This window comes from Rattus norvegicus, chromosome 4, assembly GCF_021556685.1.
Source record: "Rattus norvegicus strain SHRSP/BbbUtx chromosome 4, alternate assembly SHRSP_T2T, whole genome shotgun sequence".
NCBI lineage: Eukaryota > Metazoa > Chordata > Mammalia > Rodentia > Muridae > Rattus > Rattus norvegicus.
Window position 1 is genome coordinate 9,706,126 of NC_141537.1, and position 144,179 is coordinate 9,850,304.

Genomic DNA, 144,179 nt, shown 5'->3' on the forward strand with positions numbered 1-144,179 from the left:
GCCTCCCATATGCTAGACCAAGGCTTTGACACTCGGCATCATCTCCAACCTTCTGCTTGCTTCTTACTTTGGAACAGGGTCTCACTAGCTTGCACGAGCTGCTCTTAACTTATTCTGTTGTCCAGTTGGGCTTGAATTTGTGATTTTCTTACCTCAGCCTCCTGAGTTTCTAGAATTATGGTGTGCCCTACCAAGCTAAGCTTTCTCTAATGTCTTAAAGAAGGATGCGACATGAAAGTGTGGGAATGACTGGTGGAGAGTGAAACTCAGGGAGAAGAAATCAAAATGAGCCTTAGGTCGGGCTGAGATGAGAAGAGCCACCACCAGGAGGCTGGCCTTCTCTATAGGCAGAACAGTTCGATTACATCTGCTGTCTTCCCTGACAGGACTGTCATGTTGCAATTTGCAAAATAGCACCTGTCAGAAACTCTTGCTTCTGACCTGTGCACCCAGCTCACCTATGGATGGCAGGCACAAAATCTCTGAGAATGTCACTTCTTGCTTCTCCTGCTCTGACCAGTGTTCACACTTCACAAATGCCAGGTGTGGTTAGGAAAACCCAAGGCTCGAAGCTGGAGGGCAGTGTAGACAAGACCAAGCACACTGCCTGGAATAGGACATCTCAGTCCAGCTGATGCCAGGGGGCTGCAGGGGGTCTCACAAAGTAGCCTCTGCCCATCATTCATCTGAATATAGCTGAAGGAGCTCAGATAGGCCACACGCATGTTGAGTGTGCACCAGCTAGCACACCTGCCTTATAAAGCAAACCCGTGTAACAAGAGTTACAAGCTGAATCAAGGACCTCATTTAGAATTGGGATGCTCCTTTTATAGCCGTAGGCCTGCACCCTGTTTGAAGAACTTGGCAACCAACCTGCTACACACATTTTGTCTGTAGGACATCTGAGTTTAATTTTTACTCAGTGTAGTGGCATCTCATTCAACCACTGACTTGATACACCATAATTCTGAGTGTGAGCCATAAATTGTGTTTCCTTTTATTTTGACACAGCAGGAATATTGCGTTTGTGTCACATGTACATGGGACTGTGTCTGGTTGTAAGCACAGCCACAAGTTGTGATTCCTCAGAAGCCGTTCAGTATGTTTACAGAGGGTGTCTCCCATTGGCCAGGCTGGCTAGCCGGGGAGCCCTAGGATTTGCCATCTCTCTCCACTAGGCCAATCAGCACTCCTCACGATGACAAGCTTTTTACATGGGTTATTGGGATCAAACTCAGAGACTCACGCTTACCAGCCAAGTACTTCACTGAGCTGCCTTCCCGTCCCCAAGTAGAATTATTTTTAACAATAATATGCCTACTGTGTGTAGATCATGAGAGCCCTTTCATGTAGACCAAGTAGACAATGAAAGCAGTACTGATGGAAGTCAGAACTTCAGGGTCGCCTCTGTTTTCAACACTAGACTCTCATCCTCTTAAAGTTCCCAGGCTGAATGTGGCACTCACAGTAACAAAGGCAATTTGTCAGCAGGGCTTCAGTTAAGTTTCTTCTGTGTAAGCCATGAGCCTGCCTGTCATTCTGAGGCAATCAGTGCCCTACAAGGCTTTTTAGCTTGGATTATGCCATCCCTAAGTGTTATAGGCAGAATTCTGTTCCCTCATCCAAATTATTCAGACCTTAAAGCTCTAATCTAAAGACGTACATCAACTTATGGCTGTGTTCAAAGACAAGATCTTTAAACAGTCATAGTGTTGCTGTGGCCATCATTTAATCTGACCCAGGCACGTCCTTACAAGGAGAGGAAGCATGGGCCTGAGGATATACTGTGGAGCAGAATACTTGCACAGGAGACAGAAGGTCCCCAGCTTGAGTCTCAACACCAATTTTTAAAATGAAACTATAAACATATCCCGGAAGCTTTCAGGCAGAAGGTTATTCCCAGGGAGAAGCAAAGACAATGTTATGATGTCAGATGTCCCTAAGTACTGTCTGAGATACAAGCTGTAGAACAAGGGCAAGAAGGGCAGCTCTGACGAGTCCGTAGAGCTCTTCCGAACTTAGGGCAGAGCAAAGAGAAGACAACCCTGTGAGGAGTCAGGGAGAGAAGCCATCCACCAGCCATGGAAGAAAACCTCAGAGGAAAAGTGCCTGTCCTTCACCTTAGACGTCAAGCCTCTACATTCACACAAGCCCACAGCCATATACATATGCACACATGTGCACTGCTGTAAAAACCAGTCCCACAAACCCACAGCCACATACATATGCACACATGTGCACTGCTGTAGAAACCAGCCAACCTGTGGTGTTCATTCTGGAAGCCTCACAGACTCAAAACTGGTCTTAGCTTCACCCACTCATTATAGATACTTTAACAATCAGTATGCCTGGTCTTTGTGTCCTAAAACAATTTCAAGAATAAATTACAGTTCATGGGAGCCTGCAAACTTCACCCCCAAATTTACCTCTGAGGACCTAGTTCTTGACTTCCAGCTAATGGTGTGTCCCTGTATTGACTACTAAACTTGTCTGAAATCATTTCAGGATGTGTTTCCCCATTGAGTGCCCACATTGAGTGTCTCCCTGGTCTCTGCCCACCTGAGTGTCTCTCCTATGGGATTGTAAGTTTCATCAACTGGTTTTATCTATGGCTTTTGGTATTTAGTTTCCATGCCCAAATTTACCAACAAAATTGTGTTAAGTTCTGCTGCTCCAAAGACTGATGCTGCTGTGAAGGCAAATCTTTCTCCTCCAGTCTGAGCCATCTAAGGGAACCAGTCTATCAGAAGAGCCTGCCCACCCCTCCCACAGTCCTCTGTTGCTTAGAACAGCCACTCTACCTACCCCTCCACACCCAGATTTCCCGCTGCAGTTCATGTGTTTGCTTCCCACCTCAACCATGGGAAGTCTCAGGCTCAATAGAAAGAAGCCCAATGAAGCTGCCACTTGCCTAACCTCATGCAACCTGAGAGACATAGTAACTAACGTGTGGACCTGGGCAGAGCTCTCTCTCCACTCACTGCCCGCCCCCTGCACTTGAACTAACTAAGGCCTGGCTGCTAAAGAGGTTTGCACTTTCTTAGGATTGAAGAGAAACTGTCGCCCTTTCTTCTAAAACCAAAATACAGCCTTTCTCTTCTAGTAGCTTCCCCTCTTCCATAACAAAACAGCAGAGATAGAGACCTACCCAGAACCCAGGAACCTTGGCAGGTATAACAAGGTAAATGTGATCTGTGAGACCCGTTCTCTTTCTGAGACTTGTGTTTTATGTCGGGGGTGGAGGTGGAGAGAGGGAAGCCTCCTAGCTGAGATCTGTGTAAAAAAGCCAACACACACTCTCTCTCTCTTTGCATATCACTTTGAATGATTAAGATGTTAATATTTTTCCAGTCTCTAAGAACCAACCATGATGGAGAAAAGGCTACTTGGGAGATCCTCAAGAGATCTTAAAATCTGAAAGAAAACTATTCCTAAGAGGTACCTTTTGAGCAGATACATGGTTAAGCATCCAGAAGACATTGATTAGAGTGTGCTTGTCTGCCCGGAGATAGAATATTCTGCTCAAACTCTGTGGAAAGGGCTGGCAGCCGTTATGTGGAGTGTGTCTGTGGCATGGAGCATGGGTGAGGTGCTACAGCGAGGTCTCCCACCTGCTCCTGCTCTCATGCTCTTACATGCTCTGCAACCCAGAGAACGTTCTCGATCTTCCTCAGGTTCCTCCTCTGTGGAGTCAGACTGGCCACAGTGATGGTGTTGGTGCTGATGCTTGGTGGTATGATGCCAGGCACAGATTTTAATAAACTAAAATAATAAAATAAAAGCACAGAACTTAAGCTTGCCTGTTTTAGGAAACCCTTGGAGGGAAGCCTCCTGGACTATCTTATTGCATATAATGTCTTCTTGGTTTATCCATGCTATAGCAAGTGGTAGAACCCATTGTTGTTGTTGATGTTGTTGTTGTTGTTGTTGATGTTGTCATAGTCTTTGTTGTTGTGTTTACTGTTGATTTTGTCTTGTTTTGTTTCTGAGACAAGGTCTTGTGTAGCACAGGCCACACTGGACTTGCCCCCCATCTGAAGACAGCCTTGACCTCCTGCCACCTCCTGAGTGCTGACACCAGGGGTGCCTACCACAAGCCCAGATGTGTTCTTTACTATTAAAGACTAACATTCCATTGTGTATATATACTGTATTCCCCTAGGCCTTTAAAATCATCAAACTCATAAGGCGGAGAATGGAGTGATGATACAAGCTGCTGAGAAGGAGGCAACAGGGAGTTGATGATTGATGGGTGCAAGCTCCAGGAGTGCTGGGCAATGAGTTCTGGGAGCTGCTGCTGCGCAAGCTGCACATAGTTGGAAAGATGTTATGTGTGCTTATTAATGCTGAAAGATTAATGCTGAAAGGACAGATTTTGCGATTTTGTGTACAATATTCTTAACACAGAGAAATACATTCCTATGCATTATACAGACATATACACATATGCATATAGACATATACACACAAATATATAAATAAATGTATACAATACACACATACACACATCAGTGTGAACGTACACACACATGCATACATACAAGCACATACACACACAGTACCCCACAACCACTACCAAAGAACATCAGGAGATTTAGGATGAGTTGGCCATGTTTAGTAGGTACCAGGGAGGTTTGCATTATGTCCAGATGTACCCAGCATACACGCTAGATATATACACATTTATGCATCAGTAACCCTCAGTGACGCTTCAGAAGCAAGTGACACCAGTACACACATGCAAAACGTTCACAGTCAGCTATGGAGCATAGACCTTCCTTCTCCTCAGTTCTGACAGGACCCTAAGAAGTGCTGCGTAAATCACAGTATACTTTTCTCATCCAGGAAATGAAGAACTCAGTCAGAGCTCTGACAGCCTCTCAGACCTGTCACAGGAGGCGAGGCAGTAGACGGTGTTCCAGGAGCCCTTAAGTGGCGTGCTGGAAGGATTGCAGGAGGCTCATCAGCCCACACACCTGTTAGGAATCTGAACCAAGAACTAAGATACAGGAGGATAGACAGGACATGATGCAGCCACTTCCTTTCCTTGCCTTCTGCAGAAAGTCCATGAATAAAGAAAGCAACCAGGTCACCTTACTGAGACCCAGATAACTTTATCATCAATCACAGGTTGACAATGGGGCAAGGTGCACAGGGTCTGATGGATTAAATCTTCCTGGGAACAATTCCTGCTCTTTGGAGAAAGAGAAAATTCTGTCTGCTTTCATCCCTCGAGATAATCATGGCCTAAAGCTCACTTAAGCATATCAGGCACCTGCTTCTCAGGAGATGAGGGCCAGAGCAAGGAGGACTTACCTGGCCACGTGTCCTGCAGCCTTTCCAGAGGCACATGGAAGACAGTGTAGGCTAGTTGCCTCCAAAGTGTCTTAGGCACTGACTCAGCGAGTTAATCTGATCAGCTCCCACCAGTGTTTCAGCCCAGCAGAACAGGCAGGAACAGTGTGCCCAGCCCCCAGCACTGGGATCAGAATGAAGAAATGTGTTCTAGAAATGGGTCTAACGCCTCAAGAAAATACCACAGGATCCAAAGTATCTCGGCAAGCAAACAAAGTTTACCTTCTGCAGAAAAGTGCAGAGCTGAAAGCTGTGATGCCCATAGACTCCTGGCCAGGGTCCTGCTGGATTTTTATTGCTGATGTAAATTGCATCCCAGAGTGGGTGGAGCTCAGCTTCAATGTCCACAGGATCAGCCCTGGTACTCAGCCAGGGCAGTTGATAGCAAGAAGCAACTTTGGGAGATAAGCTGTGGCCTTGAGTTTGCTCTGATCTTCATGCTGACTGCGGTAGGGCCTTCTTCCAGAGGGCATCTTCACGCACCCTTTTAAAGGTGGGCCTTCCTTTGCCTAGCTCAGCCCTCTCACAGAAGAGAAGTGCATCTCACTGCTCTGCAGTTGACAGATCCTGGATTCTGCTGAGATTGCATGAGCACAGTAGCCAGTTCTCTCTCAACTGAAGCTCTGATCTTAAAAACGAGGACCTCTGGCCTTGTTTCCTAGGACTACCAAACTCCGTCAGAGCGATCTGCGGAGTGAAGACCCACACAGATACTGGCCAGCGCCCAGCTAGGAAGTGCTCTCTGGGCCATGCTGAAGACGCCATCTTTGCCCCACGTTCTCATCCCCAGTGCAGTCCTTAGCAGGCAGGGGGATGCGTACTCTACAGTCACACAGCATGAGGGGAGCACGAAAGCTGAGCACCACCTGCTCCAACTTTTTTTTTCTTTTTTCTTTTTTGCTGGGGACCAAACCCAGGGCCTTGCGCTTGCTAGGCAAGTGCTCTACGGCTGAGCTAAATCCCCAACCCGTCCAACTTTTAACAATGTTAGCTCATTTCTTGGCTTGAAAGAAGGGCTGAGCTCAGGTAAGCTGCTTTTCTTTCTTTCTTCCTTTCTTTTTTCCTTTCTTCCTCCCTTCCTTCCTTTCTTTCTTTCTTCCTCCTTTTCTCTCTTTCTTTCTTTCTTCCTCCTTTTCTTTCTTCCTTCCTTTCTTTCTTTCTTTGCTTGTTTATGTGGCTGGGATCCCTGCTTCTAAGCAGCTCTGTCATCACTAAAAGGAAAAGAGATGCAGCTGCTCTGAGGGAAAAGACGTGGGGGGCACCACACGTTCACCTCTGAGTGGAAGCCCTCATCCACTCTGTGGCTCTGGAGTGAGATGGAGTTGTAGGGTCAGGGAGACATCAATGGCAGGCAGAGGTTGGGGCAGATGGCACACAGGAGATATTTCAAACAGGGAAGCTATTCTTCACAATTCCATGGAAACTGCCAGGCGGACACACTAATCTCATTTTCCACTTGCTCCAAGATGTGGTACCACAAGGAAGCCCTTGTGTGGGACAGAGCAGTGAGAAGCAGACTTAGGGTTCTCAGTTGAAGCACACGACTCACTCCAGCAGGAATGTGAGCCGGGGGAGATTCTAGGGGACAGGAGCCATATTGGAACCCACACTGTCTGTTCAACTTAACTATAAATCCACAAACTTTCTAAAGAATAGAACATTAAGTAACTATAGGTTAACAGCATGCCACTTAATTCCGGTTCCTCTATCCCAGGACAAAATATTGAGCAGTGAAGTGGAGATCAATGCTAGTCTTAATTGGGATACTCAATACAGTCTCCATTTTGTATCTGCCCATAAGAGATTTTAAGGATATCATTACATAGAAACTCTGGTCCTGTGAGATGACTCAGTAGCTAAAGGTGCTTGCCGCCAAGCCTGACAGCCTGAGTTTAATCCCCGGACACACGCAGTGAAGGTCAGAACTGACTTGTGCAAGCTGTCCTCCCCCTCCCTCCGCATGCATGCCATGGCCCATCTATACACACAAAATTTAAAGCCTAGTTACTGATTCCTTGCTAAAATGTGTTCCCTTAAAGTTTAATTCCCCAGATTTAATACCAGTTGAAAAATACATTGCATAGCAGATATAGAAGTGACAATGAAATGAATCCCCTGTAGGACAGAGTGCTCTGGCCAGGTTGAGAGGGCCCAGGTATGGGCAGGTGGTGTAAGTGGTCCTGTCACCTTTGAAAAAGGTGGGTCTGCCTGCCAACGAGAGGCAGTGCATGTAAAGAAAGATGTGTTCCAAATTCATTCACAGAACATTTGCTTTGACATCTTCTGAACAACTCCCAACTAAAAACAACAGAAAGTTTATTCTGGGGTTGCTTAACAATTAGCCCATTTGGGTCCTGCAGAGCAGAGCCAATCATTACACAGATACCCACTTCAGCGGTTATGTGGGTTTCCTGGGCTGTTTCCTTTTAAATCAGAAGTTCTCAAACAACTTCAAGCCTCAAGTCCAACCGCAATTAAACCTACTGAAGAGCAGAGAGAGTAAAGCCTTCAAGGTCCTCCGTTTGGCTCGTAAAATCTCAGCACAACAAACAGGAAATATTCAATTATTCCTAGGATGCTATAAACATTTTATGGCTGGGTCCTGTTATTCCTCTTAAGTCTCTGAGGTGAGATGCTTGGTCTACAGCCCCTCCTCATGCCCCTCCATGCCACACGCACATGCACACACCTAACATACATGCACACACCTCACACACATGCACACACACATACATAAACACCCATATACTCACACACAGACACATATACATACACTCACATGCATACAGAAACACACACACACACACACACACACACACACACACACACACACACACACTCTTGACCTTGTTTAAGGACTTGAGAGATGAGTTAACTTTCCAGTTCTTACTGTCTCCCCGCATGCTAGTGCTGCTCCCAGGAAGAGAGGAGCTCCCAGTCTTCGGAGTGGAGGTCCTCCAGGGGCCCCTGGCATGACTCCGGGGGCAGGGGCCAGGCTGAGGCAAGGCAACTGGGGCCACCCATGGAGGGGAGATGACTTTCTCCATTCCTACCCATAAGTGTGGGCTGGTCATTGGCTAAGGCAGGGAGAATGTGAAGGCCATTAACCAGCAGACAGGTGCCTTTATGGAAATATCTCAGCAGCTGCCACTGAACAGGGACCCCAATTTCAAGTTATCATTGGGGCTCGCCCCAGCAGATTCTATCATTGAGGAGAAGATAGAGGGTCCCCTCTTCCCAGTTAGACCAGACCCTGGGGGACCAGGCCCTGCTGGATCCATAGGGCCTTTCAACCCAGGACCCTTCAACCAGGGGCCTCTGGGAGCATCCCCACATGCTGGTGGTCCCCTCCTCACCAGTATCCCCTCAGATCTGGGGCAATAGCTACCCCCAGTGGCAACCACCTGCCCCTCATGACCCAAACAAAGCTGCAGCAGCAGCTATAGATCCTAATGCTGCCTGGGCTACCTACTACTCCCACTACTATCAGCAACCCCCAGGTCCCGAGCCAGGCCCTGCCCCAGCCCCTGTAGCCCCACCTGCACAAGGGAATCACCCACACCCCAACTCCAGCCCCCAACACCCCCCAACCCCCAGCCCCCTACCTCCCCATGTCCCCACCCCCACCCCCGGCTTCACCCACTGGTCAATCAGACTACACCAAGGCTTGGGAGGATTACTTCAAGAAGCAAGCACAAGTGACCACTGGTGATGGTCCTGGAGCACCCCCTGGCTCCTAGCCTGACTATAGTGCCACCTGGGCTGAGTCTTACAGACAGCAGGCTGCTTACTATGGACAGACTACAGCCACCTCCCACCCAGTAGGGATAGCAGCAGGCAAGTGGGAACTGCCACCCTCCTCCTCCTCCCCCCCTCCTTTTTCCTTCCCAACTCTGACCACCACGGTCCATCCTGCCTTAGTGGGTAGCGTTGGTAACCCTTTCCCCTGTGGGGTGTGCCCTTGATGTCAGCCTCCCAGAGCCTCTCAGCCCCACTGCTGGGAAGCACTCCATGGGTGCAGAGGCTCACTGAAGAGGCTCCTCTGGTAGCCACTGTTGGTGTGACATTGTCGGGTGCTGGAGGCACCGGCTGCAAAGGTGGACCTCTGAACTGCTGGGATGTCCTGGGTGGGGGCAGGAAGTGGGGGCTATGCTGGGTGCCACACCGATTGCTGAACAAGCTCACTCAAAATTTGGTCACTTGGGAAGAAAATGTTTATATTTTTCCCCTTTTCAGCATCACTATTTTGGGTTTTGTTCTTTTTTATCCATTTTACTTTTTACTCCACCATCTTCATCCTCATGTTCAAGTAACTGTGTGTTGCAGGCAGCCCTGGCTCTGCTGGGCTGGAGGGGAGCCTACTGAGGGGACTGGGCCTTCCCTACCTCTAGTGTGCTTGCCTCTGTGTCCCGGGTCTTGTCTGTGAAGTGGGCATGAAGATTGTTGCCACCTTCCAACCTACCTCACAGGAGTGTTGTGGGGAAACCATGATCTGAATGCTGTGATGCCCAGCTTCTGCCTGCCTCCCTCCTCTGTCTCCTTCCCTCCTGGTACTTTTCCCCTGTGTGCCCTCTTCTACACCCCTGGCTTCTGCTGCACACTCCTCCTCCTCCTCCTCTTCCCCCACTCCTCCTCTTTTTCCTGCTTCTCCACTAAGGACCAGTGGAGTCCCCAAGACAGTCACAGCCCCCTGCTTAGCCTGTGCTTGGGCTTGGCCTCGAGTTGCAGCCTCTTACAGCCACACCGCACTCCTGCCATGACCATTCCTGTCTCTCCTCTGCAGGCAACTGAAACAAATGGATACGAACGTCATCTGTGAAAATATTTTTTCCCTTCATTTTAGTTCCGTTTGGGGGTTTCTTTTATTGGTTTCTATATTTGATTGGTTTGGTGAGAGAGCAACGGCTGCCTAGGGTGCAAGGATCCCCTTCGGGCTGAGGCGCGCTCTCTCTCTCATTCTGTGTGTCTCACATCTTCTTCCTTTCTAAAATTGGGATCCTTCATGTTGAGCCAGCCTTAGAAAATAGCAAGAATTTAACCTCTGCCAAAAAAAATAAAAATAAAAAAGGTGAAAATTGAATCACAAAGAGCAGAACAAAACCTATAACATGAGATAAATAGATTAGATAGATGATAGATAGATAGATAGATAGATAGATAGATAGATAGATAGATAGAAAGATAGAAATCTTTATCCACCAGCCTTTGAGCCTACTCCCTGAGGGAAGCAATTCACTATCTCCCTACTGTCCTGGGGGCCCTATTCTTATTTTTAAATAAACTTTTTAAAAGAAAAAAAAAACAGTCACTCTTGCTATCTCTTTTTTTTCTTTTTCTTCTTTTTTTTTCAGTTAGAGTTGGAACATTCCTTGGACCAGGTGTGGGTGTCACAGGCCCCTCCTACCCTGTCCCCCCCCCTCTCTTTCTTCCCTGGCTCCTCCCTATACCCACCCCAACCCCAGGACTACCCTGGTACATTGTCATCTGTTGAAGATGAGATAAACTGAGAAAAAAATGAGAACAAAACAAAACAATTGTGTGGCAGTTTTTACTTTGTACCACTCGCTTTTAACTTCACAAATAAATGGTAACAAACCTAAAAAAAGAAAAGAAGAGAAGAGAAAAGAAAAGAAAAAAGGTGTTCTCGGCCATCTGAGGCCCCTCAGAGTTGCCCCGGGATAAAGGATTCCCTGCCTGCTGAACAGAGACCAAGTGGAGTCCAGTGAACCCAAATGGCTCCGCTTGGAGAATGCCTAGCCCATGCTTGTTTGAAGACAAAAGCCATTCTTTCTGCCCCTCTTCCTACTACACTGCTGTCCTGCCAGCTACTCCCTAAAGCCTGGACCTCATTTCACCTACAACCCACGAGAGTGCACACCAGAGAAGTTCAAGGACAACTCAATTTTGTTCCGAACTGCCCTGACCTTGAACCTCCACATGGTAAATTTCTACTTTTGAATGAAATAAAAACAGCGAATGGCTACAGACCATTCAATGTCTGCTACCACGCAGAATAACTGCCATGAGTCAACTCCAGAATCTCTACTTCACAAAGGAGAACAGTGAGTCATCGAGAGGCAAGACTTATTCCCAAGATCAGTGTGCCAGCACCTTCCCAAGATGGCACTCAAGCCGGAAGTGAGGAGTGGAGGGCACAGAGCTGACAGCTGCCTTCCTTGTTGCTAGATCGGCCCCTAAACATCTCAGTGATGTTTCTGGTTTTCAGTTCACTCTCACTGTCTAGTTTCAGTGCCCCCCTCAGTGGTGCTGATGTCTCTACCTCTCTGAGGCCCCCTCTTTCTTGTGCCACATCTCCTCGATGGACAATGGACGTGGTGTCTTTGCTTTGGGTTTCACACGTCCACTCCAACTCCCGTGGAGCCTGCTGCCAGCTCCCATCGTGTATCTGTTTCCTAATCTGTCACTCTTATGTCTCTTCCAAATAGCCATGTCGCCCACTGTTACTTGTTCCTGGGTGATGTGTGTGGCCTTCCTAAATGGACTCCATTCAAAATCCAGGCATAGAATCAGATTGAACTAGAAACTCCATAGACGCAGAGGCTTTGTGCTTACTCTTCTAAAAGGCAGGCTCAGTTATTTCTAAACACCTAGACAGACCCACAAACACCCTCAGCCCTGTGTCACCAAGTCCCCAGGGTTAGGCTGGCTTTGCCTTTTCAGTAGCCCGAAGTCTTGGCTTATCTAGAACAGACAAAGACATCAATAGAGAGACCAGAGGCATAATTTCTGCAACGGTTAGTGTTTTTCTTTGATTTAGTTTTTTTTTTAACTGTTATGGGGTACATGCATGCTCTCAGGTGCGTGCGTGCATATGTATGTATGTATGTATATATGTATATACAGATGATAGGCTATGTATGCCATGCTTGGGTTTAGGGGTCAGGAGTCAACTCTATAAAGTCAGTTTTCTTCCACTTTTGCCTGAGTTCTACAGAAAGCTCAAATTACCACTGAGCCATCTTGCTGGCCTGATTTTGCTTTGTTCTCAGGCAGTCTCACTATGCAGCCCAGGCTGGCCTTGAATTTGCAACGCCCCTGCCTGTACCTCACAGGGGCTGGCATTATAGGCATATGCCATGGAGCCCAGCTTATTTTGCCATTTTTATATTTAGCTACTCACCTGGTTCCGACTCCCCCATCCCTTTCTTAACCTGTTGGAGTTGGTGATCACAGGTCCAGCTTACCCCATGTATAACTATAAAGAAGCCCTATAAATGAATATTTAAGATAGAGACAAACTGTGGGATGGCATACATGCAGGCTAGTATATTAAAAAAATATTGTGTATAGTGTGTAAAATCTTCCTCTACAAACACAAATGCCAGATGAAAGCAGGGAACTACAGAGCTGAAAACTTAATGTCAGAGAGGAGTCATGTGTCAGGCACTATAGGATTGGGCTCCTGGGACAGAGAAGGAAACCTCCTACCTCTGACCCCAAGAGCACAGGACTAGGGCATCGCAGTGAAAAGAGGTACCGCATGCCATACAGACAGAAGAGACTGACACTGTATCCCAAGGAAGGGAAGAACCAACATGGGGAAGACACTGAATAGGAAACCTCTGTGTGGTGCATAAACGAGGGAGTCACTGAAGTTCACTGTTCTCACAGCACCTCTGAGTCAGACACATAAGAACTACGCATATAAATGTGTTAGTGAGGGAGCAAGAGGAAGGAGAGAGACAGAAACAATGAGAGAGAGGCAGAGGGGAGAAAGGAGGAGAAAGAAAAGGAGGAGGAGGAGGAGGAAGAGGGAGAGGAAAAGAGAGGAGAGATGATAGGGAAAGACACACAAGAGAAGGGAAGAGAAAGACTGAGAAAAGAAAGAGACTGAGAATCAGAAGAAGTGGGAAAAGAGAAGGGGAAGGAAAAACAGCTCTCCCATCTCAGTGAGCACACCGACTGACAAGACTGGCTTCTGCTCATAACCTCCACTGTGAAAAGCCACTTTGGAGATATGACAGACTGCAAATTAGAGGCAGAAGCATGCAAAATGGCATCTTATTATTCCCAAAATGAAGAAAGTGACTGGAGAACAAAACAAAACAAAAAACAACAAAAATAAAGATGATCCACGTCAAGGAAGAGACATAAGAAGGATGAAAATCAGGAGTGACACGAGACGAAACCTGAGTCACACGAGTAGATTCTCGCTCATGGAGTCCAAGAAGTCCACAGGCCACACATACATTGTAGCTTGAAACCATGATAGGAAACAATATTTTCAGTTTCAAAAACCTCTCTTCATAAAGCACTTGTTACAAGTAGAGGGAAACTGGGATGCCCCCTTTAATCCAGAGGTCAGCATGGGTGTTGTTCACAAGGGGACAGTCACATGGTGACTCCTCCAGTGGGTCAATGAAAGGAACACGCAGCCCTTCTGTAGCACTACCAGACTTAGGGGGATGGATCTTTGAGAGAAAGTGGGAAAGCACTAGACACACGAACTGAAGGTGTTCTGTAGCCCATAACTCAAAAGGATCCTAGCAAACGCAGAACTCTTCTGGGTTGGAGACATTTCAGGAAGCACAGGGCTCCATCAATATTCCTATTTGGGACCCTTACGAGAACTCCTGGAACCCTAGGGGTGAGATCATGGCTGTGGTGAGAGCTGGAGGACACCATTTTCAGGGTTTGTCAGCAAAAGCTGGAGTGTGTGGAGGAGAGCTATGCCAGGACCCACAGCAGCTATGTCTGCATATGACCTGTACAAGACCAAGCTGGTCAGCATCCCAGCATGAGAGGAGGCAGAGATTCCCATACAGACTGAGGGGCTATTGACAGTTGACTGTGGCTAGGAGAGGGAGAGTCATTAGGGAGAGGCACTAGTAGATTGTCCATGAGAAGTGCTACGTGCATGTACATCGAAGCAGCACTAACTGGACACAGCGAGATATGAAATAAAAATATATAGATAAAATCGAAAGTAAATTTAAAATTACAAAATTGAGCTTAGCTGCTAAAAAGGGTTGGGGGTGGAATCTAAAACCTCGAAACCTCGAAACAGAAAATAAACTGCTTGTTTTTGAGGAGGAAGGAATTCTTTAGATTTCTAGAGGCAGTTTAAAGAGGAGGAAGAAATTGAAACCCACAAATAAAATCCAATAACTATCAGACACCAAATAAGGGCTGTGGTTCAGGCCGGCAGAAATAACTGTGAACTAAATAACTGCAATTGGGTTAAGTACCTCACGTGAAAAAATGTTTGCACTGGAGTGAACCAAACAATACTTAGCAAAGAGTCGCTCCTACAGTTTGAGGCTGAAATTAATGCTGGGACTGTTGCTGCACCTCTGGTCTTAGACAAGGTGAACCTGCTGTACCGTGAATCAAAACAGAGGCAAAGAAACAGAGATACAGCCCTTTAGGGCCAGTGTGAGCTAGACACAGCTTCAAACAGAAAACATCAGAAGTTGAAGGAGGAACGTGGAAATGCAGCGTTGCACAGTCAAAGCAAGCATGTGAGTTTCAATAGCTAAACAGCATAATCCAGGATCTGAGCAGGAAAATTACAAGCTTGTTCCGAGGAACATGGGGAGAAGGCTGTACCAAAATTTCCTCAGGTTTGTACAGTGGTTTAAAAATTGATCATCTATTCAGACATGAAGATGCAGATTTTAATAAATTCCAAAGAATCAATAGTGCACAGAAAATAAATGTTGGATTCAATTATGTGTAACTTTCCCTCCAACAGAGCCTGCCACCAACAGAACAGGACCTGTAAAGTCATTGAAGACAACCCTTGTGTTGCTAAGCTAATGACAAGCCAGTGCTCATTACCCCAGATTTATTTTTAAGTCTTCACAACTAGACCAGAGGAATGTTTATGCCTACCCCCATCCTCCCAGGATCCCCTGAGCCACCCAGATCCTCAGGGACTTGTCAGACAAGCAAGGCTCTCTGTTTGACACCTCTCCAAGCTAGATTTATTCATTGCTTACCGTAACAAAAAGCCTTCTAAAATACAGGAGCAAGCATGAGTGACGGGAAAGCATTTGATTGACACTGTCATCACCAAGTTGTCAGATTTAAGAGAAAAAGTAATGCTAGGAAATTCTGGAGTTTGAATTTGAGCGAGAAAGGATGGGTAGATGAAGAGAGAGCAAATGTATCTATGAGCGTAAATGTGTGTGCAAGATCATGTGTGTGGGCATCCGAGTGTGTCAGAGTATGTGACTATGTAAGAGTATAAGGGTCTAAGACTCTTTGAGTGTGGAAGATCATGTGTGTGGGCATCCGGGTGTGTCAGAGTATGTGACTATGTAAGAGTGTAAGGATCTAAGACTGTCTGAACCAGACATGTAAGAGCAGGGGGAAATGTGGTTTGCCCTGAAGTTATCTGTATTTTGATGCTAATTCCACTGCCCCAAGGACAGCTGCCTAGTCAGTACTCAGAACTCAGGTGACTTCACCAGAACCTCCCCATTGAATTTGTAAAGTACTGGTGAGGGGCAGGTACAGGATAGAAGGAGGCCTATCATTGGAGGAGAAGGAAGGATGGACGGGAGAGAAGTTTGAAGGAAGAGGAAGAGATTAGGACAGAAAGGAGGAGACAGGAGGAGGAGAGGGTGAGAAGCCATGGCAGGTTTTGTTAAGATTCTGCTCTGTGTATTTACAGGTTGTTATCAATGTTCCTAAGGATGGATGGTACCGGGCTTTGTATGTTTAAGTGGGTAATTATATCTTACCAACTGGGTCAAAGATTATTGTATTGTGTGTTCTTTTATGTGACAGCTTGAGTGTAGGAAAATGTGCGGCGGCAGGAGACAATGGGCCACCGCGGAGCTAGGACGTGATTCCACCAAGATACCTAGCAGATGTCATGGGGCACCGTGGTGCAGGACCTAGTGGGGTAAAAGACAATGATACTTTTATTTTTATATTTTTACAACATGTGTGTAAGAGTATTTGTGTGAGAATATGTGTAAGAGCACTGTGAGTGCTTGTGTGACTGTATATACTATGAGTGTGTGAGTCAATTAGGGTATATGAATATGTACATGTATCATGTAACTAAATACATAAGGGAATTAACTCATAAAAGAAAGGGTTTATTTATGGCTCAGAATTCTATAGTCCAAGATCAGCTTCTCTGTGACAATGGTGGCACACTGTAATACCGTAATAGGGCATAAGGCAAAGCAACTGCTTGAGGTTGAGATAGGGAACCAAGAGAGGATGATTAGAGTCTTACAATCCTGTTCCAGGGCACACCTCCAGGATTTACCTTCCTATCAGATTCACCCGCCCAAATATGCTAATTTAAATTAACACAAGCCAATGGGAGACATCCTACCTCCAAATTACAATGGTATCTGTATGCACACACACACACACAGAGTACTGTATACATGAGTATGCTCACAAAAATAAGCACATGGGAGTCTAGGAAGTTCATGTAGTTCAGAGTGTGCTGGATACTGCAGGGGTTTAGAGGGAGACCTCAAGAGCTGTATAGATCTTGCTTCACAGTTGTCCTCACGAGGGATGTACACATCATGGCTAAGTTTTCTCTGACTCGGGGCTGTGCCCTGATACGAAGCCCAGAGCTGGGGATTGGTGGCAGCAGGGAGCAGGGGATGGGCGGTGGTTGCCTTGGCACCCATTGTGCCAGAATAGCAGAGATAATGCAAGTGTTCAGAACACCTGTGACAACTGTGTTGTCACAGTTTCAGTGCCCTGGCCCAGACACACAGCTGGCAGCCACTCCCCTGGGCCTGTGTGGTCCCCAGGAACATGGTAACAGTGAACAGAAATCCCTGAGCTACCTCCTGCTCCCACTTCTCAGCAGCCATCATTCTTTTGTGGCTCCAGAAAATGCTAGATCAGCCATGTTTGGAAGTTCTTCAGACTGAGAGCTTAGAACTCGTGATATTTTTTAGCTCAAACACTGGGTCTGCAAAGCTCTGGAAGATTCTGTTGCCCCTGGTCTAACTGCCAGCCCTGATCGTTTGTAGCATGTGTGTGCCATGAGCTCTGGGGCTGAACTTCTTGGTTGGTGAAGCACAACCTGAGCAGTTGTTCAGAGATGGAGATGTTGACAATATTTTAAGAATTATCAATTAACTACTTCTCAGAGACAGGGATGCCTTCTGATCAATGTTGCCATGCTAAACTAGACCCTGAGTACCCCAAACAACAAATTAGCACATTACACTTAATACCAGAAGAATAAACTTTCTGATTTATCTCCCAAATACACAGAAGGTGATAATTTTATTTTTTTTTTAATCTGTGTGACATTTTCAAGGCAATACAAGCCATTGCTCCTATAATTTGCTCTGGGCTTTGAGAGGCAGATCAATATGATTAACAATCACATTGAAAACAGACTTTATTAGTATTCAGTTGAATATATACAGACTTACCTGGCTTCCTTTGTCCCCATCAGTGGACCCAGTCAGAAGCCACTGACAGTCAGGGAAGCTCATGGTACTCAGAGATGAAGGCGACGCCTTGCCAGGTATTATGGCCATTGTATATTATTTAAGAAACATCAGTTCCGATTTTCAATACATGAATAAGTTTAAATAGAAATGTTTCCATCTCAACAGGCTAATCTTTCCCAGGTCACACATGTTGGTGATTCTCAGACTTTGTGTCGATTTGAACATGATCAGTGACCAGGACTTCCTATGATAGCAATCCTCAGTGGAGCATGTGAACAGAGAGAGAGAGAGAGAGAGAGAGAGAGAGAGAGAGAGAGAGAGAGAGAGAGAGAGAGAGAGAGAGAGAGAGAGAGAGAGAGAGACTGAAAATGGGTGGCCAGAGGACACTGGTATGCCTTCTGCTGTGGCCCCTTTGGGTCCCCCAGAGATTCCTCCATCACAGGATAGTAATGGGGACAGTAATCTCAACACAAATAGTCTTTGTCACTCCTAAAGACTATTCCTCTTTAAATCTCTATCTTCTTGAGTTTTTCTTCCTGGACCCTCAGCACCATCCTGTGAGAGATTAAGACACGTTATCTATCTCTCCATTGTATGGATGCAGACAGCAGGTAGTTAAGATTAACAGTGCCAATGCCTGAAATACATGAGTATCTGGCGTGGTTGAGTACTACTCACTGGCTTCCTGTTTGATCTTTGTCTCTGCATTCTGTTGCTCCTGGCTTGTGGCCCTGGGCCATCAGACCTGAGACTTAGCAGCAGATGTGTGCTGTGAACTCTGGGCTGCACTGGTTGGTTAGTGAAGTGTACCATGAGCACATGCTCAGAGGCAGTGAGAACCCATACAGCCCTAGGAGCTGGACTCTGCCCGTGTCACCGTTAGTGTCTAAGTGTGGGGCTGCACGCAGAGGGCTCTCCACAGAGATCTCTGGTCAGGCTAGGTGTGCGGGTTCAGGTGAAGGGGAGAGAACTCAGGCAGGGAGGGAGACCAGCTTTCACTGCTGGTCTTCACTGCTGGTGCTGCTCCTCCTCCTGCAGCTACTTCAGACAGAGGACTGAGTAGCCATTGAAGGGTGCAGGGGAGCTCTGGCAGCAATTTCTGGAGAGTAGATCTCTTCCCCAAGGGGCAGTGTTACAGCTGTTATGACAGAAGCTCTCTGATGATGGAATTTTTAATCCTTCTACACATTTTTAATCCTTCTAAATAGAATTCTTAAATACAGTTTTGGGGTGGGTCAGGGTCTATATATTTATATATTATCTATATATTTGAGGGCATGTTCCTGCTTCTCTATGACTGATCTGTCTTGAGCCTATGTGACCAGTGGTCACATCCTCATCTGTGGAGGAGGGGCCTGGAGCGTTGCCACATGTGACTGATCCGCCTCAAACCTCTGTATGTGGGTTTGTAGGGCTATAGCTTTTGAGAGGGGCCTGATCTCCTGGGAGACTGGGAATGTGCCTGCCATCCCTTTTAGGGTCGCCAGGGATTTGACCTATCTCCACCAGGAATCAGGGTACCTTTCACAGCCCACCAACCTACATATAAGGACCAGGAAACTGAAGCTGGTTAGGTCATGTCAGGAGCAGCAGCTCCAAGAGTCATACCAGGTGTTCCTCTTCCAAGAACAGAGCTTCCTATGGTTGACTCTCCCTTCTGAGCTTAGTGGCCAGGTTAGAGAGGTGTCAAGCTAGCACCATGCCTGCAATCAGAGCTGTCTCCAGAAGTTTCTACAGAGTTCCGTGTGGGAGAAAACCTGGCACGCTGCTCTTCTAAGTAAAAAGCATGGCATGCCATGCACCTAAGTATTCCCAGAAGTCAGAACACTAAATTCTGAAGTATCATGAGTAGCCAGGAGCTGGCCTGAGGACAAGTCAGCACCCACTATGTGTCCTCTTAGGTGTTTCTTTCACATAGAGACCCCGGCCATATGAGCTCTCACGGTACAATCCAAGGTGATGTGCTAACCAGTCACAGTCCACTCAGGTTTCTGCTACATACATGGTTCACATGAAATAGAGCAGACCCTGTTCCCTGAGACCATCTCTGGAGTGCTTCATCTCTGTGCTCTTTACTGACCCACAGGCATTGCAGTCTTGTCAGGGGATGCCCTAGTGACAATGGCGTTCTGTCCCATTATTCTTCCAACAGAATATCCAGTAGAGGCAAAACTAAACTTACTAAAACCAAAACCCAACATAGTTTCAAGCATGTTGGAGAGAAGATATCCTGCTGGCATTTAGGTATGTGTCCCCCAGCACATCCCTAACCTGTGGGTATGTGGGTACATGTTCTATCCTCTCCCCATACATGCCCTGAGCTGTGGGTGTTTACCTGTACATTCTGTCCTCACATTTCCTGAGCACCTCCAGAGCAATGTGTCTTTGCGGCGGCAGCAGGGCTGGCAGGCGCACTTTCTGACAGTACGTGGTCAGGAAGAGGAAGCACTGTTCATCTTTATCCTCTGAGCAGCGCCCGTATAAAATGCTAAGCAAGCTGGTTGTGAGAAGAAACATTTAAAAGCCTCTGAACTTCTAACTATGCCTGCCAAGACATTACACTCTATGTAGGCTGCCAGTGTTTTCTTAGCCATTGACTCTCGTGGCTCACCGCCACCCTTCCAAAACAGCCTACTCTTCCTGACCAGAAGTAATTCTCACTAAGCTGGGAGATGATTCTACTGTACAGTCCTTACTGTGTGAGCATGAAGACCGGAATTCCAGCCTTAGAGTCCTGAGGACCCCACATTTAAAAAGGAAGCAATGGGCCCTTGCTTGTAATCCCAGGGCTAGAGGGGTAGAGAGAGGAAGTACAGCTCATTAACCAGGCAGGCTGTGATTCTTAACACCCAAAATGGGTGGGCTTAATCCTTCCCACATACTATCTTAAGTTTCTGGAAGATTTGATAATTACTCATTACAGGGACTTAGAATTATCACTAGAATTCGATGTCCATTTTATCAACCAAGCAAAGGGGATATCACAGTAGGGATGGGGGGAACCAACAGAGTCAGCCTAGACAAGTCACTTGGAGCCTTTAAGCCTCAACGGCTTCCACTTGTAAATGGAAATAATTGAGCCCCTGTGAAGAAATTTTTCATTAAATTTTAATTAAGTATTTCAAATGGGCTCTCACTGATTTCTCCTCTCTCCTTCAGTAAGCAGGGCCAAGGAACAATACATTTCCCACTCACAGCTAGCCACTCTCTTCTCTGGATTTTAGAGCTCAGTACTCAGAAGTGTGGAAAAACATGCAGGTCAAGCAGGATGGGCTGCTGCCTTCCACCCTCAGCAGGGCAACAGGAGATGGTGCTGAGCAAGACACCTGGACCATTCACTATGAACATCGCAGGTCCTCATGACCTCCTCAAGCCTTGTGAGAAAGAGCTGCCATTGTTTAAGAGATCAAAGACAAAATATTCATGTAGGGATGTGCATTTTAAGTACGATTGCAGCTTTGTCTTGTAGCTAGGCCTCAAATACTAGCTACTGGGAGGCCAAGGCAGGAGGATCCCAAGTTCAAGGCTAGCCCGAACAACTTGGTTATGCTTTGTCTCAAAGTAAAAAGTAAAACATTTGGCTGCAGTAGAGCCCCTTGGTAGAATGATTTTTCCCATGTGTGAGATCCATGATCAATCTCCAGTTTTTAAAAGAAGTTCTTATGAAGAATTGGTTAGTACAGCACTGACCCAGGGCTAAGCCAATGGTCTTGAGGTGGGAAAGGTCAGCATGGGACCAGAATAGCACCATGAAAAGTGTTGCAGTATCACTTCTGAATGGGGACTATTCATCCCATAAGGGTATCTCTGGTTCGTGAGAACTCATGCCCTTCCTCTGTGGTTAGTCAAGGTACCTGCATCCCCACAGCCTGTTTCCAGAGAAGCACCAGGTTAGGCAGAGCAGCACATCTACTCTGTGCACATACTGTTCCTATCACAGTATCCCCTAGCACAGGAGGGCTTTAGAGTGGAATCAAATAGAAAGGCACGAGGAGGGCTTCCAGTGTGGTGCAGCAATGACAGAGGCTGCCAATGACGAACCTACTGAGAGGTTCCCAAAGGTCATTTAGCCCTGAGAGGGAAAGGAAAACTCTGGTCAAGAGTTTGAGATGGAACCTGGGAAAGTGGCTTGGAGGTTACCAGTCCTTGCTGCTCTTGCAGAGGACCAAGTTCAGTTCCCAGCACCCATATTGGGCAGCTTACAACCACCTACAACTCAAACTTCAGGGACTCAGACACCTTCTGCCTTCTGCAGACCTCCTCACGCTTGTGCACCCACACAATGTAAGTATAAATTAGAAATTTTAGAGAGAACCTTGGATGCCCCGTAGGCTGGGAGTCTTGAAGCACAGCCTATAAGGGACATCTCTTTGATGTAAGATCCCTCTATCACCCAGGTATGACTTGTGTAGGTCTCTTCTGAGACCCTGCTCTCTCTCCTCCCTCCACATTGGTCCCAGGTGACCTTTGTTGTTCCCTGAAGTTTGGTGTGTTGATCTCATCTTCTAACTGGATTTTACATGTAAAGAAACAGAGATCTACCTTGTTTTGTGGGCCATAAGCCATACCCAGTACTTTGAGACTTTGCCAGTGTGACACAATCATGTCCTTGGCCATCTCTGCAATACACAGTCTTGGCCTAGAAGCCTCCTTTGACCAGGAGCTAAGAAAGAATCAAAGAGAACCCAAACCACCAACTAAACTCCCTTTATTCTCACTTTGAAATCTTAAAAACACACTTTTCATCTTTTCATTTCTCTACACCGAGAGAAGAGAAAAAAGGAGGAATCAGAGAGGGAGGCAGAAAGAGACAGAATATTCCATTTTCACTAAAGGTCTGCCTTGGTATGTCAGGGTGTTCTATTTTCCATTCTGTTACTCTGACAAACTAACTAACTAACACTAACTAACTAACTAAAGGTAACTAAGGAAAGGAAAGGGCTCATTCTACTTACACTTCCAAGTCACAGTCAATTACTGAAGGATATCAGGGAAGGAACATGAAGCATAAACCATGGCACACTCAAAAGCTCATGCTTAGCTAGCTTTCTTATACAGGCCAGGACCACCTGCCTAGGGAATGGTGCTGCCCACAGTGGGCTGGTCCCTCTGCCTTTAATTAACAATCAAGACAATTCCTCCATGGGCATGCCCACAGGCCTGATCTAAAAATGTCTCCACCAAGGTTCTTCTCACAAATGACTCTAAGCTGTGTCAAGCTGACAATGCTAACTGAGAATCAGAAGGAAGAAGAACCAAACACTACTCTATGAAACATGAAAAAATGAGATTTACTGCCTCATAATTACACTCCTATTATGCCTCACTCCCTGAGTCTTGCTGAAGTGAAGCAGAAGGACTTGAAAGCCCCAAGGATATACAGCAAAGTGTCAGAAATAACAATGTGAATTAAGGATGCACAATTCACCAACTCTAATAAAATCTCTCTTATTTATGTGTGAGAGCTAATGTGTTCTGGCATGCTCCTAATTCCTGTTTTGTTATTTATGAAATGGAAACCTGACAATTCACTAAATCACTATGAGCCATTCCTTTTACAATCTGTTTTGTTATCTAGCCACAGATTATTTTTTATTATTATTATTCAGGAATCACACTGACTCTCAGTGATTCAAATTTAGCAATAAGAAGCAAACTACTTTGGCAGTTTTGAATAACAGAAACATAGGAGTCTTCACCAAAAATCCTGCTACCTCATTCCTTCTTTGGTGCAGAAACACCTATCTGTGTTGTTCAAAAATATAAGTAGACTGTAACAGTCAGGGTTCCCATCAAAACCAGAAAAGTGAATTTTGAGAAACCTGGGGATAGTAACCTGCAAAGGCACTAACTGTATAAGAGGCCTGGTTAGATGGCTCAGCTCCAAGACTGTTGTGGTCTGTGTCTGCCTTGAGCCCTGGGAACAAGTGAAGAGGAAATTACCAGCTTCTTCGAGGCAAGACATGTTGACAGACAACCCCCTGAAGAACATCTTTTAGTTGGGACCACAACTAAATCCACAAAGGGTGCCCAATGGGATAAATGCTCTGCTCTCATCCTCCTACAAAGACAAGTGGTCCAGGGTTCTAGACGCAGCAGTCCAGCCGGAAAAAGATCAGAACAGGTCCACAGTGACATCAGGCCCCAGTGGAGGGCTACTCCATTGACAACTGAAAGCAAAGACTAGGTCAGCTGGTAGGGTGCATGGTCTTCATGAGCACACATGGACACATGCACAGATTTCTCCCCCCAGGACATATGCATACATATCAATTAAAAAACAACAGCAACAATAATATAACAAAATGGCCAAGTGTCTGCACAAAGCCTGCACACCCTACCCGTACTTTCAAGCATCTCCACATTCCTTACATCACTTCACACTGTGGGAACAGTTGCCGTGATGCAGCTTTAACAAAAAGGCAACAAGGAAAGGACCAATGTTCAGCACAGATTCACCCCCAGTATTCAATACCCAGTTGGCTAAACGCACAGAAACGGAACTCAAGAGATGCAGAATCCGGCTGCAGGGCTTGTGCACAAGGCGGGTTTAGAGTAACTGGTCTGCGGTGATGAGACTTTTTTTCTGTAATCTTTAATAATGAGAATTAAGAAAGGTGAAGAATAAAATTTCTAGAATCAGCTTTACTTCTGAGTAAACCTGAGTGGATGAGCACAGTGGATAAAGTAAAAGTTGGGATTTTTCACAATGAGGGAACTGCAGTAAACAGCGATGCAGGTAAAGTGTGCAGTTTGAGGAGTCGAAACCCTTTCACATTCCCAGACTCACAAAGAGTGCTGCGTGTGAGTTTCCCTTCATGGATGAGTTACCATGGCTACACAGACAGTCTCTGCTAATTATTTATCTCAGTTCCATCATCGTTCTCTGCCACAGAGCAAGAAAGGTTTCCAAGCGGTCTCCCAGCTTTCTGTCACTGCCTTCTTCCTGGAGTGCTGGAGCGGGTGGAACACAGAGGGGATTATTTCCGTCTCTTCTGGATGTGCAGGTTAGAAAGCAAGCCCATTAAAAAGCAGCCGCGCGGCACCTTCACTAGAGCAGCAAAGTTTTCTCTAAGGGTCTAGATAGAAACACGGAAAGTTACTGGTACAGATAGCTTCGGAAGCTGCCTCATTACGCTACAGGGCAGAAGTACCACCCTTCCCTCATTCTCTCCTGGCTTCTTCTCCTGTTATAACTCACTGGCCACCCAAGAGCTACAGTCGTGCTTGCTTCCTTCCCAGTTTGTCCAGACTTGAGTTGTATGGTATCGCCGTCAGATTATTCCTTCTGTCTTAATGTCATCCAAACATACTCCAGATGTCCCTGGAAGTCATAGCCGTAGATTCTTGCCCACAGACCCACAGAGGTGTGTGATGGACTGAGCTGATCTGAACATGACGAGACACTTCATCCCTCCTCAGGGGCGGCTCTTCACCTCCTTTCCCTATTTTAATACTGGTCTTTTTAAATCATCAAATCTCTATTAGGCTCCCTTAGATTTACCCTCTGTTAGACGGAATCAAGACACAGAAAGGTCCCTAAACAATTGGGATCCTAGTTTGGGCTTGGGGCTTTGATGTCCCTGGGCTTAGCCAAAATCTGGTGAGGCACCCTCCCATTGGCAGGAGAACCAATGAGATTGTAGCAAAGAATTCAATGTAAGAAACTTGCAAAACCCTCAAATTGAGTCCCCAGAAAATGGCCATTACCAGGGACTGGCAAGGAAGAATCTAGTTACAGAGCAATGTCTCCATCTCTCTGTTTCATTGCTATGACAAGAAGCAATTTAAGGAAGGAAAGGTTTACTTAGGGCTTGCAGCTTGAGGGCACACATCATGGTGGGGGAGTCTAGATGGCTGAAGCTTGAGGAAGAGGCATCTGCCATAAGGAAACAAAGAGACAAATACTTAACTTGCTTTCTCCCTTGTATTCAGTCCAGGACACCAGCCTATGGAATGATGCTGCCCATGGTGGGAAGGATTCCATTCTTCTATTAAACTAATCTAGATAATCCACCCCCAAGCTTACCTAGATGCTTGTCTCCTCAGTTCCATCAAGTTGATAATAAAAATTAGTCCTAATAACTACTACTCCCAGCCCTGATCAACCTGAAGAGTCCAGGATAGACTAAAGGCTGTGGATATGAGAATGGAAAAGTTGGTCCAGCAGCCTCTGTGGGGATGAGAGGATGTGCCCTGGGTGTGACTGTGAGTCTTCCAGCTTCTGCTGACATTGGCAGCTGTGTAGGAGAATGAGAGCCATCCATCCAGGAGTGCTGGTGGCAAAGATATTGATACAGCCATGGCTTTGATAAGCAGAACAGGAAAAGGAGAGTTGACAATGGGAGATAAACATGGACCCTGTAATCCTCCCTCAGTGTTTATGGGGATTGGATGTAGAGAGTAAACCCTCACAGAGAGCATCTGTCGATGCTCATAGCCCGTCTTCAGAAAAAGGGAATGGTGTCTGGCTGTAGCTCATGCATATCTCAAAGTATCATCTAAGGAATCCCTAGATTTCTTGTACAACATAAATGCCACATATGTTTTTATTCTGTGTTTGAACCTTTAGGGAATAATAAATGACGAGGAAACAGTCCTTCACGTAGACTTGTGTTTTTTTTTTTTTTTTTTTTTTTTTTTTTTTTTTTTTTTTTTTTTTTTTTTTGTAGCTGGGGACCGAACCCAGGGCCTTGCACTTGCTAGGCAAGCGCTCTACCACCGAGCCAAATCCCCAACCCTCAGACTTGTGTTTATTTGAATGAGAAGTGTGCTCCGGCCTCTCATGCATTGAAACACTTAATCCCCAGTTAGTGGTGCTATTCTGGGAGGTTATGGGAGCTCCAGGAGGAAGAGCCTTGCTGAGGAAGGATGTCACTGAGGGGGTAGTTTGGGATATATCACTCTGCTTCATGTTTATGACTGAAACTGTGAGCTCTCAGCCTTCAGCTCCTGTCATTTGCTGCTATGCCTCCAACTGTGATGGACTCTCTTCCTCTACCATATAGCAAAATAAACATGGCTTCCATAAGTCACTCTTGGCCATGGTGTTACAGCCCATCCTGGGTCTGGCTTAATAGTTAAATAAAAGCAAAAACAGTGAGAACCCCCCCCCCACTGGTTTTATAGCCATTTCTTCCTCCTCTCTCTTTGTTTCTCTAGTTCAAAAACACTATTGTGTTTTGCCATATCACCTTGGGGTGGGACGATAGGGAATTAACAAGAAAGACAAGCTCCACTAACCCTGGATTACATTCTAGGGTGGAATGATTTGGCACTTGAAATGGAAACTTGAGGGTTCTTCTGCCCTATTTTAAAAAATGGGATTCAGAGCTAAACAAAAAATTCACAGCTGAGTGATATCGAATGGCTGAGAAGCACCTAAAGAAATGTTTAACATCTTTAGACATAAGGGAAATGCAAATCAAAACAACCCTGAGATTCCACCTCACACCAGTCAGAATGGCTAAGATCAATAACTCATGTGACAGCAGATGCTGGCGAGGATGCGGAGAAAGAGGAACACTCCTCCATTGTTGGTAGGATTGCAGACTGGTACAACCATTCTGGAAATCAGTCTGGAGGTTTCTCAGAAAATTGGACATTGAACTACCTGAGGACCCAGCTATACCTCTCTTGGGCATATACCCAAAAGATGCCCCAACATATAACAAAGACACTTGCTCCACTATGTTCATCGCAGCCTTATTTATAATAGCCAGAAGCTGGAAAGATCCCAGATGCCCTTCAACAGAGGAATGGATACAGAAAATGTGGTACATGTACACAATGGAATACTACTCAGCTTATCAAAAACAATGACTTCATGAAATTCATAGGCAAATGGATGGAACTAGAAAATATCATCCTGAGTGAGGTAACCCAATCACAGAAAAACACACATGGTATGCACTCATTGATAAGTGGATATTAGCCCAAATGCTTGAATTGCCCTAGATGCACAAACCACATGAAACTCAAGAAGGATGACCAAAATGCTAATGCTTTACTCCTTCTTTAAAAGGGGAACAAGAATACCCTTGGGAGGGGATAGGGAGGCAAAGTTTAGAACAGAGGCTAAAGGAATGCCCATTCAGAGCCTGCCCCACATGTAGCCCATACATATACGGCCACCAAACTAGATAAGATGGATGAAGCAAAGAAGTGCAGGCTGACAGGAACCGGATGTAGATCTCTCCTGAGAGACACAGCAAGAATATGGTAAATACATAGACGAATGCCAGCAGCAAACCACTGAACTGAGAACGGGACCCCCGTTGAAGGAATCAGAGAAAGGACTGAAAGAGCTGAAAGGGTTTGAGACCTCATATGAACAACCATGCCAACCAACCAGAGCTTCCAGGGACTAAGCCACTACCCAAAGACTATACATGGACTGACCCTGGGCTCCAACTGCATAGGTAGCAATGAATAGCCTAGTAAGAGCACCAGTAGAAGGGGAAGCCCTTGGTCCTGCCAAGACTGAACCCCCAGTGAACGTGATTGTTGTGGGGAGTGTGGTAATGGGGGGAGGATGGGAAGGGGAACACCCATATAGAAGGGGAGGAGGAGAGGTTAGGGGAATGTTGACCTGGAAACCGGGAAAGAGAATAACATTTGAAATGTAAATAAGAAACACCCAATTTAATAAAGATGGAGGAAAAAAAGATGCCAACCACAAAAAAAAAAGGTTCTTTTGAAAGTCAGTTGTGTTGGATGGTGTTTTGCTGGGGCATACATGAGAAGGAATATTTTGCTGATGCAGACACAGGTGAAAAGATGTTCTGCTAAAGCAAATACATGAAAGGACACAGGATGAAGAATTCTTCACTAATAGCATTCACATATTGGTCTGTCTTACATTTGTAGTTGAGCTCCATTTGCCAGCACTCCATAGAGAGAAATTCACCAGTAACTTGTGGTCTGCAGCAGTTTCTCGCTGCTTCCTCAGACTCAGCGGATTGGCTGAGTGGTGTCAGCTGAGACAGACTCACATGGAGTTTTGCTAGATGTGCATGCAGACGCAAGACCCATGGAGGTCACGAGATGTTTGAAGGGAGTATAATAAGGACTCTGGAGCATAAGGCTTGCTTATAGAGCCAAGCTTCTTCTCAAAAAATGAAAGAATTCTTCCCTGATCTTTGCTTCGCTGAAGGAGGCAGTCAAGAACTTTGCCTGTGTTCTTGTTGGTCCTGGTCCCTCCTAGTGACTTGTGCCAACTCAGCTAAGGTCTGGCTGTTCCTGCTGGGTCATGACATCACTGCTGCTATCCCAACACTACTGAACTGAGTTGCCGGTATATTCCTGAATTGTTTGTGAGTGGATTGAACTGCTGACCTGTGAAGCGAACTGCTAATTTCCTGACAATGCAGAGAGGATCAGCTCCAAAGAAACTTTCTAAACAGGTCCACTTCCCCCATATCCTTTCTGTTCTACTACTTCTGGTGGGTGGTGGGCCAGAAGGGAAGTTGAAGCATTTAAGAACCACCACTAAAAATAATCTTTGAAAAAATTAAAGTTACAGACTCCTGTTGGATGGGTTTTATTTCCCAGATCTTATACCTTTCTACTTTTTTAATGTTGCAATGCACAAGAGGTTTCATTTGTCTTCACCAATTCTCATCTCTGTCTTATGGAAACCAAACAACATAGGTGAAGACTGTTGGATGAGCCACTACAAGCCGGTATCACTGTGGAATGTAACAGAGAGTCATTGATCTAGCTATGCCCTCTGTCATGGTTAGCTTTAACTGCAAGTTAACACAGCTTAGAGTCATCTGACAAGAGAACCTCCATGGAGGAGTGGCCCTGATTAGATTGGCCTGTTGGCCTATCTGTGGGTGACAGCCTTGATTGTTAAGTCATATAGGGAGGCCTAAGGTACAAGTCGGTCCTGGGATATATAAGAAAACTAGTTGAGCATCAGACTGAGAGAACCAGCAAGCAGCACTCCTCCCTGGTTTCTGCTTCAAGCTTCTGCTTGAATTCCTACTCTCAAAGATCAACTTCCCTCAGTGATCAAATGTTACCTGTGAGCATCAGATGAAATAAACCTTTCCTACACGAAGTCACTTCTGGTCATGCCAAATGTCCTAGCAAGAAAATAAAGCAAAAACAGCCTTCAATCCTAGGATTCCCACAATTTCCCCCTGGAAAACAGAGCTGCAGAGACAGGAGCCTCTATAAAGCAGACATGTAGTTCCTCTCCTCAACAGCAGCCTGGTCCTTTTTTGTGAGAAAGAAGATGGATTTAGCAGGAGACAGAAAATCCATACCCAGTATTTTTCTGTAGGGCTTGTGATATGACTGTGTAATGTTAGGAGTACCACATCATGTCCCGATCGCTCTATACCCTGACAGTGTTTGCATTTGCTCATCAGGTGCCAATTGAGAGATGATTGCATCTGACTCTTGGAGGAGAGAGGAGCTAATTTGATTAGATAGAACGCTGGAGCTTCCATTGCCTTGGGGAACAGAGATGTAACCTAGCAGCCCCTTCACTATCAAGTGTGTCAGTTATCCTTGGAAAGATGGCCAGCATCAATAGGCTGTGAACTCTCCTGGTCTTCAACACAATTCAACAGTAAGCTCCATTTTTTTCTTGTTGCAACTCATATTTCCCAGGATGTGATAGCCATTTATTCTGGAATCCTAGAATATAAGCAAACAAAAAGGACAGAGAAAGGAAAAAAAAGAGTGGACCTCAGACAAGAAGCAACAGACAAGGCACCATTTCTGCCACGAGTGAAGCCCTGAACATTAGTTCATATTTTCACACGTCTTGTTCAGAGCTGGATCTCTCCCTCTGTCTCAGAAGATCACTGGGAGTCTCTGTTTGTGTACCCTGGCCTCAAGGCTCTATCCCAAGGATCTTGGGCAATCGGAGGTCAGAGAAGCCAATCATAATGTCACTCACAAAGCATGTACACTCATGGAGAGACTGGTGAGAGGAGCAGGTGAGGAAAGAGCATCTGGGTTGTAGCCATGTGTTGTTCACACAGGCAAACATCCAACATAACAGTACTTGTGCTGCACCCCTGGTGGCAGACACTTTTTGTTATATTGATAACCATGTCCTTGGAACAATCTTTCCCAACCACAACAGCAGTGACCCTTGACTGTGGTTGTGGGTCCACTAATACTGAGCCTGACCATGCCCCTTCTCATCACTTCCCCCCCGAAGACAGTAACAAAGGAGAACCTGTCAATAATGATCAGGTGTGCAGGGACTTTAAGATACAACATCTAATTAAAATGATGGTGTGAATATATCCTTTCAAGTGTACCTTTTGAGGCCTCTCTACCGTAGTGTAAAAGATGGATGGACCCATACTGCCTGTGCAAAAGTGAAAGTAAAGGCAAGCTAAGAGCCTCAACGTACGGTGCCTGGTCCTTCTGAAATGGTGCGGACCACATACACCTCCAGCTAATCTTGCCCATCTCTGCACAAGGATGATGTCACAGTTCTATAATCTGATGCAGAACCAAGGCATGAGATGGTCACCACCTGTCCACATGGTGAACTGAGTCCTCAGTGTTCCTATTTAAGCAGTCCTCTGGCTTCATGGACTTGCTATGTCGTGCCTACACATGAAGATCCATGATAAGAACACCAAGCTCACACTGGGGACTTAAACTTGGATCTCTCTGTCATTGTTGAACTTCTCAGAAAATATCCTGCAAGCCAATCTTATAAAACCCTGTTTGATATATATCCATCCTATCATTTCTATTCCTCATGATACATTACATTTGAGAAATATCTGCAATACTGAAGGTGGATGTCCTTAAGACCTGAAGAAATATTTTCACAATAATGGTTTATAGGAAGGTTAAACTAGAACTCAACATCTGCCTTAGACTGACCCTCTCCCCACTGACTTCCACAGACAAGGATAACTACCCCCATGCCTTCTGTTTGTCATGGTGAAGGTTGCCAACACAGGCTAATTTCTGTATGTTGTTAATAAAGGTTACCATGTGTAAATTTGGTGTGACATGTTCTTATATAGTAACTCATTTTCCCTCACAAATCCCTACAAGATAATACAATAATGAGTGACTGGAATGGAGGAGGTGCCTATGGTTTGTACTTGTAGGCACCCCATCAGTTCATTTACCCTGAATTTCTGATTGTCTGCTTATAGCCCTGGGCTGGCTGGCCAGTGAACTCTCAAGATCAACCTATCTGTAACATGAATCATAGGGTTACAGACATGTGCACTCATACCCATTTATACACAGATAAGGGGATTCGAACTCAGGTCCTCATGCTTTCAGAGCTGGTGCTCTTACTGAGCCACCCCGGCCGTCTGGAGTCTTTTTATAACTGCAAATACTTTTCCTGTCCCTTGTCTCTTGCTACTTTGACTGGTAAAGGGCTGCAGATTTAAAACCATTCCCCTCGGACTTAAAAGTACTTCTCTTTTGTTTTCTGACAACAGTGCTCATCATTTTCTTTATGGGAAATAAAATGTGCTTTGATTTATTCTCTCTGAAGCTCTTAACAGAAACTCTCTGTCCCCAGCTTCATACATTTGACTGAGGATATGTCTAACTATTGTACTCAATTTCATTTATGTGAATTAGTATTCATGACATCTTTCAATTGAAGTCTTTCATCTTTCATCTCAGGGAAGTTTTTCTTGTGTCATTTCTTATTCCGTCCTGTCTCTGCCGCCGCCGCCATGTGTCTCCTCCTCTACCTCTTCTCCCTCCTCCCCTTCCTCCTCCTCGAATCCTATAATTGACCTTGCATGTGGTCCAGCTGGAATTTATTATGGTATTTCACATAGCTGCAAGATTTTTTCTGATTTTCAGTCTGGATTTTTCTTTTCCCTGAATCATTTGTTTAAGCAATCACAGTCATAATTTGTGTGAGGATTTTTCCCTTTATTTACTCAGAATACAACGGTTTTTCACTGTCAAGTCAGGCAACAGAAACCTGACTTGCAAACCTATCTTCAGTATCTCATAAAGAGAACAGTAAAACTCCATCTTTTGAGTTGAGCAACATAAGAGAACAGCAGGCACCTGCTTGAAAGCCCTGTCTGTAGAGTCATTTGGTCATCCACTAACACCAATGATGGCAGTCACTTTTGTTGGCTACTGATCCCTATAGGAAGAGCCTTAGGTGAGGTGTGCCCCGTGGTGGCTTTGAGATGTTCCAGACCTGGGTACCTCACTCTCAGTGGTAAGGTCAAGCTACTTCACTCTGAGACACCAACACCTAGCTCAGGAGCCTATGAGGATGCTCTGCACCTTGGGAATCTGTGCTACCAGATGGTATAGGCCAGGTACTTTCTCCCAAGTCTCAGTATGTCCAGGGTCTGTAGTACCACGGTACAGGATGTCTGCAGATGCAAGGGTAGTCACCATCCCACATGACTAACTCACTACTCACTGTGCAGACCCATCCATTCCAGGCTTAAAACCTCCTCAGGACCAACCATGGAGACCAGCTCTATCTGCCATCTCTGCCCCTCCCTCAATCCTTGGACACAGGGTCTTACTACATAGTCCTGCCTTGTCTGTAATGACCAGGCTGGCCTTGATTCAGAGTTTGCCTGCCTCTGCCTCGAGTGCTAGGCTTCCTGGCATGGGCTTCCATTCCCAGCATCCTCTTCATGCTCCCCACAGCTTCCTGTGCTTTACCCACCCTGACAGCCCTTCCTCTCAGAAACTCTCCAAACATTTGACTCACTGAAGGCATTATTTCACTTCTCTCTAGAGAACTTGAATGCAGTTGTCCAACGAAGGGAAATAAAAATACCAAAGAATATTCTCATCTCCAAGAATTTCCAACCACAAAGTGAAAACACATCTCAGTGTTACAGCCTTCTGTACTGGCATCCTGGTGAATGCCTGTGTGGACAATGGAGATGTGGACACAGCCGCTTCTATAGATCTGATGTTGAGAGAAGACATGAGCAAAACTTAATATCAGACTCACAACAGAAGAACAGAAGTATGTTGGCATGGAGAGACATGGTAAAAGTTTAGCTCATGGTGTGACCTCTGGCCTTGGCTTTTCAGGTCCTTCAGCTGATTCGCCACAGAGGCAATAACACTTTGCGGCTTATTTGGTCCACCTGTTCTATCCATCTGCCCCTTTGGCTGATGACCTGGAGGATCCCTTACTGAAACACCAAAGAAGATGTCACTCAGATGGATGTTGGTCTTTTTCCCAAAGATCTAAGAGTATGTTGACAATTGCATTATCCAACTAGTTTAGATAAAGCAGCCTTTGGTGCTACAGCTTGTTGGAGAGAAGGATGCTGTTATATAAGGGTGAGCATAAGGAAAACATTACCCTCACCCAGACCCCTTCATGCCCTAGTTTTGTTTCTGTTGCTGGGCTAAAACAAACAGACAAAAAAGCAACTTCTGAGAATAAAGGATGGATTTTAGCTCAAACTCATAAGCTATAGAGCAGCAGTTCTCAATCTTCCTAATGCTGTGACCCTTTAATACAGTTCACCATGTTGTGGTGACCCCCAACCATAAAATTATTTCATTTTATGTTGCTATTTCATAACTGTAATTTTGCTACTGCCATTAATCATAATGTAAGTATGTGTTTCCTGATGATCTTCGGTGACCCCTGGGAAAGTGTTGTTTGACCACCATACGGATTATTGACCCACAGGTGGAGAACTGCTGGTATAGACCATCGCCATGGGGTAGTCACAGTGGCAGGAACATGGAGCACCTAGTGCTATCACACCCACAGTCAAGAGCAGACACCAATAAATGTACACGTTTAGTGCTCAGCTAGGTTGCTCTACTGTTACATGGTCTGCGGCCCAAAGCCTAGAAATGGTGCCACCCACTCTCAGGCTGGGTCCTCCCATATTAACAATCAAGACAATCTCTCTAAGACATGCCCATAGGCCAACATGACCTCGACAGTTCATCACTGAGATTCTCTTCTCAGGTGATTCTATGATCTGTTAAGTTGATGACTAGAACTGCTACCACTCGAGATGTGTGTTGTGAGGAGTCTCATGCTTACTCCCAATCGTTCACACCCGAAGCTGAGGTTCACATCTCTACCCTGGATACACATTTCCAGCCAGCACTCTGTTTATGTCTCACATGAATACCACCATTGTTCTTATTTAATATGGATTTCCCATTTCTATTCATAATTGCTCAAAATTGTTCTTCATTTTTAAAGTAATAAGATCATTCAATCTCTAGATAGCCATCTTAACTTTTGTAAAACAGTAAGACATTCATGTTTGGTGACATAAAAGTAACATGACAACAAGTGAAACTTCTGCCATTGAGGTCTCCTGATGGAATAATTCCTCAAACTCCTCCTTTTTTATTTTATGTATGAATTTTAAATTAATTTAGGTTTTTTCCTAAAAAATAATTTAGATTTTTTTCAAAAAAATTAATTTTATTATAATCATGTATGACCACGTGTGTGTGTGTGTGTGTGTGTGTGTGTGTGTGTGTGTGTGTGTGTGAGTTTGTGAGTGTGTTTACATATCTGGGGGACATTTGTGTATCATGGGACTTGTTTGGAAGTCAGAAAGAAACAACTGTCAGGAATTGTTTTGCTCTTTAGAATATTGGATAAGAATACTGAACTTAGATTATCAACTAAGGCAGCAAGCCTCTTTACCCCCTGAGCCATCTTGCCTGCCATAGATTACTTTCTAGACTTTATCCTGCAGCCTCACAACCACATTGGTAATGATATTACCACTCCACTTATCCAGTTCACAGAGTCCCTCCATGGTCCAGCACTGGAACTTATACCTCAAGTATGTGATAATGCCCATAGGTGCAAGTATGCTCACTCAGGAGGCTAGAACATGTGGCCAAGAGGTGAAACACACAACTGCACACTTGTTCTGCCTCCCTGGCACCAGCTTGTAGTCCTCAACCACTTCACATCACAGCACCTTTGGTTCCTCTGGTCACCAGTTCATCCAAAATAATTTTATCCATTGGAGGACTTAGAGAAAAGATTGAAGGAGTTGAAGGGGTTTGCAACCCCATAAGAACAACAATACCAAGCAACCAGAGCTCCCAGGGACTAAACTACCATCCAAAGAGTGCACATGGACAGACCCATGGCTCCAGCTGCATATGTAGCAGAGGATGGCTTTGTTGGGCACCAATGGGAGGAGAAGCCCTTGGTCCTGCCAAGGCTGGACCCCTCAGTATAGGGGAATGTCAGGGCAGGGAGGCAGAAAGGGGTGGGTAGTTGAGTCGGGGGAAAGGGAATAACATTTGAAATGTAAATAAAATATCCAATAAAAATGATTTTATCATCTGCAAAGCTGTAGGCCCGTCTTTAACATCTAGTATAGGCTAAACCTTGGAACACAAGCCTCTTGGTTGATCCTATTTTAGAATATTGCTCAAATGAACCACTGTACTTTCAGAGAAAGTTCTCTTTTATTAAAGGAGTTCTTCTGCTTAGCTTCCTTCCCAAATCTCACATTAAAGAAAAATGCTTCCAGAGTTCTACACAGATCTGCTCCCTAAATAGTCAGAGAAAGACAAAATAGTCTCCGAGCACAGCAGCCGAGCAGATACAGATGTCAAACACCATCTACCACTAGCTTATGTCCAGCCTACAACCCTAGAATGAGCCTATAACCAGCCTATAATCAGCTTATAACAGTCTCTGACTAGCCTATATCCAGTCTATAACTAGCCTATAACCAGCCTGTAACTAGTCTATAACCAGCCTATAACTAGTCTATAACCAGTCCATAGGTTACCACATGCTGTAACTGCAGTCTCCAGTAGTTGGCTTGCAGGAGGTCAATGCTCCCACTTTGTATAGGAGAGGGAGTAGAAAAGTGAAGGGACGGCTTTGTGCAAAGCCTTACAAAATCCCCACATAAAAAGGCCAGTTGTCAGGGCTGAAGAGATGGATCAGCAGTTAAGAGTACCGGCTCCTCTTGCAGAGGACCTGCATTCCATCGCAGCACTCACACAGTGGCTCATAGATGCCTGCAGCACCTGTTCCAGGGGAACTGATGCCCTCTTCTGACCTCCAGAGGGACCAGCACACACATGGTAGACAGAAAGACAAACAGATAAACAGGCAAACGATTTATACAATAAAAGTGAGTAAAGATACAAATTTTTAAAAGTTGACTAAGAGGAAAGTGAGAAACTCCCAGTCAGACTACTTCCCACCCCACCCTGTACCTGACCTCTGTCACCCACATTGCCTCTTTTTCTTTTCTTTTTCTTTGTCCCTTCTGATGCCAAAATGTACAGGTCTTATGTGGAGAAATTTCTTTCTACTATATCAAAGATTTATAAAATTCTCACATAATTGTCTTGCAAAACAGACCCTGAGCCCAAGCTGGACTCGAACCTGCTACATAGCAGAGGGTGACTCATCTGAACTTCTGATTCTCCTTGATTCACTGGCTACCTATTGTCTCCACCTGGGATTGCAGGTTGCACTATCACACACCAGTTTGTGTGCCACTGGGGCATAACCTGGGGTTCCACACATGCTAGGTAAGTACTTACCAATTGAGCTCCATCTCCAGCCCCAAAATGTAACTCTCTGATTCATATTTACTGCGTTTACCCAAATTCAACACAAAAGGGAAGATAGAACCCTCTGCCTCTCACAGTGAGCTTCCTTTCTCCTCGTCATATGGACTTGATTCCAGTGTGTACAATAGGAACCCACTCTGTACATTTGTAAACTGTGAAGTCCAAGCTCAGTACTTTCTACTGGACATACTGGCTAGAAATTTCTACAACCTGTGTTCTTGTTTAGTGAACAATTTTTAAGATGAGAATGCTTCATAAAATAAATAAGCAACTGTCAAACAGTCACAGAAAAGCTCAAATGATAAGGAAGAATAAAGGAGTTTGCAAGCATAGACACTTGGAGGGAAGTGAGTCACTGCACCTCCACAAGGTGGATGGCACAGATATGTATGTGACATCTGTCATGCTCGCTCTCTCTCTCTCTCTCTCTCTCTCTCTCTCTCTCTCTTTCTCTCTCAAACACACACACACACACACACACACACACACACACACACATATGTCTAGGGATTTTGTGGCTGAGCAAAGTCTGTCATCATTACAGAAAAGTAACATGCCAGGCTACTCCACATAGACTCTTCTCCCTGAGAAAGAACCTCATCCAGGGCACTGATATCATTGAGAAACTTGATGAATTATAAAGTCTGCCCCTAAAGAGGAAAGAGAAGAAAACAGCTCTGTGCAGTTCCAGCTTTGAATCATTGCCTTGTCCTCACCTTAAGAAACAGAGGCAGAGGCCCATGCTATCCCTGATGGGTCAGAAGCAACATGAGCCTCAGAGTTCAACTAGCAGCATCCTGAGATCAGCTGTGTGGCCTCTTAGTACCCTAGAATTCCCCAGCTGGCACCAAGGGGAAGCAGTGGCAAGCAGTCCCGGGATGGGGAGTGGAAGAGAGCATGGCCTCTAGACTGGGACACCACTATGTTGTCTTGGTGTGACTTCTGTTTAAAATTTAATATTCCAGCTCCCTCTCCCCTTACACTTTGAAGCCTGAGTATCTTAGCATTCTGTTTCAAATTCTAGACACTCTAATTGAAGCTTCTAGAAGAGGCTCAAGTAATATTTCTTCTACTTTCTACTGGGAACACCTTCAAATATATAAAGTTGAATTCTACAATTTGTAGTTCTCCAGTTGTCTGACTCTCCAACATTCCAACTCTCAATTTCTATGGAATCCAGTATAACAATCTTAAGACCCCCAAAAATGAAACACATGTCTAATTCCCAGTGGTGTTTCTCAGACCATTGCCCTAAAAAACAAGTTCTCTGAAGAATACAAGGAAAAGGATAATTCCAAGAGTAGATACACTGTAAAATAGTGCAGCTGACACAGGGTATCATAAATGCTATTATTCTTAATTCTGAATCTTGAAGAAGATAGCAATATTAGCCCTCTGAGGGTAACCACAGCCTTTCTTTTTTAAGGTTGCATATAATGCGTGATGTGATTTAGAAAAGAAAGCTAACTTGATTCTTGCTTGGACTAATGACTCTGTTACTTCAAGAGAAAGTTTGAGCTTTGGGACACAGACCACAGAATGCACAAAATATCCTCCTGTAGACATTTTGTAAAAGTTGTTTTTAAAATTCAGTAAGCATTTTTTGGGCAAGATTTTGAGACAATGTGAATCTTTTTCCTCAAGTACCCAGGAATTGGATTACTGAATGTTGCAAACGTTCATGGCCTGTGGACATTCTCATACAGGGTTAGGGAGGTGGGGCAGGACTGTCCTCCCTAATAGGTACTTACATTCTTTGATGCTCAGAGAGGAGAAGTCAAAGTCGGTTACTAGGAAAATGTGGGCCAGAAAGATATTCTGTAGCTAAATTTCAATGTACAAAGTGTCTACAGGAAGATACTTCGTGCAGTCTGTGGTTTGTGTCCTATACTCTCTCTTGAAGAATCAGGGTCTTTAGCCCAAACAAGAATCAAGTTAGCCTTTTATCACATCACACATTATGTGCAACCTTAAAAGAGAAAGGCCTTAGAGGACTAATATTGTTCTAAATCCTGTCCAAAACATGCTTACTGAATTTTAAAAACAAGGATCCCGGCCTGCAGCAGCTCTCTGCTCCCAGACCCCGTGAGAGAGAGACCCATACATGGACTGACCCTGGACTCTGACCTCATAGGTAGCAATGAATATCCTAGTAAGAGCACCAGTGGAAGGGGAAGCCCCTGGGTCCTGCTAAGACTGAACCCCCAGTGAACTAGACTGTGGGGGGGAGGGCGGCAATGGGGGGAGGGTTGGGAGGGGAACACCCATAAGGAAGGGGAGGAGGGAGGGGGATGTTTGCCCGGAAACCGGGAAAGGGAATAACACTCGAAATGTATATAAGAAATACTCAAGTTAATAAAAAAAAAACAAAAAACAAAAAAACAATTTTTCTAAATCATAATAACACAAATATCAATCATCCAGAGAATGAATCAACAGTGGCACATCCATAAAATGGAGTACAACACAGGAATAAAAATGAGAGACCACTGGTAGCACAGATGGATATGTCTCAAAGTATTATGCTCAGGCTCTGAAGACGTAAAATGTTGTACACCTTATACTTCCATTGTCTTAGCTTGGGTTTCATTGCTGTTAAGAGACACCATGACTGACATGGCCTACAGTTTCAGAGGTTTAGTCCATTATCATCACAGTGGGAAACAGTGACAAGCAGGCAGACATGGTGTTGGAAAAGAAGCTGAGAGTTCTATATCTGCATCCACAGGCATCAGGGAGAGACTGTGTACCACACTGGGCATAGCTTGAGTGTGTAAGACCTCAAAACCTGCCTTCTCAGTGACACATTTCCTCCAAAAAGACTGTGCCTCCTAATAAAGCCACTCCCTATGGCCACGGATTCAAACACATTCCTTTGTAAACCACCACATCCATTAATATGGTATTTAGGAAAAAGCTGGCTCTAAGGGCAGAAATCACTTTGATATTTGTCAAACTCAGAAGGATGAATGAAGAGCAATACTGACTGAAAAGGACTATGTCACCACTCTTCAGGGTAATGAATACATTGATATGAGCTGCTTTCATGATCACAAATTGTAATATTTGTTAAAGAATAAAAAAGGCAGATTTTACTATAGGTTATACTTTAATAGATCTCATTTTAAAATATATATACATCAGATTGCACCTTATTCAAATGTAAATGTACCCACCTATGAAGATGTCCTGTTTCTGAAGTCATGTCTACACTGTGTCTCCTGAGCGGCTCATGTCAGTAATCCAGAGACTATCTTGTAAACAGCCATGGAGATGCTAGAGAAGACAACAGCTGTATTTGCATCTGATCCTATGCCTGGAGCACCAAGGATGTCTGGATATGAAACAGCTCCTTTCTTCTCCTTAGTTACCTTGTGCCTTGGCTCATGCCCTTCAAGTGTTGGCAACTTCTCTGGTTGTTATTGAGATCAAATTAACTGCTCCACAGAGAGATACTCTAAAAAGTAAAGACACTGGACTGCAATTGAGAGCAACACTTCTAATGTAAGTTCACTGCTGAGGTCACCGTTAGTTCACTATCATTTGGTATCACAAAACAAATCTGTTCAGAAATACAAAACTTCAGAGATGAACTGAAAACATTAAATGCAGCGAGTGAATGGTCAGCATATAGAACAGCTGCATTTCTGTCCTAATATGAGGATTGTACCTGTCAGAGGTACACAAGTACTCAAGTAACACAACCATGGCAACTTAAAACTCTGTTCTAGTTTGCAATTGTGGGCTTTTCTACCCATGCATAAGTTAGCCAAAATAACAACTCTGAGACTTCTTATATGTGAATCAATGCTTTCTGCTAGCTCATAACTCAATTATCCCATTTAAAGTAGTCTAGGTCCCACCATGTAGCTGGGTACCTGGTCCTCAGTTTCATGCAACTGTCTTTCTCAAGCCCAGAATCCCCCCCCCCAACTTCTTTCTCTGCCAGATGTCCCACTTTCTAATCCTGCATCAGCTCATTGGCCAATTAGCATTTTATTGACAAGTAAATGTTTTTATATAGTTCACAAGAGATTATCTCTATACTAGTTCCCTTTCTGCTGTTGTAATAAAACACTCTGACTAAAACCAACTTACGGGTGAAGGGGCTTCTTTGGCTTGCATGACTGAGGGAAGCTGAAGCAGGAAGGAATTTGAAGGCATTCCTACTTGTTCTTCCTTAAAGCATGACCTCCAACCAAAACGAAAAACAAAAACAAAAACGAAAACAAAAACAAAAAACAAAAAAAGCCAAAAACCTCTCAATTCAACAGTCAAAAACTACATCAGGGAATTTTGAAGAAAGCTTGCTGGAAGGTTTTTTTTTCTCCCGGAGCTGGGGACCGAACCCAGGGCCTTGCACTTGCTAGGCAAGCACTCTACCACTGAACTAAATCCCCAACCCTTGCTGGAAGTTTTATATTCAGCTAATTTTCTTATATAGTTCAGGCCTAGGGAATGGTACTGCCCATAGTGGGTTGATCTTAATTAACATTCAAGATAATCATCCGAAGACATGACCACAGGCCTTTCCAGAATAAGCAATCTTTGAATAGAGGCGTTCACCTAAGCTAACTCTAGGTTCTTTCAAATTGGCAGCTCTAGATAACCACAACAGAGAACCCTGGGATCTTCATAGTAACAATTTTTAGAAGACACTGTTTTCCACAGACACATAAGTACCACTGTGGAAAGCGAGTATTGTCTGACAACTCACAGGAAGAACAACATACTTATGAGGCTGCAGAGGAAGTTTCATCTCATTGGAGAAATGAGGGTACCCTCATTCAAGCAGAACTGAATGAAAAAGCAGCCCCACATAAACAACCCAGATAGCATTCCTCAGTCAGCTCCATGGCCATCCTGCACCCACACAGGTCAGACAACACCACTCCTTAGAACAGAAGCATGAATCTCAGAAGTTCTCTCCAACACAAAACTGGTTCTACTGATGAGCAGGGCTCAAGGAGACTCTGGAACCAGTTTGGGTGGAAAACGGTGTATGGGTGCTCAATACAGTGTGGAGATATGACACAGGACACTGTCCCTATAAACACACAAGGAAGACCACACACACTTCACAGTCAAACACTACATAAGACTGTGAGGTGAATGTGAGCCAGGCATTCACAGGAATTAAGACCCTCACAAGCAGATTAATACAGAAAGAGACAAGTCTAGAAACAGCCTTGTATACTCCACACAATGTTTGGTATATCAAAGGTCCTCAGAGATAGTCCTGGGAGCTTGATTGGCTCATTGTGGTAAGGTAGGATTCTCAGCTATAAACAGACAGATATTCTCCAGTCTTACCTGAGAAGGGAATTGAGCAGAATCCCAGAGTGAAGACTTCCAACAGAATAGTTTATTTCTTTATGAACATGAAGTTAATAGTAAATTAAAATATAGTTTAAAATGGAGGGAGCTGGAGAGATAGTTTGGCAGTTCAGAGTACATACTGCTCTTCCACAGGACTCAAGTTCAGTTCCTAGTACCCATGACAGGCGACTCACAACTTCCTGTAAGTTCAGCTTTGGAGCCTATGGCACCCTCTTCTGGCCTATTCAGGAAACACACACACACACACACACACACACACACACACACACACACAATAGATAAAATTTAAAATTAAATTATGCACATAAATAAAAATTTAGAATAAAAAACAAAAAATCTTAATCTTAACTATATGACTTGACATTTTTCCATTAATGATTTTATTTATTTATATCCCAAACATTGCCCTCTCCCCCTCCCCCACAGAGTTCTCCGAGATCTTTGAAAGAGTAACAGGGAAAGGCCCATGAAAATCTCTGAGAACCAGCAGGGGTCTACCTGTCAGGGAAACAGCAATAGTTCCAAACCCACAGCGAAGGTTACTGATCTGCTCTGAGCCTCCCAGGAAAACACCAATCAGAGTTACTTGCTGCACCTCATTCCCTGCTGCAAACCTCCATTCAAAACACTAAGAAGATTTTGAAGAGTGTTTCCTAGCTCTCTGGTCACAAGGTTAACATCACCTCAAAGTAAGGCCATCACTCACATGCAGCCAGGTTTACAGACCTGAGCTCTCTAAATTCCAGGCTCTTAAGACATGCTGGCTGGGAAGCAGTCTTCTCTCCATTTGATCTGCAAAATACACTATCATTCCAGGGCCATTGCTGCTTTTGCCTTTTGAAAACACGATCTTCATCACACGCAAGCCTTCAGGGACACTCATTTGCGGTTAGGAACTGAAACCCACATTCTCTTCTGTTCATACTGAAAGACAAGTGTCTGGGCTCTTTATGAACTCCAGACTCCAGTCTGTGAAACAAGCAGGCTAGAAAGGCCAGGACCCTGTATCACCATGATGGTTTCCAGTCTCTTGTCAACTAAAGGGATTTAGAGTCTCCTAGGAGATTCATCTCTGGGTCCCTCTGTGGGGGTGAAAATAGACAGAGCCATTCCTGAAGCTGAAGTCTAGGACCGAATAGAGAAAAAAGTGAGCTAAGTGCCAGCATTCACAGCCCTGTGCTCCCTGACTACAGATACACGGTGTCCCTCTGCCTCACGCTCCTGAACTCAGGAACTGCACCCTGAAACTGTGAAGTAGGAAATAAACCCTCTGATGCTGCCTTTGTCAGCTATTTTGCCACATCAAGTAGACAAGTACCTAGCACAGCACCCTCACCTAAGGGAAGCTATTCTGAATATGCACGTGTGTGTGTGTGTGTGTGTGTGTGTGTGTGTACTAGATGTTAAGTTTTTCCATGCAAGATATTATAAGAACAAGTAAGATATGACATTTAAGCTGCCTTATGTTTACCAAGATATAACCAACACACCAACATATCTTTCTGGCCATTCTCACATAGGTGTCTAAACCAAGACAGTCACACTCTTGCCTTTCAGGTCCTTCAAGCTGAGTCACCTTTAATGCCCCTCTGATTCCATCTCAAGAGTTCTGCACCCCAGAAGCTGGATGTTTCAATACTCGAGGTCAGTCTTCAGTAAATGCCCACAGACTGCCAAGTGGACAGTTGTCAAAGCCCCTACTCCAAGCCCCACCAGGTTTAAGGTGGAAGAATGAGGGGGTCACATATGTAGCCTATGGTCATATAAAAGGAATGGACCTTGTTATGCAGAACAGGGAAGAAAGGAGAGAAGCCTAGTCTCCTGGAGAGATACTTAGATTAGGAGCCCTGGGTTTAAGTAAATTTTCAGACAAAGATCTGGTTTGATGTTCTCAAAGCTGGTTCTTGAAGCTTGTCAGGACCAAGTCATTTGCATATGGAATAAATAAAAACAGCAATGCTGCCTAACGCTTTCGAGTACATGATTCTGGGAAAGGAAACTCTGCTCTCTTGGCCACCCACTGTTTGTCCTTCTCCCCTCTGTGAAGGTCACCTTGTGCACAGGCTGGCAGGGAGGAGGGAGAACCCTGCTTTCTTTGGAGCCATAAGTAAAGACGTGAACCATGAATTCACAGGAAAACTCTGGGTCTCTGGAGTCTAACTAGTGGAAGTTTTGGTTGTTTTTAGAAACAGCTTTGTAGAAATATAATTTCATGTTTTGATATCCATGTGAGTGCATTCAGAAATGAGTACTGTGGCCAGAGCAGTTAATATATCATCCCCTTCCATGATTATTTATTAAATGTTTGTCTTCTGCAAACTGAGGCTTCTGTGTCTTCGACAGATGGGAAACAGAAACCTGTGCGAGCAAAGGGCATGTTGTTCCTAACAACCCCAGAGCAAAGCCTGCCCAAGACCACCTAGACGTGCCTGCCTCTGGCATGCAACAAGTCCCACACCCCACTGTGTCTGACCTCAGAAAGTCACTTCGTGCTCCTCACTCCTGGTGCTGATACCTTCCATGGGCTGAAAAACACACACCCCACACAGACACTGCACACTCCCACATTCACCATATGCATAGGCACACAACACACACACACACACACACACACACACACACACAAGCTTCTATGCTCGGCTCATCCTTCTGACTACAGACTTGCTGTGTTTTTCTGGAGTGCTTTGGTCCTTCTGAACCATCCAACTCCTTCATCTTCACAGAAGACCAAAAGGCATCCCTTCCCACCTGACTCCTAAATGTTATTCCGAGATAGAAGGCCTTCCCTGGCGCAGCTGCACACCACTGAGGAGCACACAAGACTGAGAACCCCCTCTGCTTGCTGCAATGTAAACAGGAACTGTGGCACACATAGCTGAACTATTGGACAATCTTCCTATGCCCAAGCCACATCTGGGAGTCACTCTGCTGACCACTCAGGAGCCAGGCTATTTGTCCTTGCTTCTGTTTATCATCACCACAGGCATCATTGACCTCTGCCCCTCCCCACCTCCTAAAATGGATGTACCCAATCTGTTGGATCTGACACTCGAAGCTATTCTAGAATGCCTCTGGGGCAGCCTGCTGCCATAGGGTCTCCTGTGCAGTACTGAGGCTTATCGTCCCTCAGGGCCCTGCCTGGCTTCCTTGGATTTCCATGGCTGAAACCTCCAAGTGTAACCCACCTATTGTCAGGCCGTAGAACATAGAACAGAAGAAAACCAATGGGATCTCCAAAGTGGCATGGTTGAGGGGCCCTTGAGGAGGAAAAGGGGCTGAGCTGAAGAGGAGGGCTTTAGGGTAGCTCAGTCCAAACAGATTCTCAAGGACAGCACCAGTGTGCACATGAAATCTCAGCAAAATCACCGTTATTATACGATATTATATATCAGAGCCTCACTATACGGTCCAAGCTGGTCTCAAACTCACTATGTAGAGCATTGAGATTCTTAGTAGCAACCTTCTCCCTTGAAAGTATATGATTAGACAGCAAGTCAGATAAAGACAAAAAGGAAAGCAGCCTGTGACCTCCAGGAATGACCCTGTTGACCTCCAAGAATGATCCTGCTGACCTCCAGGAATGACCCTGCTAGCCTCCAAGAATGACCATGCTGGCCTCCAGGAGATGATCTAGATAGTGGGAAATGACTCTGGGGACTTCCAAAAGGCAGCCCTGGTTATCTTAAGGACTGCTGTTGGTGACCTCTGTGGTCTAACAGTGAATAATTACAGACAAAGATAAAAGCCAGTCTACTATGCAATGATTCTGGAACACATACAAGTGTGAGCAAAGCATCCAAACATCCAGCCATTCCTAAGAGCACTTCTTCTATATTGTAACTCAAGGAGAATTTGGGATTTGATGGAAGAAATAACAGGGTTGGCAAGATGGAGGTTTAAGCAGCTTTCAGGAGGAGGAAGATGGAACAAAGACAATGTTACAGTCTCTGAATTACACGTCGTGGTAGTTTGAATAGGAATGGCTCCCATATTTGAATGGTTAGTCACTGGAGAGTGGAACTTTATGATGGGATTAGAAGAACTAGATGTAGCCTTGAGGGTGAAAGTGTGCCACTGGGAATGGGCCTTGAACTTTCCAAAGCCCAAGCTGGGCCTGATCTCTTCTGTCTCTCTGCATCTGTCTGTCTCTCTATGTCTCTGTCTGTCTCTCTCTGCCTACGGATCAGAATACAGCTCTCAACTACTATGCTAACACCTGCCTGTGTGCCATAAGTGTTGCTTTGGTCATGGTGACCCTTTACAGCAATAGAACGGTGGCTAAGGCACAGGTTGTGACAGGAGGTCAGCTCAACAGCAACTTCATAGCCAGCTAAGCTATTGATGCCAGTGTCACCTTGCTCCCTCAGTAAGAGCTGTTAAGCTCTGTATCTGTAGGTTCTGTTCTTCTAGAGACTCCTGACTAATATAACAACTTGCAGTAGAAAGACAGGCTTATTTGGGCTTACAGTGCCAAAAAGATCAGTGTCCATCATTGTCATGGTGAAGAAGTGCAGCAGCAGGCAGGCATCATGACCGGAGCAGCAAGGAGCACCTGGGAGCTCGAATCCTAAACCACAAGCAGGAAGCAAGGAAAGGAGAGCTCTGAAGCTGGAACTGCTGACTTCCTTTGGCAAGGCCGTGCCTCCTGAAGCCTCCCTAAATGGTGCCATCAACTAGGATCCAAGTGTTTGAATGACTGAACCTGTAAGGGACATTTTATTCAAACTAGAGTTGCCCATCAGAACTAGTTGAAAAGGCCCTAACATTGAAGACAGAACATCCACTCTTCAAGGTTTTCCAAATCAAGGTTTTCCAACTTATATGAAAAATTTGAGTCCAACTTACTGTGCTCCTAGTGGCTTTGAGCTACAGGACTCTAAAGGTGCTCATCCCAGAATTGGAAGATGAAGGCAAAACGTGTAAGCCAGAGCAAACATGTGGATATGGTCGGCAAGGCTTGAAAATCATGGAACTAAATTTTCCACAGTTGAAAATTCTAGTTCATCTCCACAACAATGCAAAGCAGTGCTAGTCTCCTCCAGTCCTGACTGTGACTCTTGGAGGAGGCAAATGGATCATCACAACCCAAGGAGCTCCCTGATGATCTAATCCATGGCACACTCACATGGCGGTTAACCCTCAATATTTGTCCCCTTGAAATTACTTTCCATTTGCAAATTAGATCGCTTCTGAGGGTGATGAGTCCCACAGCAGAATCATTGCATTTTCCTAAATACTTAATGTGATCAAGTTCTGTTTGGAGTCACTCTGACAGTCCTGTGCCTGCTCTCCAAGCCCAGGAGCCAAAGGTTTGTGCCCGTTTCTCAGATCCTCTTGGGTCTATGGTGGTTATCAGCTAATCAAATCACTGGGACATTTTCTTCGACTCTGGGTATTGAAATTCATACTTCACTATTTTGAAATGTGAGCTAAGATTCATCTGTACAGAGCCATCCTAAGAAGTGACATGTGGCTCAATGCAAAGAATCCCCCACATGGGACACTAGAGCCTGGTCAAGTCATCTAGCCGGAAACTAGTCTGCAGAGCCCTTTCTCAGAGTGCCTTAGAATCTGAGACTGAGAAAGACAGAGACACCCAGATCCCTGCTCAGAGCTGTGAAACATTCTCGGTTGGTACATGAAAGAAAGCATGCAGCAACCAACAAGTTCTGTGCACACATCCCTCACGGGCACTAAAGGACAGGAAGGCAATGAGCCTTGCAACCTCAATGACAGGACAGGAGGGGACACAGGTATATATACCTGACACAGGTGATCTAACTGTCAAAGACTTCAGAGGAACACTTGATTGGTCAGGGTACACAAGTCAGACCAAACCCAGAGAGGCTGAGAAAGGTGGTTACAATGCCTGGTTTTGTGTGTCAACTTGACACAAGCTAGAGTTATCACAGAGAATGGAGCCTCTCTTGAGGCGATGCCTCCATGAGATTCAGCTATGAGGCATTTTCTCAACTAGTGATCAAGTGTGACAGCTCATTGTGGATGTACCATTCCTTCATTGGTAGTCCTGGTTTCTATAAGAAAGCAAACTGAGCAAACCAAGGGAAGTAAGCCAGTAAGTAACCCCTCCATGGCCTCTACATCAGCTCCTCCCTAAAGGTTCCTGCCCTGTGTGAGTTTCAGTCCTGACTTCCCTTGGTGATGAACAGCAATGTGGAAGTGTATGCTGAATATACCCTTTTCTCTCCAACTGCTTCTTGGTCATGATGTTTTGTACAGGAATAGAAACCTAAAATGGGTTGGATCATTAAAGAACACTGGCTCACAAGATGGACGCAGATAAGCCCCACCACCACCATCAGTGCTGTGCAAAAGGAAACCCAGAACGGAATTACAGAAACCCAGAAGCTCTAATCACAGCTTAGGCAAGCATAGAGTGGGAAGCCATCTTTGCAAATGCTTTCTATGTTCAGGCCCTATGGGTCAGACAATGGCCACAGCCACCGGGGACTGCCTGCTCTGCTGAGTCCTTCAGCCTCTGTATAAACATTGTTGTTGGCACAGTCCTCTGTCCTGGGACACAAGTGTTCCCTCTGAATTCAGATCCATGACCCCACACTAGGCAAGATTTTGTTGGTTTTGTTTTTATTTTCCTTCTCTATATCTTTTTAAGATATTGACCCCAGATCAGAGGATGCTTTTCCTGGACACCCAAGACTTTCTCATTCCTTCCCACCTTGCCAACTTCCCCTGCAGAGGGCACAGCTTTCTTTGTCCCTTTGCTCATCTCCCTCCTCCAAGAAGCTGCCAAGAGTTACAGCTTGTCTGCCCTGTTTTCTCTCTAACGCTAACAAAACTGTCTCTGAGTCTATTTTTAAATCTCTTATCAACAAAGCTAAGCAGGCTCCCAGTTTCCCAGTTATGATGCAATGTTCCTGCCTCTAACCCTTCTACTGAGAAACAAGCCTGCTACCCAAAGTTCCCAACCAAGGTCCCCATAGCAGAGTGGAACCAGCTCCCTTCCAATATCAGGAGACAGTTGACCCTCTGTGCTGGCTGGCTTCTCTGGATAATGCTGTGTTCCTGCCATAAGGAGGAATGATTGACAGATGCAAATAATATGCATTTAAGGTGGCTTGATAAACAAATACAATCACTGTGATCAAGATAGATAACATTTATTATCTTACCCTGTCATGTTATTGATGATGATGATAGTGCCTGTGTGTGTGTGTGTGTGTGTGTGTGTGTGTGTGTGTGTGTGTGACAAGTATTAACACTTGAGGTCAAATTTCATGTGACCTACATGGTTAATTAAAGTCATCTTGCTGAACATTACACACTCAGAACACTCTAAGATTGAAGCTTTGTGCACACTCCCAGCACCTGGTCATTACACTACTGTCTAGGACTCTAACTCACACAGCAGTGAGGACTTGTGTCTCCCTATGCTTGGCATAGTCAAAAATAGCAGGATGTTCTCTAGGTTCTCCAGTTTTTACAAATGGCAATGCCTCTCTTCAAGGGCTTACTAATACTCCACGGTGTATACATTCCACATTCTCTTTATCCACTCACCTGTCAGTTACTATTGACAGGGGCTACTTGGGTATTTTCCACAGCTTGGATGATGGGAACAGTGCTGAATCTCATTGAGTATTTACTGTATCAACTGATGGAGGTCACAGTGTCAATGACATTCTCACCAGATACAAGATCTGTACTTCGAAATGAAAGCTGCACTGAAGAGAGGTGAATGAGGGTGGCTAACAGTGAGATGTGGTACATGATCCTGATGAAAACGCCAATCTAGCAAAAAGCCCCCCAGAGCCCATGACCCACTGCAAGACTGAAATAAAAGGACCAGGAGTGCGGGGTGCAGGGTAAGAACTAGGAGAGAGGGGTACCAGATAAGAATTAGAGTGCAGGGTGCTGGGTAAGAACCAGGGGTGCAAGGTAGGAACCAGGGTGTAGGGTAAGAACCAGGGTGCAGGGTGAGGGGTAAGAACCAGGGTGTTGGGCGCAGGGTAACTGGATTTTATACTTACTACATGGCTATATCTGAGAGTAGATTACTTTTAGGCTAAAGATCAAAATAACCTGTGGGCTAGCGATAAGCTAGGATTAAAGAAGAGCAACAGGAGATGGGGGAGCATGGAGGGCAGGCGCAGCAGCAGGCACAGCAGCAGGTGCTTCAGCGCGCTTGGGTCTGGACCTGGAGGGAAAGGTCAGCAGCCTACAGAGCTAGGACTCTAGGGGGGCCCTGTGGTGGTTACCCTCGTTGACCTACCTGGATCACCTTGGAGGCAGACCGCACTATGCTCCTGGGCTGAACAAAAATGAGGCAGTGAGCTGGGCATCCACAGCCACCCCTCATCTTCTTATCTATGGATATAATGTGAGCTTCTACAGCCTAAACTCCCGTCCATAGTGGATGGCACCCTCAAACTGTGATCCTCAACAGGCCCTTTTGTGAGTTGCTTTTGTCCAAGGTGTTTGATCAGAGCAACAGGGTACATAACTAAGGCAACCCCAAACCCCCAAGGGTTCATGGTATGTGATGAGGGAAAGGTCAGTGCTAAGTGGCAGGCGGGAAGCGCCCAGCTCTACCAATCCGGAAGTACATCCTGCATGGAGAAGGTAAAGTCTGCCCTCAAGGTGTCCCCTTGGCCAGGCAACATTCTCAAATCAGACATGCCTGGGTGCTGTCAGGATAATGGAGCCACGCTTCTCAATATGAAGAGTAGCTAGGTAACCTACCTGCCTCACTCTGTGGACTCTGACAAAACCCCACAAACTGGGTGGTTTACAGACAGCAGAAGTTTCTTTCTTTCCTTACTGCACACCTGAAGTCCAAAGTCAATGTGACTTGGTGTTTACTAAGAGTCTGTCTTCTCTTTGAAACCTCTCATGGTAGATAAGAACAAACCTTTGTGCCTGTCTAACAAGGGCCCCACCTCGTGATGCAAGAATTTATCAAGAGTTTTTATGTTGAAAGAACAGCTGAACCATACCTGATGTGCTAGGATCCCAATAGGTCTGGGTGTCTCAGTGGGCGGAGTCATCCCACAGTGACTGTCTCCCACTGTGGAGGCCAACAATCCAATGGTTGCCCAACCTGCAAGGTTGGGTGCCTTGGCAGCCCCAATCTGGCTCTAGGACCCTGAGCATTCCTACAAAGCTCTAATCTACAAAGCTCTAATCTTTAGTCAACGATGGAAAAACTGGTTCTGATATCAGGGAAGGAATCCACAGCAGGATAAATCAACCCAGTGGCAAGAGAAAAGCCCCAGGGAGCCAAAGACCAGCAACCTTCCTCCTGCCTTAATCATTTCATCTGGGCTGCTACCAAAGGGTCCCACCCACAATCCGGGTGGACCTTTCCACGTCAATCAAGCAGTCAGGTAGTTCTTCATGTGTGGCTCTCTACTCAGGTAATTCTAATTTATGACAAATGGTCATAGAAACCAACTCATAACACATATCACTGCCAAAAGGCCAAGTTTCTTTGTTTTTGTCTCAGTGGCTGTTAGGGTTCAGCATCTGAACTTGAGGACCACTTCAGACCATAGCAGCATCAGAGATGAGGCCCAGATTGCTCTTAAGACAATGTAAGCTACAACTACTAATGCCAGGTCCTCTTGCTTCCTTCCTCCCTTCCTTCCTCCCTTCCTTCTTTCCTTCCTTCCTTCCTTCCTTCTGCCCTTCCTACCTTCTTCCCTTCCTTCCTTCCCTCCGTCCTTCCTTCCTTCCTGACAAAGAAAGTTCTAAGGTTACTTATGTTAAATAAGCCACTGGGGCATTGCCTGCCAGCACTGGCCAGAACCCTTGGCATAGCTGCAGAAACAAGGTGGAAGCAGGCTCTAATTCTGTCCCAAGAAGCTCGACTCTGCAGCCATTTGATGTGATGGCTCTGTCCTAGGTGATCCATTCAGTATGCTGATAGGATAAGCCAGAAAATCAGCAATGGAGGCAATCACAAACCCTCCCTGCTGTAGAGTAGAAGCTCTCAAAGTAGGCAGATGATTGGGACTCCCCAAGGGAGGCTCGGTGAGGCCCAGAAGCACCTTTTTCTGTTTGACTTCTGGTCTTTCATTGTCCATATTGATATTCACCTCATTCACCTGTTATTTCTTTGGTGAAACATCTGAAATTTCTTCTTATTAATATTGAGTATATATTATCACTTCCTTATAGGTGGTAGGCAGAATACATAAGGAACTCACCTCACGAACATTACAAACAAGTGCTGATTCCAAAATAAACAAAGAAGGCCTAGGGGAGATAGTTCCATTGGAAAACACTTTCATGAGCACGAATCCTACGGACAATGGAGAAGCCAGTCATGATAGCATGTGTCTGCAATCTCAGTGCTCCTGTGACAAGATGGGAAGCAAAGGCAGGAGAATTCCCAGAAGCTCATGGGCCAGCAGCAAAAGACCCTGCCATCACACAGATCTAACACACACACACACACACACACACACACACACACACACACACACACATACACACACAGTGGGGTGTGCAATAGAACTGAATAGACATTTCCACAAAGAAGAATGGACAATAAGATTCAAAAAGATCACTTAATGTCACTAATCATTAGGGAAATGCAAATTTAAACCAAAGAGAATTGTGCCTGGAAGCACTTTACAGGGTCACACACCCCTGGGAAGTGGACAGTGGGTGTGCTACTGCCACCCAATGGCAGAACCCGGCAATGCTGCTGAGCAGCAGGGAAGACCAGAGGCTGCCCCTCCCAAGAGCTATCCCTAAGGATAAAAGTGCTGCTGTAGGGACACACTGTATAAGACAAGAAATGGCACAGAGTGGGTGTTTGTGGCACATTGAGTTCATGGAAGATGGGAGCAGAAAAACAATGGCAAACTTTGCCAAAGACAGGGCTATCTCAAGGCAACCTAGTGTGAGCCCCAAGAACCTAGACAATGGCATACTGCACACAGAGACAGGTAAAAGAAATAACCTGCAGATGTGGTTCTGTTAGAAGATGTACCTGTGTCCTGGGTCATGCCCACATACAGAACACTGGTAGCAAGTTTGTGAACATGTGACAAGTGTGTCCTAAGATCATATTGTTACTTACGACAAAAAAAAAAAGGTTCAAATTAATGTAACTATGAATAAATAATTTTACTAGCCTTTACATTGAAAATCCTCCGCGTACACTTGACCTGTCCAATGATTTCCTCATCAGGCATCCTACAACATCTGCCTTCTGATGCTAGCTCTCTTCATCGTCCCAGGGTGACTTCTGGGTGTTTCAAAGGGTCCAAGCAAGGAGTGACCTTTCATTCATATCTCCAGAGATGGCTCTGAGTTAATTTGATTCCCTATCCCTCAATCAATCACTATGGCAACCGAATGAGATTAACTGACAGTTGCTGAGAATGGAGCCAATCTGACAGAAAACATATTGCCAATAATGGAGGAAGGAGCCATCTCTCAATTTACCACATTATTCATCTACTGAAGAAAGAGAGATGGATTCTGGGCAGCAGAAAGCAGGTTCATGCCGTCCAATCTAGGCTCAAAAATCAAACAAGCACACGTGGCATCCTGAGCTCTGCAGGATGGAGAAGAGTCTTAAAACATGATCAATGACTGCAAAAGGCTCACACTGCTCAAATGGCAAGTCTACCCTGGTGGAACCACAGAGGAAGGACAGGAGAAGGGAGGGCTAAGAGCTGGATGCATTGCCCCAACCGCAAGTAGCAGCAGCCCAGAAAAGCCCACTGTGCCTCTGAAGGCAGGGCTTGGCATTGCCCTCAAACGGTGGTTAGAGTATGTACCAGTGACAGGAGGAAATGGTTGTGTGCTAAACATGAAGAAGAGCTTCCTCAAGCAGAGAGTGAATGATACCCTCTCGCACTGCCAGATTGATTTCCCCCACCAGGGACCTAGCTTCCACCATACCCAGCAACTATACTTTCTTATTTATGTTGACATGTTCATTTAATCTGAACAGAAAGAATGCCTCATCAAAATGAGAGAGATTGGGGTAGTCAATTTCTTTTATCAGTTTTCCTGTCTCAGAGAAGCATTCCACCTTTCACTTTCCTTCTCAGAGACCATTACTCAATCAGCAAGAAAGAGGACTGAAAGTTTGCCGTGCCACCTAGTGACAAATGGCACTGTTAATTCCCACAAGCAGGCATTTTGGTTTGCCATTTGCCTAACCAGCAGCAGACAAACACCATGTCTAGATAATGCTTTAAGATTACTGTGGTCTTTTATGAGAAAGAACTCAGGGGGATCAGAAACTGTAGAACTTGAGACTTACAGGACACCACTCAGCCATGAAGGATTGATTACTGCTCTATGAGTCATGGACTGGTTGTAGGCATAACACCAATGGATCCTTGCTATTTATTCTGCTCAGTGTGACAGACAGCCAAGATATGTCTTCTAGGTTCCTGACCACACACAGTCACCCACTCGTTTGCTGGAGGCAGGCAGGCTTCCTGTGAGATTGGGAGAGCTCTCTGGGCAGCCCTCATCATAAAACCCAACTCTGTGGTTAAGGGACTGCCTTGGGCTTCTTCAGATGGCGGTGTGGAGCTGTGCCTCTCTCCTTCCCACTGCTGGCAGGACCATCCCCTCAGATTGCATTAGTGCAAATCTCTGTCCTGTAGTCAGGCAGGGATCCACTGTCTCAGCCGTTCAGGGTCTTCAGCCGGATGACTTTGAAATAACTTAGGGCCTGCATGTCCCTAGTCCCCTGCTTTGTCATTCTTGTAGCAGTGCCACTGCCAGCCTCAGAGGCTGAGGTGAGCCCTGGGTCCTGGGTAGGTTTCAGGTTCTCCTCTGGGCTGTCCTGTATGTTACAGCAAATGCACATTAAGGCGGTTGTAGTTTCTGTCCACTACCTTGCATGCACATGTGGGTTTTTCCTTTAATTGTTATTTATTGACAATTTCATACATTTACATATTATGCATTCTCTCTGCACTTACCCCTCCACCTCGCTCACCGTCCCCCAACCCTTATAAACTGGCCCTCCTCCTACCACTATGCTCCTATCTCACTCAGGTCTTTCTGCCTTGAGTTCGGGTTTTTTCTATGGTTTAGCCAGGGTTGTTAACACAGTCATGCGTGTTCAGCACAGGTAACTTGGCAGCACTGTCATTGAAGGCAATGACTTCTCCCCCAGCAGCCCTAGACTGCCATTGGCTCCCCCCAGGTGAGGCAGATGCCATTGAGTCCACTCCATCTGTAACTAAATGGAAAACATGTGGTTTGTGTTTTTAAGGATTTGTTTTTATTGTTTTTAAAACGTGTGTGTGTGTGTGTGTGTGTGTGTGTGTGTGTGTGTCTGTGTGTCTGTGTGTCTGTGTGTCTGTGTGTGTCTGTGTGGACACACAAGTCCAGGGACCTCAAGAAGCCTGAGGTTTTAAATCCCCTGAAGCCAAATTTATAGGTGGTTGTGAGCTGCCTGAGGGGACTCCTGGCCATTGACTTCAGGATCCCTACAAGAGCAGTCAGTGCTCTTGACTGCTAAGCCATCCCTTCAGCCCCCAAACACATGTATTTTTAAGAAGTATTTGTTCTTGGGACCTAAGCTCTGAATTTACAACTTAATTAAAGAAAGCATGTTTAGAAAGCAATTAATTCAAGGGGGGACTAAATAATCAATCCCAAAGTGACCTGGTTTAAAAACCTCCTAAGACTTTGGATAGGAGAACAATTCTGAGAGTCAAGGAATAACCTGGTGTGAGGTAATGATGACGTATTTCTGTCGGAAACACTCTGAGCTTTGGCACACTCATTTTGCATCATGAATATTCAAACTTTGGGCTAGCACCATTAATATTTCAAAAGTGCTGTGCGTGCACACTCACATATCAGTGTGACTAGGACAAGAAAGTCTCAGACCAGCCCGAATCTGGGTTTGCTGGGACACACAGCTGGCTGAATCAATGTAACCACCGCAGATGCCAGAGAGACCAGGAGCGCATAGACCCTCTTCATAAAGGAGGGCACTTCTTACCTGGTGGTTCCCTGTCTTAATTTATTACTATGAAGAGACATCATGGCCATGGCAACTCTTATAATGAAAACCATTTCACTGGGGCTGACTTACAGTTCAGAGTACACTGTCATCGTGGTAGGAAGCACCATGCAGGCAGACACGGTGCTGGAGAAGGAGCTGCAGCCAGATCCACAGGCAGCAGACAGAGACCCTGAGCCTGCCTTGAGCATTTGAAGCCTCAAAGCCTACCCCAGAGCCACTCTCTAATGACCAAGCATTGAAATCTATTAGCCTCTGGGGTCATTCCTCTTCTAATGAGCACAGCCCCCTTCCCATGGATAGTAATGCTATCCTGTATCTGCATGCATGCTGAGCTCTGTAGACACAGGAAGCCATCCAATCACCTTCTCTCCTCAGTCATCTTTGCACCTCCCTGTATCCTTTCTATTCAGCAGATATTGCATCCTGAGGTTGTCCAGGGATACTTTCCTGTCAATTATGTAAGTGGCTTACAGGCAGAGTGCAACAAGTAGAAAACTTTGCCAACCGTTTGACAGCTGTGCTGGTAATGTGATTTGTAGGTTGTCAGATGCAGTCCTTCATCCTCTCTGGATTGCTGAGAACTGTATCTTCTAAATAGGATACAGTAGCAATGAAGATAAGGAAGGGTGCTGGGGGCTTGGGGATTTAGCTCAGTGGTAGAGCGCTTGCCTAGCAAGCACGAGGCCCTGGGTTCAGTCCCCAGCTCCAGAAAAAAAAAGAAAGAAAAAAGAAAGGGTGCTGGGGGGCTTCTCCTTCACTTCCTGAGCCTCATCCAGCATCACAAATCATGATAACACCCGCACCCCATCCAATGGCTTCAGCGCTCACCAGACAACTGCTCCATACGTACAGCTCTTTGGTACAATCTTCATCAGCACGTGCTCTTCCTGTTGTCCCACTAACGTTGGGGTGGTAGCACCTTCCTGCTTCTGCTGAATCTGGGTTACTTTCCTGCCTGTTTTTTCATTTCTTTTCCAAAAACCTCTAAAACTAATTCCCTGCATTAGACTCCTTGACCCTCTCTGACTAATTCTAACAAAGAGAGGTTGACTTATTTGGGAGAATTTCATGATGAGGCTTTTATGAGAGACACCTTGAGAAATTCTGATCTAAAATAGTTTCAGTTCCAACTGTGAAACACCAGCCAGTTGCACATTTGAGCTGATTCCATCTATAAAATCTGTACACTTGTGGGCTCTCATGATGACACTCACAGGAAGCAATCATTTTCTAGGAAAACACACACACGCACACACACACACACACACACACACACACACACATGCACACACACACACGCACACACACACGCACAGGAAAACATTGGGAAGATGCCAGAGTCATGGATCTGCAGGCTTAAGGGATTACTCACACTGCAAGAACAGGAAGGTCAACACTGTTAACATAAGCCCGAGGCTCTGGACACTGTTTGATGGCCAACAACCCAGACAGATGGAGGAGGCTGCTGGGCAGAGACTCGGGGATGAGGCTCAGGTGGTAGAGCCCTTGCCTAGCCCTTGTAAAGTCCTGGTTAGATCCCTAGGACTGCACAGAGGAGGAGTGGGGTACTGGAGACAGAGGCAGGAGGGTCAAAAGTTCAAGGCAAGGCAGACAGATGTGTAAACACCCTCACCACTGAGCCTGACTTGAGTTCAATCCCTGGGCTCCACAGGTTAGAAGAAGAGAGCTGACTCTACAAAGATGTTCTCTGACCTCCACACGTAGACCATGGTCCACACACACACACACACACACACACACACACTTAAACTTAATAATCCTTAGCCACAAAGAGCTCAGGGACAGCAAAGACTACGTGAGACCCAATCACAAAAGAATGAGGAGGAGGAAGAGGAGGGAGAGGAAGAGGAAGAAAATGAGGAAGAGGAAGAAGAGGAGGAAGAGGAGGAAGAGGAGGAAGAGGAGGAAGAGGAGGAAGAGGAGGAAAGAATAAAAGGAAGGAGAGGGAAGATAAGAAAGAAGATGTAAAAAGCTACAAGAATTTTCAGTGATGTCAAGTGGGTAAAGGAAACAAAAACTTGAGATTAAACAAAACACAAGGCAGCCAGGTCCTAAGGGACAGTATTGCTGAGAAGATATAAACAGGTGGCTGTGACATGTGTCGTGTTCCCTAGGGATGCCACCAACAGGCAAGGACTACAGTAAGCATGGACTGTGTTTAAGGTTCCTGGAGAGTTTTCCATAAGGGAAAAATCAAAACAAAACAAAAACAGACACAAGGTAAATAGACAAGACTATGAAGCCTAGACCTCTCTTCTAGCATTCAGAGTACTACTCTGCATTTCCTTGGCTGACCTCTGGCAAGCTACGCTGCCTCTGAAAGCTACACATTCTTCATCTTTAGACCATCGATGGTAACATGGTTCTACAGTAACCCCCTGTGTGTGTCAACTTGGCTGGGTTGAGGTAGCTAGTGGACCATTGTTTCAGATGTCTCAATCAGTGGGTTGAAATATCATCCTTCTCCACTGTGAAAAGACATCACTCTACCTATTGAAAGTTCCTGGGGTGGAAGCAAAAAGGGCAAAGAGTCTGTTTTCACTCTACAAGGTCTAGAACATTCACCTTCTGCCTTCAGGTTTTAAGATACCTGGGTCACAGCCCTTCAGCCTCAGACTGAAGCATCCGCTGGCTGTCCTGGCTCTTAAGCTCACAGGCTTATCACATGATAAGACTTCTCCAAGTTTAACTATCTACCTGCTCTGGCCTTCTCAAATAGATGGTAAGCAGAGAGACATTCTAACTATAGATAGATATGACAGAGGAGCATATGGGTCCTGATCCCATTGGGGGTCAACTGACCCTTTCACAGGGGTCACCTAACACCGTAGCAAAATACAGATGTTTACATTATGATTCATAACAGTAGCAAAATTGCAGCTATGAAGTAGCACCAAAATAATTTTATGGTTAGGAGTCACTACAACACGAGGAACATTAAAGAATCACAGCATTAGGAAGGTCGAGAACCACTGAGATAGATGGTAAATGATAGATTATGGATCAATTAATTGATAGATTACAAATACGAAGGGTGAGTAAATAGATATGATAGACAGACAGATGGACAGATAAACAGACGTATGATCCAATTTTCACAATTCCAAAATCTATAAAGCTCTGAAAGTTCCTTCTTTCCACAACTTTTGACAACACTATGGCCTACACCAACGTGAAGTGATTTCTGGTCTATTTCCCCCCACCTATTATGCATATATCGGTCAAAACAAAGAACAACATGTTTAATTATGGAGTGATACTAAGCATATATTACTATATAGGGTGCAGGTACTGTTCACATTTAATCAGGAAAAATGTATTCCCAACCCTGGTTTGTCTGAAGAACTTCCAGAGAGGTGTAGACAGTTCTGTCCACTTGTCCTGTGACTCGCAGGTTTCACTAGAATAATAATGGGAGATGCAAATGATATTTCAACCATGTCTATGGTTCTTGGCACTGGGAAGACACTGTTTTCCAAAGCCATCTACAGAGCCTGTTGTGTTGCTTAGTGTCCTCAAACATCTGCATCCGAAACCATCACAGAGCCTGTGTGCTTCCGATAACATCATAAGGGTCTCTCAACACCAAGGACAGGACAACTACATGAGGTAGAGGCTTTGTAGGACCTGGAAATTGACTGTGATTGCTGGATCAAGCACCCTTGTGATGATCTAGACATGGATCTCATGCTCCCTCAGCCCCTGGCTGTCCCAGGTCACAGTGAGGGGAGTCCCTTCCAGGTGATTCAGCCACTCTGTGTTTCACAGCAGCACAGGAGGCTGGCGGGAAGATTAGAAGTCAAGGAGCTGAGGAGCTAACATAACACTCGTCCAGACTGAGAATGACCAGGCACATAGTGAGCAGAGCTGGTGCGAGAAAGACAGCCAGTCAGGCAGAAGGGAGAACACAGCTGGGAAAGCTGGCCTGCCTTTTAATTTCAAATGATATCCCATCATCACTGCTGGGGCCCAGTGTTAGTAATGACAGCACCTACTCAAGGGGACAGACAGAGAATGTGCCAAATTAAGAATCAAGAGCTGGCCAAACACTGGCACCCAGTTTCCAGAGGTTTCAGGTTGACAACAGATTGCCAAGTGCTCTCTGTGATGTGTCCATTATTGATCACTGCATAAGTACTAGACTGATAGAAGGACACTGGAGAGAACACACACGGCTTCAAGTTGCAGGTCAGACATCCCTCCAAATTTAGATGATCACCAGACTGTGGAATCTGTGAGAAAGCAGCAATAGAGGTAATGGACCCCACAGACAGCTAAGCCAGCAAAGGCTCTGCCAGCGTACAGGGACAAGTTGGCCAGCATGAGTTTTTGTTTTGTTTTTAATATCTGGATTATTCTCATCTTCTTTTATGCAACATGAAAAGTATAGACGAACTCGGTATGACACTTGGATCATTGTGATGGCTTGAATATGAAATGAGAATTTTCTCAGGTATTTGAACACTTGGTCCCTAGCTAGTGATACTATCAGGGGAAATCATGAACCCTCTGGGAAGGGGGGCCCTGTTGGAGGATAAACATCACAGGGAATAGGTCTCTGAGTGTTCTTTGCTTCACCTCACTTCTAGTTCAATTTCTGTTGAAATCTGACTGATCTGCTTCCTGCTTCAGCCACCTACTGCCATGCCTCCTGTGCCATTATCCCCCCACCCCCTTATCTGTCTTTCAACTCAGAATAAAGCCTTTCTCCTACATTAGGTCATGGTATTTTATCACAACAACAGAAAAGTAAGTAATACCAATTGATCTTCCAGTTTTCAGCCTAGTGTAGACATTGTTCCTGCTACTTCAGGTTCCTATGCAATAACAGCAGTAATGGCGGCCTCTTTCTACAGCACTGCGTACACACAAGGAACTTTAATGCATGATTAATCCAATAATGCCAGGAAATAACAAGGACATCATCCAACTTCACAGACCCAGTGCCTCATGAAGAGTAGGTCATTAGCACAGTGAGAAGTGGCAAGGTCTGAAATAGAGGTCATGGTCTTCTGGCCCTTAGATGGTACTCAGTAATGAAGGTCTGACTTGAATTAAAATCAAGTAGAAATACAGCATCACCTTGAGAAGTGCAATTCATACTTTGTTAGGTTTTGTGGCTATAATAATAAAGTGTAAGTCATAGGCCTAGTCGCTTGGTTCCGTTCTGACCTAAAGAGTTCATCAAAGTAATTGAATAGTAGAGAGTTCTAAATGGTCATAATGAAGAAAATGTAGGCCCCATGGAAATGACAAGGTTCTCATCTAGGCTGCCTTTGAATCAAAGCATTAATTACCCATTTTAATCCAAATTTCTCTGCAAGATTAAGTAAAATGTGTTTCACTTACTTACTAGTTCCACACAGGCTGTATGATTGTAGGGGAGTTTGCCAGAGACTTGAACACAGAGAGGGCCCTCAGAAAAGCTTCACACGTGTCCTTTGGACCTACTCAGCACGTGGTGGTTTAAAGCTTTCCTCAAAGTGCCGTTGAGCCACTGCCACATCTCCCATCTTGAGCTCCTTTCAAGGTGTTTATGTCTTTGAGCTTAGAGTTCACATATGATACTTAGGAACACCCAAGCATCATCGTAAATCAAGTTTTTAAGTGAACTGTCTTAGTTTCATTTCTGTTGTGTAACAAGCAACCCTGACCCCCCCAAACCCCCCCAAAAAAAACTTAGAAAGGAAAGAGAGATTTGGGGCTATAACTCTGAGCACAGCACAGTACTGTGGGGAAGTTACAGCAGAAACTGAAAGCCCCACATAGAACCACCATCAAGAGCAGAGAGACAGTGAGAATATGACTGTGTATGACCTCAATTGCTCTCAGCTACCTTTCTCCTCTCTTACGCTGTTCAGGGTCCCCTGCCTACAGAATGGTTTACACCATTAACAAGACAATTCCTCATAGCATACCCATAGGCCAACTTGATCTACACATTTCCTTATTAAGACTCTTCCCAGGTGATTTAGTAGTGTCAAGTTGACAGTTGAAATTAATTAGCATGTGAACTAATATTTTTGGTCAACTAAATTACTAGAATTAATTTAGCTTAAAATCTTAGGGAAACTCATAGTGTGTTTAAAAAATAAAGCCATTCTGTGCCATGTATTTAAACATGTAACACTCCATCTATAGAAGAAACTTTAACTACTACCTACCACACTGTTAAAGGCACTGGTACATGAACAGAAAATCAGCAAGTCACCACACATGACTATAGCATCATAAAATACTACAAATAAAGTGTATACTTCAGCTGATCCTAGAGCACAAACAGACAACAGCAATAATAATCTTTTAAAAAGTGTGTGTGTGTGTGTGAGAGAGAGAGAGAGAGAGAGAGAGAGAGAGAGAGAGAGAGAGAAGGGACTAGAGTTCCAGAACTGTCCTATAATTAGATACAAGTGTCCAATTTCTATGAAATGTCAGAAAGCATGCAAAAATAAGTATGGTATAGCCAAATGAAAAAGTAATTAATATATCTTGTCTCTGAAAAGAACTTGATGGAAGATCTACTAGATAAAGACTTTTAAATGACTTGATTAAAGATGCTCGAGAAACTAAGATAAGACTCACAAGAATTCAAAAATTAGTGGATAAAGAGGAAATATTAAAAGAGACATTAACCTACAAGAAACTAAAGATAAAACTCTGTAGCTGAGAAGTGTAGAAACTGACTATTGAAAGATTCACTTGAGAGATTCAAAAGCAGATTTGAATGAGGAGAAAAAGAATTGGGGAACAAGAAGATCAGATTGTGGAAATTACCAAATCTCAGGAACAGAAAGTAAAGGACTTCTCATACCTGGATCTGTCTCATGAGAAATGCTCAAGAGAGTCCTATTGGGTGAGATGGAAGGACACTAGACAGAAATGCAGAACTGAAAGATGATATTAAGACCTCAGTCAAGGTAGGTCCATAGGCAATCACGAAAGTCAGTATTGAAATAACCATAGTTGGTAGCTCCACTTTTGTTTCCTGCATGATTTAAGACACAAATGGATTTTTTAAAGATTAGTCTAAAAGCTATCATTATTGTAATTTTGGTTTGTAACTTCGCACTGTGTTTTCTGTATAATTTGTGACACTGCTACATTTAAAAGGATTATGTTTTCAAAGGCCTGACACCTAAGGATGCAATTCTGTAGCGTGAACAAACCTAAAAGACATGAGAGGGACTTGTAAGGGGCACAGCAACCGCATGGCGGTGAAGCTAAGCTACCATAATTTCAAATTAGGCTGTTAAGACTTTGGGTGCTAAATCTAATCTCTATGGCAACCATAAAGAAAATAGCTATAGAATACACACAGAGGAAAATGATAAAGTAGGTCAACATTTCACTACCAAAAAATGGGCTAAAACCAAAAGAAGACAGAAATGCAAGAAGCAAACAACAAAAATTTATAAGACATACACAAAACAATTGGGAAATAAAAAATTAGGACCTTCTTTGTGAATAATTACTTGAGATACAGTTGAGGAAATGCTCCAATCAAAAACAAGAATCCACAGAGTAGATAAAACCACACGATCCAACTATCTACAAGAACTTCACTTTCAAATCGACAGACAGCACAAGTTAGAAAAAGGTATTCTGTGAAATTAGTAACCAATAAAAGCAGAAATAGCTATGTGGATAGTAGACAAAATATATTTCAAATCTTTTGTTAAATATATCAAGAAGATATAACTGTAATTAACTATATACCTAACAAGAGGGCATCTAAATACACACATCAAAAACTGACAGAATTGAAGAAGAAAATTAACAATTCTATAATAAGGTGTCAACTTTAATATTCTAACCTCAGTAATGGAACCAAAAACACCTACTTATATCACATCCACAGTCAAGATCAAAGAAATGCATGTATGCATTCCTATTACTCAGCTCACTTCCTCCTTTCTTATACAATCTATGACCCAGACCCAGGGAATGGTGCCACCCACAGTGGGCTCGGTTTTCCCACATCAATGAACATAATCAAGATCATCACCTTCAGATGTGCCCACAGGCACTCTGATCTAGAAAATTTCTTATTGAGGCTTTCTTCCTAACTGATTCTAATTTTTTTTGAAGTTCACCATAAAGCAAGCCATAACAGAAGAAGGAAAGATATCCTGATTACCTCAACTATTGCAGCAAAACTTCTGACAGAATCAGACACTGACAATGAAAGGCTTCTGGGCAGGAAAGAGTAAGTTCTCTTCAAGGATACAATCCCTGAGAGACTACCCATGCTCCAATCGATGCTTCTACACCAAGCACATGCAGGTAGCACTAACTGGACTCAATGTATTTTAAAGTAAAACAATGAAGTTGGGAGGGGAAATAGTGGAGAGGCAATGGGGAATTGGAGGAAATACACAGGGTGGATGTGTTCAAACTATGTCATATGTATGTATGTAATTCTTAAACAACAGCAATTTAAAAACTATACTAATTATAGTATACTTAAGATGACTTCTCTGCAGATTCATGCTGACAATTCATAAGTGACAATTGACTATTCAACCCTAATTTAGACATGTACACCATTATCTCAAGGCCTTGTGGGACACTAAAAACAAACAGGAGACCCAGAAAATAAGAAATGTGGTTAGAAAGAGAGACATTGGAGACTTGCATAATATAGTAGAACAAGAGAATTGGTGGTGTGCCTACTGTGGAGAATATCATGGCAGTTTCTTTCAAAAAAATGTTTTAAGGAAGGAAGGAAGGAAGGGAAGAAGGAAGGAAGGGAAAACAGAAACAAAGAAAAAAGAAAGAAAGAGAAAGAGAAGGAAGGAGAAATAGAGGAAGGGAGGAAAGGGGAGGGAGGAAGGGAGAGAAAGAGAGGAAAGATAGAACCCACTCAAATACCCATTGACTGAAAAGCAAAATGTGGTCTGCCCATTCTATAGCATACTCTCCATCCATAGTGGAGAAGGAACTCTTGACAGCAAGGATGAACTTGAGGACATAATACTAAAATAAGCCATTCACAAAAGCAAATGAACTCCCTGCAATTCATAGTGTAAAGTGTAGAGATAGAATGTGGGGTTACTTGGACTGTTACTCGTTTTTTAATGGATAAAGGACTTTCATTTTGCATGATGGAGAGTTTTGAAGGTGAATGGTAGCAACAGCCATGTAACTATGGTTATATGCAATCCAAATGAACTGCACACTTGAAATAGTCATGTTGGCAAACTTTATGTCTTAGGGTTTCTATTGCTGGGATAAGCACCATGACCAAAAAGCAAGTTGGGCAGAAAGGGTTTATTAGGCTTAAACTTCCATATTGCTGTTCATTATTGAAGTCAGGACAGGAACTCAAACAGAGCAGGATCCTGGAGACAAGAACCAATGCAGGGGCCATGGAGGTGTGCTGCTTACTGGCTTGCTTGCCCTGGCTTGTTCAGCCTGACTTCTTACAGCATCCAGGACCACCAGCCCAGGGATGGAACCATCCACCATGGGCTGCCTCTCCCTCACTGATTGCTACTTGAGAAAATGCCTTACAGCTAGGTCTCATGAAGGCACTTTCTCTTCCTTTCTGATGACTCTGGCTTGTGTCAAGTTGACACACAAAGCCAGCCAATACACTTTACTATGTGTTGATTTTTTACAATAAACCATATGGTTCTGGGGAAGGCCCTCGAGGCAGGCTCCCAGCATGATTTTCATTGTCTACTAAGCAAGAAAAACCTCTCATTTGCCTCAAGTTCCTCTGACTCTACTATTGAAGAGAAAGAAGCTCTGTATTTTATACACATTTTAAACACAGTTTATGTAGTATATATGTTTCTACAGTTTAATCCATATTTATAAACTATCTTGTGTACTTTCATATTTTAACTACCGCTATGGCACTCATTCCCACTAGCCCTTTAAGACTGCTAATCGAGGTAGAAATATCTTACTTCTGTCAAAAATGAATTGAGTTGCTCAGCTCTCTTGCAGTCAACAACTTAAAATTTACAAGATGTGCTTAGTCTTCCTACTTTCAGAGCCCTGAGCTCTGTGTATAATTCCCACCCAGAGGTTCACTGCACTTGCAAAGAAGCCCTGGGCCATCACCTAGCAGGCGTATGCCTTCTGTCCACATAAGACAAAGCTTTGTAGCAAAGATGAAGCAAAGTCCGTCTCCAATCTTGAGCATGGCACCACCCAGGACCAAACCACACACCTTGCTTTAATGGCTGCGTGAAGCTGAGTGGGGCACCTGAAACACTGTAGGTTTCCTCTCTAACATGCTTTGACTTGTCGGTCTACTATGTACCAGACAACTCAGTGGAAGCTCTCTATGGGGCAAAGGCAGAGAGGCCACTGTTTACCTTGCTTGTTGTCCATTCAAGTTAGGAATATCATTATTTTCTATTAAGTTTGATTCTCCTGATTACAGTCTGGGAGACAGCTAAGCACTTTGGGAAATTATATTTATTTTTGCAAGCAGCTAAGATACTATTTTGTCGATTACTAACCCAATATCAATGAAGTTAGCTTGCCATAGTTTTCAAAATGTATTAGAATGATGCATTTCTGCCCAAATTGGAAATCTGCTTTGGCACATCTCTCTCTTATGGCTGCAAGTTCTTCCTTCCTTCCTTCCTTTCTCCCTCCCTCCCTCCTTCCTTCCTTCCTTCCTTCCTTCCTTCCACCTGGCTCACAGTTCTAAACCAAGAGAGAAGCTGCCCTACACCAAACTCCCTCTGACCTCCCAGCCCTTGACACAGCCTGAAAGGAGCTGGAGGATTAGCTCAGGCTATTCCAGAGACACAATAAGCAGAAGGTCAGAGGCAGAGAAGGAAAAATGCTGGAGGCAGCATTAATTGGTTCCCTGCTCCCCAAAAGCTTACATCTAACCTGAGAGATAAGTCAGCATGCATGTGAAAAATAATTAGTCTTGTAATTTCTAGAATTCTTCTCTAGCCTTAAAGGATGTAAACTGTGCATGTTTTTAGAAGTAGAAAGGCAGCCATTGTGTGAGTTGCTTTTCTATTGCTGAGATAAAATGTCAGGACAGAGTCGACTTACTGCTCCAGAGTGTTAAAAGTCCATGACGGCGGGCAATCATGGCAGCAGACTTGGTGCAGGAGTCACTGACGGTTCACAACTCAAACCACAAACAGGAAACAGAAAAAGCTCACACCTGAAACGGCACTAGTCTTTAAACTCTCAGAGCTCACTTCCAGTGACACACTTCCTCCAACAAGGCCCCAAGGCTCTCCAAACAGTGCTGCCAACGAAGAGCCAAGCATTTAACTCCCCAAGGCTGTGGGAGACATTATCATTCAAACCACCACAGCCACTAAGAAAGCTTAGGTATGATGAAGTACAGAATCTGAGAGCATGAGATAGCAAACTGGAGAGCCAACGCCATCCACAAGAGTGCAAGCACATTGACTGAGTTTGATTCCCAACACTCTCCTAAATAAGCCAGGCATAGCAACAATAATCTATAATCCCAAGACTGGAGAAACAGAGTCAGGAAGACCCTAGGACTGGGGAAACTGAATCAGAAAGATCCCAGGGGCTTGCAAAAATCAGGAGGCAACAAGTTCAATGACTGACCTTGTCCTAAAATGTGAGGAGAAGAGAAATTGAAGAATACCATACATTAACCTCTGGCCTCAATATCACACACACACACACACACACACACACGAGGATACACAACAGAAGCTGATGGAGTATCACAGAGGTGTAGAAGGAAGTTTTCTGTTGTTCTTTTCATTCTAACAATGAGAAGGTTTCAGAAGGAAACTAGTAGCATGTGATATGACTGTGTGGAGTCACCTTGTCTGCTGTGGAGAGATGGTTAAAATATCACACAAGAGCCCAGGATAGTAGCAGAGAAACTACCGTGGTTACCTATGTGAGAAGTGTAGTTGCTTTGGTCTACTGTAAAGCACACGGAGAGAGACAGAGAAATGTTATTGGTTCAGAAACTAGAAATCTGAGTGCATTGGTAGATGGGCTTGGTTGCCAGCATAAGGTAAGCTATAAAAAGCACAAAGGATATTTCACAGATGTTCAGCTAAGCACTGAGCTCCTCTCCTCCTGGACTCCAAGGCTCAAAGCTGTTCCTCCAGGCTCATCTGGGGGGTAGGTGTGGGGGCTTATAGCAGTCATAGCATCATCTGTATGCAAATGCTCATTTACCTGACTATACATCTGGAGAAAGTGTCTGGATTCATGGAACAGATCTCACCATGCTGGCCATTGCTGGAGACACTAGTAGCCAGAAGAGCCTGGAAGCAACAACTGAGCAGAGACAGCAGGAGATTAAGTGCAGGGCAAGATGGAGTAAGGTCAGAGGTAGAAGCTCCAGGACACAGGACAGTCGCGACTGGGATGAGAAGGAAGCAGCAGAGCAGAGAGGGGCAGGATAAGGCGATGTCACGATGGAGCAGATAACTACACAAGATGCTCCAGGGTAACATGGGAGAATAGCATCACGAGGTTTGGAAGATGAAGCTTCTGGTAAGTTAGTGATGTTTCTAGACTGTGGAAGGAGGGAAAACCACATAGAAATGTCTGACACGAAATACAAGAGAATAATGTCAGATAGCATCAAATCCAAACATCTGCAAAGCATTAAATCTTCAAAACCACTACCCCACGGGGACTGGCACCAGGACTGCCATCAAGCCTGACAAGCAGAGTTCTGTCCTGAGACCAGAGTGGTGAAAAGAAAGAAGCAATTCCACAAGTTGTCCTCTGATCTCCATACATATGCCACGACAAGTGCACACATGCACATGGTGTACACACACACACACACACACACACACACACACACACTAACCAAATAAGTGCAATAGAAAATCTATAGCATGGAGGAGGCTTTGCCTGAGCAACGCTGACTTGCTGTAATCACACACCACCTTACGCAGCTTCCTGGTATACACAGAGCACATATCCTAGAAGGCCAACCCAGCAGAGTATCTACCAGTTTCTCCAGCATCTATCAGAAGGACACAATCTACTTTGTCAATCACTCATCTGCAGCCCACAATTCCTACAAAGCCTGTACACACAATTATAACAATTGTGTGTGTGTGTGTGTGTGTGTGTGTGCGTGTGTGTGGTATACATGTGTGGTATGTGCTGGTATACACGTACATATGTATGTAGTATATATTTGAAGACTACAAGTCAAAGTCTACTCTCTTCCCAATCACCCTCCACCTTATGGTTTCTCCCTAAAACCATAGAGTCCATTACCTTGAGTTAGGTAGCCGGGCTAATGAGCCTCCCACAAAAGGCTGGGAAATACAAACATGTGTATTCAGCTTTCATGGATGTTAGGAATGCAAACTCAGGTACTCATGATTTGATGTGGGAAGCACATTGCTGACTGAGACATCACCCCCGCCAACAAACACACTCTTCTAGTAAAAGGATATATAGTTTTATATTTCACTCAACCCTCAAAGGGTCCATGACTTCCCTTCAAAGACAAAAATGCTAGGGACTTTATTCTATACTGAGGAAATCTTCTGGCTCACCACATGAGACACACCTTCTCTGAGGTCACACTCCTATGAGAGCATCATTTATCATCATCCCGGGCACTAAGCGGCATTTGTGCCACAGTCAAAGAAACTTCGAATCGCCTAGCAGCCCAATAAATCACCCGCCCATCTCATCTAGTGCTCCTGCAAGCTTTTAAAGACTTTGATTCCAGGGAAATGTCACTTCTGGGCATGGAGCTGCAGAGGCTGATAAATGCTAAACGATCCATCAAATTGTATGAGGCCATTGCAGGGCTTAAGTGGAGGCCACACTGTGCTTTGCCTAAAGAGCCATCGCTTCGGGCACAGAGCAGTATCTGATGAGGACCCTGCTAATCCAATTTCTAAAATCATTCCTATCAGAAACTCCCAGTGTAGGCAAGGCAAGGTGGAGGCTCCGGGCAGTACTTGGCGTTCTGATTCAGTCAATGCTATCTCAAGTCAGGGCCATTTCCTTCCACTTTGAAAACCTGAGCTTAGGCTCCTGGAAATGTTCAACAACGGTACCAAATCTGCTCCTTCCAAGAATCTAAAGGAATCTTATTACACAAATGCTTGAAAGGGGAATGGGGCACCACTCACCTCTCTGCTTCAGAGCATCCCTCTACTCCTAGCCAGGCACCACGAGGGACAGTGATGTAAAATGCCAACCTTGTGGAAGGCCCAAGTTTAACTCCTTGCCTGCTACCACTATCATGGTCAGAGCTCATATCAGTCAAGAACCTGGCATTTAGGCTCTTCCAGAAGCAGTGTTTCCATACTGATGTCAACTTCTTTAGTTCAGGGCAGGAAGGACACCTCTCTGATGAAGTCACCAAATTTCAAAACAACAAATAAGGAACGTTCTCGCTTCTCTTTGGACCTTTCAATCTCCAGCTTCCAACAATGTCACCATGCAGAAGTAGCACTGTTTATGAAGCTTAAACCCAAAATGTAGACAGTTAACTGAAGGTGCAGTAAGTCGAGGTGATGAGCATCCCTGTATCTTCAAGGCAGTCAGCATCCCTGTATGCTCAAGCATCTATCATCCGAGTTGGGAGCCTTCAGCCGCCTCTCTTCTGGTTATAAAAGATATGATAGAAAGCCACGACTGGGGTTAGCTCTGTGGAGCTGTAGACCACTAGCACACATTCCTTCCACGTAGCTGTGTTTTAGTGCCTGTCATCTGCCCTCAAGCTACCCCTCTTCTGTCCTCTAGAGCACAGTTATCTTTTAATCAATAGAAGAATCACTGAAAAACAAGATGAGCATCATCAGTCAGGGTCAGAAAAAGAAACTGGGCCAGGACTTGAAACACAGGAAAATTAATGTGGGAACTGCTTACACGAGTACACAGTGTATGGACAAAGTCACGAGGACACCTATGTCACAGCAATGGCAGGTGCCACTCCCAGCAGCAGGCTTGATGCAGGTCTGTAGCTAGGAGAACAGAATGAGCCAGGGCAGAGTTAGGAATACAAAGGAGAGGCTGCCTGAAGTACAGTGTGAAGCTCGATCCCCAGCTTCTTTCCGTCCTGGCTAGCTGCACCCTCCTCACTTGCATTGGAGTACCTACTGACAAAAGCCAAGAGAGTCTGGGAAGCACAACACTGTCACCCCAGGAAGAATAAACAGCTGGCTTACAAAGACACCCTTGAGGACACCTTAGGGACAGAGTATGCAAACACTTCTTCAATATCAAAACAGTGGTGACACATGCGTGCTTAGAAGATGACATAAGTGCATGTCCATCACCCACAAAGAGAAGTCCATATGCTCCTCACAGGAACAGCTGGAGGCTCACCCCTCAAACTCCGTCCTCAAAAGCCATTCATTCAAATGGAATTTATCAGGGTGCTCATCGGAGATGAATCTGACTCTTCCTCTCTCGGTAGACATCGCTGTGGCTCATCATCTAAGGGTGGATCTTGTGAGATTTCCCCCATCCACATTGCAATACAAGCTGTTTGTCATTGGGCAGGTCTTGTTTAGGTGACCATATCACTAAGAATTCATGTGTGCAACTGTCCCCGCCAGCGGGGACCCAGTTATTCAGGGTCCCGAAGAGGCTTTCTACCTGTGGGCCAAAATGGGGGTGAAGAGAAGAAGGAGACCAAGCAAGATTCTGTTGTCAAGGTCTCGTTTATTGGGGTGAATGTTACAGCTTTTAAGGCTTTCAGGTAGGGGGAGTGTCCTTTGTGAAACACAGAGGAGGGGGAGGTGCGGATATAGGTAGTGATAGCTGGAGGCAAAGAGGTCAGGCGGTGGAGACACTGGGTGTTGATTCAGGAGGTAACAGGTATCTGCTAAGGGAGCTGAGGCATCCCTTGAATGTTATCTTCCTGTGCCGTAAATTCATGGGAGAGGCTTTCATTCAACAATCTTAAGACTTAATGCAGTCATCTTAGGGGTGAGTCTCTGTGGCCAAACAGCCCAGAGTTACCTAGTCACTTTGAACCATGCAGTTCCAAAAGCGGCTAGGCCCAAATCCAATATGGCTCCGTGCATGCAACTCCTTGATATATGTAGAAGCCATTACCTTACAGCAGATGGCATTGCCCTCTGACTCTTACAACCTTTCTTTAGTGTATTCAATCCAAGCAGTCATCCCTATGAACACATATACATATTAACAACACTAAATCATTTCATCAGATTAGATAGATAGATAGATAGATAGATAGATAGATAGATAGATAGATAGTGTCTTGGTCAGGGTTTCTGTTCCTGCACAAACATTATGACCAAGAAGCAAGTTGGGGAGGAAAGAGTTTATTCAGCTTACACTTCCACAATGGGCTGGGTCCTCCCCCCTTGACCACTAATTGAGAAAATGCCTTACAGCTGGGTCTTATGGACGCATTTCCTCAATTGAGGCTCCTTTCTCTGTGATAACTTCAGCTTGTGTCAAGTTGACATACAAAACCAACCAGGATAGATAGATAGATAGATAGATAGATAGATAGATAGATAGATAGATAGGTAGATAGACAGACAGATATAGAGCATGTATGTGTGTGTACACATGTACATGCACACTCTGAATTAAAAGATTGTTTTTAATAAGAGGAGAAAACACTTTCCACATTCAGTAAAAATCCTGCAGTTTGTAACTTCAGCAATCTATAATCTGAGCAGTTTGTTCCGGGTGGTTCTGGATGGTTGCAGGATGAGTTGGCATGTGCAGTGTGAAGTGCACAGGCTGTATGTTCAGCACCACATATATAGGGAAGTCATGCAATGCACACCATACAACCCTGCTAAAAACACTTCAAGTCCATAACATGTTCTGTCTTGGATGAATTTTAGCCATTGCGCATTCAGGAACATTGCACAACCTCCATATTCGGTTCTGCCACACTGCACTGGGTCCTAACCCACACCTTAAGAAGCAGGGCTCATAAGAACCTGGTGTGTGTGAGGCAAGGATAGGGAAGGGAGAGGGGGAGTTCCCGGCATATTTAGGACAAACCTCTTCCTTTGACATTCTCAGTTAAGCAACTTATTTCTAAGTTTTAACATCTCCTAAACTTGTATCTTAGTTCCATTTTCAATTGCTTTAGAGTTTAGCCAGTCTGAGCTAAGAATTCCTCCAGTTCAAGCACAACTGAGAAATGGAGGCAGTGGATGTAAGATGCTGTTCTAAAATCTCTCCTCATTGTCACAGCCTATCATTAGCTAGATGAACATGAAGGCTAGAACATCAGAAATAAAGCTCAATTAAGAACCCGAACTATTTGTGTAAAGAGAAGAAGCACATAAGGCCCACCGTTCCTCTAGAACCCACTTCTTCTTACAAGTTCAACCATAAAGGCTTCCATCTGCCCCACCTGCAGGGATCGCTCAGGCAAGAAGCAGCGAGTGGTCCTAGAAGATGGTTCACACTACAGTGGATGGCCTCACACCCCAAAATACAGCTATGGACAGTAAAAATGGAGTCATGGACTAGTAAATAAAAAAGAGGGCCCAGTATGGGGAGAATAAGAAGGTGGGGGCAGATCTGTGAGGAGTTAGGGAGAAAAGTAAGGAAGGATGTTATCAAAGTGAAATCCTCAGACAGTTGGTAAAACATAGCAATGCACAAGAAAAGAGGAAGTGGCTACTAAATGGAAAACCCTGAGACCCCCAGTGAGGCAGCATCCAATGCTACTCAAGCATCAAGGAAATGACTCAAACAAGCCAACTGCCTAATGGCATCATTGCTAACTAGCTTTGGTTATTCTATTTCCATATCATATGAAAAGTTAGAGGGTGGCATTTCCTCCATCCAGTAGAGGGTTCTGTCAGCTCACAAGGTAAATAACCTTCAAATGTTCATGCATTTCTGCAGAGTTGGAGGTAAGACTCTGTTGAGATAGAAGAGCTAAAAGGGGGTTGGGGATTTAGCTCAGCGGTAGAGCGCTTGCCTAGCAAGCACAAGGCCCTGGGTTCAGTCCCCAGCTCCAAAAAAAAAGAAGAAGAGCTAAAAGTATATGTAAATGAGCATGCCAGCCTGGAAGGGAGGAGAGGCTAGAAAGTTGGGTAAGAGAAGTGGAGAGTGGACCCAGGGGGCAGGTGAGAGCACAGGAGAGTGGACCCATGCTAGGGTGGGAGGTGAGAGCAGAGAAAAGTGGACCCATGCAGAGGTGGGGCAGAGAAGAGTGGGCCCATGCTGGGGGTGGGGGGGAGAAAGTAATGGAGAGTAAACCCCTGGGCACAGTGAGAGCACAGGAGAGTGGACCCATGGGGTAGGGGAGCATAGGAGAGTGGACCCATGGGGGGCAAAGCAGAGGAGAGTGGACCCATCCCTATCTTTGCAGTCCCTGAGTTTCAATCTTTTATAAGTTGGAAGTGTTTGCATTAGAAAAGGAAATTGTTTCATGGCTGTTCAGAAAGACAGCTTAATGAAAAAAATCATAAGATCTTGGCTTGGTGGTATAGGCCTTTAATTCCAGCACTGGGAAAGCTGGGACAGGCAGATCTCTGAGTTTGAAGCCAGCCTGTTCTACAGAGTGAGTTATTGGCCAGTCAGAGCTACATAGAGAACCTGTCTCATAAATAAATATAAATAAATAGCAACAAAATAATCTTGGAGTAGCCACAACAACCCAGTCTTGAAAATGGGAAATTCAACAGATCTAGGTAGAGGGTGTCTTCAGGTGAGGGAAAGGGATTGGCTAACCCAGAATCCAGGTCTTTTGATCAGTTTGGCTTTCCACAGTGGACACAGAGAGCAAAGTCCCCAGTGATGGAGAGTTGGTTGGGAAGACTTCTTTGTACCAAGTTTTAGTGTCCTTCCTCTCCTCTCCTTGAAAAAGAAGCTCTTCTGAAGGTCCTGGGACATTCTCTTAGGTTTTCCCATGAAACAAGTTGCTATGAAAAGAGCAAGCCTGGGGTTGGGTGTAGCTCACATTTGGAATGTTTATACTTGTGTACTGAGCCCTCTCCTATACACACATGCATGCGCGCGCACACACACACACACACACACACACACACACGAATGAAGGGCTTCTTATAGCTAAGGTACATCATAAGCAGAAGTCATGGCAGGAACTCAAGGTAACATCCTGGAGGCAGAAATTAAAGCAGAGGCCATGAAGGGTGCTGCTCACTGACTCGCTCCCTATGGCTTCCTCAGCCTGCTTGCTTATCCACCCCAGGACCATCAGCCCAGGGATGACACTGCCCACGGTGGGCTGGGTTCTCCCCCGTCAATCATTAATCAATAAAAAGCCCCACAGACTTGCCTACAGGTCAATCTGATGGAGGCGGTTCCTCAGTGGAGGTTCCCTCTTCTAAGTGACTCTAGTTTATGTCAAGTTAAAAAAAAAAGTAACCAGCACATAACATAGATTGACTTGTGTCATGTGTGCATGGGACAGTGTATGTACTCATGGATACACATGAATGTGAAGGTCAAAGATCAACTTCAGATGTCTTCTTCAATAGTGAGGAAGTGTGTGTGTGTGTGTGTGTGTGTGAGAGAGAGAGAGAGAGAGAGAGAGAGAGGTGGTGGTGGTGGTGGTGTGTGTGTGTGTGTGTGTGTGCACACGCACGCATGTGCACAGAATAACACGTATATGGAATCAAGTGTAGGACTTCGTGTATCTTCCTCTACTTTCTACCTTATTCCATGAAGACTAGGTCTCTTTGTGAGCCTTCAGCTGACTGATTCAGCTAGACTGGCCAGCCAGGGAGCCTCAGGGGAGCCTCCTGCTTCTCCTCCCAAGTATCAGGATTACAGGTGTGTACTGCCACAACTGACTGCTTACACACACACTGGGGGTCCAAACTCAAGTTCTCATTTACACATTTTACTGACTGAGCCACCTGCAGCCTGCCTGCCTTCACTTTAACCTCGATTGCACATACTTACAGGTCACTGCGTGATCTTCCAATGCACATTTACACCACATCATGAGGCTCAGTGGTAATCTCAAGTATGTGTTCCTTGTCTGTCAGAGGGACACTGGTGATCCCCCTCCCATTTTAGCTAGCTGGAAATATTTCATTGCTGTCAGCTGCAGGGGAACAAACACTCACTCACATGCTGACTGTGCCCCAGGCTGTCGAGAGTGTTTTGCCTGCTTACAGCCCCTTGGGTCCATTGAATCTCCTTGTGAAAAGTTAAAATTCTCATAGCCCTAACCTACATAGTATCAACAGGTGATTAAAACCCATGGATCCAAAGTGCACTGATGAGAACTATCCCCCTGTCACGGACACATCAGGTTTTGAACCCAGTGATGGTAGGTCCAGCCCAGCTTCCCTCTCACATGGCTGCTCTATTGTAAGCCTTTTTCTTCATTCTTTTCATCCCCAGCACACTTTAGAATGCAGTTTTTTCACCTTACTTTGAAAAATCTCCGGTCAAAGGACACAGAATTCAGTTATGTGGAATGAATAAACATCTAATGAGAGTCATAGCTAACAGTACAGTATATTGAAATGTGCTCAGAAAGTAGGCTTTGGGCACGCACGCGCACACACACACGCACACACACACACAGAACCATGTGGGCGATGGACACTCGCTCACTGTTGTCCTCTTTCACTGAGTGTACCAGAGCGTCATGCTGTCTACCTTAAACGCATACACCTTTAAGAAGATTTGTTGCACTGGTAGGATGGCTCACTGGGTAATGTGTTTGCCACATTAGCACAACCACCTGAGTCTGGGTTCCCAGAGCCCACTGAAAAGCTGGGCACTACAGCGTGCGTCGGTAACCACATAGCTGGAAGTACGAAGAGACACGCCTGCCTGAGTCCATCCAGCCAGTCTAGCTGAGTCCAAAAGCTCCAGCTTCAATGAGAGTTACTGTCTGAAAAACAGTTAGAGAACGGCACAGAAGGCGCTTGACTTCAACCTTGGGCCTCCATATACCACAGCCTGTATGTGTGTGAACACACGTCCACCACATCCACACACACACACGCACACACACACATTTCTGTAGTTAGACATTTTCAAATTACCAAAAGCTCCACAGGAAGTTGCAAAACCTTTAAAGAGAAAGCCCCAGTGTACCAGTCGCCCAGTTTCCCTCAGTGTAGCATCGTATTTAAACACTCCACGTCAACACCAGGATTAGGTACTGGTAAAATCCCCATAGCTTGTTCAGATATCCCTACATACACTCAGCTGTATGTAGTTTTACATCTCTAGAACATTTTAAAATGAAGCTCTACATAGTAACTCCCTGGAGTTAATATTTAACTGTGCCAACATCACAAGGCTCCCTGATGCCACCCCTGTACAGCTACACCCCTGCCTCCCACCACTTAACAACCACTGATCTGTTCTTCCCTCATGTAATCATCTTGTCTGCCGATCTGTAAGTCACTTAAATGTCTTTTTTCATAAGGTCACATGTAAGGCCATGCTTTAGTCATCCCTACAGAAGGATTATATATCTTTGGTTTTGAGCGTTCTCTGTGTGGTCTAGATGCAATCCTTTGTTGAGCATGAGATTTTTCCAAACGCTGTAGAATAGCACTTTAAGGTAGTAGGGCTTTGATAACAAATCCAATGCCTACTGCAATCCAAGGAGTGAAATCAAGTTACCAAGCATTTGAACAAGTGCCATGTGCTTTATTAGAGAAGCCATAGAAAACTGAGCCTGCTTTTACAAGAGAAAAACATAGGGATAGATATAAGATGGAAATATTTAAGCATAGAACCGTAAGGTTCGAGAAAGGCCGACCTGATGAATACTCTGGCTTGCTTTCTTGTGCGGAAAACCGTGTGTCCACAGCCATCTCCCGTAGCTGCAGTTCATGCGCCACCTTGTGGGCCCTGTGAGCTCAGCAGGTCCTGGGATGAGCAAATTCCTGAGAGGTGGTTTTGCAGGCTCCGCCCCAGACCTAGCTAAAAGGGTCAGATAAGCAGACCGGATTGCTATGAAAGTGTTGACGTAGCCCAGTGCAGACCGGAGCCCTGAAGCAATACCAGACAGAGAACCCCAACAGCGCCTGAGGGAATTGACCAGCACTGAGGGCAGAAGGAGCAGGAGTGGAGTCCTTTAATTCTACCCACTGATAACTGCTTCCAAAACGGAAGCCACTGTAGGCAGCCATCGCTGCAATAAATGATCAAAAGGGGAGATGGCATGATTGTGGTGAATGCAAAGAGACCCAGAGCCGCACTTACCTGGAGCATGAGTGGTGTCAGGTAACTGCCCGTGACCTGTGGGAGTCCTGCTTCATGAATAGATGTCCCAGATTTGTCCCATAGGACAATCAATCTGTTGGGAGAATTGGGGGGGGGGGGGGGGGATTCAGGGAGACTTTGTCTTATTCTAATGAACAAATGGAGACTATGAGCAGTGTCTCTACAGGGCACCACCCCTGGCGCGTGCTGCTGTGTCATGGGCACAGGACACCATCCCTAATGACCTTGCCTTGGGAATGGCTGAGCTCAATTTGGACCCTTGTCAGACAGTCACAGACTACAAAACTAAGGGAAAGGGAACCAAGGGAAGTGGTGAATGTAGTCAAGTGCATAAATACAGCTTTGTATCCGATGCCATTTTAATCAATGGAGGAAAACATTGAAACTCGGAGTTTGCAGCATCTAGACCGTCTCTTATCTTTCTTTTTTTTTTTCTTTTTTCTTTTTTTCGGAGCTGGGGACCGAACCCAGGGCCTTGTGGTTGCTAGGCAAGCGCTCTACCACTGAGCTAAATCCCCAACCCTGTCTCTTATCTTTAATTAGGAGATTATACCACACCTCAAACATACAAGGAGCATGACACTGGAAACCCAGAACTGGGGAGTCAAACATGAGCCTAAAAGGTCCGTAGTCCCTCGACACACAGTTACCCAACGGGGATCCCAAAATCTCTTTGATCACAGATAGATAAGGCCCAGGGAATGTACTATATAAAGGACTCAGACACCAGCAGCCAGCCAGAGGACACAGCCAGTTAACTGTAGAACCCATATCAACTACAGTGTCTTCACTGAGACCAGAAAGAGAAGCCCCTACTACATGCCCATGGCTATGTGGTTGCCACCACTGCCAGATGGTTATGGAGTGGTTACCACAGCTAAGTACAAACTAGAGGGCCCCCACCACTTACCTACTGCTTCGGGAGATCCTCTTTCCAAATATAGTAATGGAGAGGCTCAATATATTGGCTCAGTGAACTCCGACCACTGAAGGTCAAGGTTCCTGCGAGACTTGAACCCAATTTTGTCCCTTCATCTACATTAAGTTCAAAGCAGAGATCAAAAAAATAAATAAATCCTGATATGGAAAAGTGCTGACAGCTCTTTCTGAGATCTCAGAGTACCCAGACATATATAGTCCAGCCCTCCCCAACATGGAAACCACCATAAGAACGCTTGGCGTGTGCCTCTGCAGACTGCACAGAGGAACCCTGGATGTTGGGTAATGGGTTACACAGTTTCCTGGGTGAATAGACCCACTCAGAGATCAAAGGGAGCAAGGTAAGAAGCTTAGAAAAGAAGGCAGCTTCAAGCACTGGTTTAGTGGCCTCATGAAGCTGCAGAGACCAAGCTGCAGGGTGTGAGAGAAGGTCTGGAAAGGGGAGGGGTGGCTGAATCAGTTCTTGCTCCTCACAGATAACCGGTCAGTGACGGGAGAGGGCAAGGCAGAGTTTAGGAGATAATCAGATCTTCCTCTTCTGGCTGTTTGCCTGAGGTCTAGAGAAGTAATATCTGGCAATTTCGTTTTAGTAGACTTTTGCAAACTGCCAAATGGAAGGAGACAGATTTCATTTCTTTGAATTTGCCCTTTCGGACCCAATTTGGAGAGGTGCTGAGGTATTGCACCTCAGCAGAACAGAGGCCCAGAGACAGAGACCTAGGCAAAGTACAGAGTGTGAATGCTAGCCCTGCCCTCAGCCATGGACCCTCAGGGAGGCCACTTCTGGCATGAAGAAACTCCAAACTTTTGGCCCTGTATGCATTTGAAACCAGATGTCTCTTACCATTGCACTGGAAGCTGTTGGTCACAAGTGAAGGCAATGGTCACCGTCTAACAAGCTGCCCGTGAACCCACTGAGATTTCTCTTCAAAGTCCAACATGAAAGCCACTGATCAGGAAGTGACACTTGTCCAGATGGGTCATGTGGTAATCAGGACTTCCTCTATTCTTGTTCCCTTCCAAAAACCAACCCTTCCTTTAGTTTCTGGGTTGACTTAAGTAGGTAAAAGTGTAACTGAGGTTCACTTGAAACTGCCCCTGCTCCCTGTTCCTTCCTGAAGCCTTCTCCCCACACTAGACCTCTGCTCAGAAGCCCTTCCCACAGTTTCAGTTAGCTAGCTGCAGGAGGTCTGAGAGGAAGACAGCCTGGCCCCTCTGCAGAGCCAACTGATAGCTTCTTGGACTCTTTCAATTCCAAAACCCCAGCTCAGCCCGCACTCCACAGAGCAGCAAGAACCTAGACACTCACATCCCTTATATCTGGAAGGACTGATGATGGAACCATCCAGCTCTGTTAACACTCCTGATGTCCACAATCATAGACTTGAGGAGAAAGATAGAGATAAATTGGTGGCTTTGGGTTTTGTCTCCACTGGACATCTTGCCTTGTTTGTTTGCTTGCGTTTAATTATTTACTTTTTCCTCCCCAGTGTTTTCTTTTTTCTTTTTTCTTTTTTTTTTCTTTTTCGGAGCTGGGGACCAAACTCAGGGCCTTGCGCTTGCTAGGCAAGCGCTCTACCACTGAGCTAAATCCCCAACCCCTTTCCCAGTGTTTTAAGACAATGCTGTTGTACCAGTGAGGACCATGCTGAGAGGATTCACAATGTCCCCAGAGTTATTAGGATGTGTTGACACTGAAACATAGCTCTAACCTAAGGAGTAAGACATAATTTATTCTGGAGCCAAATATGAGAATGGCCCAGAAACAAGGCTTCAGATCACCCCAAAACTATATACCAACATGGTATTAATTTCATGATGTCAAAACAAATACATTCTAAAGCAAGGCATGTTTTAAACAAGTTGGTGGAGAGGCACAGGTGTCAGACATGTGTCCCCTGGGAGTTTCAGTTGAGAGAGAGAGAGAGAGAGAGAGAGAGAGAGAGAGAGAGAGAGAGAGAGAGAGAGAGAGGTACATGACTGAGCAGCCTGGTCAGATTGTGATCAATCCTGCACTGACACTTCTGCGTCTTGGCACCAGTCCATTCAGCACTGTGGTCAACTCCCTCTCTGGTTGGCACTGGAGCTCCACACTGCTCCTTCCCCTAGCACAGGGTCATTCTTCAGGTCCATTGTTTTGACATTCGTACAAGCTAAGGGAGAGGCTCAGATGTTTCTCTGTAAAAATCTTCTCCCAGCTAGGCCATTTGTTTTATAAGTGTTAAAATAACTCTTGGTTGATCTTTAAAACATTTCAACTCTCTCATATATTTCAAGTTGTTCAAAAAGTTCAAATTGCAGTCCCTGATAATTCAGAAAGATCTGCATCACACTGTTCCCTCCCAAGGCTCAGGAATCATTGAGGAAGAGGGGACAGGAAGGGTGGATGAGCCAGAGACAGTTGGTGACTATAAGAAAACTGCTTTCTGGACACATCAGGGCAACTGTACATATGAACTCAGAGCAGTGTGGCAGCATTCACAAGGCCTACGTAGGCTCGAACCAGACAGAAACCCAGCATGGAGGGGGGGTGGGTATAAAGCCCGCCCCTCACTATACAGATGCAGCTCTGTCACAGGCAGGCTCTGAACCCCTGGCTCTTGGGCAGCAAAGCCATTGGCATCACTTGTACTTCTTGAGCTGCTCTATTTCTTCAAGTCTGGGAAGTGTTTATTGGTTCAGAATAAAACATACAAACCTTTCCCCTAACAAGCAAAACCTACCATTCCAATCAATGAGACTGCCGACTTAGAGAACTCCGGGCTCTGTGGGGAATATGTCATCTAGCCACTAATGTAAACGCGTTGTTTTTGAGCAGTAGCGACCAACATGGGGAAAGCAGCTAAGAATAAGTGCTGGCACCTGTAAATGACAGCAAGGGCTAACAGCAAAGCTTACAGCAGACAGCATGTCTTTATCAGGAGGTTTGTCCGTTTGACTCCTCCACTGCCTACACACACACAACACACACACACACACACACAGGCACTACCTCATACATATACATATACACACCATCCCTAGACACTACCTTCCCACCACCACCACCCCCAGACACACACACACACACACACACACACACACACACACAACCTCCAGACACTGCCTCATACACATACATACACACACCACCCCTAGACACTACCTTCCTACCACCACCCCCAGACACTGACACACACATACACACAATCTCTAGACACTGACACACACACACACACACACACACACACACACACACACACAGTACTCCCAGAGATGTTGAGACACTAGCTTCGCACAGTAGATGTATTCCTGAAAAGCCCCAGATGAACTTGACTTTCACAGCTCTGTTGACTCTGAGAGGAGAACAGGGATGTGAAAGGTTTGGAGACCCCTGAGGACAAGTCTTTTGCCTATGTCCGTGGACCCTTTCACTTCTCCAAAGCCTCACGTTTTAGAATATAGTCCTGGCCTGAAGTGGAAACATCTACTTCTTTGTAAAGTCAGTTGTGTCAAATGATGTTTTGCTGGGGAACACAGGTGAAAGGATGTCTTGCTAAAGCAAACACATGAAACACTGTTTTCCTGAAGCAGACCCAGGTGAAAGGATGTGTGGCTATAGCAGACACATGAAAGGACACTTGATGAAGGAGTATAAGTCTGACCCCACAGACAGTGGGAAATGAGCACTGAGCCTTGGTTTGCTCTGCCTCACCATTCTTTGCTGAAGACACGCATTGGTTTGCCTTACCTAGTGTTGTTGGGTTCAACTTGTGGTAATGCCATTGAGAGAAACTCACCCAAGAGCTGCTTATGAGGTTCCTATGGTGGCTTGTGACTTCTGCAATCTCACTGCGGGCTGGATGGCCAGTTTTGCAGTTTCTTCAGGATTGAACTACAGCTGCTTGGTATCTGCCTGCTTAGAGGACTGGACTGTAGCTGCAAAAGAAAATGGAGCTCACCCTCAAAGAACTGTTGTTGAACAGGTCACTTCCCCCATATCCTAATAACTTTTTCTTCTCCAATTACAGTTTCTTTAGAATCAATGTACCTGTTATTTTAAGCTCTGAATCTTTTACCCTTATGATTTCTTTGGAAATGACCAAATTCACCATAATTAAAACATCAAGCATTTTTATTTCTGATATTTCTAGCCACGATTTGTCCTATGATATTAGCATTTTACTCCCGAGAATGAATATCAGTTATTTCCTTTATCCATTCATCTACAGGGGCTCCACATGCTTTCAATGATCTGTTTGCTCTCTTAACATTCAGTGTTAACATTCTCCAAGGACCAATGATGTCCTGTTTTAAGGTCTGATATGGCTTTATTCACAGCTGAACTCAACTTCTGTAAGAATTCTGTAAAGGCTTCTCTAAAATTCTGTAATATTTTAGTAAAATGAAGTGGATTTTTCCCCAGATTCCTCAACCAAATCCCAAGCTCTTAAAGCTGCAGCATGCCATTGTTCAATTACACCATCATCAGATCTGATTTGTTCTTATAAGTCAGCATAACACCCTTCACCAAGCAGCTGGTCTTTATTAACATTTATTCCCCTTGCTAAATTATGTTGTGCTAGCTTTGTGGCTTCATGCCTCTACCATGACAACCATTGTAATTGTTGACCAGCTTCTAGAACAGCTGACACCAATCCCTTCTGATCTTGGGGAATCACCCTATGCTGCATAGCCCAGTTAGTTAGCATTTCTTTGTCAAAGGAAGAATGTAAACTATACAGAACAATAGCCTTTAAAAATGCTTTAATCTAGTATTTCTTTCTGTCACCAGGTCACTTCATTATAGACATAAATACCATCATTAGCAGGCACATGCTGCACAAAGACTGGGAAGGCCGAAGGTGTCTGCGTAGGCCCACACAAATCCTCTGGTGATGTACTTGGTTACACATTAACCCTTTGTGCCTGTTCTGCCTACTGGTTTTCCAGGCCCCTGGTCTCACTTGTGTCCCTGGTAGTGAAAGTGTGTGGAGTAGATCAGGGGAGCACTTTACCTTTCAGCCTATTTTCTTTCCCCTTTTCATTGTGTGGTACATTCCAGGTCTCATTCACCAAGCCTGAATTCAGTTGATCTCCCCCTGGCTCCTTTTGCTTTCCAAGCACTTTGGCATCTACTTGCAAACTCTCTTCGTGCATAGCCAACTCTGCAATCTTTTTCAGCAAAAGAGAATTGAGTGCACATCCTGAGTTTTCAGCTTTCCCTCCAAACTTTTTCAAAATAGTATATGTGAACACTGCAAAGCAAAACCAGAAAACCCTCTCTGGGAACACAGTAACAGACAAACCAGTGGCAGTAGCTGCCATTTTGCCAATCTCTTTAAGCAACATTTCTAACACCTCATAATCTGCCATTTTCTCTACCGCACTAGAAGCAGAGTTAACCATTATGGTCAAACCACTTTGGGCACCACCTTAGGCATAATTTTTTTTTGCAACCAACTTTTAATAAGGCTTCAACTTGTCCTCTAGCCCACCACCAGAAGCAGTGGAAGAGAAAGGTTACTAGGATACGGGAGAAGGAGACCTGTCAGCAATAGCTCTTTGGGGGCAAATTCAATCTTCTTTTGCAGCTCTTCAGTCCCACAGCAAACGCAAAACACAACTCAGCAGCTATAAAGGAGGCAGACACCAGGCACGAACCAGCAGCTACAGTCCAGTCCTTTCAGCAATCAGTCACCAAGCAGCTGTAGTTCCATCCTGAAAAAACTGCAAGACTGGCCAACCAGCCTGCAGTGAGGTTGCAGAAGTGAAAGCCACCACAGGAACCTCACAAGCAGCTCTTGGGTGAGTTTCTCTCAATGGCATTACCACAAGTTGAACCCAACAACACTAGGTAAGGCAAACCAATGCGTGTCTTCAGCAAAGAATGGCAGAGCAAACCAAAGCTCGGTGCTTGTTTCCCACTGTCTGTGGGGTCAGACTTATACTCCTTCATCAAGTGTTCTTTCATGTGTCTGCTACAGCCACACATCCTGTCACCTGTGTCTGCTTCAGGAAAACAGCGTTTCATGTGTTTGCTTTAGCAAGACATCCTTTCACCTGTGTTCCCCAGCAAAACATCATTTGACACAACTGACTTTATAAAGAACTAGAAGTTTCCACTTCACTTACCAAAAGCAAAGGAAGATGTCCAAAGAGGCAGCTGCACACGGCTCACATTCGTGATGAAGCCAAGCAATTATTTGCCAACCTAGTAAATGTCTTTTTGCCTCTCTTCTCCTTGAGTCTCTGTTGCAGATTGGTTCTAATGCTACCTGTGTTAATTCAGCTCCCAAAATTACATAAGAGCCTGCGTTTCTGTCAGTAACATGCTGAGGGTCCGTGCCCTCCATTGGCTTTGATTGGTAAATAAAACTTGCTGGTGGCTAATGGCTGGGCAGGGAGAACAAGGAGGAACTTTAGATTTCCCAGGAAAAGGACCACAGGAAGAAGTTTTTAGAATAACCATGACGGAAAAGCAGAAACATCAAGCCTGAGAGCTGCAGGAGAGAACACATACAACCATGGAAGGGCCAGCGCAGAGCAGCCCAGAGGCCACTCCCTCAATGGGTCTGGGGTAGCAGAGGTGAAATACAGATTTTAGTAATAATTAAGGAATATCAGCGGGGATGCATTAGCAACATGGAAGTTTGAGAGTGGCCCAACCATTGAGCTGCTTATGGTATATTAAAAGTAAGGTTGTGTGTGTGTGTGTGTGTGTGTGTGTGTGTCTGTGTCTGTGTCTGTCTGTCTCTCTCTCTCTCTGTGTGTATGTGTATGTGTGTGTGTCTGTGTGTGTCTGTCTCTCTGTGTGTATGTGTGTGTGTGTGTGTCTGTGTGTGTCTGTCTGTCTGTCTCTCTCTCTCTCTGTGTATGTGTATGTGTGTGTGTGTCTGTGTGTGTCTGTCTCTCTGTGTGTATGTGTGTGTGTGTGTGTGTCTGTCTGTGTGTGTCTGTGTGTGTCTGTCTGTCTGTCTCTCTCTCTCTCTGTGTGTATGTGTGTGTGTCTGTGTGTGTCTGTCTCTCTGTGTGTATGTGTGTGTGTCTGTGTGTGTCTGTCTCTCTGTGTGTATGTGTGTGTGTGTCTGTGTGTGTCTGTCTCTCTGTGTGTATGTGTGTGTGTGTGTCTGTGTGTGTCTGTCTGTCTGTCTCTCTCTCTCTCTTTGTGTGTGTGTATGTGTGTGTGTGTCTGTGTGTGTCTGTCTCTGTGTGTGTGTGTGTCTGTGTGTCTGTGTGTGTGTGTTTGTCTGTCTCTCTCTCTCTCTGTGTATGTGTATGTGTGTGTGTCTGTGTGTGTCTGTCTCTCTGTGTGTATGTGTGTGTGTCTGTGTGTGTCTGTCTGTCTCTCTCTCTCTGTGTATGTGTATGTGTGTGTGTGTCTGTGTGTGTCTGTCTCTCTGTGTGTATGTGTGTGTGTGTGTGTCTGTCTGTGTGTGTCTGTGTGTGTCTGTCTGTCTGTCTCTCTCTCTCTGTGTGTATGTGTGTGTGTCTGTGTGTGTCTGTCTCTGTGTGTGTGTGTCTGTGTGTCTGTGTGTCTGTGTGTGTCTGTGTCTGTGTCTGTCTGTCTGTCTCTCTCTCTCTGTGTATGTGTATGTGTGTGTGTGTCTGTGTGTGTGTGTGTGTGTCTGTGTCTGTGTCTGTGTCTGTCTGTCTCTCTCTCTCTCTCTCTGTGTGTATGTGTATGTGTGTGTGTCTGTGTGTGTCTGTCTCTCTGTGTGTATGTGTGTGTGTCTGTGTCTGTGTGTGTCTGTCTGTCTCTCTCTCTCTGTGTGTATGTGTATGTGTGTGTGTCTGTGTGTGTCTGTCTCTCTGTGTGTATGTGTGTGTCTGTCTGTGTGTGTCTGTCTGTCTGTCTCTCTCTCTCTCTCTGTGTGTATGTGTGTGTGTCTGTGTGTGTCTGTCTCTGTGTGTGTGTGTGTGTGTGTCTGTGTGTCTGTGTGTCTGTGTGTTTCATTCTTGAATCCAAAACATCTGGGCAAGTAGCAAGGAGCTCACATGCACCTGCCAGGGAGTTTAGAGTGGATTAACAAACTCCTGCTTCAAGACTCCTCAGAGCCATGTCTAAACTGCCACCTGGTATCTACTCTGGGTTTGCATGCTCCTTGCTACTGGGATAAAAAATCTCAATTGGTTGAAAAAGTGTTATACACTGATCCACTCTCCTGTGTGCTGTAGTTTACATGCGTGCTGGAGGCTTGGTCCTCTATGTAGTGCTGTTGGCTTGTGGACTCCTTAAGAAGTGGGGTTTAGTGGGAAGGGACCAGGTAACTGTATCACTGCCCTTGGAGAGGCTTGAAGTGGTTCTTATGGAACCCCACTAACTAGTGGATAAAGTGGGCTGAAATAAAAGAGCAATCCTCACCTTGAATTTCTCTCTGCCTCCCTGTCTCGCCAGGCTATTGCTTCTCCCATGTGGTCCCACCATGATGCTATCCAGTGTGTAAAATATTCACCACAGCTTAGCAAACGCTTGAGCCATTTTATCCAACCTCCAGACCTGTGAGCTAAATGACCCTTTCCTTCCAGGTGCCTTATAATGCCAGTGGGAAGCAAATGAATACAACTGTCTTTATTCATCTTTTTTGGATTCTGCAGGCCAGCCCTTTATGCAGGTGCTGCCTCCAGTTCCCATGGCAACAAGTGTGTGATCAGCCAGAACTTTCAGGTGTTACCAATTCTATCCTTCTTTCATTTGCTTAAGTGTTTCCTGACCTGGCCCCAATTTGGTTGTCCCTTGTCTATTCTGTTTTGATTTGCCTCCTTCATTGTGGCCAGACCCTTTACCAAACTACCCATGCAAAGATGTCCTCCCAAGGCCTTCTTCCTGACTCCACCACATTCTTTTCACTGTGAAGACATAAAGACAGGACTCTTGAACAGATTGAAATTACATAAAGATTGACCTTGTGAAAAAAAGGGACATCTGGCCAGCCCTGACAACATCTCTCAGATGATGCTAGGAACCTGTGTGCAATGGATGCTTCTCCGTGGGCCCCAGGACTGCCTACATGAGCAGCTGATGACAAGATATGGATGACTTGAAGGGTGCAGACTTCCACAAACCATAAATCCATGAACATCCATCCCTGAACAGCACCCTAAGGACAGGGCCAAATTTGCACCCATGACACCAGGGGTTCGATTGACAACTTGGCTGTGAGAAGCCAGCAAAGCTATATTAAGCAGAGAGCTGATTTAAACAGCAGAAACAGCTAACTAGATGTGCTAGCCTCTAGTATCTTGCTCTCAGGATGCAAGACGAATTTGCAAATTGCATTTTTAGAAAAGTGTCTTGAATCCACTGGCACCACCATCTCTGAGGGACTATTCTTTTACATATTTCACATGTGATACTGAGTTTAGAGTCATAGGGGTTTTTTTCATAGACTTAGCAAAAACTCTCTTACACAGTCCATCAACTTCAGAAACTGCAAACATTTAGTAATGAAGGGATCACTGTGAATATTTGTATTATTTGTCACAACAGGAGATATTTCCTATCTTCAAAACAAAGAAAATGATGCTCAGTGACTGGCCTGCTGGGTGTACACCATCATTTCACAGAAGCTGTATGTGTCAAGAGGCCTAATCATTCTGAACTTTTGACAAGTGCTAAAGCAAAGCTGAACTGATTTTTTTTCAGAGTTCTGTGCATGTCCAGGTGTGTGCGCGTGTATGCGTGTGTATGGTGTTGTGTGTGTGTATCTGTGTGCATGGGGTGTGTAAGCAAATGTGTGTGTTTCTGTGTGTGTGTGTGTGAGCATGTATGTATTGTGTAAGCATGTTTGCATGGAGTGAGAGCACATGTATGTGTGTGTGAGGTCAGAGGTTCGTGTTGGGTGTCTTCCTTCACTGTTTTCATCTGTGCTCCAGAGTTCTAATAATCAGGCTGCCTCATCCACCCAGCATTTGCAAATGATGGGAATCCAAATTCTGCTCCTCAAGCTTGCACAGTGAGTGTCCCACCCACTGAATCCAGCCTCCTGGAGTTTGGACTTTTCAGAAATCAATAAGCAGAAAGAACCACCTGATACATCATGGGCAACAGAACAAAAACACACAACAGGGCAACATTCTAAAAACGATATTTTGGGATTAAATTGTTGACATGCCTCAATTTAGAAGACATACTGTATTCTTTGCCCTCTTTCTCTCTGACCTTCACTGTGCTAATCTAGGAATAAAATGTTTTGAGTACCCATTAGCATAGTTGCATAGTTTAATTCTTGTTTGGTTCATCAAAGTAATAATTGCAGATTCTAGAGTACTCTGCCTATGCTCCTTCTCTTTAAAAGCATGTCCCAGCGGTGGCCTCCTTTCAGGGCTGCTGTAGCCCCTCCCAGTCTGCTGCACAAGAGCTCACCATGCTGAGTTCTAACCATCCATCAGCACTGGCCTATATGTTTTTGTTGTTGCTGGGCAAGTACTCGTCCCTCAGTGTCCTGTCCCTTCCTAATGCAAAGGACTGTTCTCATATCTTTTTTAGGTCTCCAAGACTTCACATCATGCCTGATACTTACCAGGTGCTTAGCCTTATCTGAATCATGGACATCTTCTCTCTGTCCTGTCTCTAGCGCCAGAATGCTTGGCTTATATAGAGGGGATGAAAAAACCAGTGAATATAAATCTCGTGAGCTTTCCAGAAGGATTTGTTTCTTGGATCTTCTGTTCTGCAGGGTAATATATTGATCCGGGCTCACAAGCCAGGCAGAGTGAAGACAAACTGCTCTGCTGAGCCACCCCTGAAGGATGCCCCAACTCCACAGCTGCACAGTGCCATCACCTCATTTACATTCCTACCCTGTTGAAAATATTTTAATAAAAACTCCTTCAAAATTCTGCCAAATTAGAGCACATCTGAGCATCAGACTTCAGCGGAATTATCTCTGAACACTGATACCCACTCAAATCCTTTCTGTCTCAACTCCCTCTGCACAGCCTCCTTCTGACTTTTAAAGGGGTAAAGAGTGGGCAGAGAGGCTCCCATTACCTCTACCACAGAGCCTCCCTCAAGAGCTGTGCTGGCTTGTGTAGCAAATAAAATGACACCTGCTTTCAGGTTCCCTTTGTCCCTTCCCAACACTAATGTTGTAAAACTCAATCCAGATCTTCCAATCCAGATCTCTGGCCAATAGGAGAGTAATTGACCAACAAATGGCCTCTTTCCACTGGGTATCTCACTAGTCCTTAAAATAAAAGTGGCTAGCACCCTCCATGCCCTGCACACTAAAGAGGAGTGCAATCCACAGTCAAGAACACTGTTCCAATGTCTACCCTCTCATGGTAGACAGGCTGAATACTTATGTTTTGTATTCCTAACTTTGACTACTAGCCTAAAAACTCTTCATTACTGTCCTCTGATTGGGACATAATTGGGACAGTGACTCGAGTAGTAGTCACGTGTAGGTGAAAATGTCCTAGGGGCTAGGGATTTAGCTCAGTGGTAGAGTGCTTACCTAGGAAGCGCAAGGCCCTGGGTTCGGTCCCCAGCTCCGAAAAAAAAAAAAAAGAAAAAAAAGAAAATGTCCTTAGATCGTCTCAAGTCTATACTTGTGATGGTTTGTATATGCTCAGCCCAGGGTGTGGCACTATTAGAAGGTGTGGCCTTGTAGTGGGTGTGTCACTGGGATCTTGGTCTTTAAGGCCCTCATCCTAGCAGCCTGGAAGCCAGTATTGCTAGCAGCCTTCAGATGAAGATGTAGAACTCTCAGCTCCTCCTGCACCATGTCTGCCTGGATGCTGTCATGCTCCCACCTTGATAGTAATAGATTGACTGAACCTCTGAACATGTAAGCCAGCCCCAATTAAATGTTGTCCTTATAAGAGTTGCCTTGGTCATGGTATCTCTTCACAACAGTAAAACCTTATCTAAGACAATACGTAATGGAACTAATTTCTATTTTCAAATGAAGATATCCTTTATATGTTGACTTGTACAAAAGCCAGAAAGGCCCATGAACTTCCTTCTTTCTTTTTTTTTTTTTTTTTTTTTGTCATTCTTTTTTTTTTATTAACTTGAGTATTTCTTATTTACATTTCGAGTGTTATTCCCTTTCCCGGTTTCCGGGCAAACATCCCCCTAATCCCTCCCCCTCCCCTTCTTTATGGGTGTTCCCCTCCCTATCCTACCCCCATTGCCGCCCTTCCCCCAACAATCTAGTTCACTGGGGGTTCAGTCTTAGCAGGACCCAGGGCTTCCCCTTCCACTGGTGCTCTTACTAGGATATTCATTGCTTCCTATGAGGTCAGAGTCCAGGGTCAGTCCATGTATAGTCTTTAGGTAGTGGCTTAGTCCCTGGAAGCTCTGGTTGCTTGGCATTGTTGTTCATATGGGGTCTCGAGCCCCTTCAAGCTCTTCCAGTCCTTTCTCTGATTCCTTCAACTGGGGTCCCGTTCTCAGTTCAGTGGTTTGCTGCTGGCATTCGCCTCTGTATTTGCTGTATTCTGGCTGTGTCTCTCAGGAGAGATCTACATCCGGTTCCTGTCAGCCTGCCCTTCTTTGCTCATGAACTTCCTTCTAATACAAATGACTCAGAATCAGATGCTAAGTGTCTTCTCCATGGGAGCCTTGTCACCTTTGGCTCTCAGAACTCAAGTCCTTCTCTGGGATAGTAGGTAAGGAAGAACCCTAAGGTGAGATGAGCATTATCACTCTGATGGAATGGTGCCTCAAATCTTACATTAAATGTTATGATGCTTTCTGGACACCTCAATAATAAATGAAATTTCAATACCATACATGAGGATGTGCATCAAGACTCTCCAGCAATCTCCTAGGATACAAAACAAGGGGCAGTGGTTGTAAGCAACCTCAGGAAGAAACAGGAAGGAGAGATGACTCTAAAAAGTCATGGTTGTGATGTAGCTGAGATTAAAAGAAAACACACCATGATATGAGGAACCGACAAGACACACTTGCACTACTGCAGACTCCAAAATGCCTCCCCCTACATTCCATGTTGGATTAGAAGTCATTCACAAAAAACAAGCAAACAAACAAACAAACAACAAAACATGAAAAACCTTGTCAACATTTTTCCTCTAGCCTGAATCGAGTGAGGTGGGATTTTAATATAATGAACTACTTGATGTGGCAAGCAAATGAAACACAAGCAAGTGTAGCATTAATGCTAAGGTCTGGCTATTTGTAACCACGTTTACAATAAGACTCTGGAACAGAAAACAAAGAAGAGGTGAGCACTGTTTTAAATTGAAAAAAAGAAAAAAGAAAAGGAAAGGAAAACATAAGGGGTCAAAGGCTTTTGATAGACAAAACTCCTCCAGGTGCAGAGTTTACTTGGGAAGTGAAGAGAGTGGAGAGAGGGAAGTGAAGAGAGTGGAGAGAGCAATAGCCCCTAACCTGGACTGCATGGTCTGAATTCCACAAACTGCATCAGATCCAGCCCAAGGATCCCCAATGCACAGTAGGCTGCTGTTGATATTTAAAACATGGGAGGATACCAAGCCTGTTCTGGCAGAAGCTATGTTCCATCTCAGGTAGAAAGGACACCCCCACCCAGGACAGGGGCTACCTAGGGAGCTACGGGGGCAGCTAGGAACTGATAAGTTATTGCTCTGCAGGAGGAATTGGAGGTTTGAGTGTATGCTAGATGTGCCCTAGAAGAATATTGGCAGTACTTAGTGGGAGGAGGAAATCCATTCAGACAGCCTGTAGGAGAAACTGAGGTGTGATTCCTGAATGATAGGATGTCTCTGGCACTCACCAGGGGCCAGGGAGCTACCTGCTGATAACCCTGGAGAGAACAATCCCGGGCTTGTTTAGAATCTGAAATGTCCCCCACAGGCTTGCATTTCAAACAATTGTTTTCTAGCTGGCTACTACTTTAGGGTACTGTGGAGGGAGCCATGAGGAGATGGGGCTGGTTGGCAGAAGAAAGTCACCAAAGATAGGTTTTGAAGATTAACCTGGACCCGGTTCTGGCCACTTTCTAGTTCACCATGATGTGAGAAGTCTTTACCACAATCCCTCTCCCCTGAATTCAGTCATGCCTTACCCACCATCATATATCAAAAAGTCTTTTCTCAAGTTTGAAGAGAAGGCTTAGCACTTAAGATCACTGGCTGCTCCTGCAGAGCCCATGTAGCCGCATGGCAGCTCACTCCAGTCCCAAGGACTCTAATGCTCTCTTCCAACATCCCAGGTACTGCATGCACCCAGGGCACAGGTATGCCAGCAAAATACCCAGATACATAAAATAAACGGAAATAAATATCTTAAAAAGAGAAAACAAGCCTGTGCTCCTGTGTTTAGGTGTAAACAAGGGCTCTACTAGGGATTTGAATAGGTGTCGTTCACAAAAATCATGAATAAAATCCTTGTCAACATTTGTCCATGGCCTGATTTTTGGAATGCAGCTAAGCTTTAAAGTAATTGGCTTTACTTTTCACAGAAAAAAATATTCAATGTAGCATAGCATCCTGGCTGTGGTATGGCTGCTTTTAGTCAGGTTTGCAGTGAGAATCAGGAGCAAAAATCAGAGTGGATGGCTAAGAACCATGTGTAGTAACAACATGCAGTTTGGTCAGAAAGGGGAGCTTGCAGACAAAGCAAATGCATATGCTCAATAATTAGATCAGTGCCAATACAAGGAAGCTGCAGACTTTGCCCCAAGACAAATATGACTTGAGAGATTCCACCACTATAGGGTCAAGGGTATCAAGGAATAAATATATTTTGAAAGACTGTCTTTTAGAAAGAGCTACAGTGAGGCACTGCTTGAATGGGACTACCTAGGGAAGCGTCTTTCCGAGTGCAATCATGTAGGCACCCAGGGCCTGCTGATGTCCTGGGCTATGTATGGGGGCACTTGCTGAGCTGGCCACAGAGCTTTACATCAGCCATTTGGTGTTGGTTTTGCAGACATCCAGTGTGCAAGAGTTTCAAGGACATGGAAGCTTGCACCAAGGTTAAGAGAAAAGCACATGAAGCCAGACAATATGCAATATGACTACAGGAAGACCCTGGATGAAGCATGCATGAAGGTGTAAGGGTTAAAACTAAATTACAATGGGAATCTAGAGGTTGGAAATGCTGGAAACAGGAGACATCCATTGAGAAAAGTCACTGAGTAGGAACAGCAAGAGAAACTTCAAATGGGCTACAGGCAAAAGGGCCATAGTAACAGGGCAAGCTTCCCAAGACTGTTGGAGCTCGCGTCATAGTACCACATGCCTACATGCTATACTTAGAGCTGTGGGATCTAATGTTTTCCCTGTTGGGTTTCAGGCTTACTTGGTCAGTGTCTTTGTGCTACTTGTCCTGTGCTAGTGTATCCTGGGTATGTTTCACTTTCTTTTATAAGAAGGGCTCATCATCGAGCATTTGCTTTGAACCTCAGAAGAGACTTTAGGGACGGTTGGAACTGTTAAGGCTTTGACAATTCCTCAAGTTGAACTACATACACTTTGCCTTCTGAGAGGACATGAGCCTTTGAAGGCCAGGGATGTGATGTTGTGATTTGAATCTGAAATGTCCCTACCAGAAGCCCAAGTGTTTTGAATCTTTCTTACCCAGATGATGGTGCTATTTTGAGAGGTGGTAGAACCTGGCGGGCAGAATTAGACTACTATGAGTGGGTCTTTGAAGGGTACAGCCTTTCCTCTAGTTCTTGCACACTGTCTCCTGGTCCACCATGGTGTGAGTATCCTCTGCCATGACTTCCCTACCATGGTGAATAGAAATAATCCCTTCCTTGAGTTGTCAGTGTCAGGTGAGTTGGTCACAGTGATGCAAATAAATCAGTGGATAGCCCCTTCTCTGCCTATCCTGGCAAGAGACTGAACTTGAATAGGAAAGACTAGCTGGAGAGTAGTTTCCAATGATACCAAAAATGTATGTCACTTGAAGTTTTCTTTTCTTTTTTTATTGTCTTTTTTTCCCGTTTTTTCTTTATTAACTTGAGTATTTCTTATTTGCATTTCTAATGTTATTCCCTTTCCCGGTTTCCCGGCCAACATCCCCCCAACCCCTCCCCCTCCTGTTCTATATGGGTGTTCCCATCCCCACCCTCCCCCCATTACTGCTCACCCCCCAACAATCACGTTCACTAGGGGTTCAGTCTTAGCAGGACCAAGGGCTGGTGCTCATTGCTACCTATGAGGTTAGAGTCCAGGGTCAGTCCATGTATAGTCTTTGGGTAGTGGCTTAGTCCCTGGAAGCTCTGGTTGCGTGGCATTGTTGTTCATATGGGGTCTCGAGCCCCTTCAAGCTCTTTCAGTCCTTTCTCTGATTCCTTCAACTGGGGTCCCGTTCTCAGTTCAGTGGTTTGCTGCTGGCATTCGCCTATGCATTTGCTGTATTCTGGCTGTGTCTCTCAGGAGAGATATACATCCAGTTTCTGTCGGCCTGCACTTCTTTGCTTCATCCATCTTGTCTAATTGGGTGGCTGTACATGTGGGGCAGGCTCTGAATGGGTGTTCCTTCTGCCTCTGTTTTAATCTTTGCCTCCCTATCCCTGCAAAGGGTATTCTTGTTCCCCTTTTAAAGAAGGAGTGAAGCATTCGCATTTTGATCATCCATCTTGAGTTTCATGGGTTCTGTGCATCTAGGGTAATTCAAGCATTATGGCTAATAGCCACTTATCAATGAGTGCATACCATGTGTGTTTTTCTGTGATTGGGTTACCTCACTCAGGATATTTTCCAGTTCCCTCCATTTGCCTATGAATTTCATAAAGTCATTGTTTTTGATAGCTGAGTAATATTCCATTGTGTAGATGTACCACATTTTCTGTATCCATTCCTCTGTTGAAGGGCATCTGGGTTCTTTCCAGCTTCTGGCTATTATAAATAAGGCTGCTATGAACATAGTGGAGCACGTGTCTTTTGTGGAAAGCCACGATAGCATTCGCCACTACAAGATGGTGCTGGCTTCCACTGTGCCCCACGTGGAAAGCCACGATAACATTCGCCATTACAAGATGGCGCTGGCTTCCGCTGCGCCAGCCCAACTTCCTTTCAGGAAACTAGCTATGTGCACATGTGCAAGAGTGTGTTCTCGCCAAGTCTTTGCCTACCCCGGAGCGTGCCAGTGAGATCATGGGGAAGTGACCAATCAGGCGTGGACGCGCCATGCTAGGGTTTTATAAGCAACGCCTTTCTGGGCCCCAGGTCTCTTCCTCTTTAAGATGCAATAAACGCTTTGCTGCAGAAGAATCCTGGTGTCCGCTCGTCGTTCTTGCTGGCGAGACGTTAGGCGCGCGACATTTGGTGCCGAAACCCGGAACAAACGCCAGCGCCAAGGAGAGCCTCCGCTAGAGGAGAGGGTTCAGAACTGCAGTACGAAAGGTAAGCTCTGAGAAGCATGTTTGGTCTTGATCTCTCTCGTCTCTCTCCCCCATTAGAAGATGTGGTGGAAGCTTTTGTTATCGTTTTGGCAGCGCTCATTCTTTCTCTTTTGGTTTTCGATTTTGCAGCTGCCTCTAGGCACAGTCAGAAGTCGTGCCTAGAAGATGAGAAATGCCGCCCAACAGTAATAGCAGGACAAGGGGCTGTGTTTCACGTCCATACCATTTGTGAATGTCAGTCGTGCTGCTCAGATATCCCATAATATATCTCAGTATCTTACAGGAATTTGGTTTCAACACGTTGATGGACTAGTCCAGGAATTGAGACAATCCATCATCCATATCAACTCCACTCGAGTGGATGGTCACCGTGGAAGTGGTGGGAAAGGGGAAATCCTACCTCTCTGCTGACTCCTATTGGAATCTGGGTCCCTTTGGTGGGACACCATCTAGTTTTTTCCCCTCTGTCTATTGTCTGTCCTTGGTGCACCAAGCTGTCCATGTCTGTCAGTTTATGTCTGTGGTTTGTGTTTCTCATTGTTTAAATGTTTTATGTTTCATGTTCAAAAGAAAAAATGGTAAAAACATTATCTGCCAGTCGTTCACATCTTGATTTGGTTTTAACTCGTTTCAAAAAGGAACAAATGAATAAAAAGCAGTTTCAATCGGCCTTTAGAGCCCTGCACCTGTAGCTAGGAGCATAGGTCAGCTGGAGAAGCTGCCTGGGGGCTGAGCGTCTGCACGAGCTGATCTGAAAGGCGCCAACAACTCCTCAGCTTCTTTGGTACAGGAGCTGATGGCTGTTTCTCTTAGAAAAATCCCTGACTTATTATTAGACTTAGCAGGTGACAAGGTGCTTCTCTTAAAATCATAGCTAGAAAAGTAAAAATGGTGCTTGGTCTAAATATTAAAGATTTGTGTAGCCAATTCAATTTTGTTTCTGATTGGTTTTAAATGTATAAATATGCTCTACATGCCTTGGTTATGGACTATTGGCTTTTAAGTTATTGGATATGGTTAAAAAGGTATAATATTGGTAACAGAAAGTTGACATAAAGCTGGTAATTTAGATAGAATCATTCTAGACAACATGTGACATGGGCCAACCTAGGGAAACAGGTCTAAATTGAGATAATATTTTTATGGAATTCTTATTCTAAAAACCAGGCTTCTAAAAGAATTTAGGGCAATGTCTCTTTGTTGAGGTATTGGAGACCACACCATCATGTGTTCATATGTAGGAATTGGCAGTCAAACTTTGTAGCATGAAGGATAGACTCAGCGTTTTGGAGACTGGATTTTGGAGACTAGATTGTTAGAGGTTGAGTTTTGCTTTCCAAAGTTGTGGTTTGCCCTGAAGTTATCTGTATTTTGATGCTAATTCCACTGCCCCAAGAAGAGCTGCCTAGTCACGTACTCAGAACTCAGGTGACTTTCCAAAGTTCTGGCTGTGCTCTGGTGTTACAAGGAGAACTTAAGGATTGTGATTAAGGATTGCCAGTGTTTCATTGACTAACTCAAACTTATTTATTATTGAGAAAAAATCAAACAGGTAGAGACTGTTACAATATTTAACTTGTGAGAGCATTACAGCCTGTTTCCTTACTCCAACTGTCATTTCAAGATAGATTTAGAGGATGTCCTGTCGATTGTGAGTTTTCATTTCGTGAGCTTGCTTATAATTTTAGAGAGTCCAGGAAGTGATATCATTAAAATTTTTTACAAAAGAATGGCTAATACCCTTGTATTATGTAATTTTGTTGCTTCTTCAACGTAAGAAGTTAGAACTTTGAATCTTTCAGTGTATAGGGAAATTTTTACTACAAACCTTTGCTCTCAAAATGAGCTTTAATATTTGGGGAATAGCTGTTACACTACTCCAGAAAAGAATATTTGAAACTAATTTTAAATTTCTAAGGATATGTTAGTTGGCTAAGTACCTCACCTTACCAGAGGACTTAGGTCTTTGTTATCCTCATTGGAAATAAAGTTTGTGAGGTGCTAGAGAGATGGCTTAGTGGTTAAGAACACTAAATACTGTTCCTTTAGAGGCCATTTAAGAAGTCAAACTGGATTGCCTGGATCCCTTAACGAGGGAGGACAATGATACTAGACAGTTTGTATCTTTTTTTTTTTTTGGTTCTTTTTTTCGGAGCTGGGGACCGAACCCAGGGCCTTGAGCTTCCTAGGCAAGCGCTCTACCACTGAGCTAAATCCCCAACCCCTTATATCTTAATAAATAAAAAGGGGGAGTTATCCCTGTATGCTAAATAATGCTCCTTTTATTTCAATTATAAAATTTGGATGCCAAGGAACCCTTGAGTGTTTATGGCACCCTACAACTAGGCATACTTCTACCTAGGTGAAATAGAAAGATTCACATATTGACATGATCCTGTTCAGATATTTTATATGGGGAAGAGGGAATCTTTGTGTTTTTTCTACAGGATGCTACAAGAGTATGCCAGCTGCCTGGGTGGTTGGTGAGACTTGCTGATCCTGGGAGCATGAAGATTCAGCTCTCCTGGTTTGGGTTCCTGAAGTCATTCCTGTGCCCTTAAGAGGAAGATAGAAGATTCCCCCTCATCTTTTGTCATCACAGAGATTTTGGCATTGCTGCAGTCAGTATTACCACTACATGTTCCCGTCCCACTGTGGCCTACGCTCAGACCCTCTGTGCACTGCTGCTTTCTGGAGAAGACTGGACTCCAGTCGTTACCCCTGCCCCCCTTATTCCCCTGGTGACTCTTGCTGCCTTAACTAGTGTTGTCATTTTGCAGTCTGTAACTTCACAGGAATGCCATCTGCGTGAAGCTGCTATGGACTGGGGAACTCTGCCCTGGTTGTACAGATCTCAGACATGGTTCCATTGCCTGCTGGTTGTTCCAGAGAAGAATGACCGATCCTAAACTGTCCTGGGAAAGACCTTGTTACTTTCGCTGCTATTGTAGCAGCCAATACTGCTGCAGCCATTGTGTCTGCAGTGTCTAGAGTTACCCTCCCCCAATCTATTGTTAGGCAAGCACAGTGGGTGAACTTTCTGGAGTACTTGCTAACAATTGGGAATTCTAAATTTTATTATAGGAGCGGCTTGACTACGGCCCTTGGTGGTAGTAGCTGAGGAGAACCAGATGAGGTAACCACTACTTATCGGGAGTGGTTCTGTTTGGTACAGCCCTATGCTGTGGATTAGTGTTCATGCTATGGTTGGTTTGCAAACTCAGATCTCAACAGAAACGTGACAAGGTCGTTGTCACTCAAGCACTTGTGGCCATTGAACAAGGGGCCTCCACCGGAATTTGGTTATCTATGCTCAGGAATTAGTCGGCATCTGAGTTCTCTGCTCTTGCACCCCATGGATTTGTGGATCCATTGCACTGGGATGAGAGAGACTCAATGATTCTTTGATCAGCCCTTCTACATCGCCGAGATTTCCTCATTGCACTCGATAGGGTGATCATGATTTCCCCACTAACTCATTTTCTGGCTGGACTCTTTTGTAGAGTTCGCCCTAGGTCGTTTAGCAGTTACTGTCACACAGCACTGCGGTATCCAGAGACGGGTAACTTTCCTCATGCACAGACCAATCTAAGACACGGGGCCCGGTGGCGATAGGGTTACCCTATGACAGATAAGGCTGTGACATTAGAGGAACGACCTAAGACAGGAGCCACAGCTAATGGACGTAATTGCAGAGGCCTAGACCAGCCTCATTCTAGTAAAACAAAAAGGGGGAGATGTGGAAAGCCGCGATAGCATTCGCCACTACAAGATGGCACTGGCTTCCGCTGTGCCCCACGTGGAAAGCCGCGATAACATTCGCCATTACAAGATGGCACTGGCTTCTGCTGCGCCAGTCCGACTTCCTTTCAGGAAACTAGCTGCGTGCACATGTGCAAGAGTATGTTCGGGCCAAGTCTTTGCCCACCCCCGGGCGTGCCAGTGAGATCATGGGTAAGCGACCAATCAGGCATGGAGGCGCCATGCTAGGGTTTTATAAGCAGCGCCTTTCTGGCCCCGGGTCTCTTCCTCTTTAAGATGCAATAAACGCTTTGCTGCAGAAGGATCCTGGTGTCCGTGCGTCGTTCTTGCTGGCGAGACGTTAGGCGCGCAACACTCTCTTTTATATGTTGGGGCATCTTTTGGGTATATGCCCAAGAGAGGTATAGCTGGATCCTCGGGTAGTTCAATGTCCAGTTTTCTAAGGAATCTCCAGACTGATTTTTATTGAGAATTTTATTGAGTATTTTTGTGTCGATATTCATAAGGGAAATTGGTCTGAAGTTCTCTTTCTTTGTTGGGTCTTTGTGTGGTTTAGGTATAAGAGTAATTGTGGCTTCATAGAAGGAATTCAGTTGTGCTCCATCTGTTTCAATTTTCTGGAATAGTTTGGATAGTATTGGTACGAGTTCTATGAAGGTCTGATAGAATTCTGCACTAAACCTGTCTGGACCTGGGCTCTTTTTGGTTGGGAGACGTCTTATGACTGCTTCTATTTCGTTAGGAGTTATGGGGTTCTTTAAATGGTTTATCTGTTCCTGATTTAACTTCAATACCTGGTGTCTGTCTAGGAAATTGTCCTAGATTTCAGATTTTCAAGTTTTGTTGGATATAGGTCTTTGTAGTAGGATCTGATGATTTTTTTAATTCCTCTGATTCTGTAGTTATGTCTCCCTTTTCATTTCTTATTTTGTTAATTTGGAAACACTCTCTGTGTCCTCTCCTTAGTCTGGCTAAGGGCTTATCTACCTTGTTGATTTTCTCAAAGAACCAACTTTTGTTTCGGTTGATTCTTTCTATGGTCCTTTTTGTTTCTACTTGATTGATTTCAGCTCTGAGTTTGATTATTTCCTGCCTTCTACTTCTCCTGTGTGTATTGGCTTCTTTTTCTTCTAGAGCTTTTAGGTGTGCTGTCAAGCTGGTAACATATGCTCTTTCCTGTTTCTTTCTGCAGGCACTCAGACCTATGAGTTTTCCTCTTAGCACAGCTTTCATTGTGTCCCATAAGTTTGGGTATGTTGTACCTTCATTTTCATTAAATTCTAAGAAGTCTTTAATTTCTTTCTTTATTTTTTCCTTGACCCGGTTATCATTGAGTAGAGCATTGTTCAACTTCCACGATATTTGGGTGTTCTTCACTTATTGTTCTTGAAGACCAGCTTTAGGCCATGGTGGTCTGATAGCACGCATGGGATTATTTCTATCTTTCTGTATCTGTTGAGGCCTGGTTTTGACCAATTATATGGTCAATTTTGAAGAAAGTACCATGAGGTGCTGAGAAGAATGTATATCCTTTTGCATTAGGATAGAATGTTCTATAAATATCTGTTAAGTCCATTTGGTTCATGACTTCTCTTAGTCTGTCTACGTCTCTGTTTAATTTCTCTTTCCATGATCTGTCCATTGATGAGAGTGCGGTGTTGAAATCTCCTACTATTATTGTGTGAGGTTCAATGTGTGTTTTGAGCTTTAGTAAGGTTTCTTTTACGTATGTAGGTGCCCTTGTATTTGGGGCATAGATATTTAGGATTGAGAGTTGATCTTGGTGGATTTTTTCTTTGATGAAGATGAAGTGTCCTTCCTTATCTTTTTTGATGACTTTTAGTTGAAAATTGATTTTATTTGAAATTAGAATGGCTACTCCAGCTTGCTTCTTCTGACCATTTGCTTGGAAAGTTGTTTTCCAACCTTTCACTCTGAGGTAGTGTCTGTCTTTGTCTCTGAGGTTTGTTTCTTGTAGGCAGCAGAATGCAGAGTCCTCGTTGCGTATCCAGTTTGTTAATCTATATCTTTTTATTGGGGAGTTGAGACCAGTGATGTTGAGAGATATTAAGGAATAGTGATTATTGCTTCCTGTTATATTCATATTTGGATGTGAGGTTATGTTTGTGTGATTTTCTTCTCTTTGTTTTGTTGCCAAGATGATTAGTTTCTTGCTTTTTCTAGGGTGTAGCTTGCCTCCTTATGTTGGGCTTTACCATTTATTATCCTTTGTAGTGCTGGATTTGTAGAAAGTTATTGTTTAAATTTGGTTTTGTCATGGAATATCTTGGTTTCTCCATCTATGTTAATTGAGAATTTTGCAGGATACAGTAACCTGGGCTGGCATTTGTGTTCTCTTGGGGTCTGTATGACATCTGTCCAGGATCTTCTGGCTTTCCTAGTCTCTGGCGAGAAGTCTGGTGTGATTCTGATAGGTCTGCCTTTATAGGTTACTTGACCTTTTTCCCTTACTGCTTTTAATATTCTTTCTTTATTTTGTGCATTTGGTGTTTTGACTATTATGTGACAGGAGGAGTTTCTTTTCTGGTCCAATCTGTTTGGAGTTCTGTAGGCTTCTTGTATGTCTATGGGTATCTCTTTTTTTAGGTTAGGGAAGTTTTCTTCTATGATTTTGCTGAAGTTATTTACTGGTCCTGTGAGCTGGGAGTCTTCACTCTCTTCTATACCTATTATCCTTAGGTTTGATCTTCTCATTGAGTCCTGGATTGTAGAGAGCAGCGCGGCGAAACAAAGATGGTGCCGACATCCAGCCTTGTCTGGATATAAACGACTTACTGCGCATGTGCAGGCTTGTCCCCTTGCTAGGGCTCCCTCTAGTGGTGAACAGCGGTACTGCACATGTGCGGTTTATGCACCAGGTGTCATTTGACCGTTAATATGCTAATGAGGTGATTCATTCTCCGCCAATCCCTGGAGGACAAGTAGTGGGGTGATCCAAGCCCCACCAATCCCTGAGAGATAATTAGCATACTCTTGTGTATATAAGTCGAGCGATTTTGCTGCTTGGGGTCCCTCTTCAGAAGAGCTGTAACACTAAGAAGAGCTGTAACACTAAGAAGAGCTGTAACACTAAGAAGAGCTGTAACACAGTAAAGGCTTGCTCGCAGAAGAATCCTGTTGTTGCGCGTCGTTCTTGCTGGCGGGACATTGGGCGCGCGACACTGGATTTCCTGTATGTTTTGGACCAGTAGCTTTTTCCGTTTTACATTATCTTTGATAGTTGTGTCGATGATTTCTATGGAATCTTCTGCTCCTGAGATTCTCTCTTCTATCTCTTGTATTCTGTTGGGGAAGCTTGTATCTACAGCTCCTTGTCTCTTCCTTAGTTTTCTATATCCAGGGTTGTTTCCATGTGTTCTTTCTTGATTGCTTCTATTTCCATTTTTAATTCCTTCAACTGTTTGATTGTGTTTTCCTGGAATTCTTTCAGGGATTTTTGTGATTCCTCTCTATAGGCTTCTACTTGTTTATTTATGTTTTCCTGTGTTTCTCTAAGGGAGTTCTTCATGTCTTTCTTAACGTCCTCCAGCCTCATGATCAAATATGATTTTAAATCTAGATCTTGCTTTTCTGGTGTGTTTGGATATTCAGTGTTTGCTTTGGTGGGAGAATTGGGCTCCGATGATGCCATGTAGTTTTGGTTTCTGTTGCTTGGGTTCCTGCACTTGCCTCTCGCCATCAGATTATCTCTGGTGTTACTTTGTTCTGCTATTTCTGACAGTGGCTAGACTGTCCTATAAGCCTGTGTGTCAGGAGTGCTGTAGACCTGTTTTCTTTTAGCCAGTTATGGGAACAGAGTGTTCTGTTTTTGGGCATGTAGTTTTTTCCTGTCTACAGGTCTTCAGCTGTTCCTGTGGGCCTGTGTCCTGAGTTCACCAGGCAGTTCGCTTGCAGCAGAAAAGTTGGTCTTACCTGTGGTCCCGAGGCTCAAGTTTGCTCTTGGGGTGGTGCTTATGAGCTCTCCACAGGGGCAGCAACCAGGAGGACCTGCACCACCCTTTCCAGGAGCCCCCATGCACCACGGTCCCAGATAGCGTTTGGTGTTTTCCTCTGGAGTCAGAAATGTGGGCAGAGTGTAGTCTCTTCTGTCTTCCCAGGCGAGTCTGCCTCTCTGAAGGTTTAGCTCTCCCTCCCATAGGATTTGGGTGCAAAGAACTGTTGATCCAGTCCCTTCAGGTTCTGGCGGTGTCTTGGGCACAGGGGACCTGCAGTTCCAGTGCCCCTATCTACCGGTTCCCAGAGGCCGTATACAGTTTCCTCTTGGGCCAGGGATGTGGGCAGGGGTGGGCAGTATTGGTGGTCTCTTCTGCTCTGCAGTCTCAGGAGTGCCCACCTGTCTGGTCGGTGAGCTCTTTCTCCCACGGGGTTTGGGCGCAGTGACCTCCACTTGATGTTTTCAAACAATGAAAGTATCTTGGTTCATCTCACTCCTCAGAAGAGTGGACAAATTTTAGGTTTTCTCAGCCCACAGAAAGTTTTGATATTACACCACGTCATGGCTTAACAAATGATAGTCACTTTGGAAACTGGATATAGATCCCAATATGTTGATGCAGGGAAAGGATGCTAAGTAAACTTTTTTAAGTCACATAGTTATTTCTACACAATGGTCTCTTATCCACAGTCTTTCTATGCTTCTGAGTACCCACAGCCAACCATAACCCAAAAATATTAAACAAAATTTCAGAGATAAATAATTAAGTTGCAGAAAACACTATTCTGAGAAATGTGATGAAATTGAATGCCATTCTCCTCTGTACTAATGGGATATGAACATTCACTGCACTGAGCACGCTCACCCAGTTGTTACTGAGTGGTATGCTCCATTATCAGATCACCACCTCAGCAATACAATGTTTATATTCAAGGGGCTTTGGTTCTTAACAACTGACCTTGTGCTGACTGCTTCTCACAATCTAGTGACCAAATGCCTGACAGAAGCAATTTAACAAGGAAAGAATTTTTTTCTTTCTCTCACAGATTTAGGAAGCTCAATCTTGGCTGCTTGGCCCCATGAGCTTGACAGATAATCATAGTGATGGGAGCATGCAGTGGAAGGGAATTATGGACTTCATGATTGACCAAGATACAGAGAAAGATGAAGATTCTCTGCCTGTAGGGATGGCTTCATATTCAGAGTTAGTCTCATACTCTCAGTTGATCTTCTTTAGAAACATCTCAGAGTCACCGCAAAAGTCTGCCTCGCCAATCTTCTAGGTGATTATAAATCCAGTCAAGCTGATAGACATGCCAGAAAGAATCTATGAGATGCTCTTTTGCAAATGAAACAAAAGTTCTTGACTTAAGGAGAGAAAAAAATCATATAATGAAGCGCAAAGATGTGCAATCAGAACAAACATTCTATCCATGAAGTTTTGAGATAAAAACAAAAATCCATGCAAATTTTACATCATACTTGAACTGGAAAAAATTATGATCACAGCATACGATAAACATCCAGTGTCTTAGTTAGGGTTTCTACTGCTGTGAAGAAACACCATGACCATGACAACTCTTATAAAAGACAAAATTTAACTGGGGCTGGCTTACATTTTCTAAGGTTTAGTTCATGGTGAGTTCAGAGTTGAGGAATATGGCAACATGCAGACAGACATTGTGCTGGAAAAGGAGCCGAGAGTTCTATATCCTAATCTGCAGGCTGCAGAAGGAGACTTCTACACCGCTTAAGCTTTGAGACCTAAAAGCATCTCCCCAACCCAGTGACCCACTTTCTCCAACAAGACCACACCTCCTAATAATGCCACTACCTATGGTCCTATGGGGACCATTTTCTTTCAATCCACCATACCCAGTTAAGATGAAAACAACATTCAATTGTAGGATTCAGTTCTGAGCTTCCACTAAAGGGGCCTTGGAATGTACAAGGAGGCAGGCACATGGACCACCTCTAACTGTCACATTATCCATTTCTCAGAGGCACCAGCTGAAGTGAAAACTAATAGGAGAAAATAAAAACAATCAAGTTGTAGAATTTGAATATCATAATCCAAAGACTCCAGGGAACTATAATGACTCTGCATAGAAAATTAATTTGGCAGGAAAAAAATACTAATTAATTATCCAAAGATTCATTTCTCAGTTAGGTTTGTAAAAGAGGATTGGGGGATGGGGAGCTTAAGTGCTGGAAACCTCAGATATTTTGGCTGCGGGAGGTGAGGGGACCAGAATAGAAACTCAGAGTAAACCTAGAAGTCTGCACCTAAAGAAGCCTGCTCCCTTCCCCTGACTGGCACACAGGAGACATAAGATGGCAGAGAAGATAGCATTCATGGAGTGCCTGAGCCCAACAGCTCCTCGATCTTCCAGCCTGCTCCTCTACAGATGTCAGGTTCATCATCTCCAGCAACTACTTAAATAAACTGCTTATGAATAATACATTGTATTTATGCCACTTTCAACAAAACAGGATTTCTTTATTCTGTTTTACAAGGACTCTCATGCTATGTATAAGAGAATCAGACTGTAGGTTTCTGAGATTCACATCAATGTCTGCAATCATAGAAGCTGTACTTCACTGAAGAATCCTGACACACTTGGCACAGCAGGGATAAAATTAGACCAGCACTTAAATCTAAGAGTGACACTTGCAGGATGGGAAGCCTTAGGATACCCAGAAGTGTTGGCCTGTTAAGGAATGTGAGCCAATCATTGTCCAGAGAGCTTACAGAAGCAGCTGATGACTCTGACTCTGAAGGGACCGTGATGGCTCAGTGAGGTCTGAGTCCTTGATAGAGTTTTCAGAGGCCTTCAGGCAACAGTCAGTAGAACCAAGGTTTGTCTCTAGAAATGGGTTTCAGCCTAGGACAGAGAAGAGAAAACTAAAAGTTACTGACTGGAAGAAAAGGTTTAATATACATTGAGTACCCATATTGTCTGAAATGCTGTAGTCTGAGACACATGCTTGCTATGAAAAATAAAGGAAAAGGTCAAGTAATATATAAAGGCAGATTTATCAGAATTACACCAGACTTCTCAACAGAGACTCTAAAAGCCAGAAGATCCTGGACAGATGTCATACAGACCTTAAGAGAACAAAAATGCCAGCCCAGCAAAATTCACAATTAACATAGATGGAGAAACCAAAGTATTTCGAGACAAAACCAAATATAAACAATATCTTTCTACAAACCCAGCCCTACAGATGATAATAGATGGAAAACTCCAACACAAGGAGGGAAACTATACCCAAGAAAAAGCAAGAAATTAAAATTTTCACAACAAACCCCAAAAAAGAGAAACACACAAACGTAACTCTGCCTCTAACAGCAAAAATAACAGGAAGCAATAATCTTTAGTCCCTAATACCTCTCAACATCAATTGACTCAGTTCTCCAATTAAAAAACATAGGCTAACAAACTGGATACTTAAACAAGACCCAGCATTTTGTCACATACAGGAAAAACACCTCAGTGACAAAGACAGACACTACCTCAAAGTACAAAGCTGGAAATACTTTTTCCAAGCAAATGGTACCAAGAAACAAGCTGGAGTAGCCATTCTAATATCCAATAAAAATAGACTTTCCCAAAAGTTACCAAAAAAGAAGGGGAAGGACACTATATACTCATCAAAGGAAAAGTCCACCAAAATGAACTCTCAATTCTGAACATCTATACCCCGAATACAAGGGCACCACATTGTAAAAGAAACATTACTGAAGCTCAAAGCACACATTGTACCTCACACAATAATAGTAGGAGATTTCAACACCCCACTCTCATCAATAGACTAAGAAACTAAACAGAGACACAGTGAAACTAAAAGAGGTTGTGGACCAAATGGATTTACAGATATCTACAGAATATTTCACCCTAAAACAAGAGAATATACCTTCTCAGCACCTCATGGTACCTTCTCAAAAATTGACCATATAATCAGACACAAAACAAACCTCAAAAGACACAAAAACATTGAATTAATCCCATGTATTCTATCAGACCACCGTGGACTAAAGTTGGTCTTCAATAACAACAAAAACAACAGAAATCTCACATACATATGGAAGTTGAACAATGCTCTAATCAATGACAATTTGCTCAGGGAAGAAATAAAGAAATTAAAGACTTTTTAGAATTTAATGAAAATGAAAGCACAACATATCTAAACATATGGGACACAAAGAAAGCAGTGTAAGAGGAAAACTCACAGCCCTGGTGCTTCCATAAAGAAATTGGAGAGATCATACACTACCAGCTTAGTAGTACAACTAAAAGCTCTAGAGCAAAAAGAAGCAAATACACCCAAGAGGAGTAGACAGCAGGAAATAATCAAACTCAAGGCTGAAAACAATCAAGTAGAAATAAAAAGAACTATACAAAGAATCAACAAAACTAGGAGCTGGTTCTTTGAGAAAAATCAACAAGATAGATAAACCCTTAGCCAAACTAACTAGAGGGCAAAGAGACAGTATCCAAATTTAAAGTATCAGAAATTAAAAAGGAGACATAACAACAGAAACTGAGAAAATTCAAAAAAAAATCAGATCCTACTACAAATGTCTATATTCAACTAAACTGAAAAATCTAGATGAAATTAATGATTTTCTACTCAGACACCATGTGCCAAAGTTAAATTGGGATCAGATAAACCATCTAAACAACCCTATAACCCCCAAGGAAATAGCACTCATTAGAAGTCTCCCAAACAAAAAGAAAAGCCCAGAGACAAATGGTTTTGGTGCAGAATTCTATCAGACATTCAAATACCTAATACTCAAACTATTCCATAAAATAGAAACAGAAGGAACACTACCAAATTCTTTCTATGAAGCCACGCTTACACTAATACCTAAACCACAAAAAGACCTATCAAAGAAAGAGAACTACAGACCAATTTTCCTTATGAATATCAATACAAAAATAATAAAATTCTTGCAAACCAAATTCAAGAACACATCAAAATGATCATTCACCATGATCAAGTAGGCTTCATCCCAGGAATGCAGGGATGGTTCAATATACAGACATTCATCAATGCAATCCACTATATAAACAAACCCAAAGGAAAAAAAATCATGATCATCTTATTAGATGCTAAAATAGTCTTTGACAAAATACAACACACATTCATGTTAAAAGTATTGGAGAGATCAGGAATTCAAGGTTCATACCTAAGTATAATAAAAGGAATATACTGCAAACCTATAGCCAACATCAAACTAAATGGAGAGAAACGCAAAGCAATCCATTAAAATCAGGGACAAGATAAGGCTGTCCACTATCTCTCTGCCTATTCAATATAGTACTTGAAGTTATAACTAGAGAAATTAGACAACACAAGGAGATCAAAGGAATACAAATTGAGAAGGAGGAAGTCAAGATATCACTATTCACAGATGATATGATAGTATGCATAAGTGATCCCAAAAATTCTGCTACAGAGCTCCTACAGCTGATAAACAACTTCAGCAAAGTGACTAGATATAAAATTAACTCAAACAAATCAGTAGCCTTCCTCTACTCAAAGGATAAATGAGCAGAGAAAGAAATTAGGGAAGCAACACCCTTCACAATAGCCACAAATAACATTAAATATCTTGGTGTGACTCTAACCAAGCAAGTGAAAGATTTGTATGACAAGAACTTTAAATCACTGAAGAAAGAAATCAAAGAAGACCTCAGAAGATGGAAAGATCTCCCATGTTCATGGATTGGCAGGATTAATATAGTAAAAATTGTCATCTTACCAAAAGCAATCTAAAGGTTCATCAAAATTCCAACTCAATTCTTCATAGAGTTAGAATGAGTAATTTGAAAATTCATTTGGAATAACAAAAAAAAAACCAGAATAGCAAAAACTATTCTCAACAATAAAAGAACTTCTGGGGAATCACAATTCCTGACCTCAAGCTATAACTATACTATAGAGTAATAGTTATAAAAACTGCATTGCATTGGCAAGTAGACCAATGGAATAGAACTGAAGACCTAGAAATGAACCCATACATCTATAGTCACTTGATCTTTGAAAAAAAAAAAGCTAAAACCATCCAGTAGAAAAAAGAAAGCATTTTCAACAAATGGTGCTGATTCAACTGACGGTTAGCATGTAGAAGAATGCAAATTGACCCATTCTTATCTCCTTGTACAAAGCTCAAGTCCAAGTGGATCAAGGATCTCTGCATAAAACCAGATATACTGAAACAGAAAAGAAAGTGGGGAAGAACCTCAAACACATAGGCACAGGGGAAAACTTCTAGAACAGAACACCAGTGGCTTATGCTTTAAGATCAACAACTGATAAATGGGACCTTATAAAATTGAAAAGCTTCTGTAAGGCAAAGGACACTCTCAATAGGACAAAACGGTGACTCACAGATTGGGAAAAGAGCTTTACCAACCCTACATCTAATAGAAGGCTAATATCCAAAATATACCAAGAACTCAAGAAGTTAGGCTCCAGAGAACCAAATAACCCTATCAAAAAGTCGAGTACAGAGCTAAACAGAGAATGCTCAACCTAGGAATCTTGAATGGTTGAGAAGTACTTAAAAAAATCCCATATGCAGCCACCAAACCCAGTCATTATTGATGATGCCAAGAACTGCTCGCTGACAGGAGTCAGATATGGATGTCTCCTGAGAAGCTCTGTCAGAGCCTTACTAATACAGATGAGAATGCTTGCAGCTAACCATTGGACTGATCCCAGAGACCCCAATGGAGGAGTTAAAGAAAGGACTGAAGGAGCTGAGGGAGTTTGCAACCCCATAGGAAGAATAACAATATCAACTAACCAGACTCCACCAGAGCTCCCAGGGACTAAACCAACAACCAATGAGTACACATGGAGGGACCCATGGCTCCAGCTGCATATGTAGCAGAGGATGGCATTGTCCAGCATCAAAAGGAGGAAAAGCCCTTGTCTTGTAAAGGTTCAGTGTAGGGGAATGCCAGGGTGTTGATGTGGGAGTGGGTGGGTGAGAGTGAGAGCATTCCCCCATAGAAGTAGGGGGACGGGAAGAGGTATAAGGGGGGGGATGGGATAACATTTGAAATGTAAATAAATAAAATATCCAAGAAAAATTAAAAAAAGAATGTTCAACATCCTTTATCATCAGGTGTCCCGCACGACCTCGCCAGCAAGAATACGCGGGACACACGAATCTTTACTGCAGCTAAACGCTTATTGAATCTTAAAGAGAGGCCAGGGGTGCCGGCATGGCGCGGCTTATATACACCCTAGCGCGGCGCATCCACACCAGATTGGTCGCCCCGGAGTGGGCTAAGACCTGGCACGAAGGCACTCTTGCACATGCGCACACAGTTAACTTCCTGAAAGGAAGTCGGCTGGCACGGCGGAGGCCAGCGCCATCTTGTAATGGCGAAAGCTATCCCGGCCTTCACGTGGGGCGCAGTGGAAGCCAGCGCCGTCTTGTGGTGGCAAATGTTATTGCGGCCCTCTACAATCAGGGAAATGCAAATCAAAAGGACCCTTCGATACCACCTCACACCAATCAGAATAGTTAAGATTAAAAATGCAAGTGATAGCAGATGCTGGTGAGGATGTGGAGAAAGGAGCACTCCTCCATTGCTGTTGGGACTGCAAGCTGGTACAACCTCTCTGGAAATAACTCTGGTGGTTCCTCAGAAAATTGGACATAGTACTACCTGAGGACCCAGCTATACCTCTCCTGTGCATATATCCAAAAGATGTTCCTACATAAAACAAGGACACATGCTCCATTATGTTCATAGCAGCCTTATTTATAATAACCAGAAGCTGGAGACAACACAGATGTCCCTCACCAGAAGAATAAATACAGAAAATGTGGTACATTTACACAATGGATTACTACTTAGCTATTAAAAACAAAACTTCATGAAATTCTTAGGCAAATGGATGGAACTAGAAAATATCATCCTCCACACACCTATGGTCACTTGATTTTTGACAAAGGAGCCAAAACCATCCAATGGAAAAAAGATAGCATTTTCAGCAAATGGTGCTGGTTCAACTGGAGGGCAACATGTAGATGAATGCAGATCGATCCATGCTTATCACCCTGTACAAAGCTTAAGTCCAAGTGGATCAAGGACCTCCACATCAAACCAGACACACTCAAACTAATAGAAGAAAAACTAGGGAAGCATCTGGAACACATAGGCACTGGAAAAAATTTCCTGAACAAAACACCAATGGCTTATGCTCTAAGATCAAGAATCGACAAATGGGATCTCATAAAACTGCAAAGCTTCTGTAAGGCAAAGGACACTGTGGTTAGGACAAAACGGCAACCAACAGATTGGGAAAAGATCTTTACCAATCCTACAACAGATAGAGGCCTTATATCCAAAATATACAAAGAACTCAAGAAGTTAGACCGCAGGGAAACAAATAACCCTATTAAAAAATGGGGTTCAGAGCTAAACAAAGAATTCACAGCTGAGGAATGCCAAATGGCTGAGAAACACCTAAAGAAATGTTCAACATCTTTAGTCATAAGGGAAATGCAAATCAAAACAACCCTGAGATTTCTCCTCACACCAGTGAGAATGGCTAAGATCAAAAACTCAGGTGACAGCAGATGCTGGCGAGGATGTGGAGAAAGAGGAACACTCCTCCATTGTTGGTGGGATTGCAGACTGGTACAACCATTCTGGAAATCAGTCTGGAGGTTCCTCAGAAAATTGCACATTGAACTGCCTGAGGATCCAGCTATACCTCTCTTGGGCATATACCCAAAAGATGCCTCAACATATAAAAGAGACACGTGCTCCACTATGTTCATCGCAGCCTTATTTATAATAGCCAGAAGCTGGAAAGAACCCAGATGCCCTTCAACAGAGGAATGGATACAGAAAATGTGGTACATCTACACAATGGAATATTACTCAGCTATCAAAAACAACGAGTTTATGAAATTCGTAGGCAAATGGTTGGAACTGGAAAATATCATCCTGAGTGAGCTAACCCAATCACAGAAAGACATACATGGTATGCACTCATTGATAAGTGGCTATTAGCCCAAATGCTTGAATTACCCTAGATCCCTAGAACAAACGAAACTCAAGACGGATGATCAAAATGTGAATGCTTCATTCCTTCTTTAAATGAGGAAAAAGAATACCCTTGGCAGGGAAGGGAGAGGCAAAGATTAAAACAGAGACTGAAGGAACACCCATTCAGAGCCTGCCCCACATGTGGCCCATACATATACAGCCACCCAATTAGACAAGATGGATGAAGCAAAGAAGTGCAGACCGACAGGAGCCGGATGTAGATCGCTCCTGAGAGACACAGCCAGAATACAGCAAATACAGAGGCGAATGCCAACAGCAAACCACTGAACTGAGAATAGGTCCCCTATTGAAGGAATCAGAGAAAGAACTGGAAGAGCTTGAAGGGGCTCGAGACCCCAAAAGTACAACAATGCCAAGCAACCAGAGCTTCCAGGGACTAAGCCACTACCTAAAGACTATACATGGACTGACCCTGGACTCTGACCTCATAGGTAGCAATGAATATCCTAGTAAGAGCACCAGTGGAAGGGGAAGCCCTGGGTCCTGCTAAGACTGAACCCCCAGTAAACTGGTCTATGGGGGGAGGGCGGCAATGGGGGTTGGGAGGGGAACACCCATAAGGAAGGGGAGGGCGGAGGGGGATGTTTGCCCGGAAACCGGGAAAGGGAATAACACTCGAAATGTATATAAGAAATACTCACGTTAATAAAAAATAAAAAAAAAAAGAAAATATCATCCTGAGTGAGGTAACCAGACACAAAAGAACACACATGCAATGTACTCACTGATAAGTGGATATTAGCCCAAAAGCTCACAATGCCCATGATACAACCCACACACCATATGGAGCTTAGGAGGAAGGAATACCAGGGTGTGGGTGCCTCAGTTCAGCATTGAGGGAGGAACAGGACCATGGACGAAGTGGAGGGAGAGGGGGACCTGGGAGGGAAAGAGGTGGGAGGAAATAAGGGAGTAGTATCAGACACTGGAGGGAGGTACAAAGGGTCAGGAAATCGATTAAAATTACGTAGCAAGAGGGATAAGAAACTGGGGATAGCCACTGGAGGGTCCCAGATAACAGGGAAACAAGAAGACTCCTAGGATGCAACCCAGTGACCTAAGCAGAAATTCACAGAGAAGTGGGAGACAGAACCTGTATGTATGCCCGGACCCTCAGGGCAGTCAGCAGAGGTTGGGGACCACCTAGGAGAGAACAGAGGACAAGAGACTTGAAGAAGGACGCCAAGACAGGAGTCTGATCAAGGTGACAAATTTTATTTTTTCCCAAGCTGAATGTATACCAAAGCAGGGGGTAACAGAGGGAGGGGGGAAGCAGGAAAGATTTACACAAGCCAAGGATACTATGTTCTTGTGGTCAAGCAATGGGCTGGTATCAACAGGATGTTGGTTTCTCAGAAAGGTCACAAGTTTGTCATATCATTAGGCAACCTGACTACCAGATTTGTATTAGTCTTCTGCAGCTGGCTAGGGATTTTTCCATCGTCCTGACCTCTTAATGAACCCAGTCATCATATTTTCATTTTAGCATTTTTCCATTTTATCTTACTGAACTCTAACTATAATATTAACATCAATAATGGAGGGTTTTAAGGACATAGCTCCCAACACCTGTAGATACCACCTTCAGCAGAGTGGTATTCAGGGATTGGGGCACCCACCCATTTCAATGAACAGGGACAAAAATTGGAGCAGAGACTGAAGGAAGGGCAATTCGGGGACCACCCCTCCTGGGGATCCATCCTGTCTGCAGACACCAAACTGGACACTGTTGCTGTGGTCAAGTGGCGCTAGCTTATAGAAACCTGGTGTGGCTGCTCATGAGGAGGTCTGGCCAGCAACTGACCAATACAGATGTGGATGCTTGGAGCCAACCATCAGACTCAGCTCAGCAACCCAGGTGGGGGAGTTGGTGGAAGGACTGGAGGAGCAGAAGGGGATTGCAACCCCATAGGAAGAAAAACATCAGCTGGCCGGAACAGCCAGTATTCCCAGAGAGTAGACCACCAACCAAGGAGTGTACAAGGAGGGATCCAAGGCTCCAGATACATATGTAGCCTTGCTTGACATCAATGGGAGGGGAGGCCCTTGGTCCTATGGAGGTTTGATGCCCCCAGGGTAGGGGGATGCTGGAGTGGTGTGGTGGGAAGGGGAGCACATTCATAGAAGCAAAGAAGAGGGAGAGAGGGTGGGTGTGGGATGGGGGATTTGTGGAGGGGTAACCGGGAAGTGGGGTATCATGGAATGATTAATTAAAAAAAATCAAACTCACATGAAATAATCTAACTTTGGGGAAAAGAAGTCTATGGCTGTAGCCATGAATTCTGGACTTTTGTGGTCCTCATATTTTGTCCTTAAGTCTTAAACTCTTTATTTCATGGTCTTAGGTGGGCATTACTATTTGACCCCTTGCCCTGGAATCAGGGTTCCCTGGCCCACAATGTCTGATGTCATTGTCACTGCCATTACTTTGACTAGAACTCTTTGAGCTTCCTTGAATGACATGACTTAAGGTGTCCACCTGTCCCAGTAAAGTTTGACTATGCAATTCTTTTTTTTTTTTATTGTTAACTTGAGTATTTATTATTTACATTACGAATGTTATTCCCTTTCCCGGTTTCCGGGCAAACATCCCCCTAATCCCTCCCCCTCCCCTTCTTTATGGGTGTTTCCCTCCCCACCCTCCCCCCATTGCCGCCCTCCCCCCAACAGTCTAGTTCACTGGGGGTTCAGTCTTAGCAGGACCAAGGGCTTCCCCTTCCACTGGTGCTCTTACTAGGATATTCATTGCTACCTATGGGGTCAGAGTCCAGGGTCAGTCCATGTATAGTCTTTAGGTAGTGGCTTAGTCCCTGGAAGCTCTGGTTGCTTGGCATTGTTGTTCATAACGGGTCTCAAGCCCCTTCAAGCTCTTCCAGTTCTTTCTCTGATTCCTTGAACGGGGGTCCTATTCTCAGTTCAGTGATTTGCTGCTGGCATTCGCCTCTGTGTTTGCTGTATTCTGGCTGTGTTTCTCAGGAAAGATCTACATCCAGTTCCTGTCGGCCTGCACTTCTTTGCTTCATCCATCTTGTCTAATTGGGTGGCTGTATATGTATGGGCCGCATGTGGGGCAGGCTCTGAATGGGTGTTCCTTCTGTCTCTGTTTTAATCTTTGCCTCTCTATTCCCTGCAAAGGGTATTCTTTTTCCTCATTTAAAGAAGGAGTGAAGCATTCACATTTTGATCATCCGTCTTGAGTTTCATGTGTTCTATGCATCTAGGGTAATTCAAGCATTTGGGCTAATAGCCACTTATCAATGAGTACATACCATGTGTGTTTTTCTGTGATTGGGTTACCTCACTCAGGACGATATTTTCCAGTTCCAAACATTTGTCTATGAATTTCATAAAGTCATAGTTTTTGATAGCTGAGTAATAATCCATTGTGTAGATGTACCACATTTTCTGTATCCATTCCTCTGTTGAAGGGCATCTGGGTTCTTTCAAGCTTCTGGCTATTATAAATAAGGCTGCTATGAACATAGTAGAGCACGTGTCTTTTTTATATGTTGGGGCATCTTGTGGGTATATACCCAAGAGAGGTATAGCTGGATCCTCAGGTAGTTCAGTGTCCAATTATCTGAGGAACCTCCAGACTGATTTCCAGAATGGTTTTACCAGTCTGCAATCCCACCAACAATGGAGGAGTGTTCCTCTTTCTCCACATCCTCGCCAGCATTTGTTGTCACCTGAGTTTTTGACCTTAGCCATTCTCACTGGTGTGAGGAGAAATCTCAGGGTTGTTTTGATTTGCATTTCCCTTATGACTAAAGATGTTGAACATTTCTTTAGGTGTTTCTCAGCCATTTGGCATTCCTCAGCTGTGAATTCTTTGTTTAGTTCTGAACCCCATTTTTAATAGGGTTATTTGTCTCCCTGCGGTCTAACTTCTTGAGTTCTTTGTATATTTTGGATATAAGGCCTCTATCTGTTGTAGGATTGGTAAAGATCTTTTCCCAATCTGTTGGTTGCCGTTTTGTCCTAACCACAGTGTCCTTTGCCTTACAGAAGCTTTGCAGTTTTATGAGATCCCATTTGTCGATTCTTGATCTTAGAGCAAAAGCCATTGGTGTTTTGTTCAGGAAATTTTTTCCAGTGCCCATGTGTTCGAGATGCTGCCCTAGTTTTTCTTCTTAGTTTGAGTGTATCTGGTTTGATGTGGAGGTCCTTGATCCACTTGGACTTAAGCTTTGTACAGGGTGATAAGCATGGATCGATCTGCATTCTTCTACATGTTGACCTCCAGTTGAACCAGCACCATTTGCTGAAAATGCTATCATTTTTCCATTGGATGGTTTTGGCTCCTTTGTCAAAAATCAAGTCACCATAGGTGTGTGGGTTCATTTCTGGGTCTTCAATTCCATTTCATTGGTCTATCTGTCTGTCTCTGTACCAATACCATACAGTTTTTACACTACTGCTCTGTAATACTGCTTGAGTTCAGGGATAGTGATTCCCCCTGAAGTCCTCTTATTGTTGAGGATACTTTTAGCTATCCTGGGTTTTTTGTTATTCCAGATGAATTTGCAAATTATTCTGTCTAACTCTTTGAAGAATTGGATTGGTATTTTGATGGGGATTGCATTGAATCTGTAGATCGCTTTTGGTAAAATGGCCATTTTTACTATATTAATCCTGCCAATCCATGAGCATGGGAGATCGTTCCATCTTCTGAGGTCTTCTTCAATTTCTTTCTTCAGAGGCTTGAAGTTCTTATTGTACAGATCTTTTACGTGCTTGGTTAAAGTCACACCGAGGTACTTTATATTGCTTGTGTCTATTATGAAGGGTGCCGTTTCCCTAATTTCTTTCTCGGCTTGTTTCTCTTTTGTGTAGAGGAAGGCTACTGATTTATTTGAGTTAATTTTATACCCAGCCACTTTGCTGAAGTTGTTTATCAGCTTTAGTAGTTCTCTGGTGGAACTTTTGGAATCACTTAAATATACTATCATATCATCTGCAAATAGTGATATTTTGACTTCTTCTTTTCCCATCTGTATCCCCTTGATTTCCTTTTGTTGTCTGATTGCTCTGGCTAGAACTTCAAGAACTATATTGAATAAGTAGGGAGAGAGTGGGCAGCCTTGTTTAGTCCCTGATTTTAGTGGGATTGCTTCAAGTTTCTCTCCATTTAGTTTAATGTTAGCAACTGGTTTGCTGTATATGGCTTTTACTATGTTTAGGTATGGGCCTTGAATTCCTATTCTTTCCAGGACTTTTATCATGAAGGGGTGTTGAATTTTGTCAAATGCTTTCTCAGCATCTAATGAAATGATCATGTGGTTTTGTTCTTTCAGTTTGTTTATATAATGGATCACGTTGATGGTTTTCCGTATATTAAACCATCCCTGCATGCCTGGGATGAAGCCTACTTGATCATGGTGGATGATTGTTTTGATGTGCTCTTGGATTCGGTTTGCCAGAATTTTATTGAGTATTTTTGCATCGATATTCATAAGGGAACTTGGTCTGAAGTTCTCTTTCTTTGTTGGGTCTTTGTGTGGTTTAGGTATAAGAGTAATTATGGCTTCATAGAAGGAATTCGGTAGTGCTCCATCTGTTTCAATTTTGTGGAATAGTTTGGATAATATTGGTATGAGTTCTTCTATGAAGGTCTGATAGAATTCTGCACTAAACCTGTCTGGACCTGGGCTCTTTTTGGTTGGGAGACGTCTAATGACTGCTTTATTTCGTTAGGAGCTATGGGGTTGTTTAACTGGTTTATCTGCTCCTGATTTAACTTCGGTACCTGGTATCTGTCTAGGAAATTGTCCATTTCCTGCAGATTTTCAAGTTTTGTTGAATATAGGCTTTTATAGTAAGATCTGGTGATTTTTTGAATTTCCTCTGAATCTGTAGTTATATCTCCCTTTTCATTTCTGATTTTGTTAATTTGGAAACACTCTCTGTGTCCTCTCGTTAGTCTGGCTAAGGGTTAATCTATCTTGTTGATTTTCTCAAAGAACCAGCTTTTGGTTCTGTTGATTCTTTCTACGGTCTTTTTTGTTTCTACTTGGCTGATTTCAGCTCTGAGTTTGATTATTTCCAGTCTTCTACTCCTCCTGGGTGTATTTGCTTCTTTTTGTTCTAGAGCTTTTAAGTGTGCTGTCAAGCTGCTGACATATGCTCTCTCCTGTTTCTTTCTGCAGGCACTCAGAGCTATGAGTTTTCCTCTTAGTACAGCTTTCATTGTATCCCATAAGTTTGGGTATGTTGTACCTTCATTTTCATTAAATTCTAAGAAGTCTTTAATTTCTTTCTTTATTTCTTCCTTGACCAGGTTATCGTTGAGTAGAGCATTGTTCAACTTCCACGATATGTGGGCGTTCTTCCCTTATTGTTATTGAAGACCAACTTTAGGCCGTGGTGGTCTGATAGCACGCATGGGATTATTTCTATCTTTCTGTACCTGTTGAGGCCGTTTTTTGACCAATTATATGGTCAATTTTGGAGAAAGTACCATGAGGAGCTGAGAAGAAGGTATATCCTTTTGCATTAGGATAGAATGTTCTATAAATATCTGTTAAGTCCATTTGGTTCATGACTTCTCTTAGTCTGTCTACGTCTCTGTTTAATTTCTCTTTCCATGATCTGTCCATTGATGAGAGTGGGGTGTTGAAATCTCCTACTATTATTGTGTGAGGTTCAATGTGTGTTTTGAGCTTTACTAAAGTTTCTTTTACGTATGTAGGTGCCCTTGTATTTGGGGCATAGATATTTAGGATTGAGAGTTGATCTTGGTTGATTTTTCCTTTGATGAATATGAAGTGTCCTTCCTTATCTTTTTTGATGACTTTTAGTTGAAAATTGATTTTATTTGAAATTAGAATGGCTACTCCAGCTTGCTTCTTCTGACCATTTGCTTGGAAAGTTGTTTTCCAGCCTTTCACTCTGAGGTAGTGTCTGTCTTTGTCTCTGAGGTTTGTTTCTTGTAGACAGCAGAATGCAGGGTCCTCATTGCGTATCCAGTTTGTTAATCTATGTCTTTTTATTGGGGAGTTGAGACCAGTGATGTTGAGAGATATTAAGGAATAGTGATTATTGCTTCCTGTTATATTCATATTTGGATGTGAAGTTATGTTTGTGTGCTTTTCTTCTCTTTGTTTTGTTGCCAAGACGATTAGTTTCTTGCTTTTTCTAGGGTGTAGCTTGCCTCCTTATGTTGGGCTTTACCATTTATTATCCTTTGTAGTGCTGGATTTGTAGAAAGATATTGTTTAAATTTGATTTTGTCATGGAATATCTTGGTTTCTCCATCTATGTTAATTGAGAATTTTGCAGGATACAGTAACCTGGGCTGGCATTTGTGTTCTCTTGGGGTCTGTATGACATCTGTCCAGGATCTTCTGGCTTTCCTAGTCTCTGGCGAGAAGTCTGGTGTGATTCTGATAGGTCTGCCTTTATAGGTTACTTGACCTTTTTCCCTTACTGCTTTTAATATTCTTTCTTTATTTTGTGCATTTGGTGTTTTGACTATTATGTGACGGGAGGTGTTTCTTTTCTGGTCCAATCTATTTGGAGTTCTGTAGGCTTCTTGTATGCCTATGGGTATCTCTTTTTTTAGGTTAGGGAGGTTTTCTTCTATGATTTTGTTGAAGATATTTACTGGTCCTTTGAGCTGGGAGTCTTCACTCTCTTCTATACCTATTATCCTTAGGTTTGATCTTCTCATTGAGTCCTGGATTTCCTGTATGTTTTGGACCAGTAGCTTTTTCCACTTTACATTATCTTTGACTGTTGAGTCGATGATTTCTATGGAATCTTCTGCTCCTGAGATTCTCTCTTCTATCTCTTGTATTCTGTTGGTGATGCTTGTATCTAAGGCTCCTTGTCTCTTCCTTTGTTTTTCTATATCCAGGGTTGTTTCCATGTGTTCTTTCTTGATTGCTTCTATTTCCATTTTAAATTCCTTCAATTTTTTGACTGTGTTTTCCTGGAATTCTTTCAGGGATTTTTGTGATTCCTCTCTATAGGCTTCTACTTGTTTATTTATGTTTTCCTGGAATTCTTTCAGGGATTTTTGTGATTCCTCTCTGTAGGCTTCTACTTGTTTATTTATGTTTTCCTGGAATTCTTTCAGGAATTTTTGTGATTCCTCTCTGTAGGCTTCTACTTGTTTATTTATGTTTTCCTGTGTTTCTCTAAGGGAGTTCTTCATGTCTTTCTTGAAGTCCTCCAGCCTCATGATCAAATATGCTTTTGAAACTAGATCTTGCTTTTCTGGTGTGTTTGGATATTCTGTGTTTGCCTTTGTGGGAGAATTGGGCTCCAATGATGCCATGTAGTCTTGGTTTCTGTTGCTTGGGTTCCTGCGCTTGCCTCTCGCCATCAGATTATCTCTGGTGTTACTTTGTTCTGCTATTTCTGACAGTGGCTAGACTGTCCTATAAGCCTGTGTGTCAGGAGTGCTGTAGACCTGTTTTCCTGTTTTCTTTCAGTCAGCTATGGGAACAGAGTGTTCTGCTTTTGGGCGTGTAGTTTTTCCTATCTACAGGTCTTCAGCTGTTCCTGTGGGCCTGTGTCTTGAGTTCACCAGTCAGGTCACTTGGAGCTGGAAGGTTTGTCTTACCTGCGGTCCCAAGGCTCAAGATCGCTCGTGGGGTGTTGCTTATGAGCTCTCCGAGGCGGCAGCAATCAGGAAGATCTGCGCCGCCCTTTCCGGGAGCTTCTGTGCACCAGGGTTCCAGATGGCATTTGGTGTTTTCCTCTGGAGTCAGAGATGTGGGCCGAGTGTAGACTCTTCTGGTTTCTCAGGCGTGTCTGCCTCTCTGAAGGTTTAGCTCTCCCTCCCACGGGATTTGGGTGCAGAAAACTGTTTATCAGGTCGGTCCCTTCACGTTCCGGCAGTGTCTCAGACGCAGTGGATTTCCTGCTCCTGTGCCCTTATCCAAGGGAACCCAGAGGCCATATACAGTTTCCTCTTGGGCCAGGGATGTGGACAGGGGTGGGCAGTGTTGGTGGTCTCTTCTGCTCTGCAGTCTCAGGAGTGCCCACCGGTCTCGGCGGTGAGCTCTCTCTCCCACGGGGTTTGGGAGCAGTGAGCTGGAGGCAGGGAGCATGAGATTGGGACTCCCGCTAAAAACCGGAAGTGTCCGGTCCTCGACTATGCAATTCTTACATTCAGTTTCAGCTGGAAACATCATTTAGAGAGGGCCTGGAAACGTTGGGAGGTGATACCTAACCAGACAAGGTCACTGAAGTGCTTCATTGGATTATATGTTCTATGGCCCTTTCTCTTGCTCTTGGTTTCTTATCTGCCATGAGGTGAATAGCTCTCATCACATGCTCCAGCCCCCATGAGGTTCTGCCTCAGCACAGGGCATCACCTATGGTGCCACGCGACCATCGAGAGAAACCTCCAAAGCAATGAATGAACCTTTACTGCATCAAATTGTTATGCTTGAGTGTCTGGTCCCAGGAATGGAAAAAGTCAATGAAAGTCCAAATTTAGGTAAATCTCAGGCCCAGGCCAGTTACTACCAGAAAAGAACTCATTCTCATTGTAAAAAAGGGAGGTAAAGAGACCACCATTCCCCAAAGAAAAGGATGGTGAAATATGGAGGGGTATTTCCACATGTCACTCAAGCTAGATGGATAGGCCACGGCTGTCCAGGAACAGATTCCAAAGCTGGACACAGGAACTGTTTTCAGTTTCAAAGCAGAGGAAAAAGTTGGTGTGAATAAAACATTTTCATCTGCACCAGTGTTTTCCAACACAGCAGCCGTGGCCTATTTGTCAAATCTGTAGTGTTTTATGTTATGTTCTAGAATGAGTGTTTTTGTAGAAATTTCATTTGAAACATGAAATTGTTTACACTGCTGATTCAAATTCAAAACAATACACCGCCTACGGACTCTGCCTGTGATGGATTTTTAAACACACTTAGTGCCACAGACTTGCTGCAGATAAGAGCCACCAAAGTAGCACAGGTGCAGTTCTCTTTGTGACAATTCACAGGGATATTTCTGTTGTAGAGACTAAGATCTGTTTGCAGCTAGTGACACTAAGAAACCCATGTTTGGCCTTGAATGGGAGGGGCTCCATAGCCTGAAGCTGGCCAGCAGAGAGCTTTTCCTCTGTTGCTTCAAAGGTTTCCAGGACAGCATCCTAATGAACAGGAAACACGCTGTTAGCCTGAACATAAGGGGAAATATCTGGAATAGGAAGCAGTTAGTCCCAGGGCGGGTGTTTCTAGCTCACTAACCAGAATGATAAGGGACCAGATGCTGTTATATGTTTTGTTGCTAGGACCAGTGAGGTCTATTAGTACTGGCTGCTGGGTCTTGACAGTTTGCCATAAAAGTTTTTATGCCCAATAGTCTGGGGCATATCAAATAGCGCCTCTACAGCAGTGGACCGGGTATAGTACCTTTTGTCAGTCATCGTGAAGAAAAAGGCATGGGAACTGTTGGAGCCCTCTGGGGTCCCTCCCAATTCAATATACAACTGCAAAGAACTACATTCTAGAGTCTGATCCAGGCAGTTTGGAAAATGTGTTTTCAGGTGTGTTTTGGAGTGTGAGAGGGATTGCCTAGCAGAGACAAGTGCTGGAAATGTCGGGTTCGTGATTCATAAGATTCTGGAACATGACCTCACCCTCTGCTTCACACAATTTCATAATTTCAATTTCAGCATGTGGGTTTTTCAGGTTATGCTAGAATATTCTGCAGAGCTCTGGAGCGAACATCTCCTACAGGAGGCTGTAAGTCTTATAGCCGGTTTTACTCTTGTGGACTACCCTGGGGAGGGTCTGGCTTTAAGTATGAAAGCTGTCTCCATCTTAGCTTTGACAGGCAGAGCTCAGGGTCCATTGCTGGCCATACTCAACACAGCTGGGCAGTTGGTCCTTCTCTGTCTAGAATGTTTCCTCTTGGTAAACTGAACTTTTAGCGTTGTGAAATTTCCCTCTTGTCTTTGCTAATACTATCTTCCCCAAAGTCGAATCCATCTAATATTAATGTGCCCATTCCCACTGTGTTTATCTGCTCAGCTGTCTCATCAGAATTCTATGGGACAATATTAAGCAGGATAATGTGTATGATTTGAATTACAAAAGAAAATAAATAATATTGGGGCATAAATAATGTCTGAAGTAATTCCAGATTCAAGAGTTGAATATTGGATGGGAAATAAGAATGTGCAGGTCCAAGAAGCCCAACAAACTCCACACTATTAGAATAAGCCCATCTATTAGTGTTCATCAAGGTATAAGACCATCCATTAATGTTCATCAAGGCATAAGCTAGCCAAACTTCTGAAGACAAAGGATGAAGAGGAAAAAATGAGGCAGAGAACATGAAAGGAGGCTGGAGAGACAGCTTGGTGCTTTAAGAGTATATTCTGATCTTTCAGAGGACTTTACTTCAGTTCCCAGCACCCATATCAGATACCTCACAACTACCTGTAATTCCAGTTCCAGGAATGAGCTGCCCTCTTCTGGCCTCTGTGGGGATTATACACACAAGACACTCATGAACACACATAAGCATTCATGCGCAAACAACTGAAAAATAAACCAAAACAAAGACAAACACATTATACACAGAACTGTGATACAAATTTTACTGACTTTGTAAACAATGAAAACCAGGAATGGGGTATTTAAAGTGACCAAAGCAGACACTGGGCAGTGTAAACCCCACCCACCTGGATTGTGTCTTTCAGGAGATTTCTCCATGTTGTTCATTTTTTCTTTCTGCTTCTTCATGAGATTTTTACCTATTGCACAGTGTTTCCTTTAAACCCTTGAGCATATTTATAATCTCCCTTTTGAAGCTAGCTCCTCCAGAGGCTTTCTATGTCATTTCTATCCTAATGGCTAATTTTTGTCCACCACTACCCCTGTCAGAAAAACAGACAAACAAAAGCCCACAAACAACAACAACAAAAAAAAAACAGAACAAAACAAAAACAAGACAGAAAACAAACAAATCAATGGTGAGTTGCAGGAGCCCGTATCTTCACAGTAGTGGTGTTATTACTGTGCTAAGCATTAGAGTCCTAGAATCTGAACTAAGGTGGACACTGTTGTGAAGGACAATGACCAGAGAATGCCTTGGAGTCAGTGCCTACAGGAAGAACAAAAGCATGAACAAGCAGGTGAAGGGCAAAGCTGAGCTGTGACATACTCCCAAAACAAATGCCAGCTCACACATCAAGGGCTCTGAAGTTGACATCATAAGAGATTCCAACCACATAGCCAATATGGCAGTCCTGCACCTCCATGGCAACCAGTCACCAGCCTGGATAGCCCTAGAAAGAAGGTTACCTAAGGCAGGTAAGTCTTCCCACAGAGGCAAATGTGACAACTGAGGCCGTCCATGGAAACAGTCACTGTATCTACGGACACATTTTGACTGTGAGCAGGTACACAGGGCACATAGCAGCCATAGCTCCATACACATGAACACACATATGCACATGCACCTGCAGCCATGTATGCATACACACATACACACACACACACACACATACACACACACACATACACACACACACACACACACACACACACACACACACACACCACGTCTAGTTTGCATGCTAGGGTTTAGTTGCCTTTCTTCCAGGAGTACTAAGGTTTGCACTCTAAGGCAGGACTCTAGTCCCTTGAAGCTTATATTTCAGTTCTGTAACAAGTATTCAGGATGGCCATTCCCCAACTGGGCTGTGATTTTTGTTTTCTACCTGGAAGCAACTACTAGCACATGGCATGTAGCTCCTGGGGTGGTGCTAAACACCCTGGAGTGTACGGGTCAGAAGACTCTCATCAAAGAGTCATCAGGTTAAAATAGTCCCAGGGTTGAGGGTGCCGCCCTGCCTTCCCAGGACTCAGAGCTACTTAAATCCTGTGTGATACACCAGCCTCAGCACTCTGGAGGCACACCACTTTTGTCTGGGTTGTCAAAATGTACCTGGCAGATCATTGTATAAAACATCTCAAGAATTCTGCAGAGGTTGCAAACTCCCTTAGACTCCTTCCCTGAAGGACCACATGGCATTCAGGGAGAAGGCAGCGTAGTGTGCTAACAAGTGAGAGCTCTGCAGATTTCTGAGCTCTTTCTCTACTGTCTTCCTGGCCAGAGCTTGTAAAAAGCTACTGGCCTGCGTGAGCATCCTCAAACTCCAGCCTCCATTACTCAGCACAACTATCTCCATGTCCCCGTGTGTGTGTGTGTGTGTGTGTGTGTGTGTGTGTGTGTGTGTGTGAGAGAGAGAGAGAGAGAGAGAGAGAGAGAGAGAGAGAAACTGTCTGTGTGCGTGCATGTGCATGTGTGTCTGTCTGTGTGTGTGCATGCATGCATGCGTGTGTGTGAGACTGTCTGTCTGTGTGCGTGTGTGCATGTGCATGTGTGTCTATCTGTGTGTGTGCATGCGTGCGTGTGTGTGTGTGTGTGTGTGTGTGTGTGTGTGTGTGTGTTATAGAAAAGTCACTTACCTGGCAAACATGAGGACCTGAGTCCAATCCCAAGAACCCACATAAAAGACCAGGTATGGTACCATGTGTGTGTAATTCCAGTGTCAAGGACACAAAGACAGACAGACAGATCCCTGGGACTTGCTGGTCAACTAGCCTAGCCAGCTGGTAAGTTCTAGGACAATGAGAGACACTGCCTGAAAGATAGGAAAGGAGGAAGGAAGGAGAGAGGGAAGGAAGGGAGGGAGGGAGGGAGGGATGGAGGGAGGGAGGGAGGGAAGGAAAACAGCACCTGAGAAATGACATTCAACATTGACCTCTGACCTCCACACACATGAGCACACATATGCACATGCACCTGCACCCATGTATGCATACACACACATACACACACACATACATAATAATAACTTCTTTATCATTAAATACAATTCACTAGTCCCCAGAATCATAAATAGCACTCTGACAAAATACTTACAAAGCAAATTAAAAATGCCTCGATCTTCCCTTTGAACATTTAGGATCTTATTTAAACATAGCTCTTTCTTAATAAGCTGGCCCCATTGCCAGAAAGAGCCCTGGCTTTTGGGGCTCTATCCTGTCCTTTGTCCAAGGCTGACCTTTGAGCTTATGACATACTGAAGCTCATCCCCAGACTCCCCCACAGTCCCCTTCACTCCATAGGAAACACTGGCATAGAGGCCAGGGTATACACTTGCCCATAGTAATGACCCACTGGAGGGTCCAGTGACAGTCACCTGCAGCTCCACAGCACTGCCTACACGGCAGACACACACACACTCTCAGAGCCTCTGTGTTCACATCAGCAGGACTTGATTATCCATACATCTCTGAGCTCCCAGTGTAGTCCTGCTGAAGACCACCCTTGCTGTTCTTGTATTGAACAATTCCTCCACTGTTTAAAGTTCCGCCATATCTCCAGTATGTCCCTTGCTCTTCAAACTGGCATGTTGTGTAGCAGACAAGTCACATCATGGTGACAAGTGGCTGCTGATCTTGGCTATCTTCCTGTACTTCTGAGATTTGGGTCGAATCTTGAAGAATTTTGCCTTTTTGTTCTGGCACTGTCTTTCCATTTCTCCCTGCAACACCAGCCATTGGTCATCGCTGGAGAAATTATATCTTTCTAACAGACGGAACTTATTGCTGATCCAGTCCCTGAGCATCAGTAAGCCAAGAACAACTACATGGGGGACTGTGGGGGGACTGTTACCCAGTGGGTGGCTTCCTCTGCACCCTAGTGTCCCCCACACTCACAGACCACACTCAGGCTGGCCTTTCAAGTACATTATCAGCAACAAAGCCTGTATTGGACCCTCAGGCTACCGTGAAGGATTGCAGCCATGAGTAGGAGGCCCTGCAACATCTGTGCTGTGTTCTGTGTTTTCTCGGGTTGAGATGTCATGAGCATCTGCCTAAGTGAGAAGACAGGACACAGCACATGTGGGCTTTGTTTGGAAACTTAGTTATTGGCTTGCAAGAATGAAAGCACTCCATTCTCCAGGTATGTCAACCAGTCCCCTGCTGTTGAGATTTCTTTACTGCAGCTCTTTCTAGTTCAGGATTCTCATCTACAAAGATGGAGATAATAGCAAAAAAGAGAAGTGGAGTCAGTCCAGTGTGGAAAGGCTTTTAGAGTGTGAGGGATAAAGGCACACCCCAGATGGCAAGCACTAGAGACCAAGAGTGCTACTAGAGACCAAGAGTGCTGGAGTTTATGTCACAGCCCTGTGAGCCACGAACAGAGATAAAAATGGCAGGTGCACCTTGGGAGCACAGAGAACAGTTTTACATAGCTCCAGACACAGTCCTCTCCCCACTTTCCTCATTTATCCCCTTCCCATTGTGTGTGTCTATTTCTCAACAAAGCCCATGCATGGGTTCATTGTTTTAGATCATGTTTATTTTATTTTATTTTATTTTTCTCTATTAATTAATTTATTTCTTCACTTTACATCCAGTCACTATGCTTCCTGGTCACCCCTTCTCCTTTGAGAGGGTGGAGCCCCTTCCCCCAGGTATCCCCCTACCTTGGCACATCAATTCTCTGCAGGGCTAGATAGGGCTCTGCAACCTCTCTCACTGAGGACAGACAAGGCAACCCAGCCAAGGAACTGATTGCACAGACAGGCAACAGCTTTAGGGGTAACCCTGACTCCAGCTACTAAGGGACCTGCATGAAGACCAAGCTACATATATGAGGAAGACATAGGTCCAGTTTGCATATGGTCTTTGGTTGGTGATTCAGTCTCTGAGAGCCCCAAGAGTCTAGGTTGGTTGACTCTGTCAGTTTCCCTCTTGGATTCCTATCCCCTTCAGGGCCCTCAATCATTCCCCTAACTTCCATAAGAGCCCCCAAACTCCAGTGTTTGTCTGTGGGTATCTGCATCTGTTTCAGTCCGCTGCTGGGTGGAGCTTCTCATAGGACAGCCATGCTAGAGACTCCTATCTGTAAGCATAGCAGATATAATGAATAGTGTCAGGGGTTGGCTCTTGCCCATGAAATGGGTCTCAATCTGTGGCAGTCATTGGTTGCTCATTCCCTCAGTCTCTGATCCATTTCTTGTAGAAAGAACAAATTTTGAGTCAACAGTTTTATGAGTTGGATGGTGTCCTTATCTGTCCACTGGAAGACTTGCCTGACTACAGGAGGGGGCCTCTTCATTTTCCATATCCCCACTATTAGTCACAGCTACAGTTACCCCAGTAGACTCCTGGGAGCCACTCCTACCCCAGGTCTCTGGCATATTCTAGAGAGGCCCCTATACCCACCCCTAAACGCAGATCTCCATTTGCTCTCCTGGTTCTCTAGCCTTCTCTCCTGTCTCTACCCGTACCCACTACATTCTACTCTCCATCCCCACTCCCACCCAGTTCCCTCCATCTGCATCCTGTGGCTATTTTATTCCTCCTTCTAAGTGAGACATGAGCAACCTGGAATCCTTGCTCAGGCCTTTCTTCTTGTTTAGCTTCTTTAGGTCTGTGGAGTGTAGCAGGCATATCCTGCACTTTACAGCTAATATCTACTTATGAGCACATACCATGCATGTCCTTTTGGATCTGGGTTACCTCACTCAGGATGATATGTTCTAGTTCCATCCATTTGCCTGCAAAATTCATGATGCCCTTGTTTTAAACAGCTGAGTGGTATCCCATTGCGTAGATGTACCACTTTTTTTTTTTTATCCCATCATGTTCGTTTTAAAGTTTTTCAGGCACATAACCTTGCCATGTCTTCAGGCTGTTAGGTAAGCTAGCTATTAATGTCTACTCTAAATTTCTGGCCTAGGTGGGGGATAGAGCATAAACGAGGGATACCCGAAGGTCCAGAGATTGCCGTACACTTGTAGTTGGACCTAAGCTGTCTCAAGGCACTTGTGAAATAGACTTAATTTCTTTACGTTTTACAAAGACACACTCGGAGTCACCATCTGATGCTGTATCCTACTGCAGAGTAATTAGGGGCACACTATTAAGTAATCTATTCACTGGGGTGCTTAACAGACTAACCCACTGCAGTTAGGACACCAGTGATGAGTAAGAGATGACGAACAGGGCAATGGGAGATACAAGTCTGGGAGCAGGAAGAGCATGGACCCAGCTCCAACCCAAGAGAGAGAACAGCGGCAGCAGTTAGCACCTGATGCACAGTGACTTTTAAGGGCCACACTGTAGGGTGGAGGGTCAGATGTTGTGACTGGGGCTGTGAACTTCTCTATCCAGACTGATGCAGACTGATGGCCCATTCCTTGCTGTTAAGGGGAATGCAGCCTCAAGATTCCAACCCGAGCTTTAGGTCATGCTGTGAGGTTGACCACCCCATCATTTGCACAATGCCTTCAGCAACACCATCCCTGAGTTTCAGAAAATGACCTGAAGACTAATGAAAAGGGGGTGTGGTGTATCCATTGGAGAGTAGAAAGCATCAAATAAGCTGCTGTGTTCTGAATAGAATTCGGCTCTGACTCAATCTGAATAACAGGGAAACAGAAGAATAAACCAATCTCTCTCCTACCTCTTACATCAGCCTTCACTTTTGTTCTTGCTTTGTTTGAATGACTGTTCCAAGTCCAAGAGTGTGTGTCTTTTGCCGGCCCCTGCCCTAGGTGCCACTTCCTACCAGCAAAGGTACCAGAAGTCAGGCATGTGTGTGCCAGGTTATTCAGCTCAAACTCCTGGCTGTTTGTTTCTTGAAACTCAATTATGTTACAGGCTCATATAATATTGAATTACACATCTCACAATATTCTAGATAGCTCATTTCTTCTGGGAATTACATGCCTCTAATTGTATCACAAAAAAATGCTGACACCCAGCAGAACAGTAATGAGATAGGCACCCCCCTCGGCAGGGCTCTGGGAAATGCAAATCAATAGGGCATGCCTGGGCATGCCTAAGCATTGCTACAGTACCTGCCAAGACACAATGTACAGAAGGCAATGCCATGAAGTCTGATAATGATGGCGTATATGACTCTCACTCGGGCAACTTTGGTGTGCCTTCACAGCTACGGGTGGCCTCCTATCTCACAGCTTAAAAGACTCCTGTTATGCTGTCAAAGGCTCCTAACCCCTTCATAAAACCATCTTTTCAGAAAGCAAATGACTCAGAAAACTACAATAACTATTCATAATGAATGCTATTAGAAGCCTAGACTCTCACAGTACTGAAGTGTTTATCCCCCTAGCTGCTGAGATAGCTGCTAGTGATTCTTTAAGGATTACCAGAATAAGGAAGGCTTCACCCCAGTGCATGCCACTAAGAGAAAAGACTCCACTGCAAAGATGGTGTTTTAAACATCTTGGAAAAACAGGCAATGAGACAACCATGAAAGTCCACCCAGGCATGTGTGAAGCAGGCTGACTCTTACGGAAACCAGATCAGTGCCTACCCACTGCTACCCAACACTGCCTGGGGTTTCTCACTGGCCCTGATGTGGAGAGCACTGCCTGCCTAACTGTTCTGTGGTCTCTGCCTCAGCATGAGCCTGAGCACCATCCCTTTTCCATCAATTTCAAAGGTTCCTCTCTGGCTTGCAAGGCCCATGAACTCTAGCTGCATCCTCTTCAAATGCAGGTATTCACTAAAGCTACACCTCAGACGCCACCTGTGCATGTACATAATGTCTCTGTCTTATCATTCTCATTCATTATGAAAGAACAAAGGAAGGCAGCTGGTAAGTCTCTCTCAAAGACTGGCACATATGAGAATGGATCAACATATAGAAATGGAAATTACTGAGAGACAAAAAAAAGCTATAAGCATATCACAGTTTTTTTTGGAGGAGGACTCAAGTATCACAGGAATATCACAGATGTGGGGCTAGAGAGATGATTCAGAGATTAAAATTGTGCCCTGTTCTTGAAATTGGTTCCCAGGACCTAAGTTGAGCATCTCACAACCGCCTGTAACTTCAGGTCCAGGGGGAACAAATGCCTCTGGTCTCTGCCTTTGTGGGAACCTGAACACACATGCAAATATCATACAGACACACACACACACACAGACACACACACACACACACACACACACACACAATTAGTTAAAAACGAATGACACAGGTGACCTAAGACCTAGCCCTGAGTTCCACTGAAGGATAGGGTGGCAGGAAGTCTAAGGGGAAAAAAGTGTCTCAGCAGAGCAGATCATCCTGTCCACTCCCATTAAGGGCCACTCCTAACTTAAATGAGGCGGGCAGGGTGTCCAACACTTCTAGTATCTGAAAATGGAGTCTTTCTTATTGGGGTTTGGTAGACCACGATAAGGAGAGAGAGAGAGTGCCTGATATCTTTGCCTTCTGTTTGGATCTTAGCCCCATAGAGTGTGAAGAAGTCAAAGGCCTTGGTCACCATGATGCTAGCAGCAGCACACGGCCAACAATGTCTTTTGAACACAGCACAATGTCTCTATAATACCATAAGCCAATGCTCAACTTGAGGGGCACACCTGGGACCATAATTTAGATTCAAAGATTTAGGCTAGAATACTGGTGTTTTAAGCAACTTGCAGAATTTTAATTCACACTCAGAAAATGCAAATCTTTTGCAATCATTTTCAAAAACTGGTTTTTTGTTTGCCATACATTCCTCTCACATAGGGTTTGCTGTCAAAGACAGAATTCCCTCCATCCATCCCGTGGACTTTGACCATGTTCTTTCTCCCCAGCCCACTCCCCTTCTTCCCCACAACCCCCTCTAATAGCTTTCCTTTCTCCTGTTTTTCTCTGCATTTACTTCCTATGTAAGTGGCTTTATATGTCTATAAATAATTCTATTGTCTTTATGTGCCTAAAGAACTCTAAGTAAACATATGACAGACACCAGAGAACGGAAGTATAGCATTTGTCTGAAAATCGAAGTCTGTACAGATCATCATGCTTACACACTGTTCTCTTACACTAACAAAACCTAAGACTCCAAAATCAATAAATATAACTCAAAACTCTTCTTACTTACATTTCTACAGGCATGTTTGTTCTTTAAGATATTTCTCCCCTGGAACCAAATGACATTTGGCCATAGGGTTGAAAGCACAGAAGGGATACTGGAGGCAACATCAACAACATAAATCCTACCAATACCAACACTTACTGAACACGACAGTTCCACACTATACACACAAAAAGAAAAGGGCTGCAGGAATGAAAATATTCAGTCTGTTGCAGAATTGACACATTGACACATTGTTGAACTGAATTACTAATTTCCTTCTATACTCAGATATGTTACATTGGTTTAACCATCTCTTGTAATTTATGGTGAAAGAAAGCCATCCAGGAATGGTTGCTCAGAATCAGACCTCAGTTGTCATAGTGGAGGTGCGAGGGTCCCAGCTCTCTGTGAACCACGATAAGGGGACCAAAGTAGTTACTGACACTAAAGCAGGGTGTTTGTGTAGGGAAAAGCACAGGGAGATGGCCAGGTGGTTAAAAATCACCAGCTGTTCTTCAGGAGACCAGGGTTCAATTCCCAACACCCACTGGTGGCTCACAGCTCTCTGTAACTGCAGTCCCAAGTGATGCCCTCTTCTGACCTCTGCAGGCACTGCAGGCACATGATGCACATTCATGCATACAGACAAAGCACCCATACAAAAACAATCCTTTCAAAAGGAGTCAGGGTCAAGACAAAGCATGGATGGCTGGGCTTACCACAGGACCATCAACAGATTCTTCAAGATTACATGGGCCACCTGCCCTTCAACAAGTTCTCCAGACAAATCTGCCTGGCTTTAGGTTTGAGATGTAGCCTAATGATAAGTAAATACTTTAGTCTTAGATCTGGAAGGCACTCCTTCTCCTGTGGAGCTCAGTTGTACTCATTTGTCAAAAGCTTTAGAAATTCTAACTTATCCAATAAAATGTTCATATTTAGGAGGGGAGAGATGGTCTTCTACAAGCCACATGCAGTCAGTCATGGTGAACGGAAAACACCTACAACACACCCTAGTGTATGCCCACACCACAGAACCCTCCACGAAAGGAAGACCTTGGAACAGTTTGCCAACAAGAAATTTTCAGCTTAGATGATCCAATACATGTGTTAAATATATCGAGGTACTGTTTCATGATGAATGACATAAGCCATATCTCAATGTGTCAGCAATTCCTGCTCTTTAATAAAAGCTAAGCAATTTCTCAAAAATTGAAGTCATTTGTTTTTGTAAATAAAACTTCTAAAAACAATGTTTGAGAATCACTGTTGTTTTTCTTGTTGTAACAGATGGAAAATATTCATTGAAAAAATAAAGAAATAGGTTATTGATTTGTCTGTCATTAGCAACTTTGTGGCCTGCAATTCTTGTTGAATATAAAAGTAAATTTAATTTTTAAAAAAATTCTAGTAATAATGAGATTTTTTTACATTAGTTTAACTTTAATACTTAGTCTGTTCTCTCTAATAAAATTAAGGCCAACCATGTATTTATTAATTCACTCAAGGGCTTGTAAGTAGGGCCTGGAGATGGTTCCATCCATGAAAAATTTGGCATACAATCATGAGGATCCCCAGCTCTCGTGTATAAAGCAGTTGCCATACTTCCTGCCTGTGACAGGGACTCAAAGGTTGGAGAATCCTGGGGCTTACTAATCAGAGATCTTGTCCCAAAAAATAAAGTAGAGAGTAGTCGAGAAAGATGCCCAGTGTCGACCTCTGGCCTGCCCATGCACAGCTTTACACATACACATACACATACACATACACATACACATACACATACACATACACATACACATACACATACATATACACATGCACATACACATACATATACACATGCACATACACATGCACATACACATACAAAAAAATTTTGCTAAAAGTTACAAGGCCTTGAAATAATTTGCTTTCTTCAAACATTTGTTGCTAACCATGTATAAATTTCTAACAGAAACATAAACAGAATCAGTTATGTGCTCTCTCTCTCTCTCTCTCTCTCTCTCTCTCTCTCTCTCTCTCTCTCTCCCCTCCAGGGCTTCTTCTTTTTCCTTTCCCCTACCCCTCTTTCCCTCCATTGCCTCATTTCTCTACCATCCTCCAATGATATTCTCCTCTAACCATAGTTTCCTCCTTTTCAGTTGTTGGTTAAGGTAGTTCAAATGACTCCAAAAATAATATAGACTATTGCTATTGCCCATGGTCACCTCTCAGAAGGTAAAAATAAGTCCCTATTGCTGAAGACACCACACATTTTTGACACAGAACTCAGAAGATTTGAGCTGGATGAGTCCTGAGAACTTTTTTCCTTCTATCTAGCTTTCATAGTCCCAAAAAGTACTAAGTAGGTTACTAATGGAGGGAAATAGTCACTAACCCCTTCTAGCTGTGACTCTGTGATAATGACCAGCATGACAAGACATCCCTAAGGGTGCAACAGTGGCACTCATATCTTGGAGGTAACCAACAGCTACCTAATTGGCCCACTGAACAGGAAGGAAATCCTGCCTGGTACTAAATACAGTCAACTACTGAAAGCTAGTAAAGTCATAGATCCCAGAAGAGAACCTCTTAGCACCACTTTCCTGGGTCAGCATAATTCCTAACTCCATTCTTAAACTTATCCTTATATCCACAATAGTGCAGTTTTCAGACCTCATCAAAGAATCCTTTCTTCACAGCAGATGCAGACCATAGCAGAAAGCTACAACTGGTCATAATGCAGAGATCAATGGAACATGGGGATCCTGGTACTAACAGATACAACTACAACACAACTACTGCCCCTAAAGCTTGGGGAGCATCATGGAAGAGGGGCAGAAAGACAGTAAGGGCCAGAAAACCAAGATGCCTGCTGTGACATTGTGTCTCCTAGAAATGGCAATGAAGCTACTCATGATCCCTTAACAATATGTCTGCATAAACAAGATTTGAACAATGGTAATATCAACAGACTGCTGCAGAAAGGGGAGATTCCAAGGGGTCTTACCCCAGACAAAACTACAGGCAGCCAATGACTGTTAAGAGAAAGGTATTTCACCTTTTCAGGGGTGAGCTCACCCAGATGTCCTCATCTGGTTATTTACAGTAGGTATTTTGTGCACTGTTCCAGAAGTCTGAGTTGGACAGATTTCATCACTCTCTCTCTGACCCATATGCAGGTTCACCCCAAAGGATAGCATAGCCTATGTTCTTGGGAAGCTGGCAAGTGAAGACAAGTTGGTATCCATTTCTATCTCTGTAGAGTTCTATAGCCTTGAACTTTGCTCATGGACACAGAGTTTGCAGGACAAGCTTTCTTAGCCCACACTACTGTCTGATCTCCAGTTGCAGGAGGCATCTTTTCTCTTACCTCTCTGACCTAAAAGTGGTGTTATATGACTTTTGAAGGGATACATGAACAAAAGTTTATTCTCCCTTGCATAAGGCACCATTTTTTGGTGCCTTATGCAAGGGAGAATAAACTTTTGTAATAGACCAAAGAAGCAACCTTACCAGGGCCTAGTTTGGTTATTTACAGAGCACGAGAAACTTATGAGCAACCCAACAATAGTAAACTCCCACCCAACAATAGTAAACTGTTCAGGGACAGGTGGAGCCCACCCTTTACACTGTCTCTGCTTTCATGAGGAAGTTAATGCTGGTGGGCACCGTCTTTTGAGAGCCTCCTAGTAATCAAGCTGTTCTGATACAAAGGAAGCAGAAACACCTCAACAGGCAGCAGCAGCCTCTGTTTTGCGCTCATTTTCTCTGCTCACACCCTTCCCTCTGTGAAGTTACCCTCCAATGGTCCTGGCCTGTGAATGTCACTTGCTGGAACTCTGGCTGACACATCAGCCCAAACTGCCCTCAGCAGGAACTCCTGGTGGGCTTTTCACATTGGTGAATCAGTTTCAGATGTCTCCTATTGACCGCACTTTGAAGTTCAGGCCATTGCCCTCATTCTGCAGAAGCAGAAGGCCCCAAAGTCCCAGCAATTGCAGAGAAAAGTGTTTGAAGAGGATTGATTGGAAGTCGTTAATCCAGCTTTATACAGGAGAATACCAATAACACAATATAAAGCATTACTTTTAATTAACAAACGCAATTAGCACTAATTTAAAAGTACTCACATTTGTCAAAGAGCCATTTCACCTTAATTGCTAGGTGTGTTAAATAGGCAATTAAAAACAAATTAAAATGAAGACCATAGATAAAGGGGGCAGGCAAGTACATCTGTGACAGCCAACACAGACTCGCTTCAGACCCCACAAAGCACAGTCATTGTGCTGGCTCCTGCCCAGAGGTGGGTAATGTGACAATGGCATAAATTTGTATGGGAGAATGGACTTTAAATATAAAGAAAGGGGGTAAAGGTTTTACTACCAACTCTAGCATCCTAAATTTAATCCCAGGGACCCACATCTAAAAATAAAAACCTGACTCCTGAAAATTGCCCTCTGACCTTCGAATGTATTCTCAGATGTGTGTATGCTGACATACACACATACATTACCACATAGTAATGGTAAATAGATAAATGTAAAAACATAAAGAAGGCAAATTTGAATTTTGGCATGAAAAGACAAAATTTCCCTCTGAAGTTTGACAGTCCAAAGAGTGCGCCCTGTGCTGAGTTCTACAGGCAGTGCAGCTGCCATCCTGCCTCCCAGCCACTTGGTGGGATGCTGTGAGATAAGTCAAGCTGTTTCAAGTGTTCAAGTGGTTGGCACAGACGTCAAGTGGAGTGAGTACAAGCAGGAACATGGCTCACGGGAGAGTGGCGCAATCAGACGGGTTCCATGGGAGAGACATAATTCATATTAAACCTTGAAATATGAGTAGCAACAGTTTAGAGTAAGAAGAAATAAGCAGGAGCATTCCAGATAGAAAAGGCAGCACAGGCAAAGGCTCAGAAGCTGAAAGGGGCAGCGGACGTCCTGTGTGCTCTACATTTACTACCTGGGGTGGAATGGGATGGGTCTGAGCATGCGTTTGGTACCCACACATTTACTACTGAGCGTGGGATGTGATGGTTCTGAGTACGTGTTTGCAAATATGCTTAACCTGACCATCATAGCTAGTGTTGGCCATTAGCTTCACTGGACTGACAAATGTGTAGGCGAGGAGCAATGTATGACCTCAGTGGACAGCACTGACCGAGGGAGAAAAGACCTGCTCTGAATGCCAGCAATACCACATAGTCTGGAACTCCATATGGGTTATGTGACTGGAAGGAAAAAGCCTGAGAACCCAGACATTCTGTCTCTGCCTCCTGTCCACCACAAGATGAGCTGGTTTGCTCAATCTCATTGTCTGATGTGACGCTTAGCCGCAAGCCATAGCCATGGAGCCAGCCTTGAACCAACCTAAAGGAAGTATTTCCTCTACTAAGCTGTTTACGTTGGGGACTGTCAAGATGATGATGATGATGATGATGATGATGATGATGATGATGGTGGTGGTGGTGGTGGTGATGATGATGATGGTGGTGGTGGTGGTGGTGGTGATGATGGTGGTGGTGGTGGTGACAATAATAATAATAATAATAATAATAATAATAATAATATAAAATAACCTAAAGCTAATGCATTGGGTAAGGTATTATATTCTGGGGGTGCCTGTGCAGTAACCCAGTACAGGGCTGGCAGCAATAATGAGAATTTTTTTCCATAGAATTTTCCAAGAAGTACTTTGTTTCCAGGGGCCATGGGAAGGGCACTGAACTCTGAGAGCAATGCGTAGATTAGCTCTATGTGAGTTTCCTCTTCTCAGAGTAGGTCTGTCTAAGGGAGGTGTCAATGGCAAGTGACCATCTGGGCAGACAGTGTGACAGACAGTATGAGGGTAGAAAGTTCCTTCATACACCTCCATGATTTCAGAACTACTGACTTACTGTGACCTTCATGACAGAAAGTCAAAGTCTGAAGATATTAAACACTGCTTCCTCTCTTGGTTTCAGTGAAAGTAAATTAATTTAAGGCCTTATTATTTGAGAGGCATTCATATTACAAAAGGGTCTTGAGTTGAGATCACCTTCTTAGATGATATATTCTATCCACAGGATTTCTGAATTTTTCAGACCATGAAAATTAGGGGCAGATGTAAGACATAGACATCCGGACTGGCTTACACATAAATCATAAGAGGGTAGGGCTCTAGACGTCCAGATGCCAGGATTTAAAGCGTTTCTGAATAAAGGCACAAAGCCAGACCACCCTTTATCCCAAGGCAAATTTAATGACCAGGAACAAACGAAAACTAAAGAAGGAATATGAAGAAGGGAAACAGTCACTCATCTCCAGTAAAGCTGTGAAACTGTCATCCTGAACGGCTTCGAAAAGCTGGCACGAAGTAGTAGGCAGAGGATGGTTCCAGCCTCCAGAGGAAATCAGAAAGCCTTACTATGTAGGGCAGAATAAGCAGATATAGTAACATTCAGACAGACCCATCCAGGGAGGCCTTTCCTATTCAAACCTCCATGGCACCCAGCTGGAAACTTTGCAAATAATGGCCATTTAACTCAGTCAAGTGACTGTCTCAGTGGTGACCAAAGCTGGTTTTGACAAGGAGGGTAGACTGACAAGATGCTTGGCACAGATGCTTTGATTCTCTGAGCTCCAGTTACTTTGCACTTCTCTCAGTTGAGGTTCCGTGGCACAGAGAAGAGCATTAGAACCTTACACAGACCTTCTGATGCAACCCAATCAACCAACAGAATTCAGATCAGAGCTGGATCAAACCAGCTCTTACCAAATTCCATAAAAATCTAGGAACTGACAGCTAAAGTGCTTGGACAGATGTGTTGCACCTGTTAACATTGTGACATGATTTCATTATCTGGAGTTCATGCTCAAGAGCCATCTAATCGAGTTGCCAAAAGGTGGGTTCTAATGAAGATTGGGCTGTGTTTGTTAACTATCACCATATGCAGCCCTATGCATCAGGTTAGACATGCCCGAATGTGAATTCTTTCTGTGGGGATGACAACAATCTAAACTTGACTGTGTTCATGATCACATACATTTGCAAAAAGTCTAAAATCCACTGAACTCTGTACCTTGAAATGGGGGAACTGTATGATATAAGATTATGTCAATAAAGCTACCTTAAAATGGAGGAGAAATTAAGATTTTCCAGAAAAACAGAAACTAAAGGGCTTTTTTGCAAGACCTACAAGAGACACTGAATGAAGACTCTCCAGGGACCCTGCCTAGAACTTGAACCTATAGGAGTAAAAATGCCAGTAAAGATGTGTGTGGGCAAGTGTGAAAGGCAGAGCACGTGGACTTGGGAATTCACAATTCCTTTTTCCTCCATGCTTTAATATGCAGCTGCACAAATGCAAAAATAATAAAGCCGAAGTTGCTAAACGCACAATATATAAAGATGCAACTTGAACAAATAAGAGGATGCAATTGCCTAGATATGAAGTTGACAAGAGCTCTCCAGCAGAATGTCTGCAGATACAAAGTAAACAGGGCTGGGATGGAGCTTGGTTGGGAAGCCTGGGTTCCATTCCCTAAACTGCAGTAAATCAATAAATACCACAACATCTCAACTGCAGTAATGTGGAATATTCCTAGAATATAAATATATGAGTATAGCTTACATTTTAGAAACAGTTATAAACATGTTATTATTTTTAGTAGTTAGTGGAAAGGTCAAATGTAAAACTCCAGACTAGCATCCACCCTTGATAATTCATTTCAGAGGACAGGAATCAATAAACAGTTCCTTCACATACTGACACATGGATACCTTAGACCAAAAGCAACGTCTGCAGACTCAGTGGCCACGTCTGTTCACAACAGCCATGTCTCCCTTCACAGTGTTTGTTTGGATTCTCTCAGCAACAGGAGAACAACTACCAGGAAAGTCATTATTCAGAGAAACAGATATTGGCTAACCTGAATACCAAAATAAAACCTTTATAAACCAGTTGACTAGATTGAACACCACACATGTGCAGCTGTACAGCCAAAAATCCTCTGGCAGCTGTAACAGCCTTGCCAGACATATGCTGTGGGGCTTCATTATGTGCTTCCAGGGGCCAGAATTCTGTGAGGAATGTGATGCATAGCCTTGTTCTCTGCATGTAGCCTTGGCACCTGCACCAGCCTGTGCTCAGCTGTGTCCACACAGAGCTCATGGCAACAGCTGCAGGTATCAGGAAGCCACAAACAGCTGTGGAATGTAAAATGCAAGCTTACTGGAGTGCAGTTCCTGACAGTGCTGGGAAATAATCTCTTGTCTGTGGTCCTGAATGCTAAACTATAAAAGCAGTGATGGCTGGTGTTAGAGATCCTATCCTACCATCCAATAACTACCACCAGTACTGGCTGCTCTAGGTGTTCATTGTGTCTCGAACAGAGTCCTCGGAGTCTTTCTGTTGACTTCCTTTGACTTGCTGCAAATCCAAAGGTTGTTATTGAGAGGAGAAGGTAGAAATGTCTTCATAAAATCCCAAGTGGAAAAGCTGCCAGCTTAAGTCCATACTAGGGTCACAACAGAAGTCCTACCTGCTAGGCTCTCGCAAGCCCTGGAACGTGAACCTCAACATCTCTAGGTATCAGGCAGGAAGTAACCAAGAACATCAGGGAGTCCAGGCCTCCCTCCTTCGGGACCCAGTTGAGCCACTCACTTTACTGCGTACAGGCACTGTACACAGGAGGTCCACGAAGTCCACACTTGTACTGCTTCCCTGGGATCTGAGTTCTTGGAGCCCAGACTTAGCAACAGCCTCCAGTGGGCAAGCACTGACCAGAGCTCCAGGACTAGGTATAAAGAACAGACCATCTGAGCTCCCTGGAGATTTTCTTTCTAGGGAAAGGCTAAGGACTAATAGAGCCAAGACTGTGGCTGTAGCGTTACAGATGCCATCAGGAGAAAGTCAACTGTGGTAGTTTGGATGTAAAGGTCCCCACAGGCTCATGTGTATGAAAATGCACCCTGGCTGGTGGTGCTTTTTGAGAAGGTTTGGAACCTTTAGGAGGTACAGACTTGCTGGGAGAAGCACTGTAGTTGGGCTCAGAACCACACTTCCTGCTCACTTCTAGTTTCCTTCCTACGAGTGTAATGTGACCAGCCGCCTCTTGTTCCTATTGCCATGATTTCCATGGCATGGTAACTGTATCCCTTCAAACTGTGAGCCAACATAAATCCTCTCTTCTTTAAGTTCCTTTTTGTCAAGTATTCAGTCACAGCAACAAGGAAAGTGAGTGTTGCCCTAGTGATATGCCTGTGCAACAGGAAGCAGTACTCTATTTGAGGCCCCTCTGAGGTGGGCATTAATGATTAGCTGTTAAATGAAGATGGATTCTATGGGGAGAAGAAGCAGGTTGCCAGGTCGGCCATGGTCACATCTGTTGTGCTTTGTGAGCAAGACTGAGTTAGAGTACCTTAGCAGGTTCAAAAAAGAATACAGAATAGTGGGGTTCAGCCCTGAGCTAAGCACTTGAGTAGGAGGAATTATGAAATGACACACATTGCAGATCTTCAGATCTTCACTGCAGAAGGAGGGAGCCATAGGAAACTAAGTAGGGATTGTCACACCCTAGCTGAACATAGAGGTAAAGATACTAATCAACACTGCATTGTGTACCAACACATCATCCTTCTGCCCCACAGTAAATTCAGTGGATGTCTAAAGTAGCTGGTTCAGGACTCTGGGGGATGTAAAAGTCATGGGAGTTTAACACAATGAAGCACTTGGATGCCTCAGGATGCTGCTGTTGAATTCAGCAGTTCACCTATGGAAGTAATGTCCCAGGTAACCACATGCCTTCATACAGTGCCACCTCTGTTCTAAGCATACACCAAATCAGAAGGACGGCAGACATCCAAGTAGTCACCATAAAGGATGCCTGAACTTTAAAAGCTGACGTTTCCTGCCCAGGGTGGAAGACTGTTTTCAAAGCCTCTTATAAACTACAATGGAGCAGAATCCTGGGGTTTGTTCTGTTACTCCCAAACTTTCTATTCTACTCATATCCTATCTATTTGCTGGTTATGGTGAAAAATCACACTATAAAGGATTCATTGAATTTCTTTAATTCTCAGCATGTTTACTAAAATGTTTAGCTAACAACACATCTACTATGGAAGGCTCCCATGCAGAAGGTGCTCAGACTCTCAAAGCCCCACCCACAAAAAGATGCACATCTCAGGAAATAAAAATTGAAATTGTTGTTCTTATAGGTCCCAAGGATTAAACCACCAACCAAAGAGTACACATGGAGAGACCCATGGCTCCAGCTGCATATGTAGCAGAGGATGGCATTGTCTGGCATCAGTAGGAAGAGAAGCCCTTGGTCCTGTGAAGGCTCCATTCCCCAGTGTAGGGGAATGCCAGGGTGGTGAAGTAGGAGTGGGTAGGTTGGAGGGGGAGCATCATAGAAGCAAAGAGAGAGGGTATGGAAGAGAGGGGAACTGGGGAAGGGGACAACATTTGAAATGTAAATACA

The 144,179-nt window shown here is 44.2% G+C and overlaps 1 pseudogene; it reads left to right on the forward strand.

The window, feature by feature from the left end:
* The first annotated feature begins 5,511 nt into the window (after positions 1–5,511).
* On the forward strand, positions 5,512–9,320 carry LOC148006224 (far upstream element-binding protein 2 pseudogene; annotated as a pseudogene).
* Positions 9,321–144,179: the final 134,859 nt, after the last annotated feature.